General features: G+C 35.0%; 1 pseudogene; it reads right to left on the bottom strand.

The window, feature by feature from the left end:
- Positions 1–69,723: 69,723 nt before the first annotated feature.
- On the bottom strand, positions 69,724–124,685 carry LOC141372493 (activated RNA polymerase II transcriptional coactivator p15 pseudogene; annotated as a pseudogene).
- Between the last annotated feature and the right edge of the window lie 19,494 nt (positions 124,686–144,179).

The following is a 144,179-nucleotide window of genomic DNA, read 5'->3' as shown; positions in this document are numbered from 1 at the left end:
ATGTCTTCTTTGGAAAAATGTCTATTCAGGTCCTCTGCCTATTTTTTAATGGATTATTTGGTATCTAGTTGTGTAAATTCTTTATATATTTAAGATATTAACCCCCTTAGCAGCTATATCATTTGCAAATATTTTTCCCATTCAATAGATAGCCTTTTGATTTGTTGATGGTTTCCTTCACTGTGCAAGGAAAAAAATACTTTTAAAACACACTTTATTCCAGGTGACCACAGTAATTAGCTAAGTCAATGTTTGTCATGATGTGCCATGGAATACCAACATCCCAACAACCCTCCTCTGATGGTAGTTTTTTTTCTGATCTCAAACTCAATCAGATAAGATGACCAATTTCAAATTCCAGTTGTTTTTTTTTTTTTGAGTGCTAGATGCCTGAATCACCTCTGAAGTCAATTACTATGTTGGTCTTTCTCCCCACTCTAATAGGCTACATTCCCACAGGTTTAAGCAGGAAGTGTTTATTAAGAAATGTTCATAAGCTCCCAGCAACAACTCTCAGACCACACCAGAGAGCTAGGTGGTTAACTAACTAACTGCTTCAGTTGCTATATGGAAAGAGCCCTCATAGTTATTTATTTTATCTTTATCTTTTAAATTGTTTTATTACTCAGAATAAGCTTCATTTTATTATTTAGCTTTTGAAACTCTGTGCTGTGCCTTTACCACTTTCACAATTACTGTTTTCCTTATTGCTCCTCAATAAGGAAAACACACTTGTTCTGGCCAGGGACACGTTTAGTACACATGGAACTGCCGTAGGCCCTACTGACGTGTTTTTCTCATTTTAGACACCCTCATAAGAACGTTAGCTCTTACAGCACGAACCCTTTGAAGTCAGCCTGGAAACATGTCACATGCAGATTTTGGTGCTTTCTCAAACCTCTTGATATAAAAGTAAACAATTCTATTACCAGGAGTTTGCGACAGCCTAGTTTTGTTGGAGTCTGTATCGTAGGGTAGCTTATGACAATATGTCAAACACTGGACCATTCAGAATGCCTCTAGACGTATCCCTGGAAAAGCAAAGGCCACCATTATTGCCAACCTCATAAATTCACTGCCTTTCCTCCTGTGTGCTATAGCAATTTTGGTGCTCTATTATTCCTGGCTTGTTTCCTGATGTGACGTACGAATCAGAGTCTCATGCAGCTGCATCAAATTTGCAGAACCTAAGTCACATGTCTGCAAGCTAGTGGAAAAGGTAATTAGAAATATAGAGTTTCAGTTTGGGAAAATGAGATTCACAATGGAGGAGCTGTTGAAATACACAATGAATGCTTGATAGCTTTTAGAGAGCTGTTAGAGATTCGCACCAACATCAGTATGTAATTCATAATGATATAATAGCAAACAATTATAAAGTGCTTACTTTGTACAAATTTTTTTCTATGCATTCTATATATTAACTCATTTTATCATCACATCTCCCCCGTGTGATTGATACTGTTGTTTATTTTAGGGTTGAGGAAACTGGAGCGTCAAGAACATGTCCAAGGTCACAGTGATTGCACATGGTGGAGTTGAGATTTAGATGCAGTTAGGAGTCCAAATTCTTGCTCTTAACCAATATACATATAACCTTTTACATATAATAACATCAGCAAATCATTATGGAATAGGCAAAAGAAAAATGAAAAAACAAAAATGAGTAGAATATATGAATAAGAAAATCACAGAAACTAAACAATGATGATGGTTAATAAAATTGGATTATTAATGTGGTAAAGTATGATATAATTATTTCTTTTCTTTGGGCCCAATATTCACACACATTACCTGGATGAATCACATTTATCTTAAGGAATTGCCTTGGATGTCATTTTATCAAAGTTCATTCATTCATTGATTCTTTAGACACATAGTTCAAATCCCCTTCAAGCTGCCTCAAAGTACTGACCATCAGAATAGTTATAACCCTTAGTTGTAATTGTTTACTTTTTGGGTGTTAACATCCTGAGGATATGTGCCTTGTTTGACATACCCACAGTGGTGGTCTTAGAATTTTTCACACACTAGCTACTCAATAAAAACTGTTAAATATTATTAAATGTGATACAATGGCTGCTATTCTATTGACTCTTAATTATTAAAAATTTCTAGACATCCTCTCCTTTTAGAAATTTCTAATGTATGTTTAAATAAAGTAAAATAACATACTTTCTCCACAATAGAACTTACTCTAATCTCCTTAGAGTTTAACTCTTGTAACATATATTAGCATATTTATTAAACCAACAGAGATTGTAGTCCTTTCAAAGGAGTTCAAGAAAATACTACAAAATGTAATGATTTCTAATCAAAGCAGAAGATAATGAAATCTTGCCAGACAGAAATTCATCCACTTAGTAGATTAAAATAACAAGAGAAGGAAAAGAATAAAAGAAGAAAAAGGAAAAATATTCAAAATGCTCTGAATTTCATATAGACAAAAGTTATTCTTGGAAGATTAAATATACCTTTAAAATAAAAGTGATTTAAAATCAGTCTCAATTAGGTTAAATTGCACTCCGTGTGATTTCCTTTCTATAAAACTTTGTATATTAACTTCTCTATTTGATTTGACTATTGCGTGCCTTGCATATGACTATTCATGTGTTAAGCTGTCTGAATTAATTTAAACATGATATAACTTGGTTAACACTAATAGTCTGTTTTGACAAATTGAAAGGAAAAAGCACCTTAAAAATTGAAGACAAAGTATATGAAAAATTTTACATCCTTGGGAAATACGTTTCATTGGTTATAAGTGTGCATTAAAATTACACAGGTGAAATAATTCTTATAGAAACCTTCATTTTAATGTGTAAAAATAAGCAAGGGTGAAAATTTAGGACAAAAGAACAATCACAACAGTATTGTGGATTACAATGAGAATATACTTTTGATTTTAGAACTGTCTGCCTATCTTAGAATATGCTTGCTTTTGAGAAGAATTTGTGTATATTTAACTTTTGGGAGGGGAACACAGTCAGATTTTTCCTGAACCTTTTGATAAACAAGACCACCAGCTCCAGCAAATACCACCGGAAGTGTTGATATTGAAGTATGTATAAACATAATTTCAGGGAGTCTGTGTCCTTATGCTGAAGCCCAGAATGAAGCTCATTATTTTCTAGCTATGCTGGTCAGGGCTCCCTCCCACAGAACCTCTCTCTTGAGGAGTGGACCTGAATATGGTGCTCCCTGGGCAGCTTCTGTCATGAAAAAAAGGGAGAGTAAAAGTGGGTAAGATATCCTCAACTCAGAAATTCCTTTTCCGGATATTCTGTTTCTGTAATTCTCCCCTCTCCCCTACCAATCTAAGTGGAGGAGAATGTTCTTAGGTGAGTGGAAAAGTGTAGATCTGTCACTTTAGTGTAACAGTAATTAAGGTCTGTGTGGGAGGTTAGCACAGAGCACCTTCTGAGAAATGGCATGTGCTTATGACAAAGAGGTTTGGAATCCAAGCTGGAGCCTGGAACAATCAGAGAGAGTGAACTGAGTGGCTAGTGTATTTGCTTGATAAAACCAGATTCTATTAAACCCCCGTATTGGAGACACAGAGGACATATCAACACAGGAAAACTGGAAGAAAAATTTAACAGATTATCATGCTAACGAGAGACCCTGGGGGCAGGGAAGAATAAAGCATCATGAGTGATTCCTACTCCAAGTTTTTTCATATATTTAAGAACTTTTATTTATTTATTTATTTATATGTATTTTTTATTTATTTGTCCTTTTTTGATTCCTGTTTGTCCTCCTCTGTCCATTTTCCTCTTTGGATTTTGATGTTTTGGTAATTTGGGGAATATATTAAGAAAATTAACACTTTGCTGTGATTTGTTTTGCAAGTAGATCAATTTTCTTTTGACCTTTCTAATGGTTACTTTAGGTACACAATTTATTTTCTAAAAATAGAAGATTAAATCAACTATTTCATGGCTGGTGTGAAAAGGGTGTGTGTGTGTGAGAGAGAGAGAGAGAGAGAGAGAGAAAGAAGGAGAGAGAGATTTTCATTCTGTTTCAGCAGTATGAACTTTATCCGCTGGCATTTTAAATTGTTGAGCTTAATTTTTGTTTGCAGTCATTTATATCAGGAGTTGACTTTGATTTAGTTTTTTTTAATATGGTAATTTGTGCATGCTTTGTACTCTAGGTTGATTCTATTTTGCCTTGCTTGTGTTGTATATGTTTGTAGGAACTGCTGGGATTCTATACATTTGAGAGTTTAATTAGAGCATTTAGAACTGGTGTGTGAAAAGGAAACCTTAAAACAATTGGTTTAATATACTTTTACAGATAATTTTTTTCTGCGTAGCACATTTTATACCTTGACAAAATAAGCAATTTAGGATATGCAATGATGATTAGATATATTATCCCTATCTGCCAATTTTTAATTTACTTATATCTCATATCCAACATTTACATTTTCAGATAGATGACAATATCATTTGGAATTTGATGTACTGTTATGCGGCTATTTCAACTTTAGTGAGGTAGGTCATTAGTGAATGCTACCTCTACTTTCTGAATGAGTTGCTTTCAATGCTGTTCATCAAAAACACTTTCTGAATGGGCATTGCTTACTTTCTTTTAAGCTTAAGTGAGAGCTTTGTTACATATTACTTTTTAAAGTTTTTAAAGTTCAAAGTAATAAATTTTGAAATGATCGTGTAAATTGAAAAACAGTTTAAATTACTATAATCTGATAAGATATTTTAGAAGCTAGTAATTTTACTAACATGGCTGTCTTAAGCAAAAATCATGGCTGTTTAATTTATACTGCTGGCCAACCTCTGTGCAGTTAAGCATATCAGCAAACCATAAAACTGCAGAGATAAAAATAATGCTATTGTCTAGAATTAATGATAAATTTATGCAATTCTGCCTAGTATAAGTACAACTGAATTGACAATAACTTTAACTGCTTGCATTTTCCTTATTTACACCATATTTGAAATATCACAGTGTAGAAGATGGATTTTAGTTTGGGTAATTAGCCAGTGGGAAAGTGAAAATTATTTCATGAGGTCCAGGAACCAATACCCCCTACTGAAAGTTCTAATTAAAATATAAGAAATATTCATTAAGCTATCATTGATGAGTATCAAAGATGTAAAAACCTTAACAAGTTTCTATTTTAATATTATTTTTAATCCTTATATTCTGAATAAAGTTGCAAAAGATGGAGACCATGTTTTGTAGGATGTTTATTTTAGTGTTTCACATAGAGGGGACAAACAGCAAGAGATACAATATTTTTTTTTTCACTGCCATTATCTAAAATTAAAAATAAATATTTTTTCTTAAGAAGTGGCATATCTTGTATCTTTTATAAGCTAATCTCCTCTTTGTGCACTTTCTCTCTTTGGAAGGAAAAAAGAAAGGAGTATGCGCTGCCTCATTAAAATAAAGAAACCAAAATATCATCTAATAGGATTATAGAGCCTTAAAGCCTTATTATGCAGATTATTTGATATCTATGCATAAGTCTGGATGCTGAGTCTTTTAAAATAATTTTGAACCTGGAATGCCTGATTCCAGGTCTTTATGGGAAATGTTTTGATCCATTCAGCTGTAATAAATAAGGAGCTGTATGCTAAAACAAATAGGCTCCATACAGCCTCTTCAGAAATGAAACTAGTATAAGTGGTTCCCAGCTAACATAACTGCTACATTTGGCAAGCCCAGTCTCTTTCTGTTCTTTACTTAGTATCCAGACTCATCCTTTTAAAATAAAAAAAATGACAGTGTCATGTATCTGTTTAAAAAGTTCCATACTCCATACCATGACCTCCAAAGCCTGCAGTCTGTTTTTGGAATTCCTTTATCACTTGCTGATTCCATTTTTTAAATTTATTTATTTGAGAGAGAGAGAAAGAATGAGCAGGGGGGAGAGGGAGAAGCAGACTCCCCAGTGAGCAGGGAGCCCGATGCAGGACTCCATCCCAGGACCTTGGGATCATGACCTGAGCTGAAGGCGGACGCTTAACTGACTGAGCCACCCAGGCGGCCTTTCTAATTCCATTTTTATTGCATTCCAGTTTCTCTCTTCCTCACTGCAATCCATCACATTAGCATTTCATTATTTTTTCAAGACAATAAACATATCCCTGCCTCTGATGCTTTCAGTATTGCTCCTCATTCTGCACGAGGTGCTCACTTTGCTGTTATCTTCAGAATTCACTTGCTCATTCGATGTGGGTCTCCGATGAGATGTCCTGTCTGAGATGCTTTCTTTAATTGATTGAGGAATTAGCCCCTTTCTTATCCAAACTCTTTACCCTGTTTTATTCTTTTTACATCACTATAATTAACTTATGTTTGTGTTTCTTTATTTTCCACTAGAATGTAATTTGAATGTGTGAAGACATTTTGCTCTTATGTTCATATTTGTATCCACTATACATGTTTGATACATGAGTGCTTACTAAGTATTTCTTAAATGAAGAAAATAATAATTGAATGAAAAAATGAATAAAATGGCTAATGAATTATCTGTGGTTTTTGGAAGAAGTACTGGAATTTAAAATCAACCTAAGAAAATTCTTATGACTATATGATAAAATTAATCTTTATATGCCAAAAATTAAGTTTTGTTTCATAAAGATTAAGGCCAGATTCTTCTTTTTCCATTCAGTTTTGTTTTTTTTATGTTTTTGTTGTTTTTGGGAGGAGAGTGTGGTGGGAGCTTATCCTTTAGTTCTGAATTGCTTATAATAACTCACTTCTAAGAGCTCTGTTTTCTCAAGTGCTCTTCCCTATGAGGTTTGGAGTTAGAGCTGGCCAAAACAGAAACATATACAAGGTTTAGATGACAAAAATGAAGAGGAAGCCATTACTCTTAGATGATTGTGATGGACAGACAGGGTGACATAAATGCAGATGTGCTCAAAGGGCTTGAGCTTCTACCTTGTCTTCCTAATGACTGGCCCCACCATCTGATGGCCATGCCAGCCGACCATCTAATATTACACTGAGGTTTCCTCAAAGATAGCCGCTTTCTCAGACCACATCATGAAACCCTTCATGGATACACTGGACTACCAGATACCAATAGCTTTGGAGATTTTCCTATAAACTGTTAAGCACCCACTCACACCATTCCTTCACTGTTGTGGTTAGTGATTTTTTCTGATGCTCTGACTTCCTGCTATGAAACCTGTCTTATCCTAATTTAGCCACATTTTTGTAAGTTTTCATTTCTATGGTAAACACCTTGTTCCCTTAATACCATTAATGGCTTTGTTTTGACTAATAAAACTGATAAAACTTTTGTAACTGAATATCAGCCATCTGTCATTATACCTCTTTATATTGTTTGATCCTGGCTGCTATATATAAAAAAAAACCTCATGAAAAACAAGTTGTAATGTATATGTATTTTTGTGTGCCTATGTGTGTACATAGAGCGCAGAACGTTAAAAGAAGTTTTTCATTAAGCCTAAAAATGATATTTTATAAAATCTCTTCCCCATTCTTCACATTGTCAGAAGAGTCTTCAACAATATTTTATGACCCTAAAATGGATACAAATTCTATTTTTGTGTTTATAGTAAAGATGCATAGTCATTGAATCTAGTGAAACTGTTGTCAAAGAACACTGTTCAAATTTGTTGAATTTCCAAGGTAAATAAAAATGTCTTACTGAATTAGAAAACCTAACAATGGTCCATTTAAAATGCAGAATATATTTGATCTGAAAACAATCTTTTATATTTTTAAATCTGTTTTACCAGATCATTAAAGTACTTTCCAGATTTAGCTGGGAAATAAAAGAGAAAATAAAAGATTTTTCCCTACTATAAAAAATATACTATTAATGTTTAGAGCAGCAGGTTGGTGAATTTGGTCTTCTTTCTCGCTTTGTTTTTCTACTTGAGAATTTGCTTACTGTACTGAAATATAATGTGTTTGGAAATGTGTATAGCCTCATCATATAACTTTACATTGTTACTTCATTTCTTACTGTGTTCCTTTTATATTAGTTTTTGAGAGCAAATAATGTTCTACTTATAGTGTTTTGTGGTGAACCTACCTAAAGGTATATTTATCTACACCTCCATATGCACATGTACACACTCATTTATGAACACATATCCGAGCACAAAATTATATCATCTTGTTTTCACTTATTCATAGATTCAAAAAGATTCATTGAGCACCTGGGTGGCTCTGTTGGTTAAGCAGCTGCTTTTGGCTCAGGTTGTGATCCCAGGGTGCTGGGTCAAGCCCCACATTGGGCTCCTTCTCAGTGGGGACCCTGCTTCTCCCTCTGCCTGCCAATCCCCCTGCTTGTGCTTGCTCTCTCCCCACCTCCCTGTGTCAAATAAATAAAATCTTTAAAAAATTATTGAATGTTTCTTTATGCCAACTATTATAAAATACATGGGTAAATCAAAAAGAGATTCTCATTCCTGCACTGAATAATCTAGTACGGGTTACAAACAACTGAACACATCATAGAAGTGAAGTGTGGCCAATGCAATTAAGAGAAAAATACAGTGAGTGTGCAAAGTAAGCATATGGATATGAGAATACCTGAAGGAATGTTATTTCAGCTGGAATCTTACTGAAGGTTAAGAAGGAACCTGGATTAAGTGGAGTGGGGAAGAGAAAAGTTTTGATCATGAAGTCTGAGGAAAAAATACAGGGATATGAAAGCTTAACATACCTGGAACATGGATTAAAAGTGTGGAATGGCAGGCAATAAGGGAGATCAGAGCCACAGAAGAATTAAGATTTGGATGGAATTTTAGACTTTATCATTTGGGCAATGGGGAAATATAGAAGAAATGACATAAAAATATTACAATTTATTTTTAAGAGGTTCATCTGGCTGCTGGGTTCTGAATGGTTAGGGAGGAAGGGATAGCCTGCTGGCAGGGAAACAAATTAGAGACCAAGAGGTGACTTCCTAAACTCTAGTAGCAAAGATAGAATAGTTTGCATCTGAAAGGCATTTAAAAGGAGATTTGGTAGTTGATTGCTTAGGGGAAGTGCTTAAGGAAAGGAGTCAACTTTAACTCTGAGATTTCAAGAATGAGCAAATGGTCAGAGAGAGGCAGCATTCTATACAATGTGGGATATAGGAGGCAGACCTGTTTTTGTGGCTATGGAGGTGAAAAACAGTTCAGTCTGTAACTATTAAGTAGGATTTTATCCATCTGCAGGTACATCATTAGATATGTCCTATAGACAAGTGAGGAGATGGACAGTGAGGAGTTATCTGGAAGGAAACATGGTATTAATTAGGCTTTTAAAAATTTATAAGGTATAAAATATGATGATTTAACATACATGTACATTGTGAAATAGTTACCACAATCAAGTTAATCAACACATCTATTCCCTTACATAGTTACTTGCATGTGTTTGAGTGTATGTGTGTCTGTGTGGTGTAACAACACAAGATCTTCCCCCTTAGCAGATTCAGGTATACAATACAGTATTATTAACTATAGCCACCAACTTTAGGTTATGCAACCTGTTGATTTGATTTATATATTGCAATATGATTACTTAGCATTAGTTGAAACCTGTATCACATCACGTAATTATTATTTCATTCTGTGATAAGAACACTTAAGATATAGTCTCTCAGCAACTTTGAAATATATACTGTAATATTATTGACTATCCTCACTATGATGTATGTTAGATCCCCAGATAAACTTACTCAACTTAAAACTGAAAGTTTGTACCTTTTTGCCAACATCTCTGTCACAAATGTCAGGATGTCCTTCTTATGGCTGAGTAATACTCTATTGTGTGTGTTATAAATGTTTAGTAGCATGTTGGTTAGCCTTCATATATTTGTGGGGTTCTTCCAAAAACTTTTTGTGATTGATTTTGAATTTTATACTGTTTTTGTAAAAAAAATGCATGAGATGATTTTAATATTCCTAAATTAATTGGGACCTGATTTGTGGCCTACATGTGATCTATCCTGGAGAATGTTCCATGTGCACTTGAAAAGAATGTGTATTTGGTTGTTTTTGGATGAAATATTGTGTATATATCTGTTAAGTCTATCTGACCTAATGTCATTCAAAGACACTGTTTCCTTATTGATTTTCTGTCTGGATGATCCATCCATTGATGTAAATGGGTTGGTGAAGTCCCCTACTATTATTGTATTACTATTTCTCCCTTTAGGTATGCTGATACTTGCTTTATGTATTTAGATACTCCTATGCTGGGTGTATAGATATTTGCAATTTTATATCCTCTTATTGGATTCTCCTCTATCATTATGTAACGCTCTTTTTTTTTTTTCTCTTGTTACTATTTGTTTTAAAGTTTATCTGATACAAGTGTTGCTACTCTGACTTTTTCTACTTCTGTTAGCTGGAATACATTTTTCCACCCTTTCATTTTTAGTCTGTAAGCAGGGGGAGTCCAAGGGCTTTCTGTGCACATGGCATCTTGACAATGCAGCTAAAGCTGAAGTGGGAGTAAGCTAGGATGTCCTGAGATATTCAGTGCAGGGAGTGTCCTGATGGGGCAACTGGAGCTGTATTTGGTACAGACTGGAGGGTGGTGTGCTCCATGCAGGAGTAATGCTGGTGGGGTGGCTAGAACCAAGGCAGGGTGCAGACTGGGGGGTTTCTAGGGCTCTCCACACTAGGGTGTGCCTTGTGGAACATCTGGAGCCAAAGCAAGTATGAGCCAAGAGGTCCTAGAGTGCTCTGTGTGAAGGGTACCGTAACAAGCCGACTAGAGCTGAAGTGTTGTGGGCCTGGTATGAAAGAGGGCCTTGGGGCCCACTGAAGCAGCAGGCCAGCTATTGTGTCCAGACCCTGTTCCCATCTGAGTGTGCTATCAAGCTGGATGCAAATGTAAACAATGTATTATCCCTCTCCCACATTTATTTATTTATTTATTTATTTATTTATTTATTTATTTATTATTTATTATTTATTTTTGATGTAGTGTTCCATGATTCATTGTTTGCGTATAACACCCAGTGTTCCATTCAGTAGGTGTCCTCTTTAATACCCACCACCAGGCTGACCCATTCCCCCACCCTCCTCCCCTCTAGAACCCTCAGTTCGTTTCTCAGAGTCCATAGTCTCTCATGGTTCATTTCCCCCTCCGATTTCCCCCCCTTCATTTTTCCCTTCCTACTATCTTCTTCTTCCTTTTTTTTTTTTTAACATCTAATGTATTATTTGTTTCAGAGGTACAGGTCTGTGATTCATCAGTCTTACACAATTCACAGCATGCACCATAGCACATACCCTCCCGAATGTCTATCACCCAGCCACCCCATCCCTCCCACCCACCACCACTCCAGCAACCCTCAGTTTGTTTCCTGAGATTAGGAATTCCTCATATCAGTGAGATCATATGATACATGTCTTTCTCTGATTGACTTATTTCACTTAGCATAACACCCTCTCGTTCCATCCACATCTTGGCAAATGGCAAGATTTTGTTTTTTTGATGGCTGCATAATATTCCATTGTATATATACACCACAACTTTTTTATCCACTCATCTGTTGATGGACATATTGGTTCTTTCCATAGTTTGACTATTGTGGACATTGCTGCTATAAACATCGGGGTGCATGTACGCCTTCAGATCCCTACATTTGTATCTTTGGGGTAAGTACCCAGTAGTGCAATTGCTGGGTCATATGGTAGCTCTATTTTCAACTTTTTGAAGAAATCCATACTGTTTTCCAGAGTGGCTGCGCCAGCTTGCATTCCCACAGTGTAAGAGGAACAAGAAAAGATATAAAATGGCAAATATCTATACACCCAGCATAGGAGTACCTAAATACATAAAGCAAGTATCAGCATACCTAAAGGGAGAAATAGTAATACAATAATAGTAGGGGACATCTCCACCTTTAGGAGAGTTATCTGATACAAGTGTAAGAGGGTTCCTCTTTCTCCAGATCCCTGCCAACATCTGTTGTTTCCTGACTTGTTAATTTTAGCCATTCTGACTGGTGTGAGGTGGTATCTCATTGAGGTTTTAATTTGGATTTCCCTGATGCCGAGCGATGTTGAACACTTTTTCATGGGTCTGTTGGCCATTTGGATGTCTTCTTTGGAAAAATGTCTCTTCATATCTTCTGCCCATTTCTTGATTGGACATTTGTTCTTTGGGTGCTGAGTTTGATAAGTTTTTTATAGATTTTGGATACTAGCCCTTTATCTGATATGTCATTTGTAAATACCTTTTCTCATTCTGTCAGTTGTCTTTTGGTTTTGTGGACTGTTTCTTTTGCTGTGCAAAAGCTTTTTATCTTGATGAAGTCCCAATAGTTCACTTTTGCCCTTGCTTTCTTCGCCTTTAGAGATGTTTCTAGGAAAAAGTTACTGTGGCTGAGGTCAAAGAGTTTGCTGCCTGTGTTCTCCTTTAGGATTTTGATGGACTCCTGTCTCACATTTAGGTCTTTCATCCATTTTGAGTCTATTTTTGTGTGTGGTGTAAGGAAATGGTCCAGTTTCATTCTTCTGCATGTGGCTGTCCAATTTTCCCAACACCATTTGTTGAAGACACTATCTTTTTTCCATTGGACATTCTTTTCTGCTTTGTTGAAGATGAGTTGACCATGGAGTTGAGGGTCCATTTCTGGGCTCTCTGTTCTGTTCAATTGATCTATGTGTCTGTTTTTGTGCCAGTACCATACTGTCTTGATGATGACAGCTTCGTAATAGAGCTTGAAGTCTGGAATTGTGATGCCACCAGCTTTGCTTTTCTTTTTCAACATTCCTCTGGCTATTTGGGGCCTTTTCTTGTTCCATACAAATGTTAGGATTATTTGTTCCATTTCTTTGAAAAAAGTGGATGGTATTTTGATAAGGATCACATTAAATGTATAGATTGCTCTAGGTAGCATTGACATCATAATATTTGTTCTTCCAATCCATGAGCATGGAACATTTTACATTTCTTTGTGTCTTCCTCAATTTCTTTCATGAGTATTTTATAATTTTCTGAGTACAGGTTCTTTGCCTCTTTGGTTAGCATCCTTTCTTGATTAAAACTCTTCAGAGTAGGGCGCCTGGGTGGCTCAGATGGTTAAGCGTCTGCCTTCGGCTCAGGTCATGATCCCAGGGTCCTGGGATCGAGTCCCGCATCGGGCTCCCTGCTCCTTGGGAGCCTGCTTCTCCCTCTGCTTCTCTCTCTCTCTCTCCTCCTCTGTCTCTCATGAATAAATAAATAAAATCTTAAAAAATAAACTCTTCAGAGTATAGGGATAGAGGATCCATACCTCGATATCATAAAAGCCATCTATGAGAAACCCACAGGGAATATCATTCTTAATGGGGAAAAACGGAGAGCTTTTCCCCTAAGGTCAGGAACATGGCAGGGATGTCCACTCTCACCACTGTTGTTCAACATAGTACTAGAAGTCCTAGCCACAGCAATCAGACAACAAAAAGAAATAAAAGGCATCCAAATCAGCAAAGAAGAAGTCAAACTTTCACTCTTTGCAGATGATATGCTACTTTATGGGGAAAACCCAAAAGACTCCACCCCAAAACTGATAGAACTCATATAGGAATTCAGTAAAGTGGCAGGATATAAAATCAATGCACAGAAATCAGTGGCATTCCTATACACCAACAAGACAGAGAAAGAGAAATTAAGGAGCAATCCCATTTACACTTGCACCCAAAACCATAAGATACCTAGGAATAAATCTAAACAATGTATTCTTAAAGCTAAAGTGAGTCACTTGTAGGAAGCACATTATTAGGTTCTTTTAAAAAAATCTATATAGCTACTCTGTCTTTTGATTGAATAATTTAATCCATTTATATTTAAATTAATTATTGATAAGTAAGAACTTAGTATTGCCATTTCAATAATTATTTTCTGGCTCTTTTGTAGTTCCTTTGATCCTCGCTTTCTCTCTTGTTGTCTTTCTTTGTGATTTGTTAATATTTTGTATTGGATTGGTTCTTTGATCCCTTCCTCTTCCTTCCTTCCTTCCTTCCTTCCTTCCTTCCTTCCTTCCTTCCTTCCTTCCTTCCTTTGTCTTTCTCTCTTTCTCTCTTTCTTTCTTTCTTTTGTGTAGGTACTAGAGCTTTCTTATTATGGCTTGAATAAAACATCTTATGAATCTCTTTTAAGCTGATAGCAACTTAACTTGATTCACATACAAATTCTATACTTTTACTCCCCTTCACATTTTAAGCTTTTGATATTATACCTTACATCATTTTATATTGTGTATCCATTAATAAATTGTGGTAGCTATAATTGTTTTTAATAGTTTTGTCTTTAAACTGTTAAAATAGAGTTAAAATTGAATCATACACACACACACACACACACACACACACATACACACATGTCAGTGGACTTCTTTGGGATTATTATGCTGAATTCCTTATCATGCAATTCATAGATATCCACTTTTTGTGGGGTCAGCTACTTGAGTTTTAATATTACAGAATATCCTTAATTTGACTATATATTTATCTATACAGTAGTTTTAAACTTTCATATTTCTAATTAAAATTATTTTGCTTTAACTTGAAGAATCCCTTTAGCATTTCTTGTAAACCAGGTCTAGTGGCAATAAACTTCCTCAGATTTTGTTTGTCTGGGAAAGTTGTTGTGTGTCCTTCATTTCTGAAGGGCAGTTTTTTTTCTTTGGGTATAATTTTCTTGGTTAACAATGTTGGTTTTTTTTTTTTTTTCTTTTAATACTTTGAATATGTTGTCCCATTCTCTTCTGGTCTGCAAATTTGTTGCTAAGAAATTAGCTCATAGTCTTACAGGGGTTCCTTGTATACCATGAGTCACTTTTTACTTGCTGCTTTTAAAATTCTCTATTTATCTTTGACCTTTGGCAATTTGATTATAATATGGGACAGGACTGCTCCCAGACTGTATATGAGAAGGACTGAAGCAGAGTCACAAAGCTCTGCAGTAGGACTGAGGTCAGAAGGCAGATGGGTATGTCTCCTGCCTGGTCACTGGGTGAACAGAACTGGCAGCCAAAAGGGACTACAGCCAGGTCATGGGCTGCTTCCAGATCCACAGCCAGGACTGAGGTTGGCAGGCGTGTTATCCGAGGCATGGGTAGATGTGACCCTTGCTGGGTCCTTTGGTAACAGGACCAAGGCCAAACAGAGCTGTAGCTGAATCCACAGGGGACAAGGCTGTTTCTAAATTTTTAGCTGGGACCATAATCAGTGAACCTGCCATCTGGCAAGGACCTGCCTTCTTGTAAGAGCCCTCCTTGGTCTCAGGTTCCAATTTCCTATCTGAGTTGCTAAACTCCCACAAAGGTACTTTTGCCCATGGATGGCTGCCAAATAGTTGCTGCTGGGAAAGTCAAGCAGGGAACCTCCTATTCTGCCATCTTGCTGTGGTCACTCTCAGCAAGGCTTTAAAGTTTTAATATAATTCTATTTTTATATGAGATAGATTTGATCATGATTAAATGTAGATTGACAGAAATAAGTAAAGGAGAACTAAGGCTTATTTAAAACTTGCCTCAGAGATTATTAAAGAAGTCTAAATACTTATAATTGTGTTCAATGTGCATAAATTGAGTTAGAATTGGCTTACATTAATTTGGTTTAGTCTTCTAAAAATCTAAAAAAAATGAAGATTTGAAGAAATAAAAACAAAAGTTCTAATTATCAAATGGCTAAATAGATTTAATTTCTTCTTTAAACAGGATTAAAATTGGCAGTGTTTTCTTCCAAATTTTGTGAATATCGTGTACACACACACAAACACACATATTCTTCTTCCAATAAATTCCTGTTCTGCATAAACAATCCTCATTAAGGATTATGACATTTCTCTGAAGATAGAAATATAATTTCTTCTGTTTTACTTGTTGCATTCAGATATTTTTTGATACTCATTTTTAATGGCAGTGCCAAGAAATGTTAGTTATTGGATTATTTCCCAGACTCTAGTTTAATAGTATCTAACATCTTCCAACTTCAGCATAAAAATAAATTCTAAATCTTACTGAGTCATTCAATCAGCAAAACACAGGTACTTTTCACTATTGCTTCCATACTTCTCACTGGAAGCTAGAAAATAGACAAGGATTATTTCATAGTAAAGGTACCATTACTATGATCATGCAAGTGATCTAAATGGGCAAATGGAAAATCAAGTGAAATGCCAAAGTGATATTTTCCTTAGTGACTAGGCAATTTGGAGATTCCAGAATAAGGTAAACTGAGGAAGGAAAAAGAGGCCTGGGTGGTGGTAGGGGACTGGTATCATCTGACATTAAGAAATACTTTTCCACAATAAAAAAATATTTACTACCCATAAATCCTAAGTAACTTTCATAAGTAACTCCTAAATAATTTTCATGAAATGACTTGTAAGCTGCCGCATATTTTTCAAAAGTGGATCACTGCAACATTATGGAGGAAAATTCTCCAGTGTGTGTCTCTAAGAAGAATTTGGTAGGGAAGGAGGAGCCAATAAAGTAAGTATGTGACTAGATGTTTTGTTTACTCAAGTTGAGGGGTTCTATATTTGTTCAGTGACAGATTCAAATCCTAAGCCTTGTCTAAATGTCCATAGAATGACTTCAAATAGTTTAATAATTGATGTCAATGGTATACATTATTTTTATTTATTTTTTGTTTTGTTTTTCTACTTTGCATATGTAGAGTATTCAATTTGTTCTTTACTTAAATAAGAACAGAAGACAGCTATAACCTACTTCCTGAGGATCTTACCAATGTGATCTAGACTATGAAAGACATATTTATAAAATAAGAAATATAGGAAATAGAGTGCTTCTGTGGATCTGCTTCTTTAGAGCACATAAATCTTTATTATATCTGCACATACTGCACTCTTTGGAATATAACTATTAGAGCACTTTATGGAACTACATTTTTATATATTAATATACTATAAAGTGCTATGCAACATATATGCAATTACACAAATCTTCAGAGACTAAAAATAGAAATGGCAGGTACAAGCCTATTTTCCTTTTTGGAATGAAAAATGTTTAATGGATTTGTGAAGAGAAGACATATACTGACAGAATTTAGGGAAACTTGTCACAAACAGCTGATTTTCTTTTGTATTTTGTCATAAAAAAGCATGGCTATATAAATGCAATCAAAGTAGATGAATAGAAGATCTGTATTCAAATATCTCATAACAGTTTGCTAAGAATGGATCATTTCATTTCTTTAAGAATATTCAGCTAATTATCTGATTGTTGATTTCATCAATTTGTTTTTGAAAAGTTTTTGAGATACTGTTAAAATTATACATACTGTTTTCTCATGTCAACTTTGTTTAACATGACACTGTTAATATAATACCAAAAGATTTGGAAAAGTTATAGGTTTTTGGTTATATCAAAGAACATAGAAAATCAGGTTTTGTAGCTTCAATCCCAAAGTAGCATATGAATTAGGGAGACTATGAGGATGTGGTTCAATGTGTGGGTAGTAATTTTTGTAAGTTCCTTTTTGAATTTTTTCTCAACTGTAGGGCAAAGAAATATAGCTGCCATAGTAACTAAAGTACAAGATATTAACAAGGGCAAATAAGACTATGCAGCATTTATTTCTGACAAGAAAAATGACAGTAATGCCTTTCATGTATCTTTCTCGCAAATTCCTTTCTACCAAACACATCAATTTATAAATGTCACTTTGGTGGCAATCACCAATGGTATTTTTTCTGGCAGCTGTTTGGCTTCACAGGCTCTAAAGTAAGTCCACTTATTTATTTTCTTTTTTAAAAGACTATTTTTAGAGTACTTTTAGATACATAACAAAATTGTGAGGAAGGTACATAGAGTTTCTATACCCTCATGCATAGCCACCCTCATTTTCATCAGAATGGTACTCTTCCACTCCCAAAGACAAAACTACATTGATAAATCCTATTCAGCTAAATTCCATAGTTTACCTTAGAGTTCACTCCTGGTGTTATACATTCCATAGGTTTGGATAAATGTACACTGATATGTATCCATCATTATAGAGTATTTTCATGACCTAAAAATATTTTGTGCTCTGCTTATTCATCTCTTCTTCCCTTGACCTCTGGGTGGTTCCTGATCTTTTTACTGTAACCACAGATTTGCTTTTTTGAGAATGTCATGTATTTGGAAACATACTTTATGGAACTTTTTTAGATGAGCATTTTTCACTTTGTAAAATACATATTTAAAATTCTTCCATATCTTTTCATGGTTTAATAGCTCATTTTTTAAGCACAAAATAATATTCCAGACATCATTGTCCAGATGTACCATAGTTTATTCACCTACTGAAGGACATCTTGGTTGCTTCCAAGTTTTGGCCATTATGAATAAAACTGCTATAAACATTTTTGTATAGGTTTCAATGCGGGAATAAATTTTCAACTCCTTTCAGTAAATGCCAAGGAGAGTGATAGCTGGATCTTCTTTAGTTATTAAGAGTTCTTAGTTTTGTAAGGGTCAGTTTAGTTAGTTATTTTGTTTAGTTTTATAAAAAACCACCAAATTGTCTTCCAAAGAGGTATATCATTTTGCATTCCCACCATCAATTAATGAATGTTTCTATCGCTTCATATTTTCTCTTGCATCTGTGTTGTCAGTGTTCTAGATTTTGGCCATTCTAATAGGTGTCTAATGGTATTTCATTGCTTTAATTTTCATTTACCTGGTAAAATATGATGCCGAGCATCTTTGCATATGCTTACTTGTCATCTGTATATCTTCTTTGGTGAGATGTCTGTTAAGGTTGTTAGCCCATTTTAAACCAGATTCTTGTTGTTAAGAGATTTTTGTAATATTTTAGACAAAAATCCTTTAATAAATATTTTACAAATATTCCTCATAGTCTATGGCTTGTCATCCAATTCTCTTGATATTATCTTTCACACAGCAGAAGTTTATAATTTTAATTAAGTCCATATTATCAATTATTTCTTTCATGGTTTGCTTCTTAATGTTATCTAAAATGTCATCACTGTGCTCATGGTCATCTAGGTTTGTATTATGTTGTCTTCTAGGAGTTTTATAGTTTTGCATTCTACATTTACAAGTATGATCCATTTTGAATTAATTTTTGTAAAGTGTATGAAGTTTGTGTTGAGATTATTTTATTTTTCATATGGATGCCCAGTCATTCCAGCACTATATGTTGAAGAGACTGTCTTTGCTCCATTGGTTCCCTTTGGTCCTCTATCAAAGATCGGTTGGTCATATTTATGTGGGTCTGTTTCTCTGCTCTTTACTTTGTTATTTGGATCCATTTGTCTATTCTTTTTGCTAATCCCGCACTGTAGTTTATAATAATTCTTAAAACTGGTAGTGTTAGTCCTTCAACTTTGTTCTTCCCCTTCAATTCTTTATTGGCTATTCTTAGTCTTTTGTCTTTCCATAAAAACTTTAGAATCAGTTTGTTGATAACCACAAAAGAGCTCATTAGGATTTAGATTGGAATTGCATTGAATCTGTAGATCAAGTTGGGAAGAACAGACATCTAGACAGTAGTATCTTCCTATCCATGAACATAGAATATCTTTCCATTTATTTAGTACTTCTTTGCTTTCACCTTATCATAGTTTTATAGTTTTCCTCATATAGATCTTTATATATTTTGTTAGATTTATACTTAATTATTTTTGTACTCATGTAAATGATAAATTTAATATAAACTAATGTAAACAGTAAATTGTTCATTGGTGTATAGGAAAACAATTGACTGTTGTATGTTAACCTTGCATCCTGCAATATAGCTATAATACTTATTCCAAAAGTTTTTTTGTTGATTCTTTTGGATCTTTCTTACTCAGGTGATCATGTCAATGTGAACAAAACAGATTTGTCTTTCTTCCCAATCTGTATATATTTTATTTCCTTTTCTTGCCTTATTGCAATAGCAAGTACTTCCATTATGATATTGAAAAGGAGTGGTGAGAAAGGACATCTTTGACTTGTACCTGATCTTAGTGGAAAAGCTTCATTTCTCACGATCAATTATGATGTTAGCTGTGGGTGTTTTTTAAATAGCCTTTATCAATTCGAAAATTTTCCTCTCTGTTCCTAGTTTACACAGAGTTCTTAATCATGAATGGACATTAGAATTTGTCAACCACTTTTCTCTGCATATATTGAAATGATCTTGTTTTTTTTTTTAATCTGTTGATGTGCTGCATTACATTAATTATTTACAAATGTTGAATCAGCCTTCCATATTTTGGATAAGTCCCTCTTGGTTGTGGTGTGTAATTCTTTTAATACTTTATTGGATTCATTTTGATAATATTTTGTTGAGAATTTTTGTATTTATGTTCATGAGAGTTATCAGTCTACAGTCTCCTTATAATTTCCTTGATTTTGGTATTAGGATAATCCTAGCCTCATGGAATGAATTAGGAAATGTTTTCTCTCCTATTCTCTGAAAGAGATTGTAGAGAATGGATGTAATTTTTTCCTTTAAATATTTGGTAGAATTCACCAGTGAAACAATCTGGACCTGATGCTTTCTGTTTGGAAGATTACTTAATATTGGTTAAATTTTTAAGTAGGCATAGGCCTATTATGATATTTTTTTTATTCCATGTGAGTTATGGCAGATTGTGTCTTTCAAGGGATTGGTGTCTTTCATACAGGTTATCAAATTTGTGAGTATAAAGTTGTCCATTGTATTTCTGTATTATCCTTTTGATGTCCATGAGATCTATACTAATGTCACCATTTTCATTCCTGATATTAATAATTTGTGTCCTCTTCTTTACCTATTAAGCCTGGCTAGAAGTTTGTTGATTTTTTTAGAACTTTATTAATTTTAATGGTGTTTTAAAATGATAAGGTTTCAGTTTAATTTATTTTCTCTATTGATTTTCTGCTTTTAATTTTATCTCTAATTCTTACTATTTTTTTAATTTGGATTTGATTTGCTCCTATTTCTTTTAGTTTTCTACAGTGGAGACTTAGATTATTAATTTTACATTTTTCTTCTTTTTATTTAATTTCTTCTTTTTAACATATACATTCAATACTATAGATTTCCCTTGATTTTTGATAAATTGTTTTTTTTCATTTTTTATTTAATACAAAACATTTAAAAATTTCTCTTTTGAAATTTCTTCTTTGACCCATATATTATTTTGAAGTATATTATTTAATCTTCACATATTTGGGGATTTCCCAGTTATTTTTTGTTATTGATTTCTTATTCAATTTCATTGTGGTTAATGGCAGACATTGTATGATTTATACTATTTTAAGTTTGTTAAGGTGTGATTTATGGCCTAGGATGTGGCTTATCTTGGTGAATGTTCCATGTGTATATTCTATTATTAGATGTAGATTCTACTATTAGATGTAGATTCTACTACTAGAAGAAATGTATATTCTACTATTGTATAATCTATTATAGAGATGTATATTCTACTATTAGATGAAGTAGTTTATAGATGTCAATTATACCTAACTGATTGATAGTGCCATTGAGTTCAGTTATGCCCTAATGATTTTCTGCCAGCTGGAATATGTCTATTCCTGAGAGGGGGCTGTTGACATCTCAAACTATGAGACTGAATTCAACAATTTTTCTTAGTACTTCTGTCAGTTTTTACTTCACATTGTTTGATGCTGTGTTGTCAGACACATACATGTTAAGGATTGTTATGTCTTCTTGAATAATTAACCTCCTTATCATTATGGAATGCCCTTCTTCATTCCTAGTAATTTTTCTTACTCTGAAGTTTGCTGTCTGAAATTAATATAATTTCTCTTAAAAGCAGGCCTTGTTAAGAAGAAACGAGTGTTTCTGGTCTATCTCTAAATAGTTCCTTATCCTCTCCCCTGCCAGAAGACCAAGGGAATTTTTTTTTAATAAGAAGTCAGCAGAACACTGGTAAAGAGATTTTTCTCTGGTATTTATTGTGGGAACCTGGTCAAACTCCTACATGAAATCTCACAATTTTTTGGCCCCTGCCCAGTGACTGGATACTCTGGAGTTTTATGTCCACTCTGAATATCCAGGAATTCATTAATTACAGTTTAGGCTTTTCTACCCTGAGAATGGTTCCTGTGATGTTTCCCTCTCAAGCACCTTTCTTCCAGGAATGGGGTGTTATGACCTATTCACCAGTTTGTCTCCAATCTTAGAAACGGTGGTTTTCCCTGGTCCTCCCCTCTCTTACAAATCTAAGAAGAGTTGTTAATTGTTGGATCTGTTCTTTTTTGTTTTGTTTTGTTTTTATTTATTTATTTGACAGAGAGAGATACAGTGAGAGAGGGAACACAAGCAGGGGGAGTGGGAGAGGGAGAAGCAGGCCTCCTGCCGAGCAATGAGCCTGATGCAGGGCTTGATCCCAGGACCTTGGGACCATGACCTGAGCCGAAGGCAGACGCCCAATGACCGAGCCACCCAGGCGCCCCTCTGTTCTCCTTTTTACTTGATATTAGGATGTAGTGGTGACTTCTAAGCTGCTTACAGGTGGAACTGGAAACTGGGTATTTATCTTATAATTACAAGCATGGGAGAACAGAATTCAGTATCCCATTTTCATTTTTAGTGACTCTCAACCATGTTTATTTGTTTTTGCTGTCTTCCTTTTCATATGCCACCAAAAATAACCACAAAGTTTCAAAATGGAAAAAAAATTAAAATTGGACAATCTTGAATTTAAATAATGAAACAAAATAAAGCCAGAACCATGAAAAGAAAATAGAAACACTATGATGTAGTTTTTAAGAAAAAGAGAAATTCTTAACTAATTAATTTTTTGTGTTATGAAGTAAAATTATAATTTTACTGATGAGGAAAATAAATAACTTAAGATTTTTTTGTATAAATTTTTGTATTTTAACCTGAACTCTGCAGTTTTTAAAGTGAGAAACTAAGGGTGAATTATTTCTAGCCATGCACTATAAATCTCTTTTAGGCCAGTTTTCCACTTCCTATCAACAAGGTCCTTATTGATTAGCTACCTTGACACATAATTTAGGAAAAAATGAACCCATTTGAATAATTTTTGCAAGTCCAGATATATAAAAGTCTCATTTTCTGACTCTCCATACTAATTCTACAAGACATACCTCTTAGTAAACCAGAACTACTGAGCTCTCAGTGAATCAAAATTATTGTGAGTCTGCAACCTCAGGAGTTGTCTGGGTGAAATTTGAAGTTGGCCTCCCATAAATAAAGGACAAGGAGAGTAAAGAAAGAAGCAGATGAATATATATTGGTAAGTGGCAGTTTTAACAAGTAAGAGAACTTACATACAAGACTTGTCTTGAGCAGCTGCAAGATGAGTATATCTCCACACCTGCCTGGTAGGATCTTAAGAGTTTATATAGAGACCTTAACACAATCCAGTCATGCGTATAGACCAGATGGTCTCAACAACACAGTACTCTCCAGGGTGCATTATAGAAGTGGCTCCTGGCATGGGAAAAGTGGGAAGAATGTACATTCCAAGATGGGGGCAGATAAGGAGCCACCAGTTTCCCAGGTCCAACTCATGAATCAACTGGCAGTCATATCCTCTCAATGACCTCCTCCAACACATGTTCAGATAATATTTTAGTACGGAAATAAGATTATTAGACAAATGCCAAGGTAGGTTTGTAACATAAGAAGATAGGAGATTTTGTCAAAGATCAGTTGACCTATAGTTGTGGGTCCACTTCTGGGTTTCCTATTCTGTTCCATTGATCTATGTGTCTGTTTTTGTGCCAGTACCATACTGCCTTGACAACTACAGCTTTGTAATATAGCTTGATGTCCCCAGTTGTGATGCCAACAGCGTTGCTTATCTTTTAAGACTGCTTTTGTCTATTCAGGGTCTTTTGTGCTTCCATACAAATTTTAGGATTGTTCTGTTCTAGCTCTGTGAACAATGCTGGTGGCATTTTGATAGGGATCGCATTATATGTGAAGATTGCTTTGGGTAGTATAGACATTTTAACCATATTTGTTCTTCCAATCCATGAGCATGGAATGTTTTTCTATTTCTTTGTGTCATCTTCAATTTCTTTCAAAAGTGTTTTATAGTTTTCACAGTACAAATATTTAACCTCTTTGGTTAGGTTTATTCTTAGGTATCTTATGGTTTTTGGTGCAATTGTAACTAGTATCAAATCCTTGATTTTTCTTTCTGCTGCTTCATTATTGGTGTATAGAAATGCAACCGATTTCTATACATTGATTTTGTGTCCTGCAACTTTACTGAATTCATGTATCTTTGCAAAAAGTAGGAAAGAATATCCATTGGAAAAAAGTCTTTTCAACAAATGGTGTTGGGAAAACTGGAGAGCAACATGTGTAAGAATGAAACTGGACCACTTTCTTATCTCATACACAAAAATAAATTCAAATTGGGTGAAAGACCTAAATGTGAGACAGGAAACCATCAAAAATCTAAAGGAGAACACAGGCAGCAACCTCTTTCACACTGGCTATAGCAACTTCTTCTTAGACATGTCTTTAGAGGCAAGGGAAACAAAAGCAAAAATGAACTATTGAGACTTCATCAAGATAAAAACTTCTGCACATCAAGGGAAATAGTCAGCAAAACTAAAAGGCAGCCTGTGGAATGGGAGAAGATATTTACAAATGACATATCTGAGAAAGGGTCAGTATCCAAAATCTATAAAGATGTTATCAAACTCAACACCCAAAAAACAAATAATCCAGTTAAGAAGTGGGCAGAAGATATGAATAGACATTTTTCCAAAGAAGACATCAAGATGGTTAACAGAAACATGAAAAGATGCTCTACATCACTCAGTATCAGGGAAATACAAATCAAAGCTACAATGAGATACCACCTCAGAATGGCTAAAATGAACAACACAGGAAACAACAGATGTTGATGAGGATGCGGAGAAAGGGGACCTCCCTTACATCATTGGTAGGAAAGCAAATAGGTGCAGCCATTCTGGAAAACAGTATGAAGTTTCCTCAGAAAGTTAAAAATAGGACTACTCTACAATACAGCAATTTCACTAGTAGGTATTTATCCAAAGGATATAAAAGTACTGATTGGAAGGGATATTTGCACCCCAATGTTTATCAACAATAGCCAAATTATGGAAAGAGCCCAAATGTCCATTGACTGATGAATGGATAGGGATGTGGTGTGTACACACACACACACACACACACACACACACACACACACACACTGGAATATTAGTCAGCCATCAAAATGAATTAAATCTTGCCATTTACAATGACATGGATACACCTAGAGTGTATTATGCTAAGCAAAGTACATTAGAGAAAGACAAATACCATATAATTTCATTCAATGTGGAATTCAAGAAACAAAACAGATGAACATAAAGAAGAAAAAAAAAGAGAGAGGGAGGCAAACCATAAGAGACTTTTAACTATAGAGAACAAACTGAGTGTTGCTCAAGGAGAAGTGGGCAGGGGGATGACCTAATGTGTGATGGGTATTAAGGAGGGCAGTTGTTGTGATGAGCACTGGGTGTTTATGTAAGTATTGAATTACTAAATTCCACTCCTGAAACTAATATTATACTATATGTTAACTAACCAGAATTTAAATAAAAACTTGAACCAGTAAAAAAAAAAAAAAAAAGAAGGTAGGGGACTTAAGGGTGGATATTATCATTGAATGAATACAGATAGTAGTCTGTTTGTACATAAAAAGCTGTAGATATTTGTCTGAGGTCCAGATAAAGATTTAATCTACACTAGAGAGAAAGATCAGATGAAGGCATAGCTCAATTATAAAGGGTGTAGGGTATTTCTGAAGTTACAATATTATGGTCGCATACCCAAACAAAAAAGACCCAGTTTCTTCGTAAGACCCAAGATTTGAGAGCTGCTAATGATAATACTGATGCTAACATGCTAAGTCTAGAACTTTCCACCATGAGGTAAGTGTAGACCCAAAAGGTAAGTTAAAGTTTAATCTACAGTGAGCAGATCAAATGCCCTTATATGAAGAAAAAGTTGGAATTAAAATCTGGTAAAATTTAGTACCTAACAGGTATTAAAAGAACACATGGCAGATTGTGTTAGGGCATTCTCTGTTTCATACCAAACCTACCTTAGGCAGTATACCTAGAAGGCACATATACTTTACCCTACTGTTTGGAAACTTTTCCCATTGATTTTATTAATCATGAATTTACATTTTAATACAAAAGTATTTTTTCTTCTTATAAAATAGATATTCAGATTAACTCTTTTGAACTCTGTGTCTCATTTAGAAAATAGGCTCTGGTATGCCTTTCTTCCCACTGGACTTTAAAAATAAATATTCCATGTTTGATCTTCATTTAGTTTAATTATATATAACTTTCCTGCTATGGTAAGGAAACACATGTATTTCACACAAATATATTTGTATATATGTACAAATGCTCACATATATATTCACATGTTATGTTTTAACTATTATGTATTTAAGATCTTGTTATATTATAGACTTAATATGAGGCTTTTGTAAGAGCACTTCCTTGACTGGTGAGAAAAAACTCATCAGAATTTGTCTTCATGCAAGACCAAAATAATAATGTATTATTAATACAAACTATATTTTCAGTTAACACTCATATAATGCATAGCACATACAGGTCCTTTTCAAAGATTTTTACCTATCTTGACTCTGTCAAACCTTACCATAATCTTACAAAGGGATTATTATTTAGTTTATTTTCAAATATAGGAACTGTGGCACATAGAGATTAAATAACTTGACCAAGGAAATGTGATGGTCGTGATGGAATCAGGATTTGAATCTACAAAGTCTAATTTTTGAATCTGTCTGTTTCCTAGTACACTACATTGTCTCCCCATTGTGAATTATATTCTCAAGATATAATATCAGGAATAGATAGAGTATAAAAGTTTTATTTTTAACTATCTTTGAATAAAGGGAGATTCAAAAGTGGATATTTTTACATTTTGGAAAGAGAGCGTTCCCTAGCTAGCAGGAGCTGTGAGATAAGGGGTCTATAATGTCATGTTTGCTTATCCTTAGACTTGAATGTAGTGATTTTTGGGACAAATTATTTCAAAGCTCAATATATTTCCCTCTTTATTTTACTGGAATTTGTAACTCCCAAACTGGCATTTAGAAACAGCAAACATTTAGCAGATAAAAACAGATACATTCCTCAAACATGTTTCCGTAGACTGTTACAGACTGAACAAGGGAAATATATAGTAGGGGGAAAAGAGTCTCTCTGGTGGCATCAGAAAGAGTATATTGAAGTAATCACAGAGTTGGGCAAAGATAATACAAAACCAAAAAGACCCTTTAGAAAGACTGACTCAATCTCCATTGCTAGGTTGCTGGTCTTAATTGCTCTCAAATAAGTTGTTGCCCTTTCTTTGCTCTACTGTGAATTGCTAGCAGCTAACCTCGGCAATATATCCCAAGCTCCTTTGCTTAGTGGCTCTGGGAGAGATTGGAAGGTAGAAAAAAACAGAGAAACCATAGCATATCTTCTCCATTGATTTTTTTTTTTTCTGTCTCTGTGTCCTTGGCAAAGGCTATTTTTCTTCTGTGCTTTTAGTTCCCGTGGCAGCCCTTTTCCTGTTTTAACAGTTCTTACCTAGTTGTTCAGATTCCAGGACTCTGGTAAACCTCTGGATGGTAATGGGTTCCTTCTCTTGCTAAACTGGATTGTCTCAGCATGTAACATTGTTCACACTTTTGGTTCATTTAATAATTTTATAACCATTCTCCATAACAAATTTCCTACTTTAAAATTTCTTCTCTGGGCTTTGTTTTCCTGACTAAACTCTATGGAACAGTTTATTTGGGTAAATAAGCAGGATGAGAGTTAAAAGAATGTAACCCATTGTTTTTAGGTGTCTATGGAAATTGCAGGTATTATAATCTACTAAACACATGGTTTCATTCATTAAATAGGTCTGGAAATCAGAAGTGAGGGCAGCACAGGAGTTAAAAGAGATAGAATTATCCCCATATTATGAATAAAATTACCTAGAGGCAAACCATAGAGGAGAAAAGTGACTGAGAATAAATGTTCCAAAAGAATCAAATCAAAGAGTAAATAGATGAAGAGGATTGGTATGGGAGATTGATGAGGATACAAGAGAAAGCTGACAACAATACACACATACATATGTATATGTGTATATATGTAGGTATCCAACAACATAAAGTATTTAGAGAAATCCAGAAGAGATAAGGGCTGAAAATTTTCCATTGAGTTCTGGAGAAATATTCTAAAATTGAAGACCTATTTTTTTTAGAAGAGGGAATTACTAAAATAGTTAAAGTGTTAAGGATTGAAAGAACATGACATATTTTTATTCCATTTAGAATTTCTCAGTTTTTTGAGCATGATATTAGATAAGGCCAATTGTAGCAACAATGCGAGTTGTGCAAAAAGTGCAAAAAGGAGAGTGGCTAAGCCTTCTGATATAGTGGATAAAAAGACCAGACATGGATCCAAGATCAAGAATTTGAGGCAAGGAAGGCAAAGGATAAATTGCTGGTCCAGTGGGTTAAAGATCATTAGGGTATAAAAAATGAAGTGTTATGTTAAAAGGAAGATGATGGTACTGCTCATGACTGACATAGGTGAAGCCACTATTAAGATGAATGCAAGAAAATTAATGTTTTAATGACAAGGAGATGTATAGGACAAGGGGATGTGTGACACTATCTTTGTAGAAGTTGAACATGAGGGAGAGTTTATTTATGATGGACTGGGGGGATTCAGTGGCCACAGTGGTATGGGTTGTGAGAAATGTCAATAGTGGAATGATGAATTTGTGGGCAATATATGTAGAGTAGTATTGAAAGAATAGAGTGTGAATTATAGTCATGATTGCATTTTGTCTCCTATCTGGTAGTTCTAAACTGCTCCAAGTTACCAAACATCCAAGGGCTCTCTCTACTGCTTCTGATTGATATGGAGGCTTGGGGGCACTCTATACTCTTAAAAAATTATCCATATTCATTTTTTTCCTTCACTATCAAATTTCTACATCCTGGGGTACATATATGTATATGTGTGCTATGTCAATGAGTCTCAGCCATCCTAGAGTGCTTTAAAGAGAATGGGGTGTCCTTTGTGAATTAGCTATTTGGATAAAGTTAAGAGTGAAATTTTAGGGATAAGGTGTTAGCAAGAACATATCTGGTCAATTTTGTTTTCTGTGTAGTTTATCAAGAAATTGTAACCTTACCCAGATGTGCATAAGGAAACATACATGAAAAAAGAGAAGATATATTAATTATGAACTCTGAAACTCCATGTAATAGTGTGATTCAGGAAAATAACACAATAAAAGCCCCTAACTACATTTTAAGATTATCTATAGGACATTTTGGTGATTTCTGATTTCTGATGCTAACTTGTTGATTCTCTTACACATCTTTTAATCAGACTTCTCTTCTTTTTGCTAGGGGTCTATTGAGAAGGCCTACTTATCAAACCAAAATCTATTTAATAAGGAAACACTAAAAATAAAAAAAATTATTAACCTTTCCAAAAATACATTGAAAAAGCTTTTGAATTATAGACTTGAATTATTTTACACTAACATTTCCTTCCACTAACAAATACAGGAGACATATGGCTTTCAGAAGAACCACCAAAGCTTAAATCAAACATTTGGAGAATCTACTCAAGCAAGTGATTCCTGAGCTCTGTGAAATAATTTATCTGTGTTGCTTCTGAGAAAACATCCCAACCAATGTTTAAAAGAAAATAAAATCCTAATCTTTTAAAGTTCTACTGAGGTGAATTCCAGGAAGAAAAATCAAGCACAGAGCTTAGTTCTTCTACTACATGAATCATTTACCCTAGTGTGTGTTATGTATGTAGTTAGCTGGGCACAAAAGCACAGGTGTCTTCTGGTTGAAACAACACTTTGCACTTTTTTTGCAGGAATCCCTTGTGCCTCTTAGGCATGAGGTTATGTTTGCTCCAAACAAAAACAAAAACTCTTGAAACTGTACAAAGTTTTTTTTTCTAGTAAAAAGGAGACAAAGAGTTCTGCCAAGTTCTTTTCGAATCTTGTGTTAGAAAATAACAAAGCTGAAAATATAAAATAAGAATCATGGACCTAAGGAGAGATATATTTAGCAATTCTTGCTTTGATTTTTTTTAACTTTTTTGTTAATTTTTAAATTTTATTATGTTATGTTAGTCACCATAGAATACATCATTAGTTTTTGATTTTTTTCTAACTATAGTATTTTTTCCTATGTTAGATAAATTTACTTGGAATTTATAGAGGGTGTGTATGCTTGCTTATGATACAGAAAAATGAAAACAGAAAATAAAGAAAAGGGGAGGAAAATGGAAAAAAGAAAATGTACTAATACTTTGTATACTAGGAAATGTGCTAGACATTTTTGTAAATATTTTATTCTGCAATTTTCTAAAATTTTTACTAAGTCCACCATAATTTCCATAGGGAAAATGTTCTCACTGAGTTTAAATGCTAACCATGTAAAAAACATTTAAAAACAGAGTAATTATGCTAAATTTTCCCTTTTGGAGGCTATTAGAAATAGTATTAATGCCTCTCGATTGCTGGATGAATTTCTGAAAATTTTTGGAAAGAGGGGGCACGTGGGTAGCTCAGTTGGTTAAACATCTGCCTTTGGCTCAGGTCATGATCTTGGAGTCCTGGGATTGAGCCCTGCATTGGGCTCCTTGCTCCCTGGGAAGGCTGCTTCTTCCTCTCCCACTCCCCCAGCTTGTGTTCTCTCTCTCACTGTCTCTCTCCCTCTCTCTGTCAAATAAATAAATAAAATTTTTAAAAATAAATAAATAAATAAATTTTCAGAAAGAGGCATAAAGTTTTTGGGGAAGGAACATAAACATCATCCATTATAGTCTTTCTGTCACTGCTTGAATTCTTTCAATATTCTATATTAAAGTTCATCAGCTGTATGCTTCCTATGGCTTCCATAACAAATTACCACAAACCTGATGGTTGAAAATAATAACAAAGCTTTATTCGCTCTTTGTTCTGGTGGTCTGAAATCCAAAATCGATTTGTCAGCAGGGACACGCTCCCTGTGGAAAGTCTAGAGACAAAGTCTCCTGGTGCTTCTGGATTTTAGCGGTTGCCAGCTTCCTTGGCTTGTGGCCACCACACTCCCAAGTTTTGCTTTCATTTTCACATTACCTTCTCTTCTGTGCCTGTCTTCTCTTTCTGTGTGTCTCTTATAAGGACGTTTGTTGTTTGGATTTAGGTCCAACCTGGATAATTCGATATGGATCTTCTCATCTCAAGATCCTTGACTTAATTGTATCTGCAACGATTACTTTTCCAAATAAGATAATTTTCATAGGTTTCAGGGATTAGTATGTAGACACATCTTTTGGGTTGCTACCAGTCAACCCACTGTATCTATTACCTGGAATACCTCTGGTGAAAAGAACTATTTTCCGAGATGACCTGCTCAGGCTATGATGCCTGAATTTATTTCATTTAGCTTAAATCTGCTTCCCTATAGTTTCATCATTATGATTCTAGTTCTGCCTTTGTGGCCCCATAGAAAAAGTATACTATCTTTTCTACCACATAGTTTTCCAAATATTTGCAAGTTGATATAATTTACCATGAAAATGACTTTGATTAACATTTTGATATTTCTGAATTATATTTCCTTAATTTCTGGTTGTTTCTTTTTCATGTTTCTACTTAGCCACGCTGTCTCCTTCAAGACTGACCTGAGGCCTACTCATAGATACAACTCAGTGCTTTATCATCATAATAATCACAAAATGCCACAGTGTGTAGTATAATAATACATTCTCTCTTTGTGATACATTATTCTATTTCAGTATTCATATAAACATCAAGATAAATAATGTGCTATTTCCCCCACACAGCTGGAATTTAGAGGGTTTTATTTTTAAAAACTTCCTGCTATTTCTTGAATTTGGTAATTTCTTCTTCTTTTGTAATTTATGGCATGTGTCATTCTTATTGTCTCAAGAGTTAATAAAATCCAAAGAGAATTTTTAATTTTATTCTTCAAAATACTCACATTGAGTGATCTTAGAGGCAGAGTAAAGCAAAGATAAAGTATCATTAGTTATTCTGTGGGGTGAGAGAACACTAAAGAAAGAATGTGCAAGTGTACACAGGAAAGTTGATCTCAAATAGAGAGAGAAAGTGTGCTGATATAAATTTCAGGGGAATAATTTAGAAATAAATAATAAAAATTACTTGTTGAAATATACTATTATGTTACTAATAATTCCATTTAAATTATTCCTTTTTTGATAGCAGGAAGGGGGAAGTCAACTTATTTTAATTAATGCAAAATGTAAACCATAATTTCAGTTTAAAAAAATACAAGAACTGCCAAATTATTGTCACCTTAAAATGTTAGAAGTAATTCCAGATTCTTGTATTTTCTGAGAGCTGAATCATTATTAAGAATATAGTTTCACAAATATTCTCTTATTCACATTAAAATATAGGCAAAAAATTATCTCAAATACATTCAAATAGTTCTTCCCTTAGTTGCAATGGGAAGGATCATGAAGTACACAGGGCATTGGAAATAAGCACATATGACATTGTCAATTTCATTTCCAACCTTCTTCCAGCAAGTATATACTTTATATTAACATGAAGGACTTTGTGTCTTGGAGGAAATTAATACATTGTAAAAATAAATGAACAAACGGCGTTGGTATTGGTTACTAAGGAATTTGGTCTGACAGACTATACTATACTACTTAGAGGATAGTTCTAGGTACTGAAATAAACACAGACAAGAAGATAATGAAGAAAAAGAATAATTGCATTACTTATGTTAAGTCCAATACATTGTTCCTGAACAGCAGGGAGCTTCCTTCTAAGTGGTGATCAAGAAAGAGAGTGATTGTTTTCTCTTGTACTGTACATTTTCCACAACTGGCTTCCAGATTCTCTATGCTTTTCAATATAGCAAGGATAAAGAGCATGAAGAGTCAGAGTGCAGGTTTTTATGGGCGAGGCCTGGAACTCGGGCACTACAGACTCACATTCCATTGACTAGAATTTAGTGACACAGTCTCACTTAATGGGCAGGGAGTTTATGAAATGTTATCTTTTGCTCACAAACAAGAGAGACTGGGTTTATAGAAGAGGTACCAAGTCTCTGCTATACCAGGGAAAATGTTTCATTGAAAAATACCATTTAAACTAATTTTTTGTGAATATTGTAATTCAGATATTAAATTATATTATTTAGGAATCAGGAATATAGTTTATGGGGCTCAGTACAATATGAAAAAGTGGGACCCCTTGTTCACAAAGCAGAAAAAGTGCTGTTAAATATAGTAAAATATAAAGGTTTTTTTTATTATGTTAATCACCATACATTAAATCATTAGATTTTTATGTAGTGTTCCATGATTCCTTGTTTGCGTATGACACCCAGTGCTCCATTCAGTATGGGCCCTCTTTAATACCCATCACTAGGCTAACCCATGCCCTCACCCCCCTCCCCTCTAGAACCCTCAGTTTTTTTCTCAGAGTCCATAGTCTCTCATGGTTCATCCCCCCAACCGATTCCTCCCCCTTCATTACTCCCTTCCTACTATCTTCTTTTTTTTAAACATCTAATGCATTATTTGTTTCAGAGGTACAGGTCTGTGATTCAACAGTCTTACACAATTCACTACCATAGCACATACCCTCCCCAATGTCTATCACCCAGCCACCCAACCCTCCCACCCCCCACCATGCCAGCAGCCCTCAGTTTGTTTCCTGAGATTAAGAATTCCTCATATCAGTGAGATCATATGATACATGTCTTTCTCTGATTGACTTATTTCTCTCAGCATAATACCCTCCAGTTCCATCCATGTCCTTGCAAATGGCAAGATTTCATCTCTTTAATGGCTGCATAATATTCCATTAGGTATATATACGACCTCTTCTTTATCCATTCATCTGTTGATGGACATCTTGGCTCTTTCCATAGTTTGACTATTGTGGACATTGCTGCTATAAACATCAGGGTGCACATACCTCTTCAGATCCCTACATTTGTATCTTTGGGATAAATACCCAGTAGTGCAATTGCTGGGTCGTAGGGCAGCTCTATTTTCAACTTTTTGAGGAACCTCCATACTGTTTTCCAGAGTGGCTGCACCAGCTTGCATTCTTACCAACAGTGTAGGAGGGTTCCCCTTTCTCTGCATCCCGCCAACATCTGTCATTTCCTGACTTGTTAATTTTAGCCATTCTGACTGGTGTGAGGTGGTATCTCATTGAGGTTTTGATTTGGATTTCCCTGATGCCGAGCGATGTTGAGCACTTTTTCATGTGTCTGTTGGCAATTTGGATGTCCTCTTTGGAAAAATGTCTGTTCATGTCTTCTGCCCATTTCTTGATTGGATCATTTGTTCTTTGGGTGTTGAGTTTGATAAGTTCTTTATAGATTTTGGATACTAGCCCTTTATCTGATACGTCATTTGCAAATATCTTCTCCCATTCTGTCGGTTGTCTTTTGGGTTTGTTGACTATTTCTTTTGCTGTGAAAAAGCTTTTTATCTTGATGAAGTCCCAATAGTTCATTTTTGCCCTTGCACCCTTGCCTTTGGTGATGTTTCTAGGAAGAAGTTACTGCGGCTGAGGTCGAAGAGGTTGCTGCCTATGTTCTCCTTTAGGATTTTGATGGACTCCTGTCTCATATTTAGGTCTTTCAACCATTTGGAGTCTATTTATGTGTGTGGTGTAAGGAAATGGTCTAGTTTCATTCTTCTGCACGTGGCTGTCCAATTTTCCCAACATTTGTTGAAGATATTGTCTTTTTTCATTGGACTTTCTTTCCTGCTTTGTCAAAGATGAGTTGACTGTAGAGTTGAGGGTCCATTTCTGGGCTCTCTATTCTGTTCCATTGATCTATGTGTCTGTTTTTGTGCCAGTACCATACTGTCTTGATGATGACAACTTTGTAATAGAGCTTGAAGTCTGGAATTGTGATGCCGCCAGCTTTGTTTTTCTTTTTCAACATTCCTCTGGATATTTGGGGTCTTTTCTGGTTCCATACAAATGTTAGGATTATTTGTTCCATTTCTTTGAAGAAAGTGGATAGTCTTTTGATAGGGATTGCATTGACTGTGTAGATTGCTCTAGGTAGCATTGACATCTTCACAATATTTGTTCTTCCAATCCATGAGCATGGAACGTTTTTCCATTTCTTTGTTTCTTCCTTAATTTCTTTCATGAGTATTTTATAATTTTCTGAGTACAGATTCTTTGCCTCTTTGGTTAGATTTATTCCTAGGTATCTTATGGTTTTGAGTGCAATTGTAAATGGGATTGACTCCTTAATTTCTCTTTCTTCTGTGTTGTTGTTGGTGTATAGGAATGCAACTGATTTTTGTGCATTGATTTTATATCCTGCCACTTTACTGAATTCCTGTATGAGTTCTAGCAGTTTTGGGGTGGAGTATTTTGGGTTTTCCACATAAAGTATCATATCATCTGCAAAGAGTAGAGTTTGACTTCTTCTTTGCCGATTTGGATGCGTTTTATTTCTTTTTGTTGTCTGATTGCTGTGGCAGGACTTCTAGTACGATTTTAAATAGCAGTGGTGATAGTGGACATCCCTGCCGTGTTCCCAACCTTAGAGGGAAAGCTCTCAGTTTTTCCCCATTGAGAATGATATTCGCTGTGTGTTTTTCATAGATGGTTTTTATGATATGGAGGTATGTACCCTCTATCCCTATACTCTGAAGAGTTTTGATCAAGAAAGGATGCTGTACTTTGTCAAATGCTTTTTTCTGCATCTTTTGAGAGGATCTTATGGTTCTTGTTCTTTCTTTTATTAATGTATCACATTGATTGATTTGTCGATGTTGAACCAAACTTGCAGCCCAGGAATAAATCCCACTTGGTCGTGGTGAATAATCCTTTTAATGTACTGTTGGATTCTATTGGCTAGTATTTTGGTGAGAATTTTTGCATCTATGTTCATCAAGAATATTGGTCTGTAATTCTCCTTTTTGATGGGGTCTTTGTCTGGTTTTGGGATTAAGCTAATGGTGGCCTCATAAAACGAGTTTAGAAGTTTTCTTTCCATTTCTATTTTTTTGGAATAGTTTCAGAAGAATAGACATATATCCATTGAGGCAGTAATCAAAAATCTCCCAACCAACAAAAGCCCAGGGCCAGGTGGCTTCCCAAGGATTTTTACTTTAAAAATATTATATTACTTATAAACATAGTTGGAATAATAGTGATATATAGTTTTAATAGCCTATCCTGTATTTGATAAACCCAGTGGGGGAAAAATTACCTGACAAATATATAAAACGATTCTTATAAAGGATTAAGGCAGCAACCCAAGCAGGAAAGAAGTTTCAAGGGACCATGATCCCTGAAAGAAGGAAGCCTATAAGATTAGGCCAAATTCAGATTTTTTTCCACAGGGCATTATTATTGTGGTTCAGGGAAATTGTGCCCAATCAAAAACTGCAGAGTCAAAAAGAATAGCACAGAATGCTTAGGGCTGCCCAAGAAGCTAGGACATGAGGGACAAAAATCCGGAGACAAGGAATTTTCTGTGCATGCACATGACATGATTCCAAGAAACAAAGCATGCAATGGTAACTGGAAAGCTGAAGAATTGAGCAGAAATTTCAGCAGCAGTGTGATACTGAAGAGAGAGAGAGAATGGATTTCAAGCCCCATCATGGTGAAAATACTTCAGAAAATACCTCAGACTTTTAGCTGAGACAGCAGAAAGGCCACAACATATGCATGGCAGTCACTCCCCAAGAGAAAAGTTTGCACTCTATGATGATATAATATACAGTATGTTATTTATACCATGTATGTGCTACTCTATGGACAGGTCCATGTGGCAAGGAACTGAGCATGGCCTCCAATGAATAGCCAGTGAAGAACTGAGACTTCACACAAGAGCTCACAAGGACTGAATTCTGCCAACAATCACATGAGTAAGCATGGAAGTGGATCCTTCACCATTTAAATCTTAGAAAGACTGCTACCCTGCTGACATCTTGGTTTTAGCCTGTGAGACCCCCTGAAGCAGAAGGATCCCTAAGCCATTCTCAGATTTTTGGCCTATAAGAGCTGTAAGATAATACATGTTTAAACCAGTGCTTTTTGAACTAGTATTAAGTAGTAATAGATAATAAATGGATATATGGATAAATAATAGATGGATAACAGTAGTAGTAATAGATAACTAAGACAGCTATTACACAAATGTAAAAATTAAATAGACTGGCCTTAACCAAACCTCAAATCCAGCCTAGACAGAATAAAAATAATCTGCTGGCATCTGTTTGTTAAAAATAACATTAACCAGAATCTCTACAGTTTTTAATATGCAACATTTAGCATCTGTTCAAAATTTATGAAGCATGACAAAAGCAGGGGCAAATGCCTGTCAAACAAAAGGGGAAAAAATGCAGAGTAGATAATAAGGAGACCAAAAGTTGATTCAGAATTCAGAATAATCAAACAGTGACTTTAAAATAATCAAATATGGGGCATGTGAATCATGTAGTGTGACTATAAAGCACATAATGGAATTTTAAAATATAATTTTGAGCTCTAAAGGTATATTTTCCTTCCAGTCTTTCACTTAAATATGTCTGTGAGAGAAAAAGCAAGTTAAGCCCAAAGAAATAGAACACAATAGATAGAAGTAACACAAAAAGGCAATGAAATAGACGTAAGACAAAATAGACTTAGAATTTGATTCTATGAAAATTTTTTTTATTCTATGAAAATTTTAAGTTGGCAAATCCCTAGCAAATCTGATCAAGAAAAAGAGATAACATAAATTATCAATATCAGATAAAAAACAGAACATCAACCCAGATCCTACAAATATAAGTTTATTATGACTAATGTATACCAATAAACTTAACATTTTGAAATAATGAAAAAATCCTTAAAATACATAGCTCATCATAATTGGCATTAGAATAAATAGATAATCTGAACGGTCTTATCACATAAATTGGATCTGTAACTAAGAACCTACTTGCACATGCATGCATACACATACATCTATTTTTAAGGTCATGTTTCACAAGAAATTCTTCCAAACATTTAAGAAAGGACTTACACTAATCTTAAAAAATATTCTTCCAAATAATAAAATTGGAAATTTCCCCAAATCATTTTCTGATTCTATAATAATTTTGACAACCAATTTGATGAAAAAGGAAATTATAAGCCAATACCTCCTTAAACACATGCACAAAAACCTAAGAAAAATAGTTGAAATCTTTTTTCCTTATTCAAAGTGGTATATAAAAACATTTACAGATAATAACCAAGAAAGTATTGTTCCATGAATATAAAGTTGATTTACTATTGAAAAATCAGGGGTGCCTGGGTGGCTCACATGGTTAAGTGTCTGCCTTCAGCTCAGGTCCTGATCCCAGGGCCCTGGGATCCAGCCCCACGTCGGGCTCCCAGCTCAGCGTGGAGTCTGCTTCTCCCTCTGCCTCTGCCCCTCTCCCCTGCTCATGCTTTCTCTCTCTCTCAAGTGAATAAATAAAACCTTTTAAAAAATCAATGAAGTCATCACATTAAGAGTTTAAAAAGTATATATATATAATAAAAAATAAAATGTAAATATTGAAAAGGAAGAAGTATTTGGAAAATTCAACATTATCTCACTTAAGTTATTAGAATTAATAAGCAAATTTATCAAGACTGTGGGGTACAAGGTTATCAAATATATTTCTTTTTTTTTAAGATTTTATTTATTTATTTGACAGAGAGATAGCGAGAGCAGGGAACACAAGCAGGGGGAGTGGGAGAGGGAGAAGCAGGCTTCCCATGGAGCAGGGAGCCTGATGCGGGGCTCGATCCCAGGACTCTGGGATCATGACCCTAGCCAAAGGCAGACGCCTAACGACTGAGCCACCCAGGCGCCCCTATCAAATATATTTCTATATATTAACAAAAAACAACTGGAAAAAAATCCTTTTACAATATTGCCCAAATAAATTATTTAGGGATAACTAACAAAAGAAGTGCCAGACTTCTAAAAGCATTGATAGACATTGATGAGACAAATAAATGGAATAGTAAACTATAGTGATTGGCAAGATTTTTAAATACGAATTCCCCCCAAATTGTTCAATAGGTTTAATGCAATTATTAACAAGATCTCAGAAGACACTTCTGTGAGTATTTAAAAGCTGATTCTAATATGTATATAGAAATGCAAATGACCAAGAATAGACAAGGCAATCTTGAAGTAGAAAAGCTTCAGAACTTACATTACCTGAAATCACCAGTTTAGAAACTGATGGTGTGGTAATTGATTCAAGAACAGATAAATTGATCTATGGAACAGAATATAAAATCCAGAATTAGACCAACCTATATACATAACCTGATTAATGAAAGGATTTCACTGCAATTTAATGAGTCAAAGGATAATCTTCACAGTAAATTGTGCTGGGCTTATGAAACATCTATTTGGAAGAAAATTATTTTTTTTCAAGTGTTTATTTAAATTCCAGTTAACATACAGTGTAATATTAGTTTCAGGTGTAGAAGTCAGTGATTCATCACGTACATAAAACACACAGTGCTCATCACAACAAGCACCCTCCTTACTGTCCATCACCCATTTAGCCTATTTCCTCACCCACCTCCCCTCCAGCAACCCTGTTTGTTCTTTATAGTTAGGAATCTGTTTTCTGATTTGCCTCTTTTTCCCCCCATGTTTATCTGCTTTGTTTCTTAAATTTCACATGAGTAAATAATATGGTATTTCTCTTTATCTAGCTGACTTATTTCACTTAGCATCATACTCTCTATCTCCAACCATGTCATCGAGGATTTAATTCTTTTTGATGGCTCGGTAATATTCTGTTTTATACAAACACATGCACACACACACACACACACACACACACACACACACACACACACACCACATCTTCTTTATCCCTTTATCATTCATCAGTTGATGGACATTTGGGTTCTTTCCATAATTTGGCTATTTTTGATAATGGTGCTATAAACACTGGGATGCATGTGTCCCTTCAAGACCATATTTTTGTATCTTTTCAGTATGGAAGAAAATTAATTTTGACTTATTTACTGGAAACTTAGGTTTCAGCTACTCCAGTTTTACTAGAATTACATAATATAGAACAACCTGAAATGGAAAAAATATATTCCATATAAGAAGGAAGTTCTAGATAGGGAGTTTGCTAATTATGAAATATTAGATAGTAGGCACAAACTAAAGTTCTGGGATGTTGATGTTTAGTCGGAGCTTATACACATAGAAGTGCATCTGACTCATCTGGGAAGCTTTTTAAAATACATATTCTTGCATTCTAAAGAGGAAGGCCCTGATTCAGTAGCCCAACTACAGGACTTGGGCAACCAGGTTTTTAATAAGCTCCAAGAATGGTCTAGTATACATCAAGTTGTCTACCTCTGGCCTGAGGTTTTAAGTAAAAATCATACTACCACAAAAGGAAATTTCTAGTCATCTTTTGGGATTTCACTGGGTTCTACTCTATAATCCTAATAGGTGAGCGAATCAGGAAGGAAAATTAAAGGCTGGATCTGTATACATTGACATGACTAGAAATTAGCATATATTTTTTGAAACATAATATGGTCCAGTGTATCAAAATTAATAACCTGTGACTCAAAAATTATTAAATTACACTACTGAACCATCATTCATTAATTATATAAAATAATAATATGCATGTGCTCATGGAGGTCCATAGTACAGGCTCTTTTATATTTTAGGTGCTGAATACATATTAGCTATTATATCTACTTACTTCTTTTTAAAAATTTATTATTGAAGTGTAGTTGACATACAATGTTAATATTAGTTGCAGGTATACAACATGATTCTACAATTCTATATATTATATAATGCTCACCTCAATAAGTGTAGTTACCATCAGTCACCATACAAAGTTATTATAATGTTTTTGATATTCCTTATGCTGTACTCTTTCTCTTCTTGACTCATTTATTTTATATTCGGAAGTTTGTATATCTTAATCTCCTTTACTTATCTCACCAGTTGCCCGAAACACTTTCCCTCTGACAACCACCAGTTCTCTGTATTTCAGAGTCTGTTTTAGTTCCTACATTCCACATATAAGTGAAATTACATGGCATTTGTTTTTCTCTTATTTTACTTAGCATAATACCTTCTAGATCCATCTATTGCAAATAGCAAGATCTCATTCTTTCTTTTTATGCGGAGTAATATACTACTGTGTATATATACCATGTCTTCTTTATTCATTCATCTATCAATGGATACTTAGGTTGCTTCCATACTTTGGCTACCATAAATAATGCTGCAATAAACATAAGGGTGTATATATCTTTGAATTAGTTTTTTTTTCATTTTCTTTGGGTAAATACACAGTAGTGGAATTATTAGATCATATGTTATTTATGTTTTTAATTTTTTGAGGACCCTCCATATTGTTTTCTACAGTGGTTGTACCAATTTACATTTCTACCAGTAGTTTCCAAGGGTTCTCTTTGGACATTCCCATCTACTCGTGTTATTTTTTGTCTTTTTTTTTTTTATCTTTTTGATACTAGCCATTCTGACTGGTGTTGTGCTTTTAACTTGCATTTCTCTGATGATAAGTAATGAGCATCTAGTTATGTGTCTGTTGGCCATCTGTATGTCTTCTCTGGAAAAATGTCTATTCAGGTCCTCTTCCCGTTTCTTTTAAAAATCATATTATTGTTTTTTTAGTGTTGAATTATGTAAGTTCTTTGTATATTTTGGATATTAGTTCTTTATCAAATATATCTTATTGGAAGTTTTTTAAATTACTGATTCAGTCTTCTTACTAGTAATTGGTCTCTTCAAATTTTCTACTTCTTGGTTTAGTTTTAGAAGGTTTTATGTTTCTAGAAATTTATTAATGTCATGTTTCTAGAAATTTATTAATTAAGGTGATTCAATTTGTTGGCATATTTTTTTTGTAGTAGTCTCTTATAATCCTTTGTATTTCTGCATTGTCATTTGCTACTTTTTCATTTCTGTATTTATTTGAGTCTTCTCTCTCTTCTTCTTCTTCTTTTTTTTTTTGATGAGTCTGACTAAAAGTATATTAATTTTTTTTATCTTTTCAAAGAGCCAGTTCTTGGTTTCATTGATCTTTTCTGTTTTTTTGTCTTATTTCATTTATTTCAACTCTGATCTTTATAATTTTTTCCCTCTACTAACTTTTGGTTTTGCTTGTTTTTCTTTTTCTAATTATTTTAAGTGTAAGGTTAACTTGTTTATTTGATATTTTTCTTCTTTCTTGAAGTACACCTGTATCTCTACAAACTGCCTTGTTAGCACTGCTTTTGCTGCATTGCAAAGATTTTGGATCATTATGTTTTCATTTTCATTTGTATCCATGTAGTTTTTAATTTCCTCTTTGATTTCCTCATTGACCTATTGGTTGTTTAGAAGCATGTTGTTACCCTCCATGTGTTTGTGTTTTTCCCAGGTTTTTTTTCCTTGCATTGGTTTCTAGTTTTATACTGGATATATAAACAGTGGCATTCACCAGCCCCTCTGACCTCAAAGAGTGTTCCAAAGGTCCCCCACTGGCAGACACTCATGGACTGGTTCCTTTAAATTTTATTTGCCTTTTATACCACGGCTTTTTTCCTGTGCCTCAGAGTGGACAAATCTGTTCCTGATTCCTCAGTACTATCCTTCCCCACTGCAGTTCACAGCATTGGGTGAGGGGTCCCTGTGGCTACTGTGTATCCACCTCTTACCATTCTCTGTGTGATCCCTTTAGTTTTTGTTGTGCAGAAGCTGTTCAATCAGCCCTCAGTTCTTCAGGAAGAATTACTCTATGTGGAGATATAGATTTGGTGTGTCTATGGGGGGAAGTGAGTTCAGGACCTTCCTATATCACGAATTTGAACCCTCTTCTGAACATCTTATATTTACTTTTTTGATGCAAAATTTTTATAGACAGGAACAGTGGGATGGACTGACTATTAGGAACTTTACCAAAATGTTATCAGTATTTTCTTGAGCAATGTGATTCCTGAATTTAAACTTTGTTTTATATGTCTCCACCTTTATAATTTCCAATTTTCTAAAAGATAAAATCACTTTTATAATCAGAAAAAGATCTTTAAAAAATTAGAAAATTGTGAGTTTTACTGAAAATCTTGTGTAATAAAACTATTAACAGAATATACATGAGAATAAGCTCTGTATAAATTATTCATGTATATGGAGAAATTAAAAAGACTTCATGAGTTCTCCAATTTCTATTTTTCAGAGACACTGGACTTTGAGAAGAATGGAAATTTTTGACAGAAACATTGACAGCATAATAGCCACTGTTATTTAACCTCACGTTTTCTAAGCCATTTGTACAGATTACCTCAAACATATTGTGATAGGCTATATAATGCTCATCCCTCCAAAAAAGTCCATGCTCAAATCCCCAGAACCTTTGAATGTTATTTACACGTGGCAAAAGGGACTTTGCAAATGTGGTTTAGAATCTTGAGATGTAGAAATTATCTTGGATTATACTGTGGGAACAATGCAATCACAAATATCTTTATAAGAGAAAGGCACGAGGATTAGAATCAGAAAATAGTGGAAGTGGAAGCAGAGTCAGTGAAGGAGACATAACAACAGTATGCTTCTCTCTTTGAAGATAGAAGAAGAGGCCATAAGTCAAGAAATGCAGGTAGCTTCTAAATGCTGGCAAAGGCAAGAAAATGTGTTATCCCCTAGAATCTTCAGAAAGAAATAGCCTTGCTGACCTGTACACCTTAGCCTAGTGAGATTGAATCGGGGCTTTTGACATCCAGAAATATAATGTTTGTATTTTAAACTAAAAGTTTAAGGTAGTGTGGTAAAACAGCAATAGGAAACAAAGCTACTCAATTTCTTTTTATTTCCATGAGCTCAAAAATCCATTAGAAATAATCCAATTCATACTCATACCTTGTGTAAAATCCAGTTAAACTCATAACTTCCATACAAATATGTTAATTTTTATAACTTATTTTTTTCAGGATGTCATATTTACATACTGCCTCCAAGAAGTAGTTATGAAAACTTTCGGTACCACCTGAGTGGTAAGTCCACTTATGAAAAACATTTTCTGTGGCAGATTTACCTAATGTGGTATGACTTTATAAGACCTTTCTAATAACCATAAAAGAGTTGACTATGAATCTTTGTCATCATTAGAAAGTTCTGTATGTAGACAACTAGGAATTTTTGTTTGTAGATGTACTAATATTACAACAACATAAAGAATATTTGCTCAGAATCTTAGCTGGGAAACTTTGGATCTTAAAATTCTTTCCTTTTTTTTTTTTAAGATTTACTTATTTATTTTTAGAGAAAGAGAGAGAGTGAGAAGGTGAAGAGGAGAGAGAGAATCTCAAGCAGACTCCTTGCTGAGTGTGGACCTGTACAGGGGGCTCAAACTCATGATCCTGAGATCATGACCTAAGCCCAAATCAAGCAAGAGTTGGATGCTTAAATGACTGAGCCACCCAGGTGCCCCCTTAATATTATTTTCTTAGATAAATATCACACCCTGTTTATATTCCTCTGAGTTGTTACAAGCAAGGATTTTATCAACTTTCTCTACAGAGCTGCCTATTACATCAGGTAGCCAATCTGGGACTTATATGTAGATGTGTTTTACACAGTATTAAGTGGGAAACGGGAATTATATCTCCATGGTGTAGGACAATGACTCTAAATTGGATTACTCCTACATCATTAAAACTTTCTTGTCTTTAACTATATAATTAAAACCTATAAACAATTTCTGGGACAATTGAAGCAATAAATCCACAGAGGTCAATTTTTATGTGTTGGAGAAGAATGAGGTTCCTACTTGGAAATCTATGGAAGACTGAATAATATCACTAGTGGGGGAAGGACATGTTTTGGAGCATCAAGGCCTGTTCATATAATGAACAAAACAGGTGAGCCAGCCTCCCACAAATTATAGAGGTTATGTACCATGGAATGTAATTTTTACTTAGAAACTTACGAATTAAATAGTCTAAATATAAACACATTTTATATATGATTATAAAGATATAGTTTAAAAATAGCACTTTATATTTAAATTTCTTATTTCTTAGGGTCATTTTCCTTAAAAATGATTTTTTTAAGCAAAGTACATTCATTTCTTCATGTCACGGCCTTTACCTTTATCTCCTCTTTTTGAAAAATTGTATATATATGAATATATATATATAATATATATGGCATATAAATCATATATATGGTGCATGATATAACATATACACACATATATATCATTTAAAATTATGTATATGTAACCAAATAATTCTAAATACAGTCTTAGTTTTATCCTTTTATTCTACTATTTTTGAAAATGAGGTTGGCATAAAGGAGAAATATACATTAAGGAAAAAAAAATGTCTGCTAAGTTGGTTTTTCCTCCCTTGTAGGCTGACCCTGTTGCATATTTGATAAACCATGGTTACCATGCATTAATGAACTTTCTTCCAGCAAGCTAACAACTCTTTGTTTAAAATTATTCACTGCTTTTATTTGTGAGTGGCTGCTGATCATAGCTTTGCTACAGCAAAAGAATTGCATCTTATCCCTATATCCTTTTCTGATTTTTGAAATGAACTACTAGTTTTGTCACTTATACCATTCAATAAATAATAGCTGTTGAATGTATTTTTTGAAGGCCATTTCTTGCATTACCTTGGCAATGTCTATTAAATGGCTGATCAATGTCTGTTAGATAGAAAACATAAATTCTTTATAGGAAAATAATTGAACCCTGAGATAGAAGAACATAAATATAAAATACATTGCCTTTAATTCCTTTTCCCATTTCCAAAGTTCACAATCTGCTGGGAGATATTTATTAGAATGATGTATGTGTTTAATTTCATCCAAATAAGCAATAGAAGAAGTTTGAGATCTTAAGCATACCTTGTTTATTACAACTGTACAAATTAGTTGTGATCTATAGTTTCACTCCTTTTTAGAGAAATAGAAGTTTGTCTTTTTTATGCTTTGATTTACATTATTGATCTGGGACCATCTTAATTCTCATGCAACTACATACATCTTCATTATGTCATAGGAAGCACTGAGCACCTTGCTTCTCTATTTCTTTAGCAATTTCATCAACCTTTTATATTGTGCACTTCGAGTCAGGCAGCAACTAGAGATCAATGTGGAGAATAACAAGGACCTCTCAGGGCTGTAAAACCTCTTCTCTTGAGTACCATTGCTACATTTGTTCCATGAGAAGGAATTTATGAATGCTACTGTTGTATTTTTATGACTCCATAAGCTAGCTTTAAGGCTTGGACTAAATAATTTATACCACTTCTGTTTTGTTAAATCCCTAGTCCTGCCACATTTTTTTTTCCTTTTTACTTGTAGCTAACTAAACAAGTTCACATCAGTTATAAGCATTTTCTAAACACTTCTTGTGATAGGTTATTCATTTGCCTAAGGAGATGACAAAATTCTTACATGAAGTATTCCAAAATATTGGCATTCTATCTGTGGCAGGGACAACTACTGATGCAAAAGTAAATCATGATCCCATTCCAAAATGTAGTTATTGTTCAAAATTGACAGCCTGACCCATATCAATATTTCCTAGCCATGAAAGGTGAACATAAGAAATGTCTATTTCCAGACAAGGCAATTAAGATTGGATATCATGTCACCACTTCTCTCTTCTTGGTTTTGCTGACTGGATGGCAGTGGACAACCTTGAAAGCCACATGTTGCAGAAGTCAAAGACTCTTTCAGCATCGTTTCTCAATGCTTGTCTCCAGTCAAATCCACTGCCCTTTCTCTTCCTTGCCACAGATCAAGAACAACTACTTTTTCATTTGTGTAATTGAGCAGCAAATTTCTACTGTGGTAAGCCACAGGTGTTTCTAGTGTTTATCTTATTTAATGATACATAGATCATTACCATCATCAATACTACTTCAGTTTATTTTCTGTTACATAGATATTTTATTCATGTTAGGCACTAATCTCCAACTTATATGTGGTAAGAAAAATACAGAAATTTTCATTATTTTGGGATCCAGTAATTCTGAATTATGACCATTCATTATTGTCTTCATTGAAATTTGCCTTTGCAATTTCAATGAATGAATACATAAGTAAAATAATTAGCTAAAATGTTTTTTAAAAAACCCTACAGGTATACATTTAACATAACCAAAAATACAGAACATTTGAAGATATATGTTACAGATTAATGAACTAAAAATCAAAGACAGAGAGGCCTGGGTTTGATCTCGAGGTCTGCCTTTTTTTTCTTTAACAACTATATACATTTCTCAGTCCTCATCAAGATAAATGTACTCTTAATCCTCCTCACTTATTTCACCCATCCCTCCACCCACTTCCACTCTGGTAACACCAGTTTATTCTCTGTATTTAAGAGTCTGTTTTTTAGTTTATCTCTGTTTGCTTTGGTCATTTGTTTTGTTTCTTGAATTCCACATATGAGTGAAATCATATGGCATTTGTCTTTCTCTGACATTTCACTTAGCATTATACCCTCTAGCCTCATTCATATTGTTGTAAATGGCAAGATTTCATTCTTTTTTTATGGCTGAGTAATATTTGTGTGTGTGTGTGTACTACAACTTCTATATTCATTCATCTGTAGATAGACATTTGGGTTGCTTCCATATATTAGTCATTGTAAATAATGCTGCAGTAAACATAGGAGTATATATGTCTTCTTGAATTACTGTTTTCCTTTTCTTTGGGTAAATACCCAGTAGTGGAATTACTGGATCATATGGTAATTCTACTTTTCAGTTTTTGAAAAGCCTCTGTACCATTTGCCACAGTGGCTGCACCAATTTGCATTCCCACCAACACAAAGATTCTTTTCTCTATATCCTTACCAATACTTGTTATTTCTTGTATTTTTGATTTTAGCCATTCTGAGAGGTATAAAGTGATATCTCATGGTGGTTTTGATTTGCATTTCCCTGATGATTAGTCATGTTGAGCATCTTTTCATGTGTCTATTGGCCATCTGTATATTTTCTCTGGAGAAATATCTATTCATGTCTTCTTCCCATTTTTAATTGGATGTGATGATTATTAATATTATTTTTTGGTGTTGAGTTATATAACTTCTTTATATATTTTGGATATTAGCCCCTTAATGGATATATCTTCTGTAAACAACTCCCATTTGATAGGTTCCTTTTTTATTTAATTGATGGTTTTCTTCACTATGTGAGGTCTGACATCTTAACTGAATGATTTTTGTATAGGTCATTTAATTTCTGTACTTTATTATTTGAAAAAATAATATGTCAATTATAGTTACTTAAAATGTTACTTTGCATCGACTGAGCTCACTGCTACAACTAATGGGCCTCAGGTAGTTCTGAGCTCACTTTACTGAACAAATTTTGGGTGTTGTTGAGTAGACAGTCAATAGGAAATGAAGGTAGAGGATAACTCTCTCATGAAGTAGAAAAGGATAATCAACAGCATATTATAGGGAGGAAGGGAGTTCAGGGAAAGTCCACCCCCCATGTAAGTAGATTGCTTCACTCCCCATGGAGTTATGATGAAGCTCACTGAGTATTTCCCTGCTTCCTTTGCTGTGTGAACCATGCCTATCACTCTCTGCTATTAGAGACAATATAGGCTGCTTGGTTTACTTATGAGAGTTTATTGTTCGAAGAGCATTTCACCAGAAAAGTCACTATCAATGTGCCCTGCAGATAATAAAACTTGTTGGAAGATGGCAAGGACAACTCTGAACAATGAGAGAATTTGAACTATCATTGGAAGAATGGTCATTTCCATTATCAGCAGAGTGTATGAATAATCACTGTTGGGTTTTAGCCAATGGCTGTGTGGCTAGGCATGTAGAGTCTAGATATTTGCAAAGTAAAAACTCTCCTATATGGGTTAATTATGGAAAATGGAGAATTTTGAAGAATTAGAATGAGTTATGTGAAGCCCACCAAAAATCTCATTTGTCAACTCAAAGGCAAGTAGAATGTTGAGGCAAATGCTTAATTATTCCTACCTGGCTTCCCATTGGGCTAAGAGACAAAACAATCTTTTCCCACTCAATGAAATAGTAAACAAAACAAAGCAAACAAAAACCCAACAACAACAAAAAGCTACACCTGCTGTCACCAAGAAAATAATTTATTGAAAATCTTCTCGAGTTGAATTTCCCAAGGATAAGACCAATACAGAGTAGGTGATTGGATTATTTTGAATTTTTATCAGCAGTCTCCAGAGCTACAATTGGATGCTAACAGGTATTATTCTGTTCTATTCTAGGCATTGCTTGTTCTATAACATACACAATTTCAGATAACCCAATTAAAGGTATGAAACAAAAATCTCAAATTCCCTATCCAGGCCACCTGGATATATTTCTTCTGATCATGATACATACTTTGCTATACAGATATGGTCAAAGAACTGATATTTTATGGAAATAACATATTTATTGTCATCCTCAGAACACTGATCTTTTTGGAAATTAGAATTGGTAATTTAGGGGGTGCTTGGGTGGCTCAGTTGGTAAAGTGTCTACCTTCGGTTCAAGTCATGATCTTAGGGTCCTGAGATTGAGCCCCACATTGGGCTTCCCTGCTCAGTGGGGAGTCTGCTTCTCCCTTTCCCTCTGCCCCTCCTCCCTGCTCCTGCTCTCTCTCTCTCTCAAATAAATAACATCTTAAAAAGAAAGAATTGGTAATTTAGATACTTGATACTTAAATCAGTTAATGAAAAAGATTTTAAGGATTGTCTTAGTACATTAAATAAATTTGTAAAGACATTGAATATGAAATTAAATAGATACAGATTATATTGCAAAAGTTTCTGGGATTGGTGTGAAGGGATGTGAAAGAATACAATTATACTGTTGTACATCTTTCTTATTTCACATAATTTTTCTTTAATTTTACTTGATCTGGTGGTCCCAGGCCTAGTTTTAGATTTATATATATCCAAGGAGGAGCATGCCAATGGCCAAGACATTTAATAAGGCACACTTCTAAAGAGGCTTTGGGATGGGTCGTGCCATAGCACATGTAGCAAAATCAGAATCACCTAAAAATATTCTATTAACAAGCAGCAGAGAAAGAATATTCTAATTCTTTACCTGAAAAATATCATGACATCTAGTTGTGTGGGTCCAAAGGTAGCATAGGTAATGATATTGTCATTTCCAGTGTTGTTGACATATTGTCTACCTGCCATTTAGATATCCACACTATGGAGGGAAAAATATAGGAGGTTAGCCTGCGAAGTACAAAACTGAAAAAAACTAGTTTATTCTTATCCCCTTTCTCCACTCAGCTCACAAAACACAGAGAGACAATTATACCCCTGGTAAGTGATTAGAGAGTTTCACTCTGAAGAAACTGAATAGACCAAGAGAAAAAGACACATGGTCTTTTAGACCACTGATTATACCCTAATGCAAAGGAAAGATGTTCCAGTTATTCAATCACATACTAATGTAAGTGTGGCTGTGAAGGGATTATACAGAAGTAATTAAATTTCCAATTGGGTTCATTCTGAGTTAATCAGGATGGCATTTATCTCAAGTGGGCCCAACATATTCAGGTTGATATCCTTTAAAGAGGGGCTAGGCCCATCATAAACTTTAGAGACTTGAACCAGCAGCTGGGTCTGCAGTCACTCTCCCTTGCCCATGATTCTTTCCGTCTTGACTACCCTGTGGACTTCATGGTGGTTTAGCCAGTGCCATGCTTGTGTAATTATAGTAAATCAAATTTGTGTGCATGTTTATGTGTGCATGTGCATGTTTGTGAGTATATATTTATATAATCTATTGGTTCCGCTCCCTGATTCAACCCTGACTGATACAAATCTTGTATCACTATATAATAATATATCTCACTAAATTTGGTACCTTACCTATTTGAAATTTGGGTAGATGTACACATTTTAAAGAAGAAAAAGCATTCCCTACTGCTTGATTTCAGTCACAGATGCTGTCAGGGGCCAGATAAAATGGAAGTAGTGAGACTTGTGGCCAACCAAAGGAGTCCATTGATATTCAAACATTTAATAAAGAAATCATGGATATTCAAACAAAGTTAAGCAATGTGTTGGTCAAAGAAACTATACCTCCCCAGTATTCTACCCACCAGCCATGTGCTTTTACAAATGCCAGATACCCTTCGTTTTTTTCTACAACTGTCTTTGTACCCTACTGCCTTTACCTTTGTCCAAAGCTGCCTGAACCAGTGCTTTGACCTTTAGCTGCAGCCAGCAAACACCACTCTACACATAGAAAGAGCAAGGGGAAGAAGATAGAGAGACTACCGCAGAAAGGACCCTGCAAAATTTTTCAGTATTTTATAATGTTGCATCTAGTAGGACACCATATTCAATAATTGATTGGATGCATAGCAGGAGCTTTCTGACTTCTGACACACATTTCCTCTTACTGAGATATGAATTGTGCATTGTTATAATGTTGAAAATAACAAAATCAAATATATTAGATATCATTGTAATATTATGTGTCTTTATTTTATTTATATTTTGTAGTTTCAGACTGTACTAATATAAAGCATAGAAGATACTCCATTTCATAAAATACATTTTAAAAATTTTAATATTCATGAATGTATCATATAAAGGGAGAAATTATAATAATTGCTTTTATTTCAAATCTGTAATAATTCTCTAGGGTAAAGACTTATCATACCGCCAATTGTCCCTTAGCTGTCATATATCAAATCTTCCTCAGACTTTGATAGCACTAGTACTTACTTTTTATATCATTGTTTCTTTATAAGGAAGATATTTGGAATTTGGCCTATATATAAATTACTTATGTTCTAGCACCTTTGAAAATTCAGTGTTTCCTCCTCACAGTGATCATGTTCACTCTCTGTTGAAAAAATAAATGAATGAATAAAATAAAGTTCTTGGGTGCCTTTGACTATATCAGTAATGACTCCAGTGTGTGTGATTGCATCTTATCAGAGAGCACCTGATGCATGGTGGAGTTTACCTTAAATGTTTGTTAGATAAAGGAAAATTTACTTTTATTAAAAAGTGCCTCTTTCCATTTCAAAGTCACTGATACTGGGGCATGAATATTCCTGTTTCCTACTTTCTTGCCTGAATTCAAAGTTATGTGATTTAAAAATTAGAAACAGATACTTATTTTATGTCATTTTATCCCCCATATTTTGTTTAAGAACCTGTGGAAGAGATTTTAAGAGTATTCAGCAGACTTTAAGACTTTAAGACATTCAGCAGATGTTACTGTTAACCTATTTTCAATTGTAAACTAAGCACTTTGGTCTCCAATAGGGAAGAGCTAAATAGTCCTAGAAGCAAGCTGCAAGACTTAAGGATTGTCTGCAACATCTGGTGGAGGAGCAATAAATGCAGGAGCTATGTAACCCACCCTAACACATCTCATTGGTCACAACATTTTCAATAATAACTTCTAAAAATTTTTTCTTTAGTATTTTTATAGAAGTAAAAGGCAGGCATGATTTCCCATGGGTGTTGAAGAGGAATGCTGCCATATAGCAGAGGACTTTCTGAGCCAGCATCTGCTATATCCGATCCAATGAGTGCATCCCCTTGTTGCATGGAAGGCAATGTCCACGTAATATAGAAAAGTATATGTGTTACACAGAGCCATGGTGATCAGGCTCCCATTAGATACCTTAACCTTGGAATCAGTAGCCAACAAAAGATGGGGTTCCCAAAAAGCTTCCTGTATCTGCTTAGTAAAGACTAGGAATGGAGCAAGTAACAATAGGTGAAGCTCAAAAAGTAGCAGTCAACTGTAGTATAGCATGCTGGCTGGTGCTCCTAGAGGATATACTCTGCCATCAACTGGATGTTCAGGGAACATAGTGGTATGCGCTACCACAATAAGCATTTCCAGTCCACTGTATATTTGTGATGCAAATGCCACCACTTCTGTTTCTGAAGATACAATATTCCCTCTGATATTCAGTTTTGGTGACACTCATGTTCCTGAAGCATGGAAGTTGTGGATACCCTTCTCCTTCTTCTGTAGAATATCAAGGGCTCTAGACCTTGTGAAATTTTTCCTTAAGGTTATGACAGGAACAAGTAATGTTGCTATATAGACCACTTTCTGAAACATGGAGAAACAATATGGGAACTTTTATTTTGTGTCAATCTAATAGGTAGAAAGTAGAAACTTACTAATGTCTTTTTTTTTTTAAGATTTACTTATTTATTTTTGAGACAATGAGAGAGAGGCGGGGGGCAAGGGACAGAAGGAGAGAGAACTTAAGCAGACTCCACGCTGAGTGCAGAGCCTGAGGTGGCAGGCATGATATCCCATGGGTGTTGGGGTTCGATCTCACGAGCCTGAGATCACAACCTGAGCGAAACCAAGAGTCAGATACTTAACTGACTGCGCCACCCAGCCGCCCTAAACTTACTAATGTCTTAATCTGTGTAACTCATTACTTTTTACCTGAGCATCTACTCATTTTCTTACTTATCTTGTCTTCTTATTTTTGGAATGCCTATTCATTTAATTGCCCATTTTATAATTAGATTTCCTGATTTTTGTATGCTTTAAAGGAATTCTTTTCATATTCAAGATACTAAACTGTTGGTTATAGATACTGTAAATATTTTCTTATCCGGTGTCCTTGTGCCTTTAATTATGTGATTTGAGTCCTTTACTAAACAGAAACTCTTAATTTTGATATAGTCAAATACTACCATTTGGCTTCCCTTTTTTTCTGTCTTGTGTAATTAATTTTATATCAAAGTCCATCTGCCAAGAATATAGGAGTTAGAAGGGGGGGGAGACATCTTAAAGATAGCAAGTGTGGATGCTTTTGCTACCACTAGGCTCAAGAGACAAAGCGCAAAGGAAGGCGATAATGCCACAGGAAGACATAGAGGAGAAGCAAGCCTCATGGAAGGATCCTGGGCTATTTAATCCAGGTTAGATTAAATACAGAACTCCCATTTAACAGTTACATTTAGATTTTGAATAACTGTTCCTCCCAAGAGCTCATAACTATCAGAAATATGCTGGCTTCTTGCTTTCCCATCCTCTAATCTCCTGAGAGTGACTTTCATTGGCTAATCCAACCAGAAGACAGATGACAAAGGATCCTGGAAAATATAGCTGATAGCCTCAGGAAATAGATCTAAGAGGAAATGGGCTGAAGAACTGATATGGAATCATTTCTACACGAATTTTTAATTAGTCAATTATTTGTGGCTATTCCAGGGATGGTTTCTGCCAATCATATTAGATTGAGTTAAAACCAAAGTATAAAACTGAAAGCTAGAGTCTACGGTAGACTGCATGAAAGCCATAAAGAGCTGTGAATTTGCTTTAAAATGACCTCTACGTGGCAAGAGAATTGCCTGTGGTTTTATTTTTAGTTATTTTTAATTTCTTCAATTTAAATTCTTATTTTAATTCTAGTTACATACAGTGCTTTATTAGTTTCAGGTGTACAATATAGTAATTCAACACTTCCATACCTCACCTTGTGCTCAGCATGGCAAGGGCACTCCTTAATCCCCACCACTTATTTCACTCATCCCTCCACCACAGCCCCTCTGGTAACTGTCAATTTTTCTGTATAATTAAGAGTCTGTTTCTTCCTTTCTCTTTCTCTCCCTGTGTTCCTCCCCATCCTTATGTTCTTTTCCCTTTGCTCATTTGTTTCTTATATTCCACATATAAGTGAAATAATATGATATTTGTCTTTCTGTGTCTTATTTCATTCAGCTTATACTCTCTAGCTCCATCCATGACATTGCAAATGGCAAGATTTCATTCTTTTTGTGGCTGAATATTATTCCACTGTGAATGTATGTATAGATAGATAGCATCTTCTTTATCCATCAGTCAGTGGACACTGGGGCTGCTTCCATATTCTGGCTATTGTAAATAATGCTGCTATAAACATATAAACCAACAGTGCACAAGTGCTCCTTTTTCTCCACATCCTTGCCAATAACTTTTGTTTCTTCTGTTGATTTCAGCCATTCTGACAGGTGTGAGGTGATATATCATTGTTTTGATTTGCATTTCCCTGATGATAAGTGATGATGAGCCTCTTTTCATTTCTGTTGGCCATCTGGATGTCTTCTGCCCATTTTTTAATTGTTTGTTTTTTGGGTGTTGACTTTTATAACTTCTCTATATATTTTGGTTACTAGTCCTTTATCAGATATATCATTTGCAAATATCATCTCCCATTCTGTAGGCTGCCCTCTAGTTTTGTTGACTGTTTCTTCCACTATGCAAAAGCTTTTTATTTTGTTGTGGTTCCCATGGTTTATTTTTGCTTATGTATCCCTTGCCTCAGGAGACATATAGTGAAAGAAGTTGCTATGGCCAATGTCAAAGAAATGACTACCTGTGTTCTCTCCTAGGATTTTTATGGTTTCAGGTCTCACATTTAGGTCTATAATCCATGTTTAATTTACTTTTGTGTATGATATACACTTTCTACATTCTTTTGCATGTAGTTGTCCAGTTTTCCCAACACCATTTGTTGAAGAGACTGTCTTTTCCCCATTGGATATTCTTTCCTACTTTGTTGAAGATTAATTGATCATATAATTGTGGGTTTATTTCTGAGTTTTCTATTTTGTTATATTGATCTATGTGTCTGTTTTTGTGCCAGTACCATATTATTTTGCTTACCAGAGCTTTGAAATATAACTTCAAGTCTGGAATTGTGATGCCTCTAGCTTTGTATTTCTTTTTCAAGATGGCTTTGGCTAGTCAGGGCCTTTTGTGATTCCATACAAATTTTAGGATTGATTGTTCTAATTCTGTGAAAAATGCTATTGATATTTTGATAGGAATTTCATTAAACATTTAGATTGCTTTGGATAGTGTAAACATTTTAACAATATTTTTTCTTCTAACCTGTGAGTATGGAATGTCTTTCCATTTCTTTGTGTCCTCTTCAATTTCTTTCATCCGTGTTTTATAGTTTTCAGAGTACTGGTCTTTCACCTCTGTTAATTTTTTTCCTAGGTATCTTATTGTTTTTGGTGCAATAAAAATGTATTGTTTTCTTGACTTCTCTTGCTTTTATTTTTTTTAAAGATTTTATTTATTTATTTGATGGAGAGAGCACATAACTGAGGGAGCACCAGGGAGAGGAAGAGGGAGAAGCAGGTTCCCTGCTGAGGAAGGAGCCCGATGTGGGGTTCAATCCCATGACCCTGGGACCATGACCTGAGCCAAAGGCAGATGCTGAACTGACTGAGCCACCCAGGCATCCCTTGATTTCTCTTTCTGGCTGCTTTATTATTGGTGTATAGAAATGCAACAAATTTCTGTACATTGAATTTGTATCCTGTGACTCTACTGAATTAGTTTATGAGTTCTAACACTTTTTGTGTGTGCAGTCTTTAGGATTCTCTATATTTAGTGTCGTGTCATCTACAAATAGTGAAAGTTTTACTTCCCTTACCAGTTTGGATTCCTTTATTTTTGTTGCTTAATTGTTGTGGCTAGGACTTCTAGTACTATATTGAGTAAAAGTGGTGAGAGTGGATATCCTTGTCTTGTTCTTGACCTTAGAGGAAAATCTCTTTTTCCTCATCAAGGATGATGTCTGCTGTGGGTTTTTCATAGATCACCTTTATTACATTGAGGTATGTTCCCTTTAAACCTATTTCGTTGAAGGTTTTTATCATGACTGGATGTTATACTTTGTCAAATGTTATTTCTGTCTCTATTGAAAGGATCATATTGTTCTTATCCTTTCTCTTATTTTTTTTTAATTTTTAATTTTTTTATTTTTTTAAAGATTTTATTTATTTATTTGACAGAGAGAGAGAGACAGCAAGAGCAGGAACACAAGCAGGGGGAGCAGGAGAGGGAGAAGCAGGCTTCCCACTGAGCAGGGAGCCCGATGTGGGACTCGATCCCAGGACCCCGGGATCATGACCTGAGCCGAAGGCAGATGCTTAACGACTGAGCCACCCAGGCGTCCCCTTTCTCTTATTGATGTGAGGTATAACATTGATTTATGAATATTGAATCACTCTTGCAACCCAGTAATAAATTCGCCACTTGATGGTGGTGAATGATTTTTTTTAACGTCTTGTTGAATCTTGTTTGCTAGTATTGTATTGAGAATTTTTGCATCTATGTTCATAAGAGATATTGGCCTACACTTCTCTTGAGAGCTTGTTTGGAGGTTCTAGCAGGGGAGTGCAGCTACTCGCATACCCTTGACCGAAGAATGGTCCTCTCCTCTATCGGGGAAGGTCGTCCTCTTCGACAGAGCATGCAGCTTCGGGAGGGATGCACATGCAGTGGTGAGGGAGGAAGGGGACACTCGCCTAGCCAGCCAGATCAGCCGAATCAACCCTGGTGATCAATGGGGTGACAGATGTCGCAGCCAGATCGCCCTCACATCCTACACTTCTCTTTTTTAGTGGAGTGTTTATCTGGTTTTGTTATCCAATAATGGTCAATAATGCTGGTCTCATAGAATGAATTTGAAAGTTTTCCTCCCTTTTCTATATTTTGGAATAGTTTAAGAAAGACAGGTATTAACTCTTCTTTAAATGTTTGGTAGAATTTCCCTGTGAAGGCATCTCATCCTGGAGATTTGTTTGTTGGTAGTTTTGTTTTGTTTTGTTTTGTTTTTTTGACTCAATTTCTTTGCTGGCTATCAGTCTGTTCAAACTTTTTATTTCCTCCTATTTCAGTTTTGTTGGGTTATATGTTTTTAGGAATTTATCCATTTTGTCTAGGGTTGTCCAAATTGTTGGCATATAGTTTTTCATAGATTGTATTTCTGTGGTATTGGTTGTTATTTCTCCTCTCTCATTTGTGATTTTATTTATTTGAGTCCTTTCTCCTTTTTTTCTTGATAAATCTGGCTAGAGGTTCATCAATTTTATTATTTTTTTCAAAGAACCACCTTCTGGTTTTATTGCTTTGTTCTATTGTTTTTTTTATTTATTTCTATATCATTTATTTTTGCTCTAATCTTTATTATTTCCTTCCTTCTGCTGGTTTTAACTGTTGTTTGTTGTTCTTTTTCTAGCTCCTTTAGGTACAAGGTTAGGTTGTTTGAGATTTTTCTTGCTTCTTGAGGTAGGTGGGTATTGCTATAAACTTCCCTCATAGGACTGCTTTTGCTGCATCACAGAGGTTTTGGACTGTTATGTTTTCATTTTCATTTGTTTCCATGTACTTTTAATTTATTCTTTGATTTCTTGTTTGATCCATTCATTGTGTAGTAGCATGTTTTTTAACCTCCATGTATTTGTTCTTTCCAGATTTTTTCTTGTGGTTGATTTCTAGTTTCATAGCCATTGTGGTCAGAAAAGATGCATGGTATGATTTTGATCTTCTTGAATTTGTTGATGTTTGTTTTGTGTGCTAATATGTGGTCTTTTCTGGAGAATGTTCTTGTACACTTGAAAAGAATGTGTATTCTGCTGTTTTTGGATGGAATGTTTTGAATATAACTGTTAAATCCATCTGTTCCATTGTGTCATTATTTCTTTGTTGCTGTTCTATTTAGGTGATCTGTCCATCAATGTAAGTGCGGTATTAAGTCCTCTACTATTATTGTGTTATTATCGATTAGTTTCTTTGTGTTTGTTATTAACTTATTTATGTATTTGCATACATAAATATTTAATGACAGTCTTCAAATCACTCTCTGGTTTAATGACTTGGATGTGGATGATATCTAGTTAAAAATGTGGGATGGGGTGGGCTCAGGGTCCTCCTACTTTGCCATCTTCCCAAGTTCCCCCGGCTTGTGTTTTTAATTCTATATCCTAAAAGTGCTGCTAATTTTAATTCATCACAAGCTGTTACAATTAAGAAAAAATTGAAATTTTATTTGAAGGCAAAACGCTATAAGTTACTGGCAAATTAAATGCTTTCCGGGTAATTCATTACCCACAAAATAAAGCCTATTTAAGATTAAAGCTTGTTGCATGATATTAAACCCATATCACAGCAGAACAATTTTTTTTTTAGATTTTTATTTGAGAGAGAGTGAGAGAGAAAGAGAGAATAAGCAAGGGAAGGGGCAGAGGGAGAAGCAGACTCCCCGCTCAGCAGGGAGTCTGATATGGGATTCAGTCCCAGGACCTTGGGATCATGAACTGAGCTGAAGGCAAGAGTTTAACTGGCTGAGCCCTCACAGAACAAAATTGAAAGTAAGCCCCACATTATCTTCCATGTAGACTCTAAAGGCTTTGGTTTTTAATTTCTGATATTTAGTTATTAGCTCAACAGGTTGAGGTTTCTGCTTTAACTTGGATAATGCTTTTGAGTGTTGGGGATAAATAAAAAAAATATATAATCTCTGACTTCAGTGTGCATGTGTATGTATGTGTGTGCTGTGGTATGTAAATAACCTACAATGAAAGGTTGCTGATTCAATTTTTAAAATATTTGGACCAAATACTCCCTGTTGTCTCTGAGACTTAAAAATATATGACATATTTAGTTATAAAATTAGACAAAAACATTTGTAAGTGATAAAGCAAGGAAAATGATCATCTTCTAGATTGCTGGATTCCATTATGCACACTCTCATTGTTTCCTCAGGCAGAGTCTTTCTCAAACACAATCACTTTTTACTTCTTTTGGAGCTTTAGCATCATTTTTATATGAATCAAATATATTTGAGTTCAAACACAGACCACACACACACACACACACACACACACACACACACACACATACACACTCCAAAACAACCTGGAAAGAAAATGTAATATTTAATTCTTTTTAGAGACCATGAATATGAAAGATTTAGCTAGTATTAAAGCTGGCATTATTTAAGTTCATCTCATGTTTTTCCAAATTCTCTAGAATACTGACTGAATAATGTGTGAAAGAAATTTTCACTGTAAAACATAATTAGAAATTACTAAACATTGGAAGAAAAAGTCACAGTGTAATTTTATGAAGTATAATATAGCTTTTAGATTACCTGAAAATTCCAGATACTTTTAACTCTTTAATTGTGTTACATATTTTACAGTAAAACATAACTTTTCTTTGACGTTTATGTCAAAAATATGTCCAATAGTTAAGGATTTTATTTATTTATTATTTTTTTAAAATAATTTATTTATTGGGTGCCTGAGTGGCTCAGTCATTGAGACTTCAGCTCAGGTCATGGTCTCAGGGTCCTGGGATCGAGCCCCATATTGGGCTTCCTGCTCAGCGGGGGGCCTGCTTCTCCCTCTCCCACCCCCCCTGCTTGTGTTCCCTCTCTCGCTGCATCTCTCTCTGTCAAATAAATAAATAAATAAAATCTTTAAAAAAAAAGAATTTATTTATTTTAGAGGGAGAGAGAGAGAGAATATTGAGCACACTTCCTGCTAAACACAGAGCCTTATGCAGGTTTCAGTCTCACAACAGATGAGATCATGACCTAATCCGAAAACAAGAGTTGGATGCTCAACTGACTGAACCATCCAGGCACCCCTAGTTAAGGATTTTAAAAATAAGCTTGATGCTTTATTTATATTTGTATAAAAGATTCCCAAGTGAGAATATTATACCTCTCCTTCTTTGCTTCTTTTAGTTGTCTTTTTTATTCTCTATCTTTAAAATATGTTCATTCCAGATCAGGACTTTTTAGGTATATATTGTTTTGTTTTAATTAAAGATTAGTGAATTCTAGCACCTATTTCATCTCATACATTTGAATTTGAGCCACTGAAGCTAAAAATAAGACTTTTTATGGAACCAATACTCTTTCTACATCCATTTCTATATTATATGATAAATATGTAAACACCAAAAAAATAAAAGCTGAACTTGGCCTACTCAGGAATAAATAGTGTAGACAGCGTTTCAATTAACAAATTTTTCCTCTTTGGAAATGGCATCAAATAGAGTGATTTTATTTTATTTTTTTAATGTGGCAGATAGTGTCCCTTTTGAAAACACGGGGTAAAAGAACATTTTTATAATCACATTAATTCAACAATCAAGGAAAACTATCTTTGAAAAGTCAAGGAAAAATATACAGTGCAGGTATTTTGTCTTTCTACTTTATCTCTTGTTTTTTTTTGTTTGTTTGTTTGTTTGTTTTTTACTCTAAAAGAATAAGGAGAAAAAGCTTCTTTTGGCTCCCTATAGTTTACATTACATTGTCTAGCAGAATTAATATACTATGGTTTGTGTCCTCAAACTTGCACAAACTACTACAGATTGCAAGAACATTTTGGTCTCTGAGCAGCATTTCAAGTCAAACATTACAGTCTTGTAGACCATTTCTGTGACTAATCTCAAGCAACAGTACTGGTGTTATGGCTATCTTTTAGAGATTGAAGTGCTGCTAATCTGAAAATGAAATCCAATGTTGTAAGGATAAGCCTATTGAATTACTCCAAAAAAACGTTGTCAAAGGAAATCATCAATATTTATTTTCTCAGTAAATTTATATGTTAAAAATGCATTTATTTTATATATAAGGATTTGTCAAACCTAACTGATGAAATTATTAAAATACACAGAACTAGTTAAAGAAATCCATGTGCTAGAAATGTTGAGATGGAAAAGGAAATAGATATTTAAGGGGAAAAAACAAAACAAACTTACCAGATTCAAATACAACACACACAAAGGTTTTAAATAAAGAGAGTTAAGAAAGTTCAAATCCATAAAGAAATAATAAAAGATTATAAACTGGTAAGAATTTAAAAAAAAAAAGAAGAAATAAAGTAAAAAGACAAAACACCTGCATTGTAGGGCGCCTGGATGGCTCAGATGGTTAAGCGTCTGCCTTCAGCTCAGGTCATGATCCCAGGGTCCTGGGATCGAGTCCCACAACGCGCTCCCTGCTCCTTGGGAGCCTGCTTCTCCCTCTGTCTCTCTCTCTCTCTCTCTGTCTTTCATGAATAAATAAAAATAAAATTAAAAAAAAAACACCTGCATTGTATGGTTTTTCCTTGACTTTTCAGAGATATTTTTCCTTTGAAATAAGTAAATAAATAAATAAATGTAAATAAAACTTTCTCTTTATTAACAAATCCACAAAATAAAAAATGTAAAATCCATTCCTTTTTAGGCTTTAAAGTGCAAAAGAAAAAGAAAAAGAACATATTTGAATTAAATATAATTAAATAGTATTTAAGAATTTAGGTAGTGTTTTGATAGGGTATGATAAAATATAATAAATAATATAAAACAGCAGTAAAAATAAAATCAAAGAAATTAAAATGACCAGATAGTAAAGGAATTTTATACTAATATTCAAATGATATTAAATGTTTAATTCATAAGGGAATAAAGCAAATCTAACCTAGAATATAAAAAAAAAGGCAAAGCCTCATTATATTGATTTTCTTTAAGGAATTAAAGATATTATCTAAACAGAATATTTTTAAAAATGGGTTTGTAAAGAGATCATTCATACCTTTTGACATCTATATTCATCAAGAAATAAATATGCAGAGTATATAATAATGTTAGTGAGTTACTGAGTTTACTATTTCAATGTAGATAATAATCAAATTAAATTTCTCATCTACTCTAGGATATTGCTCTAGCAATTCCCAATTTTCTCTTCCAAGTTGTGATTTTTTTTTTTTTTTTTGCCCAAGGTCCCACAACACATGCAAAATCAGAGACATGTTGGTGGCATTTTTGGTGGTCTTCTCCACCAAAGGAGAAGAGAATTAACAAAATTAATTGAGGGACCCCACTGAGGGAGGGTCCCCTCAGTGCTGAAACTGAGGTAAGTGTAACTGGGAAGGGCATATCTACCAAAGTGTGGGGGTGAGGGGGTGTGAGGGTGGGGGATGTGGGTTGCTGTGAGCAAGGTAGGTAGTGAGTGTGAGTGCCTTGCTGGTTCCTTCACTTGGCCTTGTATTTATGCTGGGGTCAAGGCGGGGAACTGGTGCCTGCCAGCTCCTTTGTTCTTGGAGTGGTCTCTTTGTGATCTCTGCCTCTCTGGACCATGCTTTGAGATGAGTAAATAACTGCCTCCCATCTGCCCCTGGTGTTTCTCAAACTGCTGCTTTCTTTCTGCGTTTCTGTTGGCTGTTTGTCACGCTGTCTCATTAAGGGCAGGGACTCTGCTTCCTAATACCCTCTGAGTTCTCCCAGAGTAGAGCCCACAGATTTTTAAAATTCTAGGCCTTAAGTCCTGCTGGTTGTAAGAACTCATAAGATTTGGGCCCTCTTCCTTTCAAAGCCAAGTGTTATGGGGATTTGACTTCCCCAGGCAGGCTCCCCAGTTTAGTAGTCTGTTTTTCACCTTCTCCATGCTACCAGCTCCCTCTCTACTGCAGAAGGCCATGGTGCATTTTGCTCCCCAACTGCATCTTCGCCCTTCCTACCTTCTTAGATTTGGCCTCTTCTCTACCTTTAGTTGTGGGGTTTGTTTTTCCAGTGTTCAGATTTTTTGTGGGTTATTTATGCTGATGGCAGTGTTATCTAGTTGTACCCATGGGATAAGGTGAAGTTAGTGTCCTTCTACTCTATCTTCCCAGCCTCCCCCCATTTATGATATATTTTTAAATAATGCTTAACTTAAGGAGCTTGCCTTGCTGTTTTTGTTAATTCTCTTAGGAATTTTATTACCTTCATGTCATTGTTACAAGCTTAAATAATTGTTAGTTTCTAAGCAAGAGTATTTAAAAATTTCACACTTTGATGTGAACAAAAGACATCATGTGATGTCAGGAAAACCTGCCTGATATTTAGGCATGTTATTTATTTATTAGACTCAATACTTGGTCTAATATATACATACATATGTAGTTAAATATACATATGTAATTAAATATGTATATTTAATTATATATATAATTTTTACTTATAATAAAAATTTTCATTATCTTTTATATGGGCGTGTAAAACATCAGCATAACCAGCATTTACCTCCCTGTAGGTAGAACATCAAAGAATTAAAGTCAAAAAAGAGCTGGAAGACATAGAATGCTAATATAAGTAATTAGATACTAAATAAATATTTGTTCAATGAATGAGTATATAGGCAAACTTGACATGAGAGAAAAAAGACTTATGACCTCTATTCTATAAGGGTATAGTGAGAATTTTTTATTTAAACACAACTTCAGAATTCACTAAGACTTACAAAACCAAATAGAAAACAAGAAAATAATTTAAAAGTATGACTCTAGGAGTGCCTGGGTGACTCACTTGGTTAAGTGGTTGCCTTTGGCTTAGGTCATGATCTCAGGGTCCTGAAATTGAGCCCCACATTGGGCTCCCTGCTCAGTGGGAAGTCTGCTTCTTCCCTTCCCTCTGCTGCTCCCCCTGCTTGTGCTCCTTGCTTCTCTCAAACAAATAAATAAAATCTTAAAAAAAAGTATGAGTCTAAGTTTGAGATGATAGCAAATATAATCATCTAAATTCAAAGAATTCCTTCTATGTAGAGGGAATATGCTATTATTTTATATAGATTACTTATTTGAATTCCAACAAAATTTATTTGAGATATTATTCCATTGTATTGATGAAGGGATTGAAGCTAAGACATATTAATATGCCAGAGGTGACATAGTCATTAAAAGAATTCTTGAGACCATCTGTTTCTGGAGACAGTAATTGGTTCTTCCTATAAATTTAGTTTAAGTTTTCTGAATAATTCTAACAGTAAATGCTAATTTCAGTTCAGTTGATTAATGAATAAGTCTAACTTGATGGATATATGAATCACTAGCTTTGATGTTTGACTTGTAAATGGTAGTGTTTTCTATCTGTATATAATAAGCCTGAGGTACATTCTGGCAGTACCAAATGGATTTTTCATTAGATCAGTGTAAGATAAGAACAGTATAAATTAGCCATTGTTTACACATAAGAGAAAAATAATATAAATATTCCCAAATTATTCCTCACTCTAAAGGAAATAGAATACATATGTATTTTGCATGCAGAATGCAAAGGCATACAATTCATCCGTTATTTACATATTATTCTTTGAAAGTCAGTTTATGTGGCGTTCTATTGGAACGATGCGACAGGTGCATGGCTGCATGGTCGAAGGTGGAGAACTTCACTGAGGCCATATTACAAAGCACAGTTCAATAAACTTGGGTATTGCAAAATAATACACACATTTTAGGTGAGATCTGAGTAAGCCTTCCATTTTTTGCTGCTGTCAATAAGTTGAAAGAGAGACTTGTCATTTTTGTTTAAAATAGTAAAAGTGCTTTCAAATGAATGTTTTTGTGACAAGGTAGACTGTTAAATTGTCTTTTGCATCTTGCATTTTGACCATTAATCATATAAATATGGAGCAGTAACATTGAAGAGGTGTGTTTCTAGCTATAACAAAAGCATCCTTGTCACAAACGTCAGTTATATATTCAGCAAGAAATATGAAAGTAACACAACATTATTTTGGCTCTAGAGAAGGACTTACTCATACTGTTCACTAGAAAATACACTTTTAGATTATTTCTGTTGAGAAATCTGGCAGTTTATCTTTCACTCGCAGTATCCCATCCCTCACTGCCATGTGCCTGTTTTAGAAGACTTCAAGGTACAGTATGTGGGGAAAAAACGACAAAAAACCATATGATACTCAGATTTTTTTAAACATTTGGATTAACTAATCATATTGCAAATCTTAAAATCTGTTAAATGTAGAGTTCCAGAAAGATTTGCATTTTTTCCTTGTTTTTCATATTGCTGCAGCATCTTAATCAATTTAACAATTTTACTACCTCAAAGGAACTAGATCATTTATATTTATATTTTAAAAACTCAAAAGTTTTGCTAACAGTTTATTAATCTAACCAGTTTTATTGTATTTCCTTTATTGTGTTAGATCCTTGGCTATGGATTAGTTGCTCAATAGAGACTTTGAGCAATTATCCAGGTAAGGACAGTGCTTCTCAGTGCCTTCCTGTCCTCTTGATTTCCATTTCCTTCATTCAGATATTTTAAATGGATTTTTTCAGGGTTTGACTGAATTATTCACCAACCAATGTGCTCTCTCCACATATTACATGAAGATAATATCTAAAGTGGCCCTCACTCTGGTGTCTTATCCATATTCCTTAGAATTCTTACATAAATGAAATAGAATTTCACTATAGAGTTACTATCTTCATTCATGTGTTCTTGTACAGAATGCACTAAAGCTTTAACATTATGGATAGCAAAAAATTATAATTTTTATCATATCAGAGTAGGCGGTAAATACATCAGTGCCATATATGAGAAAAGGCATATAACTACTGACTTTTTAAATTGCTTTTAATACTTATTTGTATATTCTTTACCCTCATTCCTTTAGGAAAAATGACTAAAATGAAGCTCTTTCTTGATTCTTTGATTTCTATTTATTTTTTCAAGAATAGTATCTCTACAGGGGCTCCTGGGTGGCTCACTCGGTTAAGCATCTGCCTCCGGCTCAGGTCATGATCCCAGGGTCCTGGGATGGAGTTCCATGTCAGGCTCTCTGCTCAGCGGGGAGCCTGCTTCTCCCACTCTCTCTCTGCCTGCTTGTGCTTTCTCTCTGTCAAATAAAGAGATATAAATGTAAAATACATCTCTATACTATTTCCTTTAGAATGAGGAATAATTTGGGAATATTTAAGAATTATTTTTCTCTTATAAAAAGATAAATAAAAATCTCAAAAAAAGAATAATGTCTCTACAATACCACTGTATATTTTCCTCAAAGCTTTGTTATGAGAACAACAAAGAGAAATGCTAGAAATGTGTGTTATAAAGTAATAGTGGGATACGTACAGTCAGACGTATTAAAACATCTCTTACAGTATTCATAAATCTTGGTATCTTTTCTGAACCATAAATAGGTATCACTTTCTACTCTCTCTTATCTGGATCCCTTTATCCCTTTATAAGGAAATCTATTGCCAGAGTAGTAAGGTTCAAGGTGATAGCTCATTGTGATCCTCAGGCAAGTACTGATGTGTCTTTTTACCACTATAGATAAGTTTACATTTTTTAGAGACTTATGTAAATGACTTCATGCAGTATGTACTCCCTATTATTTGACTTCCTTCACTCAGTATAATTATTTTGATATTCATCCAAGTTCTAGTATGAAATAGTTTATTCCTTTTTATTACTGAGTAGTATTTTAATTTTTTTCTTAAGCAATTATATAAAGTTTCTCAGGTCATGTCTGTAACACCTTAGATAATGTTCTAAAAAATGTCAATATGTTATATTGTTAAAAAAAAGACATTCCTACAATTTAGCCAAATTAGTATATTCTAAATGAAACTAATCTTAGAATTCATAGAATTCATTTGATATCATAATTGGAACAGTTGGTTTTTTGCTCATGTATAGCAAAAACTGCATATTTAAAGAAATGCACAATAAAAAATGAAGTTCAAAAATATAGCTCTCTTGAGATACTGAACAATAATGAATTATAGAAAGTTCTGTTATAAATGAAATAAAATGATAAATGGCCAAAGTAAAATGGGAGATAATTATATTTGTTGATAAACAATATGATTAATAAATTAAGTTCACTTGCCAAAAAGAACAATGGTATGCTAAATTTTTTAAACAGAATTTCAGATAGTATATTACTTTTTTATTTCTCATGTGAAATAAAAAAGTAAGCAAAATTATTTGAATTAATAATTATTGAAGGGAACACAACCAATTTTTAAATGTTTCCACTAGAAAATTATTTTATGCCTGTTAAGCATGTAAATTGGGCCGCCATCTGGCTTTTAATAATATGATGATTCTCCAATGACTCCATGAACAAACCACACTTCATTCAAATTAATTATAAAACCCAAATAGTCACAAACAAAGCTTCTGGTATTCCATGTAATTGGTCCATCCTGGAGCCACTTAAAATATGGCTATGCAAATTTAAAGGTACATAATAGATAACAGAAAACATTTCAAAAGGAAATGAAGATGTGGTCATTGGATAAGAACAGCTTGCAAATGGAGTATTCAGATTTTGAGAGTTTCAAGTATTCATCAAAAATAAAATTAAGCTAAAATATAAAAAAATGAAGCTATAAGATAAATATAGAAATACAGTTGTGCATTTCTGCCACACATGCTTAAGACTTCTTTAAAATAAGATGCTTAAGTATGAGAACAAGTATGATGAGTAAATCACTTAGTAGGGAGTGAGGTTTATACTATACTGGTTTGCTCACTGGTGTTTATGCATTCATTCAGAAATATATTAAATTCTCATTATGAATAAATGCCAAGTTAGGTGTTGATTTGACATTTGTAAACAAAACAAATATACTCTGTCTTCATGGAGTTTACAGTCTAGTTGTAATTCAGGAAATTTACTGATATAAAATATGTAATTATAAAAAGTGGCAACAGTGATGAAGTAACTAAAGAAATAACAGGGTAAATTACTCTATACTGAGCTAGTTAAAGCCTGTCTGAGGAGTTTAATTTTAGCTGAGCTTTGAAAGAACAGTTCATATGAGTAAAATAGAAACATAAAATATAGGAAGAGCTGCTCTTCTAGGGCAATATTTATTTTTTAAGATTTATTCATTTATTTTAGAGGGGGGTGGAGAGCGTGCGTGGAGTAGAGAGGCGTAGAGGGAGAGGGAGAAAGAGTCCCAAGTAGACTCCATACAAAGTACAGAGCCCAACATGTGGCTTGATCTCATGATAGGCACTATGTTGTTTTTTTGTTTGTTTGTTTATTTGTATTTTCTCATGCAAACATGTATTACTCTCCACCTTTTTCTTCTTCATTAAAAAAATTGTTTTCTTCCATAGGTCTTTCAAGCAAGAGACATTTGACAGCCTTAAACAAATATGATGCCTTAAACAATGGTTTTGCTAAAACCAGAGCAGTCTTTTTTATTGTTATGTTAATCACCATACATTACATCATTAGTTTTTCATGTAGTGTTCCATGATTCATTGTTTGCATATGACAACCAGTGCTCCATTCAGTATGTGCCCTCTTTAATACCCATCACCAGGCTAGCCCATCCCCCCACCCCCCCTCCCCTCTAGAACCCTCAGTTTGTTTCTCAGAGTCCATAGTCTCTCATGGTTCATCTCCCCCACCTATTTCCCCCCTCTTCATTTCTCCCTTCCTCCTGTCTTCTTTTTTTAACATCTAATGTATTATTTGTTTCAGAGGTACAGGTCTGTGATTCAACAGTCTTACACAATTCACAGTGCTCACCATAGCACATACCCTCCCCAATGTCCATCACCCAGCCACCCCATCCCTCCCACCCACCACCGCTCCAGCAACCCTCAGTTTGTTTCCTGAGATTAAGAATCCCTCATATCAGTGAGATCATATGATATATGTCTTTCTCTGACTGACTTATTTCGCTCAGCATAATACCCTCCAGTTCTATCCACGTCATTGCAAATGGCAAGATTTCATTCCTTTTGATGTCTGCATAATATTCCATTGTATATATATAGTACCTTTTCTTTATCCATTCATTTGTCGCTGGACATCTTGGCTCTTTCCATAGTTTGGCTATTGTGGACATTGCTGCTATAAACATTGGGGTGCACGTACCTCTTCGGATCCCTACATTTGTATCTTTGGGGTAAATACCCAGTAGTGCAATTGCTGGGTCATATGGTAGCTCTATTTTCAACTTTTTGAGGAACCTCCATACTGTTTTCCATACTAGTATTTACTGCACCAGCTTGCATTCCCACCAACACACGAACAGTGTAGGAGGGTTCCCCTTTCTCCACATCCCTGCCAACATCTGTCATTTCCTGACTTGTTAATTTTAGCCATTATGACTGGTGTGAGGTGATATCTCATTGAGTTTTTTTTTTTAAGCTTTCACAATTTTTATTAAATCCTAAACTAATATAACAGTATCTGATTTTATAAACATCATCCCATGGTAAACATGTTTAATAAGTGAAAGTAAATCAGACATCGAAGTCATTATTCTCTGCAGACTAAGCAATAAGGTAACTACACAGAACACTATAGGTAACAACATACACTTACTTGCTCAGAGTTTTCATACAAGTCATGTTTTTTTAATCAAACTATATCTCCTAATATTTAATACAGTAGAATTAGTGATTGTAGCTCTCATATAATATTTTAATTACAAGTACTTTATTGAGATAACTAATATTTTGACAGTTTCACTGACTTTCCAAATTAGTATAATATATTCAAGAAAGAGAACAAAAAAGTGAAATGAAAACTGAACATGACATTAAAGGAAAACGAAGTAAAAAAAAAAGGGAAAGTGAAATATCACTGGGGTAGAAAAATCCAAGTCTAGACATCGGGCTGGAAGAAAGCAGATCAACTATGGATTTCACAAGTCAGAGTTTATAAATTCAATGCAATACAAATCCTTTGAATGTAAAAGCCAAGGTGAAACCAACAGGTCTATAAACTGTTACTTTTGGCCTTAAACAGTACCAACCCTTGATCAAAAAGGCCACAACAGTTAAGACTGTATTACTTGATTTTATTTTACACTAGGTGGCGGGCACAAAGCAATCCTCCTTAATAAAGTTGACAATTAGCTTCACTCAGAACACTTTTAATAATGCACATAAAAAAAGTATTCATCTTACAAATTGTTCTGCAATCCAAATATACAATAGCTTAACCTTTAGAAAACAAAAGCCAATGTAAAAAGACAGATTAAAACAACTAGAACAGTACAGGTTTCATGTGGCTCTGATTTTACAGCTTTATTACTGTGTCATCAATGTCTGCAATCTGTTCCTTCAGCTGGCTCCATTGCTCGGGATTTAAAGAAATACCTTTTCTTCCAGGTTTCATTTCACCTTCTGGATCCATCCAATATTCTTTAATATCAATTAGGACTTTCCCTTTAAAGTCCCGAACACTGAGGTGCCTCATTTTCCCAAACTGGAACATGTTATCATCTCTGCTGCTGCTCTGCTTAGAGGACGACAGGGCTCTTGAAGTTTCACCAGTCTTTTGCTTCTTCACAGGTTTTTCTGGAGTAACTTGCTTTTTCCTCTTTAACTTTTTGTCAACCTCACTGTCAGAATCACTGCCAGAAGAGCTTGAAGAAACAAGTTCCTTTGATTTAGGCATTGCTCCACTCTCGCAGCCAAACCTCTTTCTGCTTGCTCGCTTGCCTCTCATTGAGGTTTTGATTTGGATTTCCCTGATGCCGAGCGATGTTGAACACTTTTTCATGTGTCTGTTGGCCATTTGGATGTCTTCTTTGGAAAAATGTCTGTTCATGTCTGCCCATTTCCTTTGTTCTTTGGGTGTTGAGTTTGATAAGTTTGATAAGTTCTTTATAGATTTTGGATACTAGCCCTTTATCTGATATGTCATTTGCAAATATCTTCTCCCATTCTGTTGGTTATCTTTTGGGTTTGTTGACTGTTTCCTTTGCTGGGCAAAAGCTTTTATCTTGATGAAATCCCAATAGTTCATTTTTGCCCTTGCTTCCTTTCCCTTTGGCGACATTTCTAGGAAGAAGTTGCTGCAGCTGAGGTCGAAGAGGTTGCTGTCTATGTTCTCCTTTAGGATTTTGATGGACTCCTCTCTCATATTTAAGTCTTTCAACCATTTTGAGTCTATTTTTGTGTGTGGTGTAAGGAAATGGTCCAGATTCATTCTTCTGCATGTGGCTGTCCAATTTTCCCAACACCATTTGTTGAAGAGACTGTCTTTTTTCCGTTGGACATTCTTTCCTGCTTTGTCAAAGATTAATTGACCACAGAGTTGAGGGTCCATTTCTGGGCTCTCTATTCTGTTCCATTGATCTGTGTGTCTGTTTTGTGCCAGTAGATAGGGCACTATTTTTAAAGACAATTTTCTTTTTTAGTTCACACGATCTTCTTTCAATAATACATCTGTATACATTACTAGATATTAAACGTATAATTATAGTTACTTTGTTAGAATCTAAGTTACCAAAACATTTAAAAATGCAGTTAAACTGGTTCATTTTAGGGGTTCCTGTGTGGCACATCTCAGCGTGGGACTCTTGGTTTTGGCTCAGGTCATGATCTCAGGGTCCTGGGATCAAACCCCGAATGGAGCCCCATGTGTTGAGCCCCGCATCATGTTCCGCACTCTGCGGAAGGTCGGTTACGGATTCTGTCCTTCTGCCCCTCCTGCTAGTGTTTCTTTCTCTCTAAAATCAATCAATCAGTCAATCATCAATCAAACTTTAAAAAAGATAAAATGGTTCATTTTCAAGTTTAAAATACCAAGCCCATATTTTATTCTGAGCAAAGATTCAATTCTTTAAATAAGGATGAGTAAATGAAATTATAGTAACAAGATGCTGTAGTATTCATGTACCTGAATATCACTTGACATTTCCAGTTGAGGTCTGTTTGAAATCCAGTGTGTAAAATACCCTAGGGTCACACCCAGTACTTCAAACTTAATATAACCAGAACTAAGTCTAACAACTACTTACCAGAATATATTTTTCCTTTTCTCCTTGCTCATTCTGTTAAAAATGACACCTTACAGTTTCAAAATTTCCAAGTGCACAATAGTTTTTCCTCCTTTATCGGTTATTTACAAGTTTAAAAGTTTGAATGATTTAATGCCTATATTACTGCAAATCAGTTTTCATTAGCAAGGCCACTAATGTATTTAAATCTTCTCTATCTCTTGCTTCAATGTCTCTAACAGACAATTGTGTTGCTCACTAGTATTCCACGACTAGCTTCAGCTCCTTCAAATAAACCACTCACCCTAGCCCAAAGTAAGTTTGCTGAATCATAGTCCTTCTCAACTTACAAAACCAGACTGGTTAAATACTAGTCTCTGAAAGTACCCTACACTTTTCTGTTGTCTTGTGTGATGCTACTTTCCGTTTTCTTCACTCATCTATTAGGAACCAACTATTATATATGTTTAACTCTTCCTCATTTTAAAGCTTTCATTGTTTTTAATAGAATATATCTTTTTATTTTTTTAAATACTACAGGTTTTTATAGTTATAGAATTTATGGCATTTCACTTAAATTATACTTAGTCGCATGCGTTCTGCTTTCTCCTAATAAGTTGGGAGTTTGAGAAAATGAACTAGAAGAGTACATTGCATGAAGTACAAATTAGTGATTTTTTTCTGGAGTTGAATTTTGAGAAAAGTAAATTTCCAGTTTCATTTTATATAAATCACTTAATGTAATATCAGATTGAAGTGTAGTATATGTTTTGGTGAACAGAGATTGCTTAACTGACCTTTAAACAAGAAAGGGCTTGTTAATGGATTCTTCCTTAATTGTTTTCATATTAGTTTATAGATCTGTCACTCTGTATACAGTTCTGTTCTAGGTAGAAATGATCCTAGATATTGCAATGAGTAGTAAAACAAAGCTTTCACACCACAGTCACTTTTAAAATTGCAGTGGAATATCTTTCACATAGTAAGTATTGCAGAGTCTCTTTCAGTATACTCCCTAACAATCCAATGGGGTATATTCAAGGACTTCATTTATCACATTATAATCTTCCAAAGATAATTTTTTAAAAAAGGTTGACTCAAAGTTGTAATATCATTTAGGGAATATAGATCTCTCATGCTTTACATTTTACTACATTCATAAACTATAAATTTATATACATGTGTACAGTGTATTCAATAAAGTTGGAATATCCTATAATAATCTATTAATATTGTTTTTCATATCCACTCTAATAGGGCCACTTGTACTTATTCATATATGTTCTTTAGTAATTTATATTCCCACCAAGAGTGCACAAGTCGTCCCTTTTCTCCACATCCTCACCGAGACTTGCTATATATTGTCTTTTTGATACTAGCCATTCTGACTTGTGTGCGGTGGTAGCTCATTGTGGTTTTGATTTGCATATTCCTCATGATTAGTGATGTTGAGCACCTTTTCATATATCTATTGGTCACCTATGTGTCGTCTTTGGAAAAATATCTATTCAGATCTTCTGCCCATTTTTTAAATCAGATTGTGTTTCGGTGTTAAGTTCTTTATGTATTTTGGATATTACACTCTAATCAGATATGTAATTTACAAATATCTTCTCCCATTTACTAGGTTGTTCATACATTTATTTTTAATCTAAATATGTGTTCATATTTAAAGTAAATTTATTGTAGATAACAGTTGTGACATGTTTTTTTGACATTTTCTGACACTTTCTGTCTTTTAATTGGTACACTTATACCATTTCCACTGAAACTGATTACTGATAAATTTTGATTATTATCTATCATATTTGTTAATGGTTTGTTTCTATTCTTTTTTTGTCCTTTGAGTTTTTATTTATTTATTTATTTATCTATTTATTTGAGAGAGAGAGAGCACAGAGGCAGAGGGAGAAGCAGACTCCCCACTGAGAACCCTGAGTTAATGACCCCAGCTGAAGGCAGACATTTAACTGACTGAGCCACCCAGGCTTCCCTGTCCTTTGAGTTTTTAACGGAGCATTTTACATGATTCTATTTTCACAGTGTATCAGTTTAAATTTTTTTAACTTTTTTTAGTGGTTATCCTAGCGTTTGCATTATACACTTAAAACAAATTCTGGTCCACTTTCAAATAATACTATATCACTTCACAGGTAGTATAAATGCCTTATAATAACAAAAGTAGTCCTAATTGTTTCTTCCCATACCTTTTAACATTGCTGCCATTCATTTTGCTTATATATACATATTTATATATATATATGCTTATAAGCATACATAGTTGAATAGTGATTCTATTTTAAACTTGTATATGGTCTATCAATTAAGAAGAATTTTTTTTTTTGTTTTCAATTCTATGGTTTTCCTTTCTTCATGTAAATCTGAGTTTCTGCTTTATATCATTTTACTTATCTCTAAAGAACTTCTTTTAACATTTGTTGCAAGGCGGGTCTACTGGCAATAAAGTGCTTCAATTTTCTTTTAGTGAGCTTATGCCTCTGGACTGGAAACTTCATACATGCATCTCAGTCCTCTACCCTGAACCCAGAGGTAAGACAGAAAAGGCTACAGTGGGATGGAGTTTGGTACTTCCCTTCCTCCCCTTGGAAGGAAGGTTGTCAATGACACTCTGATAAAACCCAAACAGGTTATGTTCTACTTAATTTCTCCATTGTTAAGAAAAACAGAAGGCTCTCTTCTTTCAAGATGGATTCTTTGCCTGTCCTCCTGCTCAAAGCATAAGGGATTTTTCTCTGAGATTCACTGTGAGAACTTTTAGACATCCATGAAGCAAAACTCACAGAAGAATGGGAGACCCTTTGATGACTGGGTCCCTCTGGAATTTTTAACAATCAGAATTGTCCACACTGAGCCTCCAGAAATTTGGCAATTACGATTAGATTTTCCTTCCTGGACAGTGCTCCCCACAAAGATAGCTAGGGTTAGCTGTAATTCTCCATGTTCACCTGTTGGTGTCTCCAGTTTTTAGTGTAGCAATTTGCCTGTAACCTCACTTGTCGGACAGATCTAAGTATTATTTATTTTTCAGTTTTTCCACCTTATTACTTGTTAAGATGGAGTAACCCCTTCCAAACTTCTTTCATGCTGGACTGGAAACAAAATTTCATATTTCTTTTTGGATTCACCTACCTCTATAGAATGTCTCTATCATTTTATTTTCGTATGACCACTCAAAATTGAACCATTTTCCCCTGTTGAATCTAAGGAAACAGAATCATTTAGTCCTAATTTCATGTTATTGGAAGAGAGAGACTGTGACTAGTCTAACTTGGTCTAAAGTAGTTGAAGTCAGATGGGAAACTCACAGTACATGCAAGCGTCTAACCCAACTCACGAAAATGACTTTCCTTTTAGAAATTACAGTTATAAATGTCAAATTGAACAATGAAAAGTAAAATTTAGTAAGTATAAAAATACAACATTAAGAATAGAAGAAAACTTTTCAATAAGGGCTTGAATTTAAGAGGGGAAACTTGATTTGTAATTTATAAAAGGTGGATTACAAAGCCAATGATGCCAAATTATCTTTCTTAATAAACATAATATAAAGAAGTCTTCACCTTCCAATCTTTACATAATCTTGACACATTGGATACAACAAATGCTTTATGACTTTTGAGACCCTGGCAAGTGTGTATTATGCATTTCACATATTATCCAAGATTTGAGACACTAGTATAATTAATTCTTAATATAAACTAATATACAAATATATTCATAAAAACATTAATAAATTTCACTTTATTGGGCACCTGGGTGGCTCAGTCATTAAACATCTGCCTTCGGCTCAGGTCATGATCCCAGGGTCCTGGGATCGAGTCCCACATCGGGCTCCCCGCTCGGCGGGAAGCCTGCTTCTCCGTCTCCCACTCCCCCGCTTGTGTTCCCTCTCTCGCTGTGTCTCTCTCTGTCAAATAAATAAATAAAATCTTTAAAAAAAATTTTCACTTTAAGTGTTTAATTTAGCTACTAAAGGACAAATACTTTTTCACCTAAGGAATTATAGTGTCTGAGACCTTCGATGAAGAGCAAGTGAGCAGGGGGTAGGACAATTGTGACAAACTAACCAAACTAATAATTGGGATGAAATGCTATAAACTCTTCTTAGGTGTACACTACAGTATATGCAAATTAATTAAGACATGTTATTCATACAAATATCTCTTCAAAGTTAATGAGATAATTTCTACTAACTAAAGTTTGTTCTTCAGACTAGAAAAGCTTATAATGTTCAGTCACAAGATATTTTAAAATATTTTTCTGATAGTTTCAAAAAATGTTTTACTGTGTCTGTATTCCTAACTAGAGATAGGTTTCATGGGAAGGACATACAGTGAATTAAAGATAACTTTATATGTTCTTTGACTAGGATAATTTTAGACTAATATCAATTAATTTATAGAAAAATATTAAGTAATTTGTTATAACTATGCTTCCACAGCTTTAAATGAATAAAACATAATGTGATTAAGGAAATTCAATTCAGAGCATATAACATATAACAAGGTTTACAAACATTTCCTTTGTAGTAATATTCTCGTCTACCTCAGAGAGTTCCATTTTGACAGATGGAAATAATAAGTAAAATCAGCAAAGAAAAAAGGGTTGTTTGACAGTATAATATCATTAATAAATACACAGCATGTGGCAAGGAAATCGATGTATTTCCATCAACTTTGGGCTTTTTCCTGAATATTTCCCTTAATGTCATAAAATTATCTAATTATATTTAGCAGCTCAGTTTATGAAACTGTAAATACAGAAAATGATTCCTACCTTAGAGAAATTATATTTTTTGCATTTATTTCTAAAGGTTTCTGTTTCTATATTATTTGGTTAAGTGATGTGTGTATGTATGTGTGTGTGTTAAATTTTCTATATAATGCCTTTGTGGAGATATTTTACCTAAAATCTCAATCTTATTGCTTTGCCACAGTGTTTGAAGACACCATGGCTAATAGTCTTCATATGTATTTTTTTATTTTTATTAAGTTTTTTATTTTAATTCCAATATAGTTAACATACAGTGTTATATAAGTTTCAGGTGTACAATATAGTGATTCAATAATCCTATACTTAGTGCTCATCATGATAAGCGTACTCTCAGTCCCCATCACCTATCTACCCACCCTCCTCCCCTCTGGTAACCATCAGTTTGTTCTCTATATTGAAGAGTGTGTTTCTTGGTTTGTCTCCCCCACCTCCTTTGTTCACTTGTTTTTCTTCTTAAATTCTGTATGAGTGAAATCAAATGGTATTTCTCTGACTTATTTCACTTAGCATTATACTCCCTACCTGCATCCACATTGTTACAAATGGTAAGATTTCATTCTTTTTTATGGCTGAATAATATTCTGTTGTGTGTATATACCACATCTTCTTTATACATTCATTTAGCAATGGACATTTGGACAACTTTCACTTGGACACTATTCTGTTCTATTGATATGTGTCTATTTGTGCTTTCATGTATTAGCCATTGTAAATAATGCTGCAGTAAACATAGCGGTGCATATATCCTTTCAAATTAGTATTTTTCCATTCTTTGGGTAATACCTTGTAGTGAAATTACTAGATTTTAAGTTAGTTCTATTTTAATTTTTTGATGTAAAGCCACACTGTTTTCCACAATGGTTGCATCAATTTGCATTCCCTCCAACAGTGCAAGAGGGTTCCAATGAGTATTATTTCTTGTGCTTTGGAGTCTAGCCTTTCTAACAGATATGAGGTGATATCTCATTGTAGTTTTGATTTGTATTTCCCTGATGATGAGTGATGTTAAGCAAATTTTCATGTGTCTGATGGCCATCTGGTTGTCTTCTTTGGAGAAATGTCTGCTCATGCCTTCTGCCCATTTTTAAATTGATCGTTTATTTGGTTTTGAGTTACGTAGGTGCTTTATATATATTGGATACTAACCTTTTATCAGATATGTCATTTCCAAATACCTTCTCCCATTCAGTAGGTTGTCATTTGATTTTGTCGATTGTTCCCTTCACTGTGCAGAAACTTTTGATTTTGATTTAGTCCCAATAGTTTATTTTTGCTTTTATTTCCCTTGCTTCAAGAGACATACCTAGAAAATCTTGCTATAGCCAACATCAGAGAAATTACTGCCTGTGCTCTCTTCTAAGATTTTTATGGTTTCAGGTTTCACGTTTAGATCTTTAATCCATTTGCATTTATTTTTATATATAATGTAAGAAAGTTGTCCAGTTTTATTCTTTTACATGTAGCTGTCCAGCTTTTCCAATACCATTTGTTGAGACTTTTTTTCATTGGATAGTCTCCCCTTTGTTGAAGATTAATTGACCATGTATTTGTGGGTTCGTTTCTGGGCTTTCTATTCTGTTCTATTGATATGTCTATTTTTGTGCCAGTACCATACTGAATTACTACAGCTTTGTAGTATGACTGGAATTGTGATACCTCCAGCTTTGTTCTTTTTTAGGATTGCTTTGGCTATTTGGGATATTTTGTGGTTCCCCACAAATTTTAGGATCATTCCAGTTCTGTTAAAAATGTTAAAATTTTGATAGGAATTGCATTAAATCTGTAGATTGCCTTGGATAGTATGGACATTTTAACAATATTCTTCTAATCCATGAACATGAAATATCTTCCCATTTATTTGTGTTCTCTTCAGAGTACAGATCTTTCACTTCTTTAGTTAGGTTTATTCCTAGGTATTTTATTATTTTGCTGCAATTATAAATGGGATTACTTTAATTTTTCTTTCTGTTCCATTATTAATGTATAGAAATGCAACAGTTTTCTGTACATTGTTCTCTACATTTTGTATCTTGCAACTTTACTGAATTCATTTATCAGTTCTAGCAGTTTTTTTGGTGGAGTCTTTAGGGTTTTCTATATATATTATCATGTCATCTGCAAATAGTTTTACTTCTTCCTTACTGTGTTTCTCCAATGTATTTTTTTCAATTTTATTATGTTAATCAATCACCATACATCATTAGTTTTTGATGTAGTGCTCCATGATTGTTTGCATATAACACCCAGTGCTCCACGCAATACAAGCCCTTCTTAATACCCATCACCAGGCTAACTCATCCCCCCACCCGCTCCCCTCTAAAACCCTCAGTTTGTTTCTCAAAGTCCATAGTCTCTCATGGTTCCTCTCTCCCTCCAATTTCCTCCCCCTTCATTTTTCCCTTCCTACTATCTTTTTTATTTTTTTTAACATATAATGTATTATTTGTTTCAGAGGTACAGGTCTGTGATTCAACAGTCTTACACAATTCACAGTGCTCACCATAGCAATACCCTCCCCAGTGTCCATCACCCAGACAACCCTTCCCTCTCACCCCCACCATGCCAGCAATCCTCAGTTTGTTTCCTGAGATTAAGAATTTCTCTTATCAGTGAGATCATATGATTCATGTCTTTCTCTGATTGACTTATTTTGCTTAGCATAATACCCTCTAGTTCGATCCATGTTGTTTCAAATGGCAAGATTTTGTGGGGTTTTTTTGATGGCTGCATAATATTCCATTGTATATATACACCACCTCTTCTTTATCCATTCATCTGTCAATGGACATCTTGGCTCTTTCCATAGTTTGGCTATTGTGGACATTGCTGCTATAAACATTGGGGTGCATGTGCCCTTTTGGATCACTCCATTTGTGTCTTTGGGGTAAGTACCCGGTAGTGCAATGCTGGGTCAGTGGGTAGCTCCATTTTCAACTTTTTGAGGAACGTCCATACTGTATTTTTAACAAGCCATGCCTTATTCACCTGAGAACACTAATAAATTATATTATATTTATATCATAAATAAACTTTCTTAATAAATATAATACAAATATCTGTCAAGGAGTCAAGGGCTCAATCTAAGGACAATAAGAATATGATGAAAAAGAGGGAAGTTTTAAACTTTAGTTTTTTCCAGGGAAATTGTAAAGATTACTGAAAGCCCAAGAGTACTGAAACAAAATGATAAGGCCTGTCAAAAGACATTTGGCAGAAGCATTTGTGTTTATACACCCCTCTCAGGAAAAGAATATTACCCAGAGGACATATGGAGACATGACAACAATTAATACCTATCTATATGGGAAAAATTTTTAAGTTTAAAAAAGACTTATTTTTTTCCACTAAATTTGTTCACTCATCAATATTTTGTGTTTGAACTGTGAAAACTGATAGAGGTTTTTAAGCTTAATATATAAACAAATCTATAGGTAGATAGATGCATCCAACATAACTACTGCAGTTATAATCATTTAACATAAATATTTTTCAAAACTAGGTGAAAATAAAAGTTTTCTATCTTTATTTGTTGATTTTAATGCTTCTAGTTAAACCTAGCAGATATTACTTTTCAATATAGTGTGAAAATCTTTTTCTGACTTTTCTTCAGGCCTACAAACCTTGGGTGTCACAGGAGAGGTCACTGTAGACAAAGAGAAGTTTATGGGCATCATATTTGATTTCACTAGTTCCTTCTTCCTATTCTTTCTTTGGTTTCTACTGTTAGAGTTGGTCTTTTTTTTAAGATTTTATTTATTTATTTGACAGAGAGAGACACAGCAAGAGAGAGACCACAGGTAGGGGGAGTGGGAGAGGGAGAACCAGGCTCCCCACTGAGCAGGGAGCCCGATGTGGGGCTCAATCCTGGGACCCTGGGACCATGACCTGAGCCGAAGGCAGACACTTAATGACTGAGCCACACAGGCACCCCTAAAGTAGGTCTTTTATTTAACACAATCTAATGTTTCTGTACTTAACAGATCTTGGAAAATTTTTACTCAGACATAAGGTACTTTAAAAAGTTCTTAAACCTGTTTATTTTCTAACTTGCTTTGTATTTTCTTCAGCATGGTTAACAGGTTTGTAAGTTTCAGTGAAAACCTTAACAAAATCCCTACTTTAACTTAGCAGAATCATTTTCAAGGCAGACAAAAAGCATGCAAATTACAAAGCAGTACTATTTTCATGTTTATATGAAGACTCAGTTTGCAATAATGGCTACACATTTACCTCATGTATTAATAGCAACAGTGCATGATGAAAATAGGAATCCAGTGAAGCAAGACGTGAAGCTCTCATCTGTAACAGTGCAGATTATATTTCCTATAACTTGTAATACAGAAAAAGCAATATGATTAGAAAATAGGCAAATAAAACTAACATGGTTATTTCCATGTAGCATATTATTTTAATAGGATAAAATCTGGAATTTTTAAAAAAGATTTATCTTTGGATATAAAATAGTGATCTACAAGAGCCGTGTTCCTTAGAATTTTTGTCATGTAAAATAGAATAATACTAGGTGCTGTATTAAACAGAATAATACTAGGTGCTGTATTAAAAAGCCACAATTATTTCAGTTGAGTAATACAATGTTTATCTTACATCAAGTTCCAGAGCAGGTCACATGATTCACTTGAATCCCCTCCAAGTGATGACTCTAAGGATCTGACTTCATTGTGTCATGTGACTTCTTTACTTTCAGCCACACTGGTAAGAAAGAGTGAGAAAGATCTCAAAGGCAAAATCCAAGTTATTTAGAAACCCCTAGTATACTTTTATTGATTTTGTGTAATGTATGCTTCCTTTGGTCCAGGATTTGAAAGTATTGAGGGAGTAGTTGTTTTATTTTACATTTTAACTTCATCTTATTAAAAAAGGTTTATATTAACACCAGTGAAATAAAGATGACCCAATCTTTTTAACTTATTAAGATCTGCTATAAAATAACTTTTGTTAAATTCTCCTGCTCTAAACCCACAGAAATTAAGACAGAAGTCTGAAGGCATCAGAATAAGACCTCTACCATAAGCTTTCTTGCCTTCATCTTCAGAATTCAAAACATTCAGCTCAGTATCCTGGTGTGAGGTATCCACATACCAAAGAGGATATAAATTCTACCCTCCTAACCATCCAACATTCATTCATAGCCTCATCACCACTGTCTGCCTTGAATTGACCAGGACTGCATGCATGGTGTTTTTATTGATCATCTATCATAAAAGTGATCATTAAAAGACTTGGTGGCTAAAATCAAAATCATTTATTTAACTCATAATTATGGTGGTCCCCACTTCAGTGTGTACTAGGCTGAATGATTCTTTTGTTTTCACTAGGACTTCATGTATAGCTGGTGGAACTCTTTCAGGGTCAGAGGGTCTGGTGAGTGTTACAGTTTATGTTCCCCCTCCCAGATGATAGCATGATTGAGAGCAGGGTATAGGCACCCTAACCAGCTTATAACCTCAGTAAGCCCTGGGCCCCTTGTCCACATCAGGCCTAGAAATCCCACCAAGGCGATCCCAGTGTAACACACACCAGGACACCTCTGGTTGGGGCTCACTGTATATCCAGCTGCCATACCCAGGTGACATAGGCTCAAAGCACCCTGGAACACTCCAGGCCCATACCACTTTGGTTCTAGGTGGCTTCCTAGGCCAGCCTGGCACAGAGTACTTTGGGAGGTCCTGGTTCATGCTTGAGTCACCTCAGCTACCCTGCCAAGGTACTCCCTATGTAGACCACCACAGGACACCTGACCCATATCCCAGCTTGTCTCCATTTGCCCCACCAGGTCACCCCTTGCATGAAGCGCCCTGGCTTGCTCCCACTTGTTTCAGCTGCCCTTCCAGGGCACCTTCTGCATGGAGAATTCTGGGACTGCCCCAGTCCATGCCTACTTCTGTTACAGCCATCCCATCCAACCAGGGAGTGCCCAAGTACGCCCAGCTCATACCAGACACAGCTCCAGCCAGCCAGCCAGCAGAAGTCAACAGGAACACAGAGTATACACAGGAAGAACCATACACAAGACCATGCCTTTAAGTTTAGGGGAAATAGCTGTCTTACTTAATTAATGGAGACATAGAAAGTCAAGTAAAATGGGAGGACAGAAGAATATGCTCAAAAAAAAAAAAAAAGACAAAACCCCAGAAAATGATAATGATCAAAAAGATGTTCACTGAACTGAAGGAGTGGTAACTCAGAATTTTAGCAAAGAGATAGAAAATACAAAAAAGAACCAGTCAGAATGGAAGAATATATAGGATTTTAATAGGATAAAATCTGGAATTTTTAAAAAAGATTTATCTTTGGATATAAAATAGTGATCTACAAGAGCCGTGTTCCTTAGAATTTTTGTCATGTAAAATAGAATAATACTAGGTGCTGTATTAAACAGAATAATACTAGGTGCTGTATTAAAAAGCCACAATTATTTCAGTTGAGTAATACAATGTTTATCTTACATCAAGTTCCAACAAATGAAATGAAAAATATGCAGAGGTAATCAGTAGTAGATTAGAGGATGCAAAAGAACAGATCAGCAATCTAGAAGATGGGACAATGGGAAGCACCCAAACTGACAGGCAAAAAAAAAAAAAAAAAAAAAAAAAAAAGGAGGGAACCCTGATCACACAGAGAGGAGTGAGAGAGAATGAGTTAAAACATACATAGGGGATTCCACAAGAAAAACTCTTAGCCAAAACCATTGACTGGGAAAAGGAGAGGGGTGGACTACTACAAGTTTTATAAGCAATAGAGCACAAAGTCTGAAGTTTTAGAGGTCTTGTGCCTGGCAGGCATAGTGGTGCTCTGGTGAGGAAGGAGGGCAGAGACCCAGGAGTGGGCAGCATGGTCTGAGGATCCTTTGAGTCCCAGAGGGAGAAACTGTTCTTTTTGGAGTGCATTTGGGAGAGGTGGCACAGACCCTCCAGGGAAAAAAGACCCAGCAGCTGCCATTTAGCCGCCCCATTCACTAGTATAGAAATGGAGATGTCAGCTGAGGGCAGTGAGCCTTGGTGCTGGCTTTCTGCTGGGCTTTTCCATAAACTCTGAACCACTGTGCAGTTGTGCAACCATTTTCTAGGACAAACCACCTCCTGGCCACAGTGGCATGAGACCTTTCCCCAGAGGATCAGCATGGGTCCACACCACAGGGGTCTCTGAAGTTTGGGTCTGAGATAAACACTGGAGTGCTGTGCCACCTGACTGCTGGATAGCTCAGCCCCAGGGTGAAGGCAGGGATCTGATAGAAGCCAGGGACATATGAGGGGTGATTGTTTGCTCTTCTGTGAGGGCTTCCTATGGAGTGGTGGGTACAAGCTCCCCATTCCAGGGATGAGAGAGCAGGGCCACACCATTCCCTGCCCTCCACCACCCATCAACACTGACTGACTTCAATGAGCAAAACAGTGCTTCCAAGTGTAGGCCAGAACTACTTACACCAACCCCATTCTCCTATACCCTTCAGGTGCATGTCCACGAAGGCAAGTCTGCCTGAGAATCAGCACAGCAGGCCCCACCCCCAGAAGACCAGCACAAATCCCTTGACACACCAAGTCTACTGATCATAGAGTGCTGCAAAGCTTCAGCTCTAGGGGAAATAGGATCTAGCCTCCATTGTTTGTTTCTTTTTGGATACAGGAAAAGAAATTTTTTAATTTTTTTAAAGATTTTTTATTTATATTTATTTATGTTTCATTTTTGGGTTCTAACTTCTTTTAACAAGCAGACCAAAACACACCTAGGATCTAGCTTCCTTTTTTTGACCTCTTCTTAATATAGCAATTACTCTCAGGAGCAGGAATATAACAGCCTTTTCTAACAATCACACACATACACACAAAACCAGTGACCTTGGCAAAATGACAAGATAGAGTAATTCACCTCAAAAGAAAGAACAGGAAGAAGTCACAGATTTAATCAATACAGATATAAGTTAAGATGTCTGAACTAGAATTTAAAACAATTATAAGGATACTAGCTGGGCTAGAGAAAAGCATAGAAAACACTAGAGAATCCCTTATTGCAGGATAAAAGAACCAAAAAGTCAGCCTGAAATTAAAAATACTATAACTGAGATGCAAACCTGAATGGATGTCATGATAATGAGGATGGACAAAACAGAAGAATGAATCAGTAATATAGAAGATAAAATTATGGAAAATAAGGTGAAAAGAACAAGGAAAGAAAGGTATTGGATCACAAATGTAGATTTAGAGAACTCAGGGACTCCTTAAAGCATAATGACATTTGTACCATGTCCCAGAAGATGGAGAGAGAGAAAAAGGGGCAGAAAGCTTATTTGAACAAATTATTGCTGAAAACATCCTTAATCTGGAGTAGGAAACATACATCAAAATCCAAGAAACACAGAGAACACCCATTAAATTCAACAAGAGCCAGTCATTACCAAGACATATCATGGTCGAATTCATAAAATACACAGATAAGGAAAGAATAGTGAAAGCAGCAATGTAAAAAAAAAAAAAAAAAAAAAAAAGTCCTAACCACCAAAGGAAGATAGATAATCAGGCCTGCAGATCTTTCCACAGAAACTTGGCAGGCCAGAGGAAGTGCATGGTATATTCAACATGCTGAATGGGAAAAATATTCAGCCAAGAATAATTTATCTGGAAAGGCTGTCATTCAGAATAAAGGAGACATAAAGAGTTTCCCAGACAAACAAAAACTAAAGGAGTTCATAACCACTAAACCAGCCCCAGGGACTCTTTGAGTGGGGAAGAAAAAGCAACAAGGACTAGAAAGGAATGAAGAACATCACCAGAAACACCAACTTTACAGGTGACACAAAGGGACTAAATACATATCAATAATCAGTCTGAATGTAAATGGACTAAATGTTCCAATCAAAAGACATAGGGTATCAGAATGGATAAAAAAAGCAAGACCCATCTATATGCTGCCTACCAGAGACTTGTGTTAGGCCTTAAGACACTTGCAGGTTGAAAATGAAGGGATGCAGAACATTCAGTCATGCTAATGGATGTCAAAAGAAAGCCAGAGTAGAAATACTGTATCAGACAAACTTGATTTTAAACCAAAGACTGTAACAAGGGATGAAGAAGGGGATTACATCATAATTAAGGAGCCTATCCATAAAGAAGATCTAACAGCTGTTAATATTTATGCCCCCAACTTGGGAACACCCAAATATATAAATCAATTAATAACAAACATAAATAAACTCATTGATAATAATACAATAATAGTAGGAGACTTTAAAATCCCACTTACAGCAATGGACAGATCGCCTTAGCAGAAAATCAACAAGGAAACAAGAACTTTGAATGACACCCTGGACCAGATGGACTTCACAGACATACTCAGAGCATTTCATCCTAAAGCAGAATACACATTCTTTATGAGTGCATGTGGAACATTCTCCAGAATAGATCACATACTGGATCACAAATGAGGTCTCAACTGGTATAAAAAGATTGAGATCAAACCATGCATATTTTAGACCACAGTGCAATGAAACTTGAATTCAACCACAATAAAAAATGTGGACAGACCACAAATACATAGAGGTTAGAGGACATCCTACTAGAGATTGAATGGATTGACCAGTAAATTAAAAAAATAAAGTATATAGAAGCAAATGAAAATGAAAGTATGACAGTTCAAAACCTTTGGGATGCAGCAAAGGCTTTCCTAAGAGAGCAGTACATTGCAATACAGGCCCACCTCAAGAAGCAAGGAAAGTCTCAAGTATACTACCTAACCTTACACCTAAAGGAACTAGAGAAGAGACAGCAAATAAACCCTAAAGCCAGCAGAAGAAAGGAAATAATAAAATTTAAAGCAGAAATAAATGATATAGAAACAACAACAACAAAAGTAGAATAGATCAATGAAACTAAGAGCTGGTTCTTTGAAAGAATTACTAAAATTGACAAACCTCTGGTCAGACTTATCAAAAAGAAAAGAGAAAGAACCCAAATAAATAAAATCATTAATGAAACAGGAGACCACAACTACCACAGAAATACAAATAATTATATTATGAAAAATTATATGCTAACAAATTGGACAATCTAGAAGAAAAGGACACATTCCTAGAAACATACAAAGTTGAAACTACCAAAGTTGAGAGATGAAGAAATAGAAAATTTGAACAGACCCAAAACCAGCAAAGAAATGGAATCAGTAATCAAAAATCTCTCAACAAACGAAAAATCCAGGGACAGTTCGCTTCCCAGTGGAATTCTGCCAAACATTTAAAGAAGAATTAATACCTCCTCTTCTCAAAATGTTCCAAAAAATAGAAATGGAAGGAAAACTTCCAAACTCATTCTATGGTGACAGCATTCCCTTGATTCCAAAACGAACAACCCCACTAAAAAGGAGAATTACAGGCAAATATCCCTGAAGAAAACAGATGCAGAGATTCTCAACAAGATACTACCAAATAGAATTCAACAGTATATTAAAAGAATTACTCATCATGATCAAGTGGGGTTTATTCCTGGGCTGCAGGGGTGGTTCAACATTCACAAATCAATCAATGTGATACAACACATTAATAAAAGAAAGAATAAAAACCATATGATCCTCTCAATAGATACAGAAAATGTATTTGACAAAATATAGTATCCATTCTTTATAAAAACCCTCAACAAAGTAGGTGTAGATGGAACATATCTCAATGTCATGAAGGCCATAAAAGAAAGACCACAGCTAATATCTCCAATGGGGAAAAACTGAGAGCTTTACCTCTATGGTCAAGAACAAGACAGGGATGTCCACTTTCACCATTACTATTTAGTATGCTACTGAAAGTCTTAGACTCAGCAATCAGACAACAAAAACAAATAAAATGCACCCAAATTGGCAAGGAAGAAGTCAAACTTTCACTATTTGCAGATGACATGATACTCTGTAGAAAACTTGAGACTCCACCAAAAAAATTGCTAGAACAAATATATGAATTAATCAAAGTTGTAGGTTATAAAATCAATGTACAAAAATATGTTGCATTTCTATACTCATAATGAAGCAGCAGAAAAAGAAATCAAGGATTTGATACTAATTACAACTACAATAAAAACCATAAGATACCTAAGAATAAACCTGACCAAAGAGGTAAAAGATCTGTACTCTGAAAACTGTAGCACACCTATGAAAGAAATTGAAGAGGATGGTGTTAATGGAAAAACATTCCATGCTCATGATTGGAAGAAAAAACATTGTTAAAATGTCTCTACTCCCCAAAGCAATCTACACATTTAAAGCAATCCCTATCAAAATACCACAGGCATTCTTCACAGAGCTAAAACAAATAATCCTAAAATTTGTATGGAACCAGAAAAGACCCTAAATAGCCAAGGTAATATTGAAAAAGAAAACCAAAGCTGGAGGCCTAAGAATTCTGGACTTTAAGCTACATTACAAAGCTGTAGTCACCAAGACAGTATGGTACTGACAAAAAAAACAAACACATAGATCAATGGAACAGGGTAGAAAACTCAGAAATGGACCCACAACCGTAAGGTCAACTAATCTTCAACAAAGCAGGAAAGAATACCCAATGGAAAAAGACAATCTCTTTGACAAATGATATTGGGAATACTGGACAACAATGTGCAGAAGAATGAAACTGGACCACTTTCTTACACTATACACAAAAATAAATTCAAAATGGATGTAAGACCTAAATATGAGACTGGAAACTATGAAAATCCTAGAGGAGAAAACAGGCAGCAACCTCTTTAACCTCTGTCATAGCCACTTCTTACTAGACATGTCCCTGAAGGCAAGGGAAACAGAAGCAAAAAATGAAATTTGGGACTTCATCAAGATAAGAAACCTCTTCGGGCGCCTGGGTGGCTCAGATGGTTGGGTGTCTGCCTTCGGCTCAGGTCATGATCCCAGGGTCCTGGGATCGAGTCCCGCATCAGTCTCCCTGCTCAGTGGGGAGCCTGCTTCTCCCTCTGCTTCTCTCTCTCTCTCTGTCTCTCATGAATAAATAAATAAAATATTTAAAAAAAAGATAAGAAACCTCTTCACAGTAAAGGAAACACTCAACAAAAATAAAAGGCAACCTAAAGAATGGGAGAAGATATTTGCAAATGACATATTGGATAAAGGTCTAGTATCCAAAATCTATAAAGAAATTATCAAACGCAACACTCAAAAAACAAATAAACCAGTCAAGAATTGGGTAGAAGACATGAACAGACATTTCTCCAAGACATACAAATGGGTGACAGACACATGAAAAAATACTCAACGTCACTCAGCATCAGGGAAATATAAATGAAAACCACAATGATATACCACCTGACACAAGTCAGAAGGGCTAAAATTAACAAGACATGACCCGACAAATGTTGGCAAGAATGTGGAGAAAGGGGAACTCTCTTACACTGTTGGTGAGAATGAAAGCTAGTACAGCCACTCTGGAAAACAGTATGGAAGTTCCTAAAGGAGTTAAAAATAGAGCTACCCTACAACCCAACCATTGCACTACTATCTATTTATCCAAAGTATATAAACCTAGTGATTTGAAGGGCACATGCACCCCAATGTTTATAGAAGCAGTGTCCACAATAGCCAAAATATGGAAAGATGTCCATCAACAGATGGATGGATAAAAAAGAGGTGGTATATATATATATATATATATATATATATATATATATATATATATATAATGTAATATTACTCAGCCACCAAAAAGAATGAAATCTTGTCATTTGCAATGATGTGGATGGAACTAGAGTGTATTATGCTAAGTGAAATAAATTAGAGAAAGACCAATACCGTAAGATTTCACTCATGTGGTATCCAAGAAACAATACAGATGAACATAAGGGAAGTGAAGGTAAAATTAAAAAAAGATAAAAATAGAGGGAGGCAAACCAAAGGAGACTCTTAACTATAGGGAAAACACTGAGGGCTGCTGGAGGGGAGGTGGGTAAGGGGATTGTGTAATTGCATAATGGGCTTTAGGGAGGGCACTTGATGTAATGAGCACTGGGTTTTATGTGCAAATGATGAATCACTAAATTCTATTCCTGAAACTAATAATTCACTATATGTTAACTAAATTGAATCTAAACAAAACAAAACAAAAACAAAAAGATAAAACAACAACAAAATTTTAAATAGCAAGAAAAGGGGGCAGTTACATAGAAGGGTAACCCCATAAGGCTTTCAGCTGCTTTTTCAGCAGAAACTGCCAGCCAGAAATGTGTGGCATGGTATACTCAAGGTGCCAGAAGGGAAAAACTGTAATCCAGCAAGGCTGGCATTCAGAATAGAGGAGATAAAGTTTCTCAGATATACAAAAACTAAATTAGTTTATGACAAACCATCATTACAATAAATATTAAAGAGGACACTTTAGTGTAAAGGAAGGACCATAAATGAGAGTATGAAAAATAAATATATCTCCAAAAATTAGTCAAGTAAATTCATAAAATATAAGGATATAAAATAATGATAAAATATTCCTATGTTGGGGCGGATAAAGATGGGGTCAAATTTAAGCAACCATTAACTTGATATACGCTGATATATACAGAAAATGTTATATACAAACCTAATAATGACCACAAATCAAAAACCACTAACAGATATGCAAAGAATAAAGAGAAATGGATCCAAGTATATTATTAAGGAAAACCAGGAAACCATGAAAGAGAGAAGAATGTATCAGAGAAAAAGTATAGAAACAACCACAAAACAAGTAATAAAATGGCAATAAACACACACTTATGAATAATAACTGAATGTAAATGCACCAATCAAAAGAGATAAGGTGTCAGAGTGGATTAAAAACAAAAACCAAAACCCAAGATCCATCTATATGCTACCTACAAGGAATTCATTTCAGACTTAAGCCACCTGCAGATTGAAAGTGAAGAGATGAAGAAACATTTATCATGCAAATGATAATGAAAGAATGCTGAGGTAGCACAATTTATACAACACAAAATAGACTTTAAAATGAAGACTGTAAGAGACAAAGAAGGACAGTATATAATAATAAAGGGGACCATCCTACAAAAAGATATAACAATTATAAATATTTATACAACCTACATAGGAACACTCAAACATATAACAGTTAATAGAAAACATGAAGGAAATAATTAATAGTAATACAATAATAGTAGGGGACTTTAACACCCCACATACATCAGTGGACAGATCATCCAAACAGAAAATAACAAAGAAACAGTGGCTTTAAATGACACACTGGACTGGATGGATTTAACAGATATATTCAGAACATTCCACTCTAAAATAGCAGAATGCACTTTCAAGTGCACATGGGACAGTCTCCAGGAGAAATCACATATTAGGCCACAAAACAAGTCTCAGCAAATTCAAAAAAATCAGTTATATCATGCGTCTTTTCTGGTCACAACACTATGAAACTGGAAATCAACCACAAGAAAAAATCTGGGAAAAGCACAGATACAAGGAGGTTAAATAACATGTTAAAACACAGTGAATGAGTCAACCAAGAAATTAAGAAAGAAATGAAAAATTACATGGAACAAATGAAAATGAAAACACAATGGTATGATATCTTTGGGATGCGGCAAAAAACAGTTTAAGAGGGAAATTTATAGCAATCCAGGTGTACTTCAAGAAGCAAGAAAAATCTCAAACAACCTAAACTTATACCTAAATGAGCTAGAAAAAGAAGAATAAACAAATCCCCAAACCAGCAGAAGGAAGGAAATAAAGGTTAGAGCAGAAATAAATGATATAGAAACAAAAATAATAGAAAAGATCAACTAAAAACAACTAGGAGCTGGTTTTGAAATGATCAACAAAACTGGTAATACCCTAGCCAGACTCATCAAATAGGGAGGGGTCAAATAAGCTAAATCACAAATGAAAAAGGAGAACCAACAAGCAACACCACAGAAATGCAAACAATTGTAAGGGAATATTATGAAAAAATTATATGTCAACATAGCCAACATACTGGACAACCTAGAAGAAATGGATAAATCCTTTGAATCATAACCTACCAGAACTGAAGCAGGAATAGACAATCTGAACAGACTGGTAACTAGCAGTGAAATTGAATCAATCAAAAAACTCCAATAAGCAAAAGTCCAGGACAAGATGGCATTACAAGCAAATTCTACCAAGCATTTGAAGAAGAGTTAATACCTATTCTTCTCAAACTATTACAAAAAAATAAAGTGGAAGGTAAACTTTTAATTCATTCTATGAGGACAACATTACCCTCAGACAAAAACCGCACAAGGACACCACCAAAAAAGAGAACTACAGATCAATATCTCTGATTAACAGATGCAGAAATGCTCAACAAAGTACTAACAAACTGAATCCAACAATACATTAAAAAAATCATTCACCACAATCAAGTGAGTTTTATTCCTGAGTTGCAAGTGCGGTTCAGTATTCACAAATCAATGGGATACAACATATCAATAAGAGAAACTATAAAAACTATAGGATCATTTTAATAGATGCATAAAAAGCATTTGACAAAGTACAACATCCATTCACAATAAAAACCCTTAACAAAGTAGATTAAAGTTAGCCTTAACATAATAAATGCGTTATAGGAAAAACCCACAGCAAACATCATACTCAGTGTCGAAAATTGAGAGCTTTTCCCCTAACAGTAGAAACAAATCAAGGATGTCCACTCTCACTACTTTTATTCAGTATAGTACTGGAAGTCCTAGCCACAGCAATCAGACAACAAAAAGAAAAGTCATCCAAAATGGTAAGGAAGAAGTAAAACTTTTGCTATTAGCAGATGACATGATATTATATATATAGAAAAACCCAATGACTCCACCAAAAAACTACTAGAAGTGATTTATGAATTCAGTAAAGTCACAGGATACAAAATCAATGTACAGAAATCTAATGCACTCCTATACACTAATAATGAGGCAGCGGCAGGAGAAATTAAGAAAAAAATCCAATTTGGAATTATGCCAAAAATAATAAAATACCTAGGAATAAACTTAAGTGGTGAAAGACCAATAACTCTGGAAAGTATAAAACTGTCATGAAAGAAATTGAAGACAATCCAAAGAAATGGAAAGACATTATACCGTTATGGATTGGAAGAACAAATATTGTTAAGATGTCTATACTACCCAAGCAGTCTACAAATTTATTGCAATCCCAATTGAAACACCAATACCATTTTTTACAGAACTCAAACAAACAATCCTACAATTTGTAGGGAACCACAGAAGAACCTAAATGGACAGATCAATCTTGAAAAACAAAAATGGAGGTATCACAATTCCAGACTTCAAGTTATGCTACAGAGCTGAAGTAATCAAAACAGTGTGGTACTGGCACAAAAAATAGATATAGAACAGAAAAGTAAACCCAGAAATAAACCCACAATTATATGGTCAATTAATCTTTGAAAAAGTAGGAAAGAATATGCAATGGGGAAAAGACAGTTTTTTCAACAAATGTTGTTGGGAAGATTGGACAGCTACATGCAAAAGTAGGTGGGCCACGTTCTTACACCATACACAAAAAGAAACTTGAAGTGGATTAAAGACCTAAATGTGAGAAATGAAACCACAAAAATCCTGGAGGAGAACACGGGCAATGAATTATATTATATTTTTTTATTTTTAATTTTTTTATTGTTATGTTATTCACCATACATTACATCATTAGTTTTGGATGTAGTGTTCCATGATTCATTGTTTGTGCATAACACCCAGGGCTCCACACAGAACATTCCCGTTTAATACCCAACACCAGACTAACCCATCCCCCCACCCCCCTCCACTCTAAAACCCTCAGTTTGTTTTTCAGAGTCCATCGTCTCTCATGGTTCGTCTCCCCCTCTGATTTCCCCCCCTTCATTCTTCCCCTCCTGCTATCTTCTTCTTCGTCTTTTTTTTCTTAACATATATTGCATTATTTGTTTCAGAGGTACAGATCTGTGATTCAACAGTCTTGCACAATTCACAGCACTCGCCATAGCACATACCCTCCCCAGTGTCTATCACCCAGCCACCCCATCCCTCCCAACCCCCCACCACTCCAGCAACACTCAGTTTGTTTTCTGAGATTAAGAATTCCTCATATCAATGAGGTCATATGATACATGTCTTTCTCTGATTGACTTATTTCACTCAGCATAACACCCTCCAGTTCCAACCACGTCATTGCAAATGGCAAGATCTCATTCTTTTTTATGGCTGCATAATATTCCATTGTGTTTATATACCACCTCTTCTTTATCCATTTATCTGTCGATAGACATCTTGGCTCTTTCCACAGTTTGGCTATTATGGACATTGCTGCTATAAACATCGGGGTGCACGTACCCCTTTGGGTCCCTACATTTGTATCTTTGGGGTAAATACCCAGTAGTGCAATTGCTGGGTCCTATGGTAGCTCTATTTTCAACTGTTTGACGAACCTCCATACTGTTTTCCAGAGTGGTTGCACCAACTTGCATTCCCACCAACAGTGTAGGAGGGTTACACTTTATCTGCATCCCCGCCAACATCTGTCGTTTCCTGACTTGTTAATTTTAATCATTCTGACTGGTGTGAGGTGGTATCTCATTGAGGTTTTGATTTGGATTTCCCTGATGCCGAGCGATGTTGAGCACTTTTCCATGTGTCTGTTGGCCATTTGGATGTCTTCTTTGGAAAAATGTCTGTTCATGTCTTCTGCCCATTTCTTGATTGGATCATTTGTTCTTTGGGTGTTGAGTTTGATAAGTTCTTTATAGATTTTGGATACTAGCCCTTTATCTTTTATGTCATTTGCAAATATTTTCACCCATTCTGTCGGTTGTCTTTGGTTTTGTGGACTGTTTCTTTTGCTGTGCAAAAGCTTTTTATCTTGATGAAATCCCAATAGTTCATTTTTACACTTGCTTCCCTTGCCTTTAGCGATGTTTCTAGGAAGAAGTTGCTGCAGCTGAGTTCGAAGAGGTTGCTGCCTGTGTTCTCCTTTAGGATTTTGATGGACTCCTGTCTCACATTGAGGTCTTTCAATCATTTGGAGTCTATTTCTGTGTGTGGTGTAAGGAAATGGTCCAGTTTCATTCTTCTGGATGTGGCTGTCCAATTTCCCCAACACCATTTGTTGAAGAGACTATCTTTTTTCCATTGGACATTCTTTCCTGCTTTGTCAAAGATGAGTTGACCATAGAGTTGGGGGTCCATTTCTGGGCTCTCTATTCTGTTCCATTGATCTATGTGTCTATTTTTGTGCCAGTACCATACTGTATTGATGATGACAGCTTTGTAATAGAGCTGGAAGTCCGGAATTGTGATGCCGCCAGCTTTGCTTTTCTTTTTCAATATTCCTCTGGCTATTCCGGGTCTCTTCTGGTTCCATACAAATTTTAGGATTATTTGTTCCATTTCTTTGAAAAAAGAGGATGGTCTTTTGATGGGGATTGCATTGAATGTGTAGATTGCTCTAGGTAGCATTGACATCTTCACAATATTTGTTTTTCCAATCCATGAGCATGGAACGTTTTTCCATTTCTTTGGGTTTCCTCTATTTCTTTCATGAAGTCTTTAAAGTTTTCTGAGTATAGATCCTTTGCCTCTTTGGTTAGACTTATTCCTAAGTATCTTATGGTTTTGGGTGCAATTTTAAATGGGATCGACTCCTTAATTTGTCTCTCTTCTGTCTTGTTGTTTGTATATAGGAATGCCACTGATTTCTGTGCATTGATTTTATATCCTGCCACTTTGCTGGATTCCTCTATGATTTCTAGCAGTTTTGGGGTGGAGTATTTTGGGTTTTCCACATAAAGTATCATATCATCTGCAAAGAGTGAGAGTTTGACTTCCTCTTTGCCGATTTGGATGCCTTTGATTTCTTTTTGTTGTCTGATTGCTGTGGCTAAGACTTCTAATACTATGTTGAATAGCTGTGGTGATAGTGGACATCCCTGCCGCGTTCCTGACCTTAGGGGGAAAGCTCTCAGCTTTTCCCCATTGAGAATGGTATTCGCTGTAGGTTTTTCATAGATGGCTTTTATGATATTGAGGTATGTACCTTCTATCCCTATACTCTGAAGAGTTTTGATCAAGAAAGGATGCCGTACTTTGTCAAATGCTTTTTCTGCATCTAGTGAGAGGATCATATGATTCTTGTTCTTTCTTTTGTTAATGTATAATATCATGTTGATTGATTTGTGGATGTTGAACCAACCTTGCAGCCCAGGGATAAATCCCACTTGGTCATGGTGAATAATCCTTTTAATGTACTCTTGGATCCTATTGGCTAGTGTTTTGGTGAGAATTTTTGCATCCATGTTCATCAAGAATATTGGTCTGTAATTCTTTTTGATGGGGTCTTTGCCTGGTGTTGGGATTCAGGTAATGGTGGCGTCATAAAACGATTTGGAAGTTTTCCTTCCATTTCTGTATTTTGGAACAGTTTCAGAATAGGTATTAATTCTTCTTTAAATGTTTGTTAGAATTCCCCTGGGAAGCCATCTGGCCCTGGGCTTTTGTTTTTGAGAGATTTTTGATGACTGCTTCAATTTCCTTCGTGGTTATAGGTCTGTTCAGGTTTTCTATTTCTTCCTGGTTCAGTTTTGTTAGTTGATACATCTCTAGGAATGCACCCATTTCTTCCAGGTTATCTAATTTGCTGGCATATAGTTGCTCATAATATGTTCTTATAATTGTTTGTATGTCCTTGGTGTTGGTTGTGATCTCTCCTCTTTCATTCATGATTTTGTTGATTTGGGTCATTTCTCTTTTCTTTTTGATAAATCTGGCCAGGGGTTTATCAATCTTGTTAATTCTTTCAAAGAACCAGCTCCTAGTTTCGTTGATCTGTTCTACTGTAATTTTGGTTTCTATTTCATTGATTTCTGCTCTGATCTTTATTATTTCTGTTCTCCTGCTGGGTTTAGGCTTATTTGCTCTTTATTCTCTAACTCCTTTAGGTGTAGGGTTAGGTTGTGTATTTGAGACCTTTCTTGTATCTTGAGAAAGGCTTGTATTGCTATATACTTTCCTCTCAGGACTGCCTTTGCTGTATCCCAAAGATTTTGAACAGTTGTGTTTTCATTTTCATTGGTTTCCATCAATTTTTTTAAATTCATCTTTAATTTTCTGGTTGACCCATTCATTCTTTAGTAGGATCCTCCTTAGCCTCCATGTATTTGAGTTATTTCCGACTTTACTCTATGCAGGGAATGACCCCAATCTTTTGGTACCAGTTGAGACCTGATTTGTGACCTAGGATGTGATCTATTCTGGAGAATGTTCCATGGGCACTAGAGAAGAATGTGTATTCCGTTGCTTTGGGATGGAATGTTCTGAATATGTCTGTGAAGTCCATTTGGTCCAGTGTGTCATTTAAAGTCTTTATTTCCTTGTTGATTAGATGATCTGTCCATTTCAGTCAAGGGGGTGTTAAAGTCCCCCACTATTATTGTATTGTTCTCAATGTGTTTCTTTGCTTTTTGTTATTAATTGCCTTATATAGTTGGCTGCTCCCATGTTAGGGGCATAGATATTTACAATTGTTAGATCTTCTTGTTGGACAGACCCTTTAAGTAGGATATAGTGTCCTTCCTCATCTCTTATTACAGTCTTTCTTTTAAAATCTAATTTGTCTGATATAAAGATTGCCACCCCAGCTTTCTTTTGGTGTCCATTAGCATGGTAAATGGTTTTCCACCCCCTCACTTTCAATCTGGGGGTGTCTTTGGGTCTAAAATGAGTCTCTTGCAGACAGCATATTGGTGAGTCCTGTTTTTTAATCCAATCTGATAGCCTGTGTTTTTTGATTGGGGCATTTAGCCCATTTACATTCAGGGTAACTATTGAAAGATATGAATTTAGTGCCATTGTATTGCCTGTCAGGTGACTGTTACTGTATATTGTCTGTATTCCTTTTTGGTCTATTCTGCTTTTAGGCTCTCTTTTTGCTGAGAGGACCCCTTTCAATATTTCTTGGAGGGCTGGTTTTGTGTTTGCAAATTCCTTTAGTTTTTTTTTTTTTTTTGTCCTGGAAGCTTTTCATCTCTCCTTCAATTTTCAGTGTCAGCCTAGCTGGATATAGTATTCTTGGCTGCATGTTTTTCTCGTTTAGTGCTCTGAAGATATCATGCCAGTCCTTTCTGGCCTGCCAGGTCTCTGTGGATAGGTCTGTTGCCAATCTAATGTTCCTACCATTATAGGTTACATATCTCTTTTCCCGAGCTGCTTTCAAGATTTTCTCTTTGTCTTTGAGACTCTAAGTTTTACTATCAGATGTCGGGGTGTTGACCTATTTTTATTGATTTTCAGAGGGATTCTCTGTGCCTTCTGGCTTTTGATGCCTGTTTCCTTCCCCACTTTAGGGAAGTTCTCTGCTATAACTTGCTCCAATATACCTTCTGCCCCTCTCTCTCTTTCCTCTTCTTCTGGGATCCCAAGCATTCTAATGTTGTTTCGTCTTATCGTATCGCTTATCTCTCGAATTCTGCCCTCGTGATCCAGTAGTTGTTTATCTCTTTTTTTCTCAGCTTCTTCATTTTCCATCAGTTGTTCTTCTATATCCCTGATTCTCTCTTCTGCCTCATTTATCCTAGCAGTTAGTGCCCCCATTTTTGATTGCACCTCATCAATGGCCTTTTTGATTTCGATTTGGTTAGATTTTAGTGTTTTTATTTCTTCAGGAAGGGTTTCTTTAATAACTTCCATGCCTTTTTCAAGCCCTGCTAGGATCTTTAAAATCGTGATTCTGAACTCTAGATCCAACATCATACTAATGTCCATATTGAGTAGGTCCCTGGCAGACGGTACTACTCTTGTTCTTTTTGCTGAGGTGATCTTTTTCGTCTTGTCATTTTGTCCAGAGGAGAATAGATGAATGAGAGAACAAAATGCTAACAGGATAACAACGTCCCCAGCAAATATACTCTAAACAAATCAGAAAAGACCTGAAACCAGGGGAAAAGAAAGGGAAAGAAAGAAAAAAAAAAAAGAAAAAGATAAAAACAAACAAAAACAGGACAAAACAAAAAGAAACAGAATATGATCAAATATGATCAGGCTAGTGCATAGATCAGTGCCACACACTAGATTTTGGGTGTATTTTGGTCTGTTGGAAGAAAGTGCCTCCTAAAATTTTAAAGAAAGAAAGACTTATATATGTTCAAAATAAGGATTGATAAAATGAAGGTGGAAGATGACTGTAAAGATGAAAATTATAAAAGATTTTATAAAAGGAATTGATAAGAAGTTGTTTGAAAAAAGAAAGAAGTTTAAAAAAAAAGAAAAAAAAAGGGAGAGAATGTGATCAGGCAGGAGACTAGAACAAAGACATACACTAGTGATTCAGGGTATATTTTGATCTGTTAGAAGAAACTGTATCTCAAAATTTTAAAGAGAGAACAACTTGTATATATATATGCCAAAAATAAGGGTATCTACTATGAAGGGATAGAATATGAGTCTAAAAATGAAAAATAAAAATTTTTTTTTCAAAAAGGGATTGATAAGATGTTGGTTGAAAAAGGGAAGAAGAAAAATTAAAAAAAAAAGAGTTAAAAAATTAACTTTCAAAAACTAAAGAATCATGGTAAAAAAGCCATTAATTCTATGTGCAGCATTCCCCTAGTGCTGGAGTTCTCCCATTCTCCTTGATCCCTAAACTTGGTCTTGGCTGGCTGTCGTGCTGATCTTCTGGGGGAGGGGCCTGTTGTCGTGGTTCCCAAACGTCTTTGCCGGAGGCGGAATTGCCCCGCCCTTGTCAGTCCGGGCTAAGCAATCTGCTCAGGTTTGCTCTCCGAAGCTTTTGTTCCCTGCAAGCTTTCCGTACAGCTTTGGAGGACGAGAGTGAAAATGGTGGCTTCCCAATCTCCGCCCAGAAGAGCCGAGAACTCAGGGTCCTGCTCCTTAGTGCGCCCCCAGAGGAAAACAATCAATCACTCTTGTCTCCCCAGTCTCCGGCCACTCTGTGCTCACCCGGCCTGTGACCGAATGTTTCTATCTCTGGCACGTGACCTGGTGTGGAGTCTCCAAACCCAGCAGATCCCTGCGGTGCGCTCCCGTGCCGCTCCTCCCGGGGAGGAAGGGGAGTCTCCCCGGATCTGCCGTTTGTTGGGTCCCTGCTGGAGGAGCAGTGGCCCAACTGTCACTGATCATAGTTTATTGCAACCCGGAGGTGAGAGCCCGCACGTCAGCTCCGTCTCTGCAGCCAGCTTCCCTGCTCCGATACCTGGGAGCTCTGCTGCACTCAGGCACCCCCGGTCTTTCTGTGACCCCGAGGGTCCTGAGACCACACTGTCCCACGAGGGTTCCACCCCCAGCTTAGCCACTGGAGCGACGTCCCTCAGCGGAGCCGACTTCTAAAAGTTCTGGTTTTGTGCTCTGCTGCTCTATCACTTGCCAGAAGTGGCCGACAGAGGCCCCCTCCCCCGCCGTCTATCCTCCCGAATATCGCCTCAGATTCACTTCTCTGCATGTCCTACCTTCCAGAAAGTGGTCGCTTTTCTGTTCAGAGAGTTGTTGCTATTCTTCTCTTCGATCTCCTGTTGAGTTCGTAGGTGTTCAGAATGGTTTGATCCCTATTCAGCTGAATTCCTGAGACCAGACAAAATCCAGATCTCCTACTCCTCCGCCATCTTGCTCCGCCCCTATATATTTTTAAGATTTTTTTATTTTTTGAGAGAGAGAGAAAGATAGAGAGAGAACATGAGTGGGGGAGGTACAGAAGGAAAAGGGAGACCAAGCAGACTCCCCCTGAGTATGGAGACCAACAGGGGCTCAGTCTCATGACCCTAAGATCATGACCTTAGCCAAAATCAAGAGTTGGACACTTACCTGATTGAGCCTCCAGTTGCCCCAAAAGGCAGTAATTTCCTTGACATTGACTGTAGCAACATTTTTCTAGGTATGTCTCCTGAGGCAAGGGAAATAAAAGCAAAATTAAAATATTGGCCCTTCATCAAAATAAAAAGCTTTTGCACAGTGAAGGAAACAATCAACAAAACTAAAAGGCAGCCTACTGAATGGAAAAAGATATTTGCAAATGACATATCTGATAAGGGTTTGTATCCAAAATACATAAAGAAGTGATACAACTCAACATCCAAAAAACAAATAATCCAATTAAAAAATAGGCAGAAGACTTGAACAGACATTTCTCCAAAGAAGTTATCCATATGGCCAACAGACACATGAAAAGATGTTCAATATCACCCATCATCAGGTAAATGTAAGTCAAAACTACAGTGAGATATCGCCTTACATCTGTCAGAATGGCTAAAGTAAAAAACATAAAAAAAACAAGTGTTGGCAAGGATGTGGAGAAAAAGGAACCCTCTTGCACTGTTGGTGGCAATACAAATTTGTGCAACCACTGTGCAAAACAGTATGGAGTTTCTTTTAATAAGTTAAACATAGAACTACCCTATGATCCAGTAATTCCACTACTGGGTATTTACCCAAATAATACGACACACTAATTCAAAGGGATACATGCACCGCTATGTTTATTGCAGCATTATCTGTAATTCCTAAATTATGGAAACAACCCATGTCCATCGATAGATGATTGTGTAAAGAAGTATGGTGTGTATATATACAATAGATTATTATTCAGCCATTAAAAAGAAAAAAATCTTGCCATTTGCAATGACTTGGATATAGCTAGATTGTATAATGCTAAGCAACACTAGTCAGAAAAAGACGAATACTTTATGATCTCACTCATATGTAGAATTTAAGAAATAAAGCAAGCAAAAAAGAAAGAGACAAAGTAGGAAACACACTCTAATTACAGAGAGCAATCTGATGGTTATCATGGGGAAAGGGATTGAGGGGATGGGTTAAATAGGTAATGGGTATTAAGGAGTGCACATCATGATGAGCACAAGGTGTGTGAAAGTGTCATCTGTATAAAGTGTCAAATTACTATGTTGTACACCTGAAACTAATATAACACTGTATGTTAACTATCCTGGAATTAAAAACAAAATAATACAGTTAACTGTGATGAGTATGGAGTAATGTAAATAATTGAATCATTACATGTTCACTTGAAATTAATACAATACTGTATGTTAATTATACAACAATAAAAATCCTGAGATAAATAGTATTGGGAGATTAAATGCTATTTTCTTTCTTCTTAAGTGAATGTCAAAAGGGAATTTACATTGCAGATGCAGCTTATTTTGTTTTATAGTTCCCAGGTGTTAAATTTATTTTCATTGATTTATATGACTTTATCCTGAAATATTATCAGAACTATATCCATTGTGGATACCGTCACGCTATATTGTTAGACAGATGGTATGTTTGTTTTTAAACATTAGACATTATACCCTATACACAGTGGAAAACATAAGTTATATGGTTTCATTAAAGAAAATTAAAATATTAAATACAGCATTGCTTAGGGGAACCAAAAGTTTTATAAATATCATGTGCTTATTTGGCATTGTAAAATAGACTCTGAATTGAAGTTCATTCTTCAAAAGTAGTTATTGGATATCTGTTCATTCATTGTATAAATGTCTAATAAATATACGAGTTCTCACTTTCAAAATGCTGAAATTGTTACTGCATAATCAGTGAGGATATTTCTGTTTTCTATGCAGCAAACAATTGGAAAGGAAAAACTGAAATGTAATTTTTCTCTACCTCTTAGAAAAGCATTAAAGGATTTTGACCCTGAAGGTTAAATTCTTTATCTCTGAATGGTGTTGATGATATTTTTCTATTCCACAACCTGTAGATTTTCAAGGAGGGCTACACTGCTCTAATTTCTCCCAGCTCACTTATAGTCAAGAGATTTCAAGTAGGCAGTTTGCAGCCACTTCTGTATCTTTAATGCCCTTGGATCCTCCATAATGTGGGGTTGTGATGAGTAGTTACTTTCTCGTGGCTACCATACCCTTTGATGACATCCATCTTGATGCAGTAATCTTTTGGATCCTGAAGAGGTTGCTATGTCAAAGGAGCAAGATCTTCTGGTTTCACAACCTCGTGCAGCTTACAGGTTGCAGAATTCTACACAGGAGTCAGTACACATTCCCATGTGTGGTGCTGTAAACTGAAACTTGCTGTAGAGTGCATCTGCAAACTTTGGGATATAGGGAAAAGAAGCCTTTAAATAAGTAATAAGAGTAGGTGAGAATAGCATTTGAATTATACATGAATCCTGGGTAGCTTTATAATGACATCAGCTTTGCTAGCAATCCAAATAGGAAGGGTTAGTTTTCTTCTTATTGAGATAAGAAAAGTGTAAATTATGTGTCACTTTGGTTTCCTTTCCCATGTTAAATTTTATCAGTTTGACACCTATTTGCCTTCTCGCAAGTGACTAGTGCAGCTACTCCCCATCTTGTTGACTTCACATAGGTGCAGTCTTCTAACCGAGGTCTCCAATTTTCTCTAACAACACATCTTTAATATGCTGATTTCCTAGCTATGTGGTGTGTGGATGAAAAAGAACTCTTAATGGTGGAATCTAAACTGATATGAAGTAAGTTCAGGCTAAGCCATGAAGTGTACAAACCTGTGTCCTTGAACAGGGACAGGTAATACACTACCAACTAAAGAAATGGTGTCCTCATCTTTATTTACAAGGAAACCCACTAATGAAGAGAACCATCCCTTTCTAAAAGGGTCATCACCCTCACCCATCTGCCTTAAAGTCAGTTTGAGGCAGGGAAGGATAAAAAGATGCAGGGGAAATAGTGGAAATAGGCACTACAGAGAAAGGAAGAAAGTTCTGAAAAAGAGAAAGTGCCTTTAAATCTTTCATTTTCTTTTCCATTTATTCCTCAACCTTTTCTTCTGGTTATCAAATAATTAAACATTTTTTACAATGATTTTTATCTCATACACTTAGTAATTAATTTGCATGGGGTGATTCCTAAGAAGCCCAGAAATTACACTAATTTATGCAAATCAAAAGAACCATCCTCATGCAACTGGATTCTCATTTACTATTTCCAAATATGACATAGAGATATTGGTTCTTTAAGAGAAAACACCTGAAGGTAACATTCCTGGCTTTCCATATATTCTATTAATATAGTGATTCTGATGGAATTTTAAAGATTTTATTTATTTATTTGACAGAGACAGAGAAAGAGAGGGAACACAAGCAGGGGGAGTGGGAGAGGGAGAAGCAGGCTTCCCGCAGAGCAGGGAACCCGATGCAGGGCTCAATCCCAGGACTCTGGGATCATGACCTGAGCCGAAGGCAGACACTTAATGACTGAGCCACCCAGGTGCCCCACTGGTGGAATTTTAGAGCCCACATTACCCATGATTATTCAATAATAACAGGTTTTAATTTATAAAGAATAGTCCATCCAGTTAGTATTGCAAAAGAGTGTACTAGAGAGAGCCTACAATTCAGGGTCTCTTATTTAACTGTTGTGCGGTCACAAACCTTCAGCCGATCTGCTCAATTCAGGAGTTTCCACACATCTAGTCCTCATCACTACAAATATAACTAAAAATCTCCTCTCAACCCAGAAAAACTCTCCACAAACACAGAAGAGAAAGAAAACTTTTTTTTTAATCAAATAGGCATTAAACCGGGTGATGCGCATCACATGCAATCTACTAAGAGGTTGAAAAAAGAAAGATATATTGCCCTTTTACATAGTTCAGCAGATACAACTCATCACATATTTTCAAAACCAGCAATAATAACAAGGAAGAGGACTTGACAGCACCATTTGTCACACATAATTCATTCTAAATTGGTAATTGCGGTGATCATCTGTGCTAGCTGATTGGCTTTATCCATAGAAAATTAAAATTCTCATATTTTTATAACAAGAAGTAGTTTGGGATTTTGGATTGAGATGCCCACCAAGTTTAAGCTTCTATCCACTGGAACAAGGAGATAGGAGTACTATCTCCCTTGATTATATTTCAGTAGAAAGCAGTTGAATAGGACTGCTGGCTTGGTTTCTTGCCCAAGAAAAGCTGTTGGATGGTCTCTGTTGTTGCCTGGGTTCTCTGATCATACTTACTAGACAGCCCCGCTGCTCTGCCAGTGCTAGAAAACTAAATCACAGCCCCATCTAATGCAAAATAGAGTACCAAATATATAGACCTGACCATCTAGTACATATGGCCAGAGGACTGTTTTCTGCTAGCAGCACCCCTACACCCTGAACTCAGAGCTCAGGGGCCTCACCCCAAAAATTTACCGATAGGAAGCCCCACCAGCAGACCCGTCCAGACATAAAAGCTGAGCGGATGGTGAAGAAATGTCTCTGGCAAAGTGAACCAGTATCATCTGAAAGAGAAGATAGTTGACTAAAATTTGCAGATACCAATGTAAAGAATCAAGAACCACAGAAAATCAGATAACTAGGACATGACCAAAGGAAACTAATAAAGCTCCAAAAGCGACCCTAAAGAAATGGAAATCTAGGAATGGTCGGAAAGATCCATACTTAAAAGCTTAATGAAATAGAAAAATGAAAAGACAGACAACTAAATAATACCAGAAAAGCAATTCATGAACTAAACAAGAAATTCAACAAAGAAATAGAAGCCGTTAAAAAAAAAAAAAAAAAAACACCAAAAAATTCAAAAGAAAAAAAAAACAATGCCAAAACTGAAGAGTTAAAAAAAAAACTCAAAAGAAGCAAAACCAAAAAAAAGAAAAAATCGGTAACCAAGAAAATGATGCATTTGAAGTAACTCAGGCAGAGAAGAAAAAAAAAAAAAAGAATGAAAAAGCCTTAAAAGCCTACAGGACTCATAAAATACAATTATTTTTAAAAATGCATATTATGGGAATTCCAAAAGAAGGAGACCAAAGGACAAAATTATATTTAAAGCAATACAGACTGAAAACTTCCCAACCTGGGGAGAGAAATGGACATCCAGATACATGAGGCCAAAGGATCAAAATAGGCTCAACCTTATTTTGGGTTAAACACAAATAAGGCTATACAAAGACACAATATAATTAAATTGTCAAAAGTCACTGAAAAAGCAAATTTTAAAAGCAGCAAGAAAAAAACAGGTAATTTACACACAAGAAAAACCTTATAAAATTATCAGTGGAATTCTCAACAGAAACATTTCAGACCAGTAGAGAATGAGATGATATATTTAGAATATTAAAACAAAACAAAAACTGTCAACCAAGAATTCTATAGTCAGCAAAGCTGTTCTTCAGAAATGAGAGATAAAGAATTTCCTGAATGAACAAAAGCTGAGGTAGTTCATCACCACTAGACCTGCCTTATAAGAAATCCTGAAAGGAGCTCTCTCTCAGTGGAGGTAAAATGACACTAATTTTAACATCATAAAGACATAAAAAGGTAGCATAAAACTCAATAATAATGGTAAATATGAAGTCAAAGTTAGGTTTTATAATATGGTAATGGTGGTGTTTAATTCAATTACAACTCCATGTTAAAAGTTGAAAAAGAAATGTAAAGAAAGTCATTATATAATGATAAAGGTTTCATCAGGAAGATATAACAATTATAAATATTTATGCACTCAGCATTGATACACCTATAAATACATATAAAGAAAAACTAACATAATTAAAAGGGAAATAAATAGCAATGCCGTAAGAGCTGGGGACTTTAATACACTACTCTCGACAATGGATATCATACAAAAAGAGAATCAATAAGAATACAGTGGATTTGAACAAAACTGTAAAGCGTACCTAACAGACATCTACATTTTTCTGACAACAAAATACACATTCTTTTCAAGTATACAAAGAACACGTTAGGCACAAAACAATCTTAGCACATTCAAGAAGACTGAAATCACACTAAGTAAGTATCTTTTCTATTTTCATTACATACTCACAGATGAATGAGAAAAACTAGAAAATTTACAAATATATGAAAATTAAAAAATACTCTCATGAACAACCACTGGATCAAAGAAGCAATTAAAGAAGAAATAAACAAGTATCTTAAGAACATTAAAATGGAAACACAACATACCAAAACTTATGGAATGCAGCAAAAACAGTTTTAGGAGGGAAGTTTATTGAAATAAACACATTAAAAAAACAACAAAGAACTCAAATAAATAACTTAACTATATGCCTAAAGGAACTAGAAAAAGAACAGAGAACAAATTAGCAGAAGGAAAAAATAATAGAGATTAGATCAGAAATAAATGCACAGGGAACAGCAAAACGAAAAAGATTAACAAAATGAGTTGTTTTTTTGAAAATACATACAAAATTGACAAATTTTTAGCTAGACTAATCAAAGAAAGAAAAAAGAAAATCCAAGTACAAAAATTATAACTGAAAAAGAACACATTACAACTGATACCAGAGAAATACAAAAGATCATAAAAGCCTTCTGTAAAAAACTACACACCAACAACTGAAAAACCTAGAAGAAATGGAAAAAAAAATTCTTAGAAACATAAAACTTCCCAACACTGAATCAAGAATAAATATAAAATCTGAAAAGACAAACTACTAGCAAGAAGATTGAATCAATAATCAGAAATCTCCCAATAAATGAAAGCCCATGACCAGATGGCTTCATTGATGAATTCTATCAAACATTTAAAGAACGAATGCCAATACTTCTCAAACTTTTCCAAAAAATCGAAGAGGAGAAAACACTACCAAACTCATTTAACAAGTCCAGCATTATCCTGCCACCAAAGCCAGAAAAGGACACTATCAGGAAAACAACAACAACAAACTAAACATCAATATCCATGATACATGTGATGCAAAATTTCTCAAAATACTAGCAAAATAATTTCAGCAGCACATTAAAAGGATCATTCGTCATAATAAATCGGTATTTAACCCTGGGATGCAAAGATGATTAAATATAAACAAATCAATCAATTTGATACATCACATTAATAGAAAGTCTGAATAAAATTGTATGGTCATTTCAATAGACAGAAAAAGCAACTGACAAAAGTCAACATATGTTCATAATAGCTCTTAAAAATTGGCTACATAGCCAAGAACTTACCTCAGCATAATAAAGGCCATGTAGGACAAACCCACAGCTAACATCATACTGGTAAAATGGTAAAATGTTTAAGGTTTTTCCTTTAAGATCTGAAACAAGACAGGATGCCCATTTTCACCACTTCTGTTTAATATAGTACTGGCAATCCTAGCCAGAGCAATCATGCAAAAAATAAATTAAAAGCATCATAACTGAAAAGAGAGAAGTATAATTTGTTTCTATTTGCAGATGGCATCATTTCATATATAGAAAATTTTAAAGCTTCCACCAAAAAACTGTTAGATCTAATTAATGAATTTAATAAATTTGCAGGCTTCAAAATTAACACACAAAATCAGTAGCATTTTTATACCCTAGCAATGAATTATCTGAAGAAAGAAAGAAAATGTTCCCATTTACAGTAACATCAAAAACAACAAGATACTTAGGAAAAATTTAAGAATAAGATGAAATATTTCTACACTGAAAACTACAAGACATTAATGAAAAGCATCTCATGTTCATAAATTTGAAGAATATTTTTTTCTCATTTTTTAAAATTTAAATTCAATTAGCCAACTGATAGCACATCATTAGTTTCAGGTATAGTGTTCAATAAATTATCAGTTGCATATATTGTTAAAATGTTCATACTACCCAAAGCCATCTAGAGATTCAATGCAATCTCTATCAAAATTTCAATGGCATTTTTTACAGAGGTAGCAAAAGAATCCTAAAATTTGGAATCACAGGAGTCTGAATAGCCAATGCAGTCCTGAAAAAGAAGAACAAGCAGGAGGTATCGTACTTCCTGATTTTAAGCTGTATTGTAAAGTCATAGTCATCAGAACAGTAATGTACTTGCATAAAAACAGACACATAGGCCAATGGGACAAAACCAAGAGCCTATAAATAAACCCATGTATATACCATCAACTAATATTTGACAAGGTAGCCAAGAATAAGGAGAAAAAAAAAATCTCTTCAATAAAATCTCTTCAATAAAAGATGTTGAAGAAAATAGTATATTTACATATAAAGAATGATGCAAGACCCCTAACTTAACCACCTATAAAAATTAACTTGAAGTGGATAAAAGACTAAAATATAATACCCAAGCCATGGAAATCCTAGAAGAAAACAAGAAAAAAAGCCATTTGACATGGGTCTTAGCAATGATTTTGGATATGACACCTAAAGCATAAATCACAAAAATAGAAAAATAAATACATAAGATTACATCGAACAAAACAGGTTCTGGGCAGCAAAGGAGAAGATCAACGAAATGAAAACAATCTATAGAATGTGAAAAAATACTTTTAAACCATATATTTGATAAGGGGTGGATATCTTAAACATATAAAGAACTCCTACAACTCAATAGCAAAAAAAAAAAAATCCATCCAATTAAAAAAAAATGGGTTAAAAATCATAATAGACATTATTCCAAAAAAGATATATAAAATGCCAATAGGTACATAAAAAGAGGCTCAATATCACTAATCATTAGGGAAATGTAAATTAAAACTACAATGAAATATCATTTCATGCCTGTTGGAATGGCTATCGTCAAAATGACAAGAGATAATAAATGCTGGAGAAGATGTAGAGGAAAAGGAAACCTGTGGACTTTTGGAATTGTAAGCTGATACAGATGCCATGGAAAACAGTATGGAGGTTTCTCATAAAATTAGAAGTAGAACTACCATTTGATCTAGAAATTCTACTTTTGGGAATATATCCAAAGGAAACAAAAACGCTATGTCAACGCTACATCTGCACCCCAAGGTTCATTGCTGCATTATTCACAATAGCCAAGATTTGGAAACAACCTAAGTGCCAATCAATGAAGGAAATGAATAAAATACTTGTGAGACACACACACAACACCATAAAAGAAGGAAATCTTGCCGTTTGTGACAACATGCCCAGACCTTCAGGACATTATTCTAAGTAAAATAAGACAGACAGGGAAAGACATATTCAGAGAAAGATAAAATAATCTTATTTATATGTGGAATCTTAGAAAGTGAGAGAGAGGCAGGGAGAGAGAGAGAAAATAAACAGAAAGTTCAAATTTGTGGTAGCCAGAGGTAGCAAGGGGTTGGAGGGATTAGAAGAAAGCTGTTTAAAGGTAAAAACTTATAATGAAAAGTATTAAAGATGTGTAACATCTTTATAACTTGACTGCAAGTTATACACGTATATATGAAAGTTGTTAAGAGTAAATTCTGAGTTCTCATAACAAGGGAAAAACATTTTTTCCTTTTTTTGTATCTATATGATAGATATTAACTAAACTTATTGTGATAATCATTTTACAATATACATAATCCAATGCATTTTGCTTACACCTTAAACTTATACAGTGTTGTATATTAAATTATATCTCAATAAAACTGGGAAAAAATCCTGACATCTATCTATACTTGTAACACTTCTACATATTTATATATATGAGTAGTTATGAAGAATATTTTTTCCTGTTATTTGTTCTACTAGTTTGAATATGTCATTTAATGTCTTAGACATGTAGCTCTTCATTTTGAAATGTGAGATTATAATGCCTGCCTTAGTTAATTCACACATGAATTGGGAAAATAAGTACTATGATGGAATTTGTAAGTAATAATTCTTAATCCCTTAAAGAATATAGATTTCACTAGGTTTGTTCTACTGAGAGAATCACTATCAGGAAAATATGAAGTGTTTTAACCAAAACCTTCCTTTTGGATTTTATCAAATACACTGACCAAATTTATAGATTGATTAAAGGATTGAAAATCAATAGTTGATAAAACAACACAGTTGAGAAAATAATGTTGGTAAAATAGAAAATCTGAGGGAGATCACATGCTCTGGACTTGCTAGGAAGATGAATCTCAGTCTCACACATTGAATAGAGGACTTAACATTGAACTAGTTGATGGTGTCAATTTTCCATCATGTTTCACATACCTAGATTAAAGGAGATTATTTATTAACTATAAATATCTCTACTCAATTATATAGAATATACATTTATTTTTTAAAGATTTGTTTATTTTTAGAGAGAAAGGGGGGAGAGAGAGCATGGCAGGGTGGGGGCGGGAAGGGCAGAGGGAAAGAGAAAATCTTAAGCAGACTCCCTGCTGAGTGTAGAGCCTGATGTGGGACTCTATCCCATGACCCTGAGATCATGACATGATCTTAACCAACTGAGCCAACAAGGCACCCCATAGAATATAAATTTAAAATACCAATCATCCTTCACTTTATGTCAAGTCCTTAAGATTTATGAAATCTTAGAAGATTGCTATTATTCAAATTGCAATCTAAATATGCAGAACTGCAGAGGCCAAGAATTATCCATCATCATTCAGATGTTTGGCCTTGTAAATGAAACCTCACAAGTTACATTCTGTATAACAATTTTGAAAATTTGTTACTTCTAAAAATTTCTATTTTTCATTTTTTTTAAAGATTTTATTTATTTATTCATGAGAGACAGAGAGAGAGAGAGAGAGAGAGAGAAGCAGAGGGAGAAGCAGGCTCCCAAGGAGCAGGGAGCCCGATGTGGGACTCGATCCCAGGACCCTGGGATCATGACCTGAGCCAAAGGCAGACGCTTAACCATCTGAGTCACCCAAGCGCCCTAAAAATTTCTATTTTTCAACAAAATTAAAATTGTTACAGAATGTACTCCACAATATATGTCATCTGAAACATGAAAACTAAAAAAAAAAAAAAAAAAAAAACCCACCACCACCAACAACAACAAAATAAAAACCTACAAAAAAACACAAAAAAACAAGAAATACCTATTGGAATGGCAAAAATCTATAATAATGACAACACCAAAAGTTGGGAAGAATATGGAGCAATAGGAGCTCTCCTTTATTGCTGGTGGGAATACAAAATGGTACACTTTTTCTGGAAGACAGTTTGGTGATTTCTTACAAATCTAAATATCGTCTTACCATATGATCCAGCAATCACACTCCTTGGCATTTACCCTAGGGAGTGAAAACATATCCACACAAAAACCTGCACAAAGATATTTAAAGCAGTTTTGTTCATAATTGCTTAAACTTGTAAGCAATCAAGATGTGCTTTAGTAGGTGAAAGGATAAACAAATTATAGTATATTTAGACAATGAAATATCATTCAACATTAAAAAGAAATGAGCTTTTAATCCATGGAAGGACTTGGAGGAATCAAATGCATATTACTAAGTGAATGAAGTCACTTCTGAAGAGGCTATACAGTGCATGATTCTGACTATATTACATTCATGAAAAGGCAAAAACAATGGGGAAGAGAAAGATTAATGGCTTCTGGGGGCAGAGGGAAGATGAATAGTTGGAGCAAAGAGGATTTTTATGGATAATGAAAATATTCTATATGATATTATAATGATGGGTATATTTCATTACACATTTGTTTAAATCCATAAATATATACGAAGAGTGAGCCCTAAGTTAAACTATTGATTTGGGGTGATTATAATGTGTCAGTGTAAGTTCATCTTTGTTTTAAAAAAGAGTACCAGACTGGTGATTGATGTTGATAACTGGGGAGGGTATGCATTTGTGGGGCAGTATATATATGGGAATCTTTGCACCTTCCTCTCAAATTTTTTGTAAACTTAAATTTGCTCTAAAAAATAAAATCTTTAAAAAATGCACAAAAGCAACATGCTACCCTATGTTTTCATTTACCTATTTGATCATATTTTATCTTATATATTATCTTGTTCTTTAAGTCATGTGGCATTATAATCACAATATAATCAATGAAAACAAAGTACATATGGACAAATTAACAACTAATAAATTAAAATATTAAATTATCTTATATAATAGATTATATATAGATATAAGATATATAGTTATAATATATAATAATTGAATGTTTTTTAAATTTTATTATTTCATATCTATTTTTGGAGATATATTTTTATAACAATTTCAAATAGAAATAAAAATCACAATAATATGTGTAATTTCTCTGTCCTTCAACTATACATCTGATAATGGAGGTAAAAAGGCTGGTAATATTTTCTTTGAATAATTGTCAAATAAGAAAGACTAAAAGTTTAAAATTTTTTCATGCTATTTTTCTATCCAAAGTATGTTAAATGCTTTATTTTTGTCCATAAATGAAGTAATGTTATCTTAAAGTTGTTAAATTTTTTTCTTCTAATAACTAAAGATGGCTAAGGATTTTGGGGAAAATACTGTACTCAGCTGTGCTGCAACTATAATACTTGAACACATGTTTCCTCAAGCATAACATTAAGGCAATTGCTCTGTGAGACTCAGAAATCAATAAAATTGTCACAAATGTTCTAAGTGCAGCATTATGAAAAATATTGTATTTTGCTACATGGAACCATAAGACTTCCTGCAATTCATAAACCTCTGTTAACATAATTATTTTTAGATTGAAAGTAATTCAGGACAAGTTTTGCTATTTTTTAAAACAATTACAGATATGCAAAATCTGAATGCTATGGCAGCCAAATAAATAAATTCAAATATTATAACTAGTTCAAACGAATATTTAACAGTTTTTATTATCCATGCAGGAATCCTTTGTTATTTTCATGTATGTCCTTTCTAATTATAGTTATAATAAAGTCACACTGAAGTAATTTTTCCTCCCATTTTGTGATAATGATGTATTACTTTGTTTTCTTAGAGCATTTACATTCTGAGCAACATTCTTTAAGGTTTTCTCTAAGATAACAAAAAATGTTTTCTTTTCAGTACCCTACTGATTCTATTGGCACTCTACTCCCACTCAATAATTGTTTTGTCTCACAAGTTTTGTCAATAAAAAACTGTTACTGAACATTTTTCTAGCTGTTAATGTACCTCAAGGAAGGTTTCACCTTCCATCATTGTCCTTAACTGATCCTTGGCAGTAACATCTACAAAGGACTACTTTTAACCTTTTCATTTTCTGTACATTTCCATCTTTTTCTTTCTTCTCCAGCTTTTTTCCATCTTAAAATGTTTCAAAAATACAGCTCCAGGTACCCAACTTGTAAAATCACCTTCAAACTCCAACATTCCAGGTTAAGGAAAAAAAAAACTATTAATCAAGTAGATTAATAAAACTACTAATTAATCAAATGTAATAGGCTGTTACTTAGGTCACTGTCAATGAACTTTCCAGTGTTTATTCCTTTATCTAGTCCCCTATCACTCTGATTCTAGTTGGGTCTAGTCTGTTTCAACAATAGAATATAGTAGAAGCTATACTGGGACACTTTTGGGCCTGCATTTAATTGTCTTGGAAACATCTATCTTTTCTTTTACTTTTTCTTTTTTTTTTCCTTTAGTAATACTTTATTTAGGAATGCTCTCTCTTATTCTCCTGAGCCACTTTGAATGAAGTTCAGAATTCTCCATGAATAAAGAAGAAACCATGTGGAGAGGCCCTGGAGACTAAAATACTATGGAGATAAGGAATCCAAAGAAGCACTAAGGTACCAGACATTAAGCACCAGCTACAGATCCATTTGCTTTGTTATTTTGTATAAGGCACAAGTTACTTTTTGGGAACAGGTAAAGCAGAGATTCTTTCAAGCAATTAGGTTAATATAGTAATGTAAATATTGAAAAATTTATCAATTATAAAGTTGAGAATGTTTTTACTATTAAAACAGACCTGTACCTCTGAAACAAATAATACATTATATGTTAAAAAAAATAAAAGAAGATAGTAGAAAGGGAAAAATGAAGGGGGGGGAATCAGAGGGGGAGAGGAACCATGAGAGACTATGGACTCTGAGAAACAAACTGAGGGTTTTAGAGGGGATGGGGTTGGGGGATGGGTTAGCCTGGTGATGGGTATTAAGGAGGGCACATATTGAATGGAGAACTGGGTGTTTATACACAAACAATGAATCATGGAACACTACATCAAAAACTAATGATGTAATGTATGGTGACTAACATAACATAATAAAATAAAATTTTAAAAAACTAAAAAAAAAAAAAAAAGATAACCCGGGTTCTGGTAAAAGATGGCAATGTAGGAGGACAGAAAACTTACCTCCTCTCATGGACCCACCTAATCTATAGAGACATGTGGAACAATTTCTTCTGGGGGAACTAGCTAGGTGGCTCTTACACATTGGACAAATGAGAAAAAATAAACCCACATCAAAAAGGGTAAGGGAGCCTCAGACACAGTCTTTCCATAAAATACACTTCTTAACAGGCTATCTTCAAAGGGCTCAGCTCAGAGGTAACAGACAGAAAAGCCCATCTCCCAGTCTTCCCCTGAAAAAGATATATTTGCATAACTTAAGAGCTGCCTCATGAGGGTCTGGCTTCCAATCATCCTGAAACTAGGTGCCGAGATCCTTCTCTTAGGGACACTGGTGGGTCTTTTTACACCCTCACCTTCTGGGAACTAATAAAAATAAAGTAGGTAGCTTGGACAATCACAAAGGTTTCAGAGAAAACAAAGAGAGCATTGTCGAACTATAAAGTTCATTACCTATAGGAGGTCACTCTTTCAGGACTGGGAGATAGGGTTATTTTATCTAGGGAATAGAAACAGACAGAGAGTCAAGGAAAATGAAGAACTAGAGAAATGTGTTCCAAACTAAAGAAAAGTAAAAAAAAATCGGATAAAGACTTTAATGAAATGGAGATGGGTAATTTACCTGAAAAAGATTTTAAAAATAAGCCATAAAGATGAGCTTAGAAGAATGTATGAACAAAGTGAGAATTAAAAAAAAGATAAGAAATATAAGAAAGCACCAAATAGTAGTCACAGAATTGAAGTATACAATAACCTGAACTAAAAAATACAATAGAGGGGCTCAACACCAGGCTATATGAAACAGAAAGATCAGTGAATTTGAAGATATGGCGGTGGAACTTACCTAATCAAAACAGGAAAAAAATGATAAGAGGGGAAAATAGCTTAAGGCACTTATGGAACAACATCAAGCAGGCCAACACTCACATTATAAGGGTCCCAGAAGGAGAAGGAAGAATGGGGCAGAAAATTTATTCTAAGGAATAATGGCTGAAAACTTTCCTACCCTGGGAAGGAAACAAACATCCAGACTCAGGAAGTCTAGATAATTTCAAATAACATGAACCCAAAGACCTGAGCTAAGATCAAGAGTCCAAGAGTCAGATGCTTAGCTGACTGAGCCACCCAGGCATCGCACCAGCAGATTTTTTTAGCAGAAAATTTCAATATATTATTCCACACACTTCTGGCCTGCAAAGTGCTGAAGGAAAAAGCAACCAACCAAGAATATTCTACTGGCAAAGATTTTCTTCAGAATTAAAGAGATAAAAAGTTTTCCAGATAAGCAAAAGCTAAAGAAGTTCCTTACCACAGAGAGGAAGATGGCAGTGGAGTAGGAGGATCCTAGATTTGCCATGTCCCACAAATACAACTGGATAACTATCAAATCATCCTACCCAAGAAATGAAGCTGAAGACTGGCAGAACAAACCTCACAACTAAAGGTAGAGAACAGGAGCTCCTGGGTGGCTCAGTCAGTTAAGCGTCTGCCTTCAGCTAAGGTCATGATCTTAGGGTCCTGGAATCGAGCCCTGCATCAAGCTTCCTGCTCAGTGGGGAGCCTGCTTCTCCCTCTCCCCCACCCCTGCTCATGCTCTCTCTTTCTCAAATAAATAAAGAAAATCTTTGAAAGAAGAAAATAAAAGTAGAGAACAGACCACATTGAAGAAAGTAAGAAATGTGGAGAATAGGTTTGGTAGAGAAATAGATCATGCCTGCTGTGATGAAAGGGAGCCATAGTCACAGAGAAGGGGAAGAGACAGGCTAACACACAAGTGAATACATAGGGGAAATGAATCCCAATAGCAATTGGTTTGGAAAGCAAGAGGCACCAAATTTCATGAGTTCTTACAACCAGCAGGGCTTAAAGCCTGTTCTAAAGGTCAGCAGGCTTGGCTCAAGAGAGCCAGAGGCATTGGGACTACTCTTGGAAAGAAGGCAGGGCAAACAGCCTGTGGACATACTGCATGGAAACAGTAATCTAAAGAGTACATGGGGAACACAGTGAGGAAGTTATTTGCTTATCTTGGAGCATGTCCCAAAGAGGCAGTGTTCACGGAAAGACCTCTCTGGGAACAAAACAACTGGCAGGTGCCATTTCCCTACCCCTCAGCATAAACACAGAGCCACCTGGGAACCAGTGCAGTGCCTATACTCTTTACCAAACATGCTTACACCAGGCCCTGTCCCCCACATGCTCTGGGAAAGTGCCCTTCACAGTCAGACTGGCCTCAGTCCCAGCACATCATGCCCTCTCATCCAGAAGACCAGATCAATCCCGTGCCCACACCACATCTCCCGAACTGGGAGGCTTGCAGGACCTTGGTTCTGGTGGCAGAGGTGACAGGTTTCATTTCACAACGAGAACAGAACACACCCGGTTAAAAGGTGCCACATTCAGGCCAAGGACCTGCCCTGAAAACTGACTAGAACAGGCAAAAAGAGCCTCTCAGATGACTGGCCTGAAGGATAAAGTGACCAGGACACAACAGCAGAGGACATGGAATACTCTCTGAAGCACCAAGCCCTAGGGGAACAGAGGACACTACACTGCAGGGCACTATAGGACCTCTTCTTCTTTTTTTTTTAAATTTTTTATTGTTATGTTAATCACCATACATTATATCATTAGTTTTTGATGTAGTGTTCCATGATTCATTGTTTGTGCATAACACCCAGTGCTCCATGCAGAAAGTGCCCTCTTTAATACCCATCACCAGGCTAACCCATCCCCCCAACCCCTCCCCTCTAGAACCCTCAGTTTGTTTTTCAGAGTCCATCGTCTTTCATGGTTCATCTCCCCTTTTGATGTCCCCCCCCTTCATTCTTTCCCTCCTACTATCTTCTTTTTTTTTTCTTAACATACATTGCATTATTTGTTTCAGAGGTACAGATCTGTGATTCAAAAGTCTTGCACAATTCACAGCGCTCACCATAGCACATACCCTCCCCAATGTCTATCACCCAGCCACCCTATCCCTCCCACCCAAACCCCCCACTCCAGCAACCCTCAATTTGTTTCCTGAGATTAAGAATTCCTCATATCAGTGAGGTCATATGATACATGTCTTTCTCTGATTGACTTATTTCGCTCAGCATAATACCCTCCAGTTCCATCCACGTCGTTGCAAATGGCAAGATCTCATTCCTTGTGATGGCTGCGTAATATTCCAATATATATATAGACCACATCTTCTTTATCCATTCATCTGTCGATGGACATCTTGGCTCTTTCCACAGTTTGGCTATCGTGGACATTGCTGCTATAAACATCAGGGTGCACATACACCTTTGGGTCCCTACATTTGTATCTTTGGGGTAAATACCCAGTAGTGCAATTGCTGGATCGTATGGTAGCTCTATTTTCAACTTTTTGAGGAAGCTCCATACTGTTTTCCAGAGTGGCTGCACCAGCTTGCATTCCCACCAACAGTGTAGGAGGGTTCCTTTTCTCCACATCCCTGCCAACATCTGTCGTTTCCTGACTTGTTAATTTTAGCCATTCTGACTGGTATGAGGTGATATCTCATTGAGGTTTTGATTTGGATTTCCCTGATGCCGAGCGATGTTGAGCACTTTTTCGAATGTCTGTTGGTCATTTGGATGTCCTCTTTGGAAAAATGTCTGTTCATGTCTTCCGCCCATTTCTTGATTGGATCATTTGTTCTTTGGATGTTGAGTTTGATACGTTCTTTATAGATTTTGGATACTAGCCCTTTATCTGATATGTCATTTGCAAATATCTTCTCCCATTCTGTCGGTTATCTTTTGGGTTTGTTGACTGTTTCTTTTGCTGTGCAAAAGCTTTTTATCTTGATGAAGTCCTAATAGTTCATTTTTGCCCTTGCTTCCCTTGCCCTTGGTGATGTTTCTAGGAAGAAGTTGCTGTGGCTGAGGTCGAAGAGGTTGCTTCCTGTGTTCTCCTTTAGGATTTTGATGGACTCCTGTCTCACATTGAGGTCCTTCAACCATTTTGAGTCTATTTCTGTGTGTGGTGTAAGGAAATGGTCCAGTTTCATTCTTCTGCATGTGCCTGTCCAATTCTCCCAACACCATTTGTTGAAGAGACTGTCTTTTTTCCATTGGACATTCTTTCCTAGTTTGTCTAAGATGAATTGACCATAGAGTTGAGGGTCCATTTCTGGGCTCTCTATACTGTTTCATTGATGTATGTGTCTGTTTTTGTGCCAGTACCATATTATCTTGATGATGACACCTTTCTAATAGAGCTGGAAGTCTGGAATTGTGTTGCCGCCAGCTTTGCTTTTCTTTTTCAATATTCCTCGGCTATTTGGGGTCTCTTCTGGTTACATACAAATTTTAGGATTATTTGTTCCATTTCTTTGAAAAAAGTTGATGGTATTTTGATGGGGTTTGCATTGAATGTGTAAATTGCTCTAGGTAGCATTGACATCTTCACAATATTTGTTCTTCCAATCCATGAGCATGGAACCTTTTTGCATTTCTTTGGGTCTTCCTCAATTTCTTTCTTGAGTATTTTATGGTTTTCTGAGTACAGATCCTTTGCCTCTTTGGTTAGATTTATTCCTAGGTATCTTATGGTTTTGGGTGCAGTTGTAAATGGGATTGACTCCTTAATTTCTCTTTCTTCTGTGTTGTTGTTGGTGTATAGGAATGCAACTGATTTCTGTGCATTGATTTTATATCCTGCCACTTTACTGAATTCCTGTATGTGTTCCTTCAGTTTTGGGGTGGAGTATTTTGGGTTTTCCACATACAGTATCATATCATCTGCAAAGAGTGAGAGTCTGGCTTCTTCTTTGCCAGTTTGGATGCCTTTGATTTCTTTTTGTTGTCTGATTGCTGTGGCTAGGACTTCTAATACTATGCTGAATAGCTGTGGTGATAGGGGACATCCCTGCCGTGTTCCTGACCTTAGGGGGAAAGCTCTCAGCTTTTCCCCATTGAGAATGGTATTCGCTGTAGGTTTTTCATAGATGGCTTTTATGATATTGAGGTATGTACCTTCTATCCCTATACTCTGAAGAGTTTTGATCAAGAAAGGATGCTGTACTTTGTCAAATGCTTTATCTGCATCTAGTGAGAGGATCATATGATTCTTGTTCTTTCTTTTGTTAATGTATTGTATCACGTTGATTGATTTGTGGATGTTGAACCAACATTGCAGCCTAGGGATAATTCCCACTTGTTCGTGGTGAATAATCCTTTTAATGTACTGTTGGGTCCTATTGGCTAGTATTTTGGTGAGAATTTTTGCATCCATGTTCATCAAGGATATTGGTCTGTAATTCTCCTTTTTGATGGGGTCTTTGTCTGGTTTTGGGATCAAGGTAATGGTGGCCTCATAAAATGAGTTTGGAAGTTTTCCTTCCATTTCTATTTTTTGGAACAGGTTCAGAAGAATAGGTATTAACTCTTCTTTAAATGTTTGGTAGAATTCCCCTGGGAAGCCATCTGGTCCTGGGCTTTTGTTTTTTGGGAAATTTTTGATGATTGCTTCAATTTCCTTACTGGTTATAGGTCTGTTCAGGTTTTCTATTTCTTCCTGGTTCAGTTTTGGTAGTTGATACATCACTAGGAATGCATCCACTTCTTCCAGGTTATCTAATTTGCTGGTGTGTAGTTGCTCATAATATGTTCTTATAATTGTTTGCATTTCTTTGGTGTTGGTTGCTGTCTCTTTCATTCATGATTTTGTTGATTTGGCTCATTTCTCTTTTCTTTTTGATAAGCCTGGCCAGGGTTTTATCAATCTTGTTAATTCTTTCAAAGAACGAGCTCCCAGTTTCATTGATCTTTTCTACTGTTCTTTTGGTTTCTATTTCATTGATTTCTGCTCTGATCTTTATTATTTCTCTTCTCCTGCTGGGTTTAGGCTTTATTTGCTGTTTTTCCTCCAGCTCCTTTAGGTGTAGGGTTAGCTTGTGTATTTGAGACCTTTCTTGTTTCTTGAGAAACGCTTGTATTGCTATATACTTTCCTCTTAGGACTGCCTTTGCTGCATCCCAAAGACTTTGAACAGTTTTGTTTTCATTTTCATTGGTTTCCATGAATTTTTTTAATTCTTCTTTAATTTCCTGGTTGATCTATTCAGTCTTTAGTAGGATGCTCTTTAGCCTCCATGTATTTGAATTCTTTCCAACTTTCCTCTTGTGATTGAATTCTAGTTTCAAAGCATTGTGGTCTGAAAATATGCAGGGAATGATCCCAATCTTTGGTACCAGTTGAGACCTGATTTATGATCTAGGATGTGATCTATTCTGGAGAATGTTCCATGGGCACTAGAGAAGAATGTGTATTCCGTTGCTTTGGGATGGAATGTTCTGAATATGTCTGTGAAGTCCATTTGGTCCAGTGTGTCATTTAAAGTCTTTATTTCCGTGTTGATCTTTTGCTTAGATGATCTGTCCATTTCAGTCAAGAGGGTGTTAAAGTCCCCCACTATTATTGTATTGTTCTCAATGTGTTTCTTTGCTTTTGTTATTAATTGCCTTATATAGTTGGCTGCTCCCATGTTAGGGGCATAGATATTTACAATTGTTAGATCTTCTTGTTGGATAGACCCTTTAAGTAGGATGTAGAGTCCTTCCTCATCTCTTATTATGGTCTTTGGTTTAAAACCTAATTTGACTGATATAAAGATTGCTATGCCAGCTTTCTTTTGGTATCCATTAGCATGGTAAATGGTTTTCCACCCCCTCACTTTCAATCTGGGGGTGTCTTTGGGTCTAAAATGAGTCTCTTGCAGACAGCATATCAATGGGTTTTGTCTTTTAATCCAATCTGATAGCCTGTGTCTTTTGATTGGGGCATTTAGCCCATTTACATTCAGGGTAACTGTTGAAAGATATGAATTTAGTGCCATTGTATTGCCTGTAAGGTGACTGTTACTGTATATTGTCTGTATTCCTTCCTGGTCTATGTTGCTCTTAGGCTCTCTCTTTGCTTAAACGACCCCTTTCAATATTTCTTGGAGGGCTGGTTTGTGTTTGCAAATTCCTTTATTTTTTGTTTGTCCTGGAAGCTTTTTATCTCTCCTATTTTCAATGACAGCCTAGCTGGATATAGTATTCTTGGCTGCATATTTTTCTCGTTTAGTGCTCTGAATATATCATGCCAGTCCTTTCTGGCCTGCCAGGTCTCTGTGGATAGGTCTGTTGCCAATCTAATATTTCTACCATTGTAGGTTACAGATCTCTTCTCCTGAGCTGCTTTCAGGATTTTCTCTTTGTCTCTGAGTCTCGTAAGTTTTACTAATAGATGTTGGGTGTTGACCTATTTTTATTGATTTTGAGATGGGTTCTCTGTGCCTCCTGGATCTTGATGCCTGTTTCCTTCCCCACATTAGGGAAGTTCTCTGCTATAATTTGCTCCAATATACCTTCTGCTCCTCTCTCTCTTCTTCTTCTGGGATCCCAATTATTCTAATGTTGTTTCGTCTTATGATATCGCTTATCTCTCGAATTCTGCCCTCGTGATCCGGTAGTTGTTTATCTCTCTTTTTCTCAGCTTCTTTATTTTCCATCATTTGGCCTTCTATATCCCTGATTCTCTCTTCTGCCTCATTTATCGTAGCAGTTAGAGCCTCCATTTTTTATTGCACCTCATTTATAGCCTTTTTGATGTCGATTTTGTTAGATTTTAGTTCTTTTATTTCTCCAGAAAGGGTTTCTCTAATAACTTCCATGTTTTTTTCAAGCTCAGCTAGTATCTTTAAAATCATGATTCTGAACTCTAGGTCAGACATCGTACTAATGTCCATATTGAGTAGGCCCTGGCAGTTGGTACTACCTTTTGTTCTTTTTGTTGAGGTGATTTTTTTCATCTTGTCATTTTTTCCAGAGGAGAATAGATGAATGAGAGAACAAAATGTTAACAGGTTAACAACGTCCCCAGAAAATATACTGTAAACAAATCAGAAAAGTCCTGCAGCCAGTGGAAAAGAAAGGGAAGGAAAGAAGAAAGAAAAAGAAAAGAAAAGAAAAAGATAAAAACAAACAAAAAGAGAAGAGAAGAAAACAAAAAACAGAATATGATCAAATATGATCAGACTGGTGCATAGATCAGTGTCACACACTAGATTTTGGGTGTATTTTGGTCTGTTAGAAGGAAGCGCCTCCCAAAATTTTAAAGAAAGAAAAACATATATGTACAAAAATAAGCATTGATATAATAAAGGGATGGAATATGACTGTAAAGATGAAAATTATAAAAAAAATTATAAAAGGAATTGATAAGAAGTTGTTTGAAAAAAGAGGAGGATTTAAAAAAGAAAGGTAGAATGTGATCAGGCAGGAGACTAGAAGAAAGCCATACACTAGAGATTTAGGGTATAATTTGATCTGTTAGAAGAAACTGTATCTCAAAGTTTTAAAGAGAGAACTATATATATATATATATATATATATATATATATATATATATATGCCAAAAATAAGGGTAACTACTATGAAGGGATATAATATGACTCTAAAAATGAAAAATAAAATATTTTTTTTAAAAAAGCAATTGATAAGATGTTGGTTGAAAAAGGGAAAAAGAAAAATTAAAAAAAAAAGATAAAAGAATTAACTTTGAAAGACTAAAGAATCATGGTAAAAAAGCCATGGATTCTATGTGCAGTATCCCCCTAACTCTGGATTTCTGCCATTCTCATTGATCAGTAAACTTGTTCTTGGCTGGCTTTTCTTGCTGATCTGGGGGAGGGGCCTGTTGCTGTGGTTCCCAAATGTCTTTGCCCGAGGTGGAATTGCCCTGCCCTTGCCTGTCCAGTCTAAGTAATCTGCTTGGGTTTGCTCTCGGGAGCTTTTGTTCCCTGCAAGCTTTCCATACAGCTTTGGAGGACGAGAGTGAAATGTTGGCCTCCCAATATCTCCCCTGGAGGAGCTGAGAACTCGGGGCCCGCTCCTCAGTTCACCCCCAGAGAAAAGCAGTCAATCACTCATGTCTCCCCAGTCTCTGGCTGCACCCCATGCTCACCTGGCCTGTGACTGAGCATTTCTATCTCGGGCACACAACCCCGTGTGGAGTCTCCAAACTCAGCAGATCCCTGCGGTGCGCTCCTGTGCTGCTCCTCCCAGGGGAGGAAGGGGAGTCCACCTGGATCTGCCGCTTATTGGGTCCCTGCTGGAGGAGCAGTGGCCCGACTGTGCTGCGGATCGTGGTTTACAGCAACCCTGAGCTGAGAGCCTGGGCCTCGGCTCCATCTCTGAAGCCAGCTTCCCCGCTCAGATACCTGGGAGCTCTGCCGCACTCAGGCACCCCTGGTCTTTCTGTGTCCCAAGGGTCCTGAGACCACACTGTCCCCGCGAGTGTTCCACCCCCCGCTTAGCCACTGGAGCAACGTCCCTCAGTGGAGCTGACTTCTAAAATTTCTGATTTTGTGCTCCGCGGCTCTATCCCTTGTCAGAAGCGGCTGACCGAGGCCCCCTCCCCTGCCATCCATCCTCCTGAATATCGCCTCAGATTCACTCCTCCGCACATCCTACCTTCCAGAAAGTGGTCACTTTTCTGTTCAGAGAGTTGTTGCTATTCTTTTCTTCGATCTCCTGTTGAGTTCGTAGATGTTCAGAATGGTTTGATCCCTATCCAGCTGAATTCCTGAGACCAGACGAAATCCAGGTCTCCTACTCCTCTGCCATCTTGCTCCCCTCCCTCTATAGGACTTCTTCTTCATAAGGCTAATACCCTCAAGGATAGTAGATGTAGTTGATTTTCCTATCACACAGAAGCAGGCACAGAGACTTAGACAAAATGAGAAGACAGAAGAATTTGTTCCAAATAAAATAAAAGAACAAGGCCACAGCCAAAGATCTAAGTGAAACAAATATAAGTAACATGTTTGACAGAGAATTTAAAGTAATGATCATAAACATACTCACTGGACTTGAGAAAAGAGAGGAAGACATCAATGAGATTCTTAACACAGACATAAGGAATAACACATCAGAGATAAAGGGCTCAATAAACAAAAAGAGACACACACTTGATGGAATGAACAGCAGGCTGGAAGAAGCACAGGAGTGAATTAATGACTTGGAAGACAGAATAATGGAAAGTAGTCTAGCTGAACAAATGAAAGAAAAAATTATGTAAAATGAGAATAGACTTAAGGAACTCAGTGACTCCATCAAATGTAATAACATTTACATTACAGGAGTCGAAGGAAGAAGAAGAAGGAGGAGGAGGAGGAGGAAGCAGAGGAGAAGGAGAAGATGGAGAAGAAGGAGAGGAAGAAGAAGAAAGAAGAAGAAGAAGGAGGAGGAGGAGGAGGAGGAGGAGGAGGAGAAAGAAGAGAGAAAAGGAGACAAAGTATATTTGAAGAAATAACAGCTGAAAACTTTCCTAATCAGGGAAGGAAAATGATATCCAGATCCTGGAGGCACAGAAATTCCACCCCTTCCCCCCAAAAATCAACCAAAAGAGGTCCATGCCAAGACACATAATAGTTTAAATGGCAAAAAGTAGTGAAAAAATCCTAAAAGCAGCAACAGAAAAGAAGACAGTTATATACAAGGGTAAACCCCATAAGGCTATCAGCATATTTTTCAGCTGAAATTTTGCAGACCAGAAGGGACTGTCAATGATATATTCAAAGTGCTGAAAGGGAAAAATCTGCAGCCAAGAATACTCTATTCAGCAAAGCTGTCATTCAGAAGAGGAGAATTGTTTTTCAGACAAACAAAAATTTAAAAGTTCATGACCACTAAAGCAGCCCTATAAGAAATATTAAAGAGGATTCTTTGACTATAAAGGGAAGACCATAAATAAGCATATGAAAAAATAAATATATGTGTAAAAACAGTTAAGGAATTCACAGAATAAAACGATGTAAAATATGACACCATATACCTAAAACATGGGGCAGGGGACAGGAGCAAAGAATGGGATCAAAATTAAATTATCATTAACTTAATATAGACTGCTATATGCAGAAGATATTATATACAAACCTAATGGTAACCACAAATAAGAAAACAACAATAGAGAGAGAATAGAGAGAAAATAATTCAAGTATATTAATAAAGAAAAACAGCAATCATGAAAGAGTAAAAGAAAGGATCAGAGAAAAACTATAGGAACATCCACAAAACAAGTAACAAAATGGCAATAAATACACACCTATCAATAATTACTTTGAATGTAAGTTGACTAAATGTTCCAAACAAATGACATAGGGTGACACAGTGGATAAAAAATCAAGACCCATGTATATGTTGCCTACATCAGACTCATTTGAGACCTAAAGACAACTGCAGATTGAAAGCGAGGGATGAAGAAATATTTATCATGTGAATGAGTGTCAAAAGAAAGCTGGGGCAGCAACACTTAGACAAAATAGACTTTAAAACAAAGACTGTAAAAAGTCTGTAACAAGAGACTAAGAAAGAACACTATATAATAATAAAGGGGAAATTCCAACAAAAAGATATAACAATTGTAAATACTTAGGCACCTAAAATGCCAGCACCCCCATACATAAAACAGTAACAAACATAAAAGAACTAATCAATAATAGTACAATAATAGTAGGGAAATTTAATGCCCCACTTCTATCAGTAGATCATTGGAAAAGAAAAATCAACAAGGAAATAATGGCTTTGAATGATAAACTGGACCAGATGAGTTTAGCAGATATATTCAGAACATTCCATCCAAAACAGCAGAGTACATATTCTTTGAAGTGCACATAGAATGTTCTTCATAGATCACATATTAGGCCACAAATCAAACCTCAACAAATTCCAAAAGACTGAAGTCATGCCAGGCATCTTTTCTGATCACAACACTATGAAATTAGAAATCAACCACAAGAAAAAGTCTAGGAAGATCACAAATATATGGAGGTTAAATAACAGTAAATAATAAATGGGTCAACCAGGAAGTAAAAGAATAAATAAAAACGTATATGGAAACAAATGAAAATGAAAATACAATGGTTCAAAACCTTTGGGATGCAGCAAAAGGGATTCTAAGAGGGAAGTTCATAGCAATAGAGGCTCACCTCAAGAAGATCTCAAAAAACCTAACCTTAACACCTAAGGCAGCTAGGAAAAGAACAACAAACAAAATGTAAAACAAGCAGAAGGAACTAAATAAAGATTAGAACAGAAATAAATTATATAGAAGCAAACTAAACAAAACAAAACAAAACAGATGAGTAAAACAAGGAGCTGGTTCTTTGAGAACCAAAAATCAATAAAATTGATAAACCTCTAACAAGACTTATCAAGAAAAAAAAGAGAGAGAGAGAGAAAGGACTCAAATAAACAAAATCACAAATTATAGATGAGAACTACCAACACTACAGACATATAAAAAATTGTAAGATAATATAAAAATTATATGCAAACAAATTGGACAAACTAGAAAAAAATGGGTAAATTCCTAGAAACATATAGCCTACCAAAACTGAAGCAGGAGTAGAAAATATGAAAAGACCTATTACCACCAATGAAATTGAATCATTAATCAAAAATCTCTTAACAAAAGCTGAGGACCAGATGTCATCACACACAAATTCTACAAAATTTGAAGAAGAGTTAATACCTATTCTTTTCAAACTTTTCCAAGAAATAGAAGAGGAAGGAAAACTTCCAAATTCATTATACGAGGACAGCATTACCCTGATACCAAAACCAGATAAAGACACTGCAAAAAAGTGAACTACTGGCCAATATCTCTAATGAACAGAGGTGCAAAAATTCTCAACAAATACTAGTAAACCAAGTCTGACAATACAGTAAAAAAAAAATTATTTACCATGATCAAGTCAGGAACAAGACAAGAATGTTCATTGTCACTGCCTTTATTCAGCATAGTACTGCAAGTTCACAGCAATCAGACAACAAAAAGAAATAAAAGACATCACAATCATTAAGGAAAAAGTAAACTTACAGTATTTGCAGACAACATGGTATATATAGAAACCCTAAAGTTTCCACCAAAAACTGCTAGAACTGATAAATGAATTCAGTAAAGTTGCAGGATACAAATTCTATGTACAGAAATCTGTTGCATTTCTATACACCAATAATAAAGTAGCAGAAAAAGAAATTAAGAAAACAATCCCATTTACAATCACAACCAAAATAAGATACCTAGGAATAAACCTAACTAAGGAGGTGGAAGACCTGTACTCTGAAAACTAAAAAACATTGATGAAAAAAATTGAGGATGACACAAAGAACTGGAAAGACATTCTATGCTCATGAATTGGAAAAACAAATATCATTTGAGAGAGAGAGAGCACATGAGAGGGGGAGGGTCAGAGGGAGAAGCTGACTCCCTGCTGAGCAGGGAGCCTGATGTGGGACTCGATCCTGGGACTCCAGGATCATGACCTGAGCCGAAGGCAGTCGCTTAACCAACTGAGCCACCCAGGTGCCCTCAAAAACAAATATCATTAAAATAAATGTACTACACAAAGCAATCTACACATTTAATGCAATCCCTATCAAAATACCACCAACGTTTTTCACAGAGCCAGAACAAACAATCCTAAAATTTGTATGGAACCACAAAAGACCAATGGAACAGAATTGACAGCCCAGAAATAAACTCACAGTTATAAGTCAATCTTCGACAAAGCAAGAAAGAATATGCAATGGGAAAAAGACTGTCTCTTCAACAAATGGTGTTGGGAGAACTGGACCACTTTCTTACATCATAAACAGAAACAAATTCAAAATGGATTAAAGACCTAAATGCGAGGCCTGAACCCATAAAAATTTTAGAACAGAGAAGAAGCAGTATCTTCTCTGACATTGGCATTACCAATATTTTTCTAGATATGTCCCCTGAGACAAAAGAAACAAAAACAGAAATAAACTATGGGGGTACATCAAAATAAAAACAAAAACTTCTTACAGCAAAGGAAACAATCAATAAAATTAAAAAGCAACCTACAGAATGGGAGAAGATATTTGCAAATGACATATTTAATAAAAGGTTAGTATCCAATATATATAAAGAACTGATACAACTCAAACCCAAAAAACAAATAATTCAATTAAAAATGGGCAGAAGACATGAATAGACATTTCTCCAAAGAAGACAACCAGATGGCCAATCGACACATGAAAAGATGCTCAACATCACTTATCATCAGAGAGATGCAAATAAAAACTACAATAAGATATCATTTCACACCTGTCAGAATGGCTAAAATCAACAACAGAAGAAACAACATGTGTTAGAGAGAATGTGGAGAAGGGAACCCTCCTGTAATGTTGGTGGGAATGCAAACTGGTGCAGCCACTGTGAAAAAGAGTATGTGATTCCTCAAAAAGTTAAAAATAAAAATACTCTATAGCAATTGCCCTAGTATATTTTGTAAAAAAAAAAAAAAATACAAAACACTTATTTAAAGGGATATACACACCCCTATGTTTATAGCAGCATTATTTACAATAGCTAAAATATGGAAGCAACCCAAGTGTGCATCAATTAGTGAATAGATAGAGGAGACTGATTAAATATATATATAATCATATACACACATACATATTTATAATGGAATATTATTCATCTACAAAAAAGAGTGCAATCCTGCCATTTGCAATGACGTGGATGGAGCTAGAAAGTATAATGATAATTGAAATAAGTCTGTCAGAGAATGACAAATACCATATGATTTCAGTCATGTGAAATTTAAGAAACAAATGAGCAAAGAGAGAAAAAAGAGAAAGATAAACAAAGAAACAGACTCTTAACTATAGAGAACAAATGATGGTTACCAGAGGAGAGGTGTGTCAGAAGACAGGTTAAACAGGTGATGGGGATATTTGTCATGACAGGCATTGGATATTGTATGGAATTGTTGAATCACAATATCATACACCTGAAACTAATATGACACAGTATGTTAACTAACTGAAATTAAAATAGCTACTTAAAAAAGACATTCATAACCAGTACTATGGTCTTGTAAGAAATGTTAAAGGTATTTCTTTAAGCTGAATTGATAGGGTGGTAATGTGTAACAGGGAAGTAGGAAAGTATAAATATCACTGGAAAGGAAAATATATAGTAAAAATCAGGACTATCAAATGATGTTTAGGTAGTAATCACTTATAGTTAGTTGGAGGTTAAAACACAAAAGTAGTAAATATACCTATAAATACAATAATTTGTTAAAGTATACAGAAAATAAAAAGATAGAAATTGTGACATCAAAAATTAAAAAAAATGAAGGGGCCTAAAAACATAGAACTTTAGAATGTGTTCAATTGTAAGTTGTTATCAACCTAAAAATGGACTGTTATAAATACATGTTGTTTTATGTTACCTATATGGTAACCACAGAACAAAAACCAACATTAGATACTCAAAATATAAAGAGAAAGGAAATAAACCACTACAGAAAATCAACAAATTACAAGAAACAGGACAAGAAGAAAACAGGGAAATAAAACAGTCAGAAAACAAATAGCACATATCTATCAATAACTAATTGTAAATGGACTAAATGGACTAAAGTCTCCAATCAAAAGATAAAGAGAGCCTGCATGTATAGAAAAAAAATAAACCATCCATAAACTACCTACAAAGAATCACTTCAGATATAAGTACACACAGAGTGAAATTGAAGGTAAAGCACAGATATTCTATGTAAATGGAAAGCAAAGAAAGCTAGGGGTAGCTATATTTAAATCAGACAAATTATACTTTAAGAAAAAGACTATAGTGGGCGCCTGGGTGGCTCAGTTGGTTAAAAGACTGCCTTCAGCTCAGGTCATGATCCAGGAGTCCCTGGATCGACTCCCACATCGGGCTCCCTGCTCGGCGGAGAGTCTGCTTCTCCCTCTGACCCTCCCCCTTCTCATGTGCTCTCTCTCTCTCATTCTGTCTTAAATAAAAAAAAAAATCTTTAAAAAAAAAAGACAAAAACTATAGTAAAAGACAAAGAAGGTCATTACATAATGATAATGGGTTGTATCCTACAGAAGGATAGAACATCTGTAGGTATTTGTGTATCCAACATATAACTATTTAAATATATAAAGTGAATATGAACAGATCAAAATGGAGAAATAAACAGTAATACAATAATAGCTTTTTCTACTCCACTTTCTGTCAATGGAAAGATTATCCAGACAGAAAATCAATAGGAAAACATTAGACAGAAACAACACATTAGACTAGAGTTGACATATAAGATTCCATCTGAAAGCAACAGAAAATACATTTTTCTCATGTGCACATGTCACATTATCTGGTATAGATTATATGATAAGACATAAACAAGTCTTTTTTTAAGTTTTTATTTTAATTCCATTTAGTTATTATATAATATAAATATATATAAAATATAATATTATTCCATACATCACCCTGTGCTCATCATGACAAGTACACTCCTTAGTCCCCATCACCTATTTAACCCATTTCCCCTACCCCCTTCCATTGGGTGACCATCATTTAGTTCTCTATAATTAAGAGTCTATTTCTTGATGTGTGTGTGTCTATTTACCCTTTGTTCACTTGTTTTGTTTCTTAAATTCCACATATGAGTGAAATCACACAGTATTTGTCTTTCTCTGACTGACTTATTTCTCTTAGCATTATACTCACTAGCTCCATCCATGTTGTTACTACTATAAAACAAGTCTTAATAAATTTAAAAAGCTTCAAATAATATTAATCATTATTTCCCACCAAAATGATATGAAACCAGAAATCAATTACAAAAAGAAAATGGGAAAATTCACATATATGTGGACAACGTGCTAGTGAACAATTAATGCGTCAAAGAAGAAATAAAAAGGACAATCAAAAACTAACCTGAGATGGTGGAAATGCAAAAACAACATATCAAAAACATTGAATACAGCAAAGAGTTTTAAGAAAGAACTTCATAGCAATAAATTTACCTATAAATTAAAAAGAGCTTAAAAAAACATAACTTGACAACTCAAGGAAAAGAACAAAGGAAACCCAGTTAGTAGAACAAAGGAAATAATACAGATCAGAATGGAAATAAATGAAATAGAGACTAAAAAAAAAAAAAAATCAATGAAACAGCTATTTTTTTGAAAAGATAAAGTTGACAAACCTTTAGCTAGATTCACCAAGAAAAAGAGAAGACTCAAATAAATAAAATCAGACCTGAAAGAGGAAATGTTACAACTGATACCACCAGAATACAAAGGATTATAAGAGACATCAATAAATTAGACAACCTAAAAGAAATGGATAAATTCCTAGAAACAATCCATCTTCCAATACAGAATAGTGTAGAGATAGAAAATCTCAATAGACCAATTACTAGTAAAGAGACTGAATTAGTAATCAGAAACCTCCCAATTAAAAAAAGTCCAGGGTCAGATGGCTTCACTGGTGAATTTTACCAAACATATAAGGAAGAATTGATAGCAATTCTTAAACTCCTCCAAAAGACTGAAGAGAACACTTAAAAACTCACTATATGAGGCAAGAATTACTCTGATACCAAAACCAGATAAGGACACCACAAGAAAATAAATCTGGAGGCCACAATTGTTGATGAATATACATGCAAAAATTCTCAAGACATAGCAAACTGAATTTAACAATACATTAAAAGGATTATACACCTAAGTGTATATAAATCAAGTGGGATTTATTCCAGGAGTGTAAGAATGGTTCAAAATCTACAGATCAATCAGACAAAAACAACAAAAGAAAGGATAAAAAATCAGGTGGTCACCTCAGGAGATGCAGAAAAAGCATTTGACAAAATTCAATTTCCTTCCCTGATAAAAACTCTCAATAAAGTAGGTATAAGGAACCTATGTCAACATGGTAAAGACTGTATATGATAAGTCCACAGGTGACATCATACTCAATCATGAAAAGCTTAAAGCTTTTCCTCTAAAAATCAAGAATAAAACAAACATGCATACTCACTACTTTTATTCACATAGTATTGGAAGTTCCAGGCAGAGCAATTAGGCAATTAGAAATAAAAGGCATACCAATAGAAAGAAAGATGTAAAACTGTTAGTATTTGTAGATAACACTATATATAAAATTATGTTTCATATATATATGAATTAATATTTTATATATGTTTATGTACACATATATATATTAACCTAAAGACTTCACCAAAAATACAGTTAGGACTAATAATTTCAGTAAAGGTGCAGGATACAAAATTAATATACAAAAGTCAGTTGTATTTTATACATTAATAACAAAGTATCAGAGAAGTTTAAGAAACCTATTTGCAATTTCATCAAAAAGAATAAAACTAGAAATAAATTTAACCAAGGAGGTGAAATACCTTTACACTAACAACTATAAGATATTGATAAAAGAAACTGAAGATGACACAAATAAATGGAAAGATATTCTGTGCTCGTGGACTGCAAGAATGTTATTAAAATGTCCATACTACCCAAAGAAATGTACAAATTCTAGTGGAATTTTTTTCACAGACATAGAATAAATATTTCTAAACTTTGTATGGAACCACAAAAGACCCTGAATAGCCAAAGAAATCGAGAAATAGGAACAAAGTTGGGGACACTAATGCCTCTGATTTCAAACTACATTTCAAAGCTATAGTAACCAAGATATTGTGGTGTTAGCATAAAAATAGACATTAGATTAATGGGTCAGAACAGAGAGCCTGGAAATAAACCCACACATATATTGTCGATTATGACAAAGGAGCCAAAAATGCACAATGAGGAAAAGACAGTCTCTTCAATAAATGGTATTGGGAAAAACTGGAGAGCTAATTGAAAAAGAATGAAACTAGATTATTTTACATCATATGAAAAAAAATCAACTTAAAATAAAGACTTGAATGCAAGATCTGAAACCATAAAACTCTCTAAAGGAAACAGGTGGTAAGCACCTTGACATGAGTTCTGAGATGATTTTTTAATTTGGCAATAAAAATAAATAAATAAATAAGTGGAACTACATCAAAATTTTGCACAGCAAGGAAACCAACAAAGTAAAAAGGCAATCTACCAAATGGAAAAACAATTACAAATTATATATATATATATATATATGGGTTAATATCCAAAATACATGAAGAACTCATACAATAGTAACAAAAAACTGATTAAAAGTGAGGGGAAAATATAAATGGATATTTTTCTAATGGAGACAGAGAAGTTGACCAGCAAGTACATGAAAAGGTGCTCAATATCACTCATTGTCAGGGGAATGCAAATCACAACCACGAAACAACACCTCACATCTGTCAGGATGGTTGTTATCAAAAAGACAAGAAATAAATGTAGGTGAGGATGTGGAGAAATGAGAACCCTATGTACCAGCTGAATGTGAATTGGTGCAGCCACTATGGAAATTAGAATGGAGTTCCTCACAGAATTAAAAATAGAATTATCCTATGATCCAACAACTCAACTTCTGGAAAGAAAGGAAAACACTAACTCAAAAAGATATATGTACCCCCACGATCATTGCAGCATTATTTACAATATTCAAGACATAAAAGTAACCTAAGGTCATAGATGGATGAATGGATAAAGAAAATGTGGTGACATATACAATGGAATATTATTCAGTCTCCCCCCACCAAAGAAGAAAATCTTACTACTTGCAACAACATGGATGAAATTTGTGAGAATTTTGCTAAGTGAAAAAAGTTAGAAAAAGACAAATAATGTATGATCTCACTTATATGTGAAATCAAAAGACCAAAAAAAAACAACAAAAAAGAGATTAAAGATACAAAGTTCAGATTAGTGTTTGCCAGAGATGGGGGGTAAGAAGTGGGAGAAATGGGTGAAAGTGGTCAAAAAGTACAAACTTCCAGTTATAAAATAAATAAGACATGAAATGTAATGTACATCATAGTGACAAATAGTTAATAATACTGTATTGTATATTTGAAAGGTGCTAAGAGAGTAGATCTTAAAATTCTCACCGTAAGAAAAACAATTTCAAGTATGTGTGGTGATAAATATCAACTAGATTTATTATGGTGATCATTTCACAATATATACAAATATTAAATCATAATGCTGTACATCTGAAATGAATATAACGCTATCTTTTAAAGATATATCTCAGTAAAAATCCATTGTCTGACTTGTTAATTACATGTTAAATACTTTATTTCCCTTGAATAGGACATTAAAGTCATAGATTTTATATTTAAGATTTGGAAGCTGGACAAATACAGATATACCTCATTTTATTGCATGTCATCTTATTGCACGTTACAGATTTTTTTTTTTTTTTTACAAAATAAAGGTTTGTAGCAACCTTGCATTGTGAAAGTCAATTAACATAATTTTTCCAACATTTGTTCACTTTGTGTTTTTGTATCACGTTTTGGTATTTTCACAATTTGATTTTTTCATTGTCATATTTGATATGGTAATCTGTGAGAAACTATTTTTTTTTAAGATATTTATTTCTTTGAGAGAGAGAGAGAGCAAGTGAGCATGAACTGGGGGAGGGGCAGAGGGAGAGGGAAAGAGATAATCTTCAAGCCGACTCCCCATTGAGCACGGAGCCTGACATGGGGCCGATCCCAGGACCCTGAGATCATGACCTGAACCAAACTGAAGAGTCAGACATTTAACCAACTGAGCCACCCAGGCACCTCAGAAATGATCTTTGATGCTACTACTATAATTGTTTTGAGGGCATCATGAACTGTGCCCACAGAAGATGGTAAATTTAATTGATAAATATTATGAGTGCTCTGACTGCTCCAATAACCAGCCAGCCATTCCCCTATCTCTTTCCCTCTCCTTAGGCCATCTTATTATGTGAGACACAGCAATATTGAAATTAGTCTAATTAGTAATCCTATAATGACCTCTAAGTTTTCAAGTAAAAGGGGGGTTTACACATTATCTTCTTTTAAATGAAAAGCTAGAAATTATTAAGCTTAGTGAGGGAAGCCTGTCAAAAGCCAAAGCTGAAAGCTAGGCCTCTTGCACCAGTCAGCTAAGTTATGACTTCAAAGGAAACATGCTTGAAGGAAATTAAAAGTGCTACTCCAGTGCATATGTAAGTGATAAGAAAGGAGAACAGCCTTACTGCTGATATGTAGAAAGTTTTAGTGGTCTAGAAAGAAGATCAAAGCAGCCACAACATTCCCTTAAACCAAAGCCTAATCCAGAGCAAGGCCTTAAATTTCTTCAGTTCTATGAGGGCTGAGAGAGGTGGGGAAGTTGCAGAAGAAAAGCTAGAAGCTAGCAGAGGTAGTTCATGAGGTTTAAGGAAAGAAGCCATCTCCATAACATCAAAGTGCAAGGTGAAACAGCAAGTGCTGATGTCGAAACTGCAGCAAGCTATCCAGAAGTTCTGGCTAAGGTAATTAATGAAAGTGGCTACTCAACAACAGATTTTCAGTATAGACAAAACAGCCTTCCATTAGAAGGTGGGATCTAGGACTTTCGTAGCCAGAGAGGAGAATCAATGCCTGGCTCTAAGGCTTTAAAGGACCAGCCAGCTCTCTTGTTAGGGGCTAATGCAGCTGGTGGCTTTAAGTTGAAACCAATACTCATTTACCATTCCAACAATCCTAGGTCCTTTAAGAATTGATGGGTATTGAGGAGGGCACGTTCTGCATGGAGCACTGGGTGTTATGAACAAACAATGAATCATGGAACACTGCATCAAAAACTAATGATGTAATATATGGTGATTAACATAACAATAAAAAAATTAAAATAAAAGAATTGTGCTATATCTATTCTGCGTGTATTCTATAAATTGAACAACAAAGCCTGGATGACAGCACATCTGTCTGTAACATTGAGTCACTTTATTGTGATATTTGCTTTATTACGGTGGTCTGGAATCAAACCCACAGTATCCTCAAGGTATGCCTGTATATATCTATATGAAGATATAAACTAGGCAGTTAAGTCAAGGATGGAGATCCAAATGGGAAATTATCAGAAGCTAGATTCTATATCTATTCCAAAATCTGTCTTCATGACGTACTTTTGAAAGTAATATTACAAAATAATATTTTAGATAGGAAAGAAATATTAGGAATTTTGAATAATTGTCAAAAGTCTTGCAGCATAAAAATGTAAAATAACAATTTGAATTCCAATGTCCGTCTTTAAAAGCTATTCTTTTTCCATTGCTTTGAGTGGCAGTTGGAGGTTGTGGCTGGTGGATATTACCATCAAAACTAACAAATAGTAAATGAAAACTAACTGAAAGCCATGATACAGTCATTTGAATTTGTGGAGTGTGTTCAATATGGTCAGAATATACAGATGTTGAAAGAAAAAAATCATGGCAAGAGGCAGGTAAGCGGCAGATTATAATGACATACTGAGGACTTTTTTTCAACTATGGAAAGTTTTATAATTATTTTAATCAGAAAAAAAGACATAACTGAATATCTATTTTATAAAGATCATGGGCATAATTTGGGAGGACTGGCCAGGTCTTAGACTAGAAGTATAAGTTTTTCCTATGTTGGGAATAGTGAGGATTACATTTACAATGTGAATAAAAAAAATGTGTTTGTTAGTTTTAAAAAGTTAAAAATATTCTAGTCTTTCTAATGACTGCATTCTCAGAATGAAAAAGAATCATAGGGGGTGTGTGGGTGGCTTAGTCGTTAAACGTCTGCCTTTGGCTCAGGTCATGATCCCAGAATCCTGGGATCGAGGCCCACATTGGGCTCCCTGCTCCACAGGAAGCCTGCTTCTCCCTCTCTCACTCCCCCTGCGTGTGTTCCCTCTCTTGCTATGTCACTGTCAAATAAATAAATAAAATCTTTAAAAAAAAAGAATCATAAGGTAATGATATCATTTTCTAGATTGAGACATAAGATTAATGGTGAGGAATATAAATGCAATAAAATGCAAAAAAATACAGGCAAGGAGTTAATATGGGATAAGTTAATGAAAAGAGTTCGGTCATGTTGACTCACAATAATGTATTTTACCCTTAGGAATGCTGAGACTACCTTTTCAAGATAGCCAATTAAGTATTTAATTCATTTAAATTAGTTAATTATGTTGTAAAGAGAATATCTCCAGAGTAAATATTCCTGTCCAATCTGTCACTCAGGTTAATCTAAAATCTCCACTTGGGCAAAACATTCTTCAATTCTTCCTGCAGTAGCTCTTGCCCCCTGTATCAATCAACATAAGAAAAAAAGGTTTTCTCTGGTCTGCAATGGAAGGAAAATAGACTTCCACTTTAAGACTGAGTCCACATTGGCAGGTTGGAGTTTTTACCATTTCCAAGTAGGTCTGCTTTTGCAATTTCATCAAGAACGTTTTTTCTCTTTTTGATATGGACAAAAAGCCTTTAACCTACTCTTGGTATTATTTATGTTTCCATTATTCAAATACAACATTACTTGGTGGGACAATATAAAGCCACAGAAGTTGACTGTAATCATTCCTTGTACAGAGAGGTTGTTATATATCACAAATGTAACTATGAAAATTCCAAAGAAGCTATATGGACTAATGTAGAAATTCCTGTCAGGTAAGTGTACATATTAATTCAAATATTCAGGATGTATTCTGTAGTGCTGAGAGATTTAACACTTATATTTTAAGGTAAATGCCAAAAAGGAGATGGTATGTGTTTGAAATGGTGGAAAGAAGAAATGCTTACTTAGACCTCTGGTTAAACCAGTAAAAAGTTTAAGATACATTCCCCAGGAATTTCGCTAATTAATATTGGCATATTTGGTGGGTTTGATTACAGACTATAGATTATTGTATTGTATCAATGTTAAATTTGTTACTTTGATAATTTAATACAGTTCAGTAGGGGAATATCCTTTTGCAACAGAAGCACTGAAATATTTGCAAGTAAAGGGGCATCATATTTTCAACCACTGTGAAATGGTTCAACACACACACACACACACACACACATATATTGCTGTCCAATCCATATATATATGTATAAGTATACAGAGAAAAACAGAATGCTAAAAAAATAACACACCTATATATATATTGCTGTCCAATCCACATATATAGTATATGGGTTATATATATTATATATATTAGTATAAAGAGAAAAACAGAATGCTAAACAATAGCAAAATGGTAATTGTTGAATCTGAGTAAAGTGAATACTGAAGGTTTTTTTTTCCTATTTTTTACAATTTTTCTGTAAGGTTGTAACAATTGTAAAATCAATTTTTAAATAGATATAATTTAAATCATAGGATCGGGAAGTGCATTTCGTATAGTTACAGTTGAAGAAATGTATGGCAGTATTCTTTTATCAAGCTATACCTCAGATTTCAAACTTCACTGCCTGGAGTAAAATAGAATGAATGTAACTGAGTAATGTTATTTAAAAAACACAACTTGTGACCATGAAATGTTTCCTGATTTAACTTTATAGTCCTTGAATTCTATAAAGGTTTTGTTTGGAAAAGAGCTCCACCATCACTCCCACCCCCGGAGGGACAAACTAACCATAATTTAGGATTAAATATGTAAAATCATTCTCAAAAAAAAGACCCTTTTTGCAGTTCAAAAAATGTATAACTCTCCCTAATTTTTCTTCTCAAGTGTTCTTTAAGATTCAGTATTTTATGGTACATTAGGAAATTCACTGCATATAAAAAAAACACAATTTTACTTGAAGCTCAAAAATAGTCTGCGTGGAGCACTGGGTGTTATGCACAAACAATGAATCATGGAACACTACATCAAAAACTAATGATGTAATGTATGGTGATTAACATAATAAAAATTATTTAAAAAAAAGGAAAAAAGTATAAATACTGGAAAGGAGAAACAAAAATTACCATAATTTAAAGATTCCATAATTATCTTCCCAGAAAATCTAAAAGCAATGGCTAAAGGATGATTCAACTAATAAGGGGATTCAATAAATTAGCTATTCACAAAATGGTTAAAAAGAACAAAAAATTGAAAAAGATGAAAAAGTAACTTAAAAAAAGTCAGCTGATGCATTATGATTACACATATAAAATTATACCACTGCAAAATCTAGTTAATGATAAAGTTTTGTGCATGTTTCACTTCAATTTTGTTCTTAAAGTAGAAATTATAGATCTCCAAGTTTACGACAAATAAGATCAGAACCTAGCAGTACTTTACTGGATGCTTATAACATTATGTTATAATCTTTATCCTTGAAAATATATATTAAGTATCTGAAAATGCTGATATGGAAAATAAACATGTCTGGTTTGTAACCCTCTAATTATTTTCTTTCTTCTAGATTGTATCGAGTTATTATATTTAATGAACATACATACATATACACATTTGTGTAAAATATTAAATGAAAATGAATAAATATACACATACCCAGGACAAAATTTTAAAACATTTTAGTGATCTTTAAAAATATGGATTTTAGACTTTAGATAGTTAAAATATGGCAAATTCTAATAATATTACAGATTACTTCTGAAATTCTCAAATGATATTAGTATTTTTTAATTTAAAAACATAATATCACCCCATATTTTTAATATATTTTATTTTTAGGGGCTCAGACTTTGACATTTTTAAAAATGGAAAGTCAATCTTAAATATTTTTGTAATAGCATTTAATGAATTACATTAAGACAAGATCAGTTTTAAACTGTAAAATATTCTGTATTATAATTTGTAAAATATTATGGCCAAATAAAAAAAATAAGATCTATGTTCAATGTGTATTTTGCACTTTAAATTTTAGCACCTGGAAATTTGGGATGGTATTGAAAAACTAGTTTCAATATTGTATCATTTAAAAATGTATTTTAAATGTTTAAACAAGGGAAAGAACTCTTAATTTTTTTTTTTAAAGAGGGAGACAAACCATAAGAGACTCAACTCTAGGAAACAAACTGAGGGTTGCTGGAGGGGAGGTGGGTGGGATGATGGGGTAACTGCTTGATGGGCATTAAGGAGGGCACGTAATATAATGAGCACTGGGTGCTATATACAATCGATGAATAACTGAATTCTGCATCTGAAACTAATGATACAATATATGTTAATTGAATTTAAATAAACTAAGATAAATTTTAAAAGCTATTCTATTTAGAAATAATTTTAAACTTAAAAAAATCATATGGTAATTGTATGTTTAATTTTTGAGGAATTATTATACTGTTTTCCACATTGTTTATACCTTTTTACATTCTCGTTAGCAGTGTACAAAGGCTTAAATTTCCCCACATCCTAATACTTACTATTTTCAGTTTTTGTTTTGTTTTATTTTTTAATTTAAATTCAATTAGCCAACATATTACAACATAAGTTTCAGATGTAGTGTTCAATAATTTATCAGTTGTGTATAACACTCAGTGCTAATCACATCACATGCCCTCATTAATGCCCATCACCCAATTACCCCATCCCCTCACCAACCTCCCCTCCAGCATCCCTCAGTTTCTTTCCTAAAGTTGAGACTCTCATGGTTTTTCTCCCTGTCTGATAACTTCCCATTGAGTTTTCTCTCCCTCCCCCTATGATCATCCTCTATGCTGTTTCTCACATTCCCTATATGAGTGAATCCATATAATAATTGTCTTTCTCTGATTGACTTATTTCACTCAGCATAATACCCTCCAGTTTTATCCATGTCAATGTAAATAGTAAGTATTCATCCTTTCTGATGGCTGAGTAATATTCCATTGTGTGTGTGTGTGTGTGTGTGTGTGTATATATATATATATATATATATATATATATATATATATATACCATATCTTCTTTATCCATTCATCTGTTGTTGGACATCTCAACTCTTTCCACAGTTTGGCTATTGTGGACATTGCTGCTTTGAACATTGGGGTTCAGGTGCCCCTTCTTTTCACTACATCTGTATCTTTGGGGTAAATACCTAGTAGTGCAATTGGTGGGTCATAGGGTAGCTCTTTTTTAACTTCTTGAGGAATCTCCATATTGTTTTCCAGAATGGCTGCACCAGCTTGAATTCCCACCAACTGTGAAGAGGGTTCCCCTTTCTCCACATCCTCACAAACATTTGTTGTTTCCTGACTTGTTAATTTTAGCCATTCTGAGTGGTATGAGGTGGTATCTCATTGTGGTTTTGACTTGTATTTCCATAATGCTAAGTGATGTTAAGCATTTTTTCATGTGTCTGTTGTTCATTTGGATGTCTTCTTTGGAGAAATGTCCATTCATGTCTTCTACCCATTTCGTGACTGGATTACTTGTTTTTTAAGTGTAGAGTTTGGTAAGTTCTTTATAGATTTGGAATACTAGCCCTTTATCTGATATGTCATTTACAAATATCTTCTCCCATTCCGTATGTTGCCTTTTAGTTTTGTTAACTGTTTCTTTTGCTGTGCAGAAGCTTTTTATCTTGATAAGTCCCAGTAGTTCATTTTTGCCTTTGTTTCCCTTGCCTTTGGGGACATATCTAGCAAGAAGTTGCTGCAATGGAGGTCAAAGAGGTTGCTGCCTGCGTTCTCCTCTAGAATTTTGGTGGATTCCTGTCTCAGATTTAGGTCTTTCATCCATTTTGAGTTTATCCTTGTGTATGGCGTAAGAAAATAGTCACTTTCATTCTTCTGCACGTGGCTGTCCAATTTTACCAATGCCATTTATTGAAGAGAATTTTTTTCCCCCATTGGATATTCTTTCCTGCTTTGTTGAAGTTTAGTTCACCATAGAGTTGAGGGTCTATTTTGGGGTTCTCTATTCTGTTCCATTGATCTAGGTATCTGATTTTGTGCCAGTACAATACTGTCTTGATGATTACAGCTTTGTAACAGAGCTTCAAGTCCGGAATTGTTATGCTACCAGCTTTAGTTTTCTTTTTCAACATTCCTTTGGCTATTTGGGGTCTTTTCTGGTTCCACACAAATTTTAGGATTGTTTGTTCCGGCTCTGTGAAAAATATTGATGGTATTTTGATAAGGATTGCTTTGAATGTGTAGATTGCTTTGGGTAGCACAGACTTTTTAAGAATAGTTATTCTATCCCTACAGTGTGGAGAGTTTTAATCAAGAAAAGATGTTGTATTTTGTCAAATTTTTTTTCTACATCGATTGATATCAGATGGTTCTTGTCCTTTCTTTTATTAATGTGATATATCACATCGATTGATTTGCAAATGTTGAACCACCCTTGAAGCTCAGGAACAAATCCCACTTAGTTGTGGTGAATAATCCTTTTAATGTACTGTTGGATCCTATTGGCTAGTATTTTGGGAAGAATTTTGGAATCCATGTTCATCAAGGGTATTGATCCGTAATTCTCCTTTTTGATGGGGTCTTTGTCTGGTTTTGGGATCAAGGTAATGCTGGACTCATAGAAAGAGTTTGGAAGTTTTCCTTACCTTTCTATTTTTTGAATCAGCTTCAGAAGAATAGGTATTAGTTCTTTAAATATTTGGTAGAATTCCCCTGGGAAGCTATCAGGCCCTAGACTCTTTTTGGGGGGAGAGGTTTTTGATTACTGCTTCAATTTCCTTGCTGGTTATGTCTCTGTTCCGGTTTTCTGTTTCTTCCTGTTTGTTTTGTTAGTTTATAAGTTTTCAAGAATGCATCCATTTCTTCCAGATTGACTAATTTGTTGGCATATAGTAGCTCATAATATTTTCTTAAAATTGTTTGTATTCCTTTGATGTTGGTTATGTTCTCTTCCCTTTCATTCATGATTTTATTTATTTGTGTCCTTTCTCTTTTCGTTTTGATAAGTTTGGCCAGGGGTTTATCGATCTTATTAATTCTTTCAAAGAACCAGCTTCTAGTTTCATTGATCTGTTCTACTATTTTTTGGTTTCTATTTCATTGATTTCTGCTCTGATCTTTATTATTTCTCCTCTCCTGCTGGGTTTAGGCTTTATCTGCTGTTCTTTCTCCAGCTCCTTTAGGTGTAAGTTTAGCTTATGTATTTGAGACTTCTTTAATTTTTTGAGAAAGGCTTGTACTGCTATGTACTTCCCTTTTAGGACCGCCTTTGCTCTATCCCAAAGGTATTAACAATTGTGTTTTTATTTTCATTTGTTTCCATGATTTTTTTTTAATTTTTTAAATTTCCTGGTTGACTCATTCATTCTTTTTTTTATTTTTTTATTGTTATGTTAATCACCATACATTACATCATTAGTTTTTGATGTAGTGTTCCATGATTCATTGTTTGTTCATAACACCCAGTGCTCCATGCAGAATGTGCCCTCTTTAATACCCATCACC

Source organism: Callorhinus ursinus, unplaced genomic scaffold (genome assembly GCF_003265705.2).
Source record: "Callorhinus ursinus isolate GAN/ISIS: 27379988/994484 unplaced genomic scaffold, GSC_fseal_2.0 scaffold4, whole genome shotgun sequence".
NCBI classification, from domain to species: Eukaryota; Metazoa; Chordata; class Mammalia; order Carnivora; family Otariidae; genus Callorhinus; species Callorhinus ursinus.
The sequence above is the reverse complement of the archived record's forward strand: the minus strand, read 5'-3'. Positions and strand labels throughout refer to the sequence as shown.